The sequence below is a fragment of the Macrotis lagotis genome, chromosome 3 (genome assembly GCF_037893015.1).
Source record: "Macrotis lagotis isolate mMagLag1 chromosome 3, bilby.v1.9.chrom.fasta, whole genome shotgun sequence".
Classification (NCBI taxonomy): domain Eukaryota; kingdom Metazoa; phylum Chordata; class Mammalia; order Peramelemorphia; family Peramelidae; genus Macrotis; species Macrotis lagotis.
The window spans coordinates 213,439,418-213,583,596 of NC_133660.1; positions in this window are offsets into that span (position 1 = coordinate 213,439,418).

Sequence of the window (144,179 nt, forward strand, 5' to 3'; positions counted from 1 at the left end):
AGCTGCTGCTAAGTCCTGTGTGATCCTGACTGCAGCTCCACGATATTTGAACTGTGTCCTTCTGGCTGCTTGTAATATTTTCTCTTTGACTTGGGAGTTCTGGAACTTGGCTACAATATTCCTGGGGGTTGGTTTTTTGGGATCTCTTTCTCGGGGGGATCGGTGGATTCTCTCCATTTCTATTTTGCCCTCTGCTTCTAGAATATCAGGGCAATTTTCCCATAGTAATTCTTTGAAAATGATGTCAAGGCTCTTTTCCTGATCATAACTTTCAGGTATTCCAATAATTTTTAAATTATCTTTCCTAAGTCTGTTTTCCATATCAGTTGTTTTTTCAATGAGATATTTCACATTTTCTTCTAATTTTTCATTTTTTTGTTTTTGAAGTATTGATTCCTGATTTCTGGTAAATTCATCAATCTCCCTGAATTCTATTCTTTGTCTGAAGGATTTGTTCTCCTCAGAGAGTTTTCTTATCTCTTTTTCCATCTGGCCAATTTTGCTTTTTAAAGCATTCTTCTCCTCAATAACTTTTTTGAACTGTTTTATCCATTTGATCTAAGCTGTTTTTTAGCATGCTATTTTCTTCAGCATTTTTTTGGATTTCCTTGACTAAGCTGCTGACTTCATTTTCATGTTTTTCCTGCATCTCTCTCCTTTCTTTTCCCAGTTTTTCTTCCAACTCCCTCATTTGATTTTCAAAGTCTTTTTTGAGCTCTATCATAGCCTGAGCCCAATTTCTGTTTTTCTTGGAGTCTTTAGATGCAGGAGCTTGTGCTTCCTCATCTTCAGATTGAGTATTTTGATCCTTCTTGGGCTCATTTGCAAAATATTTCTCAATGGTCTTCCTCTTGTTTCTTTGCTTGTTCATTTTCCCAGCCTAAGCCTGTTTTGGGGGGTGCTTCCTGAGCTTTTGGGACACTCCCACAAGGGTCTCAGTGTGTGAGGCTCTGTCCTCCCTCCTGGTCTGTGAATGACCATAAGCACCCCCCTCTGCCACAGGGCCGAGGTGGGGGGGCCCTGTTGTTCTATGGGGGGGCCTAGACTGGGATCAGGATCTGAATGTGTTCAGAGCCCCCAGAGTCCTGTTCCAGGGGCAGAGGACAGAGCTCTGCAGTCTCTCTCTCTTCACTCCCCTCCCTCAAATCAATGGGCTCATGCCCTAGAGGCTCCTGCTTACCAGCTCCACCTGCTTCTGTTTCTGGGTCTGGGCTGGGGAAAGACCAAGCTGCTTGCTGTGTGCCCTGAGGGCTGGGCTCCATGTGCTTGCTCTGGCAGAGGTCCCCCGCTGTTCCCCCACTTTGTGCAGGTGCTCCCTGGGGTACAGCTCAGGAGATTCCCGTGCTGCTGTGAGCCGAGGCTCCCAGCACCCTGGGACTGCCTCCGGGAGGCTGAAGTTCTTTGGCTCTGGCGGGCCACCCCTCTGGCAGGCCGCCCCTCCGACCCCAGGGAGCAGAGCCTTTCATCTCTTTTCCAGGTTACCTTGAGTAGGAGAACTGCCTCACTGGGTCCCTTTGTGGGTTCTGTCTCTCGAAAGTTTAGTTAGAGTCCTTAGTTTATGAGTTTTTATCAGAGAGCTCCTAAGACTGGATCCCTTCATGTTGCCATCTTGGCTCCACCTACCTCTTATTATCTTCTTGACCAGCCCCACTAGTTATCAGATGGAGAACTGTTGACCTAGAAAATGGAAGTGACTTATCCAAAGTCACACAGCAAAGTAGGGACAAGAGGCAGGACTAAAAGAGAGGTCTTCTTATTCACAGACACCTCTCTTAATCTGTTTCCCCCTTTGTAAAATGAGACCACTGATATTTGTACAATATTCCTCACAGGGCTCTTTTTAGACTCAAATGAGAAAATAGATATAAAGAGTTATATAGATGTAATCTACAATGATCATCATCATTATTTTTTTATTCTTTGAAATTTTTTTTAAAAATATTTTACTGGAGCAGTTAAGTGGGTAGAGTGTGGACCCCAGAGTCAGGAGGACATGAGTTCAAATTTGATCTCAGACACTTAATAATTGCCTAGCTTTGTAATTTTGGGCAAGTCACTCAACCCCATTGCTTTAAATAAATAAAATTTAAAAAAGATTTTTTGTTCATATGCTTTCCCAACTATATGCAATGGTAGTTTTTGCCATTTTTTGCAAGGTTTTGAGTTTTATATTTTCTCTCTCTCTCCCTTCCCTCCCTCCTCCCTCTGACAGAAAGCAATTTGCTACAGGCTCTACATTTATAACTATGCTAACCATAGAAGCATATTGATCATGCTGTGAGAGAAGAATCAGATCCAAACAGAAGATAAAAAGCACTAGAGAGAAAAAAACTAACATAACACATAAGACTGTTTAAGCTTTGGTCTTCATTTAAACTCTACAGTTTCTTCTCTGGATATGGATGGTATTTTCCATCACTAGTCTTTTAAAATTGTCTTTGATTTTGGTACTGCTGAAATGACCAATTCCATCATGATTGATCATCAACCCATATTGTTGTTAAGGTGTATAATATTTTTCTGGTTCTGCTTATTTCACCCAGCATCAATTCAAGGAAATCTTTCCAGGATTTTCTGAAATCCTGTCCTTCACAATTTCTTATCGAACAATAGTGCTCCATCACATACACATGCCACAGTTTGGTCAGCCATTCCCCAATTGATGGGCATCTCCTCAATTTCCAATTCTTTGCCACTATGAAAAGAGCTGCTATGAATATTTTTGTACATGTGGAATTTTTACCCTCTTTCATGATCTCTTCAGGATATAAACCCAGTAAAGGTATTGCTGGATCAAAGGTGTGCACAGTTTTATTGTCCTTTGGATATAATTCCAAATTGCTCTCCAGAAAGGTTGGATCAATTCACAACTTCACCAACAATGCACTAGTGGCCCAGTTTTCCCATATCTCCTCCAACAACAATCATTTTCCTTTCTAGTCATATTGGTCAATCTGAGAGGTGTGAGGTGATACCTCTGAGATGTTTTTATTTTAAGTTTTTTGCAAGGCAAATAGGTTTAAGTGGCTTGCCCAAGGCCACACAGCTAGGTAATTATTAAGTGTCTGAGTCCACATTTGAACTCAGGTCCTCCTGAGTCCAGGGCTGGTACTCTATCCACTGCACCATCTTAACTGCCCCCTCTAAAAATTTTAGAAATGAGTTCTTTGTCAGACACACTAGTTTGAAAATTGTTTTCCAACTTACTACATTCCTGTTAATCTTGATGGTGATCATTATCATTATTACCATGACTACTACTACTGCTACTGCTGTTAATATAATCTCTATTATAAATTTATTGAGGATATGATCCATGTCATATTTCCATGGCAAAGTTCCCTATAATCTTACTCAACATTCCTGTTATTTTTGTTGGTTTTTTGTTCCATTTTCTGTAAGGCAATAGGGTTAAGTGACTTGTCCAAGGTCACATGGTTAAATAATTATTAAGTGTCTGAAGCCGAATTTTAACTCAGGTCCTCCTGACTACAGACCAGTGGACTATCCAATGTGCCACCTAGCTGCCCCTGCTACTTTTTTTTTAGGTTTTTGCAAGGCAAATGGGGTTAAGTGGCTTGCCCAAGGCCACACAGCTAGGTAATGATTAAGTGTCTGAGACCTGATTTGAACCCAGATACTCCTGACTCCAAGGCCGGTGCTTTATCCACTATGACACCTAGCTGCCCCTGCCCCTGTTACTTTTTGAACAAAGGTCCTCCCCCCGTTACTATTTCTTTTTGTATGTTATTACTGCATTTAGAATGTAAACTCCTTGAGCACAGAGACTGTCTTTGATTTTTATATTTGAAGATTATCTCCATTTTACCCCATATAAATCCTATTTGTATATATTACTTGCATGCTGTCTCCCCCAGTAGACAGGGTGTTCCTAGAGGAGAGAAATTATTGGGCCTTTTTGTTGTTGCTTTTGGTTTTTTACCTTTCTTTGTATCCCCAAACTTAATACAAGGCCTAGCTTATTGTTGCTGTTATTCAATCATTTCTGGCTCTTCATGATCTCATTTGGATTTTACTTGATAAAGTTCAAGATACTGCCATTTATGTCTACAGTTAATTTTGCAGATAAGTGAGATAAACAGGGTTAAGTGACTTGCCCAAGGTCACCCAGCTGGTAAATATCTGAGGCTAGATTTGAACTGAGGAAGATGAGTCTTCCTGACATGAGACCCAGATCTCTATCCATTTTACCACCTAGTTATCCCACATATAACAGGCACTTAGTAAATACTCAATAACTGATGGGATTTATTTGTATCCATAGAACATAGCATAGTTGGTGGCACAGTAAATACTTAATAAAGTGCTTGCTCATTCATTCATTTATTCATTATAAATAGACAGCAGTACACCAATGCCCACCATCCAGATCATCATTGCCTTTTTGGTTATCTCTTTGACTCTTTGGAAAAGATCACATTTCAGCATTGCCAATGTGCAGCATCACCGGAATAATATTTATGATCAGAAGGTGAATTTTCATGCTGGAAAACAGTTTGGCATCATTGAATAATCACATGATTATTCACAACAAACAATATCTATAATAAAAATCCTCTGAACTGTGGTTGACATTCATTGCCTAAACAAGACAAATAAGCACAAGAAACATTGCTTTCACCATCCCTAGTTCAATGTTTACAATTCCAAGTCCTATACTGTTTCATCTTCTTATCATTAAAAGCTACGTACAAATACAGAAATTGATCTAGGATCAACTCAAACATCTCATCGGTGTTGGGTATGACTTTAGAGTTTATGGAGTGCAAAACCAACCTATATGGGCTTTGGGTTCCATAAATCATCTCCTTCCATGTAAAGGTCTGACATATTGTTGGCACTCAATAAATGTTAAATTGTCCTCCCATTCATCAAGTCATTCATCAAGGATCCCAGAATAAGGGCATACATAGTTACTAAGGAAAATGACTCCAGGGGGTACTTGGAGCAAAGCATATAATGAAAAGGCTAGAAGAAAATAGATATTCATTCCTCTTTGTTTTCTTGAAGTTTCAGTATGAAATAGAAAGAGGCACATCCAGATACCCAACAACAATAAATATTCATGCATGCATACAAACATGTATGCCTGCATGTATGTATCTGTAAGTAAATGCATATATTTTCAGGTGAAGATTTTTCTCTCTTAAGAGATTTAGATTTTTGGTTTTGTAAATTCTTTGGTTATCTTCAAGGAATCATAGACATCTCACATATTAAATGAACTATAGAATAAAGGTTATATGAGCTGTTAGAATAAGATGACTTAGATTACTTACAAAGGGGTTGCTGTAATAAATCCTATAGCTTAGGAGACAGCCAGAGACTGGAGATGACTTCACTGTGGCAATTTGAGATTCCCTCCTACTTGTTTCTTTCCCCATCACCTAGAAAAGCACTGATCCTTTTCCCTCAGTGGATAGGGTTCTTAAACATGTATCAGCTTTTCCAGCAGATGTCTGTCCTTCATTCTCCTAGAAGATTATGATATCAGGGAGGTGATGCATAATATACACCTGAATTAAATTTAAGGCAAAGAAAGCTGTGCTTAGTCACTACCTTTATTTTCTCCCCTGGAGCCATCTGGGTCCAATGGCCAGATATGAATCAAGACAACTGGAGATAGCCCTGGATACAAGGCAATCAGGGTTAAGAGTCTTGCCTAAGGTCAGTAAGGTTGAATTTGAACTTAGGTCCTCTTGATTTCAGGCATGGTGCTCGATCCACTACCACCTAACTGCCCTACTACCTACAATACAACATCAACATTATCAGCATCAGCATTTAGGAACTAAGAATGTAGGCTACATAGAATTTTGGAACCAAAGGGGACATTAAAGGTTACTTCTGCTCACTCACTTTTTTAAAGACTAGAGAAACTGAGATTCAGAAAGGGCAATTTATTTCAGATCACATAGGGATCTTCTATTTTCTTATACTTTCCATATATACAATAGACCAAAAAGGAAAACTCTGTTTTAAACAGAATCCAGTCTTATTGTTCAAGCTTAACAACAGTAGAACTGAGAATTGAAAAATGTGTTTTTTGAAAACTGGCATGTTTTGTGCATGATCAAATCTTTTGAGATTTAGGTATGGCTCAGAGTTAAACATTGCCTCCTTATTTTACCACAGGAACAAGAACCATAGAGCTGGAAGATTTTTTTTTAGAGCTCATATAGTTTGACCTCATTTTAAAAATGAGGAAACTGAGGTACAGATAAAGGAAGTGACTGGCCCAAAGTTATACCACCAGCTCCTCAAAGAACTCAGATTAGCACCCAGATCTCTTCTAATTCCCAGTTCATGATCTTTTCTACTACACTGCACTGCCTAAATGAAATGTGACCCGGTAAACTTCCATGGAAACAAAACCATCCAAGAAAGAATGGCTGCTTTGAACTGTCTGGCATTTTGCCTGCTTGACAAGGATTTCCCACAGATGAAATGAAGCAAAAGCAAACTCTAAGGAAATCGAGGTTCTAAAGACCTCTGAGTGTCATAGAACAGATGAGAGTGAAGTTGGAAAATAATCCCCAGATACCAGAGCCTCCTTAAGCAAAGGAACACAGCACATTTAGAATGAATTTTGCTGAGTCAAAATGTTTGTTAATAGATCCCCCCAAAAATAATGGAAATATCTGACACTTACTATTTTGGTCTGTCTTTTTTGTTCCTCCAACATGATTATCTTCATACGAGGTCAGTAGGGTTAGTTGTACTTCCAATCACCTACAAATCCAAATGCACACCACTATTAATTCAAGATAAATAGAGAGTGATCCTTAGTCTCTAGATGCTGATTTCTATTTACTGTATCAAGTGTTCATTTTTTTTTAAATAGAATCTAAAACTGGAAGGGATCTTACCCATTTTCTAGTCCAACTTCCTCATTTTACAGAGGTGGACACTGACAGTCAGAGAAGTTAAGGGACTTATTCAAAATCATACAGGTCTTTAGGTAACTGAAGTAGAACCTACCTCCAAATCCAACCCTCTTTTACTTAATACCATTCTTATGTATTGCTTAATAATCTTTCAAAAGACATTTTGTATCACAACTACCCTATCAATATTAGTGACATATATGTAATATATATCAAATATATACTATATAATAAAAACTATAATCCCCATTTAGAAATGAAGAAATTGAGGCTCAGAGAAACTACTCAAAATTATATGGTGAGTAAATGAAGGAACCAGATATGTGACTCCAGAAGTTTGATTCCAGTGCTCTTGTCACTACAGCACCCAACATCTCAATTATTGACAATAATAGTTCATTGTCAAGTAGTTAAATGGTATAGAAGAGAGAGTATGAGGAGTTAGGAGTCAAGCAGATCAGGGTTCAAATCCCACCTCTGGCAACTGCTAGCTAAATTACTTAGCTTCTATGTGAGTCAAAGGATGTGTCTCGTATATGTAACAGGATTGGTGTAAGGATCAAATAAGAGAACATGGAAAATGCTTTGCAAACTTTAAATGCAATAAAAGTTTTGTTATTGTTGCTGCTACTGTTTTATTGTTAAAGAATGGTTAATGGTAACTGATACTATGCAAACTATGTGCTCACTTCTGGACTAGAAATAACACTTTATGATATAAGCAAATAAACCCTTTCACTTGATTATCTCTTAATGAAAAGCTTTATTTTCACTTGCTGTCATCAAAAGATCCCTCAGGAGTGGGGAAATTAGAGATTTCACACCATGATTTCCACTTGAACATTTAATGAACAAGTTCCTCCTTATGTCAGCATGTAAACTGAAGCTCCAAGATTAAATATGTCACTCTGCCATCAATGAGGGCTCCTAGGTGTCTGTGATAATACAGAACCCACAGTTCAAAACCAGCATTTCTGGAAGAGAAAGGAGAGTGGCAACCTTTTCTGGATTCCAGCTAAGGTATGCTTAAGTCCTTTCAAATCTATCCAATTAACATAGGAAAACCAACTGTGACTTCATGAGATTTTGGAAGATGGGGCTAGTTTTGAGCTGCCAGTTTTGACTGCAGGGTAATTCACAGAGAGAATTTAGCTAAGTAGGTGGAGAGAATTTCTCATATTTATTACCAAAACAAGCTAGCTCATTCTTCACCTGATTGCCTTCTGATTTTCAGGTTTTTTTTCACGGACAATGGATACTTAGCTACCTCAAAAGGTAATGAGTTCCCCATCACTGGAGGTTTAAAGCAAGAGCTAAATACATTTGTCAGATATTTTGTAGAGGGATTCCTACTTGTATAAAGGTTGAATAAACTTGCTTCTGAGTTCTCTTCTGAGATCCTATGGTCTTCTGTTCTTTCTGGGAACTCTAGACTCCCTGCCATAGTCTATCATGAGCTCTATGAAAGGTCATCCTTACCAAGTCATAGGATGTCCCTTCCTTCCATGTTGCCACTGCTTCCCTTCAATAGAAAGTGGGATGGGTTCAAATCCAAGTTTTCTTAAACTCTCTAGGGTTTCTTCATCTGGAACATAACAGAGCTGAATTAAATGATCTCTGAGGATCCTTCTAAGCTCTCTCATTCTTAGGATTTCCTCTTGTCTGAATCCTTCTTGGCCTGATGATCACTGGCAATCAGCTATCCTCACTGTTTCTTATCCAGGGTAGGCTCCAAAATAGAAGTACTGATAGTGCTCAGAGAGGTAAGTTGGGAGAGCCATTGAGATTCTTCCTTCCTCAGGCTATGCCTGTCGCATTTAACCTTCCCTTTCCCAGCATTTCTCAGAGGTCCCATCCTGTTGCAACATTCTAAGATTCTCTAGCTGCAAATTCTCTAAATGCCCAAAAAAGGACCTTTCCATGGTACAGGAGAGTTAAGGACAGAAGGTTTACATCCTGGCTCTGGTACTTTTCATTCATATAACTTTAGACAAATTATTAAGCTCTAAGGATCTCAGTTTCCTCATATGTAAAATAAGGGAGCTGGACAAGATGAATTCAAAATTCCCATTTTGTTTTAAATTTTATGATCCTGTTATCTGGTGAATAACCCAATGTAGATGGCAACTCATTGCAACATTCATTACATTCAGAGGGCACCCCACTCTGTCACCTAATATGCCATGTTTCCTTCACTGGCAACTCAGTTTATCTGGTAGCCAAACTCTTCACAGGACTTTAAACACAAACAAAACCTCTTTTGTCCTCTAGGAGGGATGGAAAATGAGCCAAATGGAATTTCAGAGGCTGGATTTTTCATGCTTAAAATTCAGCCAATACTTTGCTAGACCTACTCCAGGATGCAACAAAGCTGGTCCAACAAAGCAGGCGGCAGAAACTGTCAGAGCCTTTTTTTCCCCTCCAGCTTTAAGACAGAGAAGAAAACTGGGGCCCTTCTATAGAAATGAAACAAATCTTTTGTATGGGGGGAAGCAGCAAGGTTAGTGCCTGGGTGGGAGGGTTTAACTCTAGGCTATGCAATTGCATCTATACAGTACCCCAACAGCAAGACCCCTGAGTCATCCAAATGATTAGATAATTTGGAGATTAAATAGTTAATTGGAAGGAAATAAGAATTCTAAGCCTGGAGAAGAGAAGTCATATGAAGTCAATAACAAAGGTCTCTACCTTGGATATTTGAAGAGTTCTCAAAGAGTAGAATTATAAAGCAATAGAAATGGTAAGAACCTTGGAGCCATCTAGTCCAACATATTCCTTAAACTCAATTTTGCTGTTATGGAATCTCAACAAAGAGTCATTCTGTCCTTTGTTGAAGGTCTGAACTGAGAGAGAAATCATAAATCACCAAGGAAACCTATTTTACTTTTGAGTAGTTCTGCAGAAAATTGTTAGGACATTTGGCTTTATACCAAGTCAAAGTCTGCCTCTTTCTGCAATTTTTACACATTTCTCCTAAATCTGTCTGTTACAACAGAGCAGAACAATTTGAATCCTTTCACAGGACAGTCCTTTCCATACTTGATCATAGTGATCATATGTCACCTAAGCCTTCTCTTTCTCAGGATAAATATTCTTAATTCCTTCATTCAGTCTTCACATACTATGATCTTGAAAAATTGTGCCATACTCAAGTAGAAACAGATCACTACAGGGATTTATTGACAAGGAAAACTATAAATTAACATTATCTCTATTGTGTTGTGTTTTCACTTATTTTATTAAAACATTTCTCAATTACATTTTCATATAGACCAGATCATACTGAAGCTTAATTCCCTTAATTTTAAAGATCTTTTGGCCATCATCATTACCTTCTTTATGCTCTCCATATGCTTTTTATGCTTTTAAAAGTAAACAGTCCTCCAGATTTGTCCTGACCAAAGCAGACTGCAATGGGACTATTATCTGCTTCACTCTGATTGCAGCACAAAGGTTTTTGTTTGTTTGTTTGTTTTGTTTTGTTTTAGCATAAACTAAGATCATATTAGTTTTCTGAGGTAACTCACATTGAATTTGAAATCTATTAAAACTGTCAGATTTTTTCAGATAGATAAAATACTATCTAGCTATATCTCTCTCATCTTAATATTAACAAGTTGAGTTGAATTCTAATTTTCCATTTATTTTTATTATATTTTTTATCCTATTAAATTAGATTTGTTCTGCTTACCCTCATCAGATAGCACTAAAAGCAATGTGTAAAAGTTTGTAGGAAGAGCATTTTAGTTTAATATAAAGAAAAGCTCATTAACAACTAAAGTTATATAAGTAAAAGAGTTTCTGTCATGAGGTATTGAGCTCCCCATCACTGGTACACCTTAAGGAGAGATAGAATAATTCCCTTGCCAGGAATAATGCAGTCGAAATTTAAGTAAAAGTTGGATATGACCTATGATATTCCTTCCAATTCTGAGGTTCTGTGATTGGGAAGGGAGGAAGAAAGAAGTCAAGCTAGCTATCTTTTCAAAACATCAATCAGCAAATATTTATTGAGTGCTTGTGCTAATGCAAGGTTCCTGTGTGTGAGAGGTTTTTGTAAGGGGAAAAATAATGTTGTTTAACTTCATTTCTTACTATTAAAGCAACTGAGTTGACATAGGGTCAATAAAATATACTATGCTGCCTTACAGGTTTTGGAATTAAAAACTTGCACGGAAACTGAAGCATGAGGTTTTTAGAATTATAATGATGGAAGGGACCTGAGATGATATCTGTTGCTACACAGTATCTAACATAGAAATTCCAACTCTGGGAAGGGATTGTACTGTTTGAAACATCTTTAGAATCTGGAACCTTACTCAGGAAGGGGTCCTTTTCATTATGACAGCTACAATAATTGCCAGGAACTATCTTCTTCCATATTAAAATTAGCTTCCCTGAAATTTCAATTCAGTTGTCCTGGATCTGGTGACAGGGGCCACAGCTGCATTAGAATATGCTTACTGTCTCTTTCTTGTGAAAGAAACAGAAATGTAAAAAACCCTGGATATGGGGTGATTGATCATATCATAATTAGATTGAGATAAGAGCTGGAAGAGTCCTTAGAGATTATCTGATATAGGTAACCTGCTAAAGGTAGCATAGCTATTAAATAAATGGCAGCACCAATATTGCAACCTAAGCCCTTTGATTCCAAATCCAATGTTCTTTCCAATACAGTCCAAGCTCTGACAGTAGCTGTATGAACGAACAAGAAAAGCTGCCTCTCTGGACCTCAGTTTCATAATCTGTAAAATGAGGATAATATTTGTATTGCCTACCTCACAAGATTGTTTTAAGAAAAGTGTTTAATAAAAATTAAAACATTCATAATTCATATCATGTTAATATATTTTATTTAATAAGAATAAAAATTATAATAATAACTTGACTAACAGATATAGAAAGTTTCCATACTACCTATCTTTTCAAACATTTTAGAATTGCCTGGAAACTTGAATGAAACATAACATTAAGGGATCTACTGCCTGTAATCCTTTCATTATTGTAGACATCCCCCAAGAAGTAGGCACAACTTCAGAATCAAACTTCATTGCTTGGATATAATAAAAGCATTCATAGGATCATAGATCTAGAGCTAATAGGGAACTTAGTCTGTCCCCTCTCACTTTAAAGATGAAGAAATTGAAGTTTAGAGAGGTTAAGTGTTTTAATCAAAGTCATACAGCTTAGTAAGCATTAGGGAAGGGATTTAACCCATATCCTCTGATTCCAGAAATAGAGTTCTTTCCATTATACCCTGCTGTTACCAAGACCATTTAATCAATTAAACAATCAATTGATTCATTACTGAAATAGAGCATTAAAATTAGCTGTTAATACCTAAGCAGCAGTCATGTCAAAAAGGGAAATGTTAGATTATATGATTTTAACCTTCTTGATGGGAAAGAAAGAAGAAACTCATTCATTGTGGGGGGGGGGGGCGTTTGCAAGGCAGTAGAGTTAAGTGACTTGCCTAAAGTCACACAGCTAATTAAGTATCTGAGATTGGATTTGAACTCAGATCCTCCTGACTCCAGGGTCAATGCTCTATCTACTGCTCCACCTAGCTGCCCTAATTAACAACTTTTTTGTCATTAAATTAATGAAGAAATGTTTTCTATTGGTCCACTATAAAAAGGAGAGGAAGCATTCAAGGACCTGGATTCAAATCTCTTAAATAAATGAAGTTATTTTCTCACTTCTTAGTTTTCTTCATCTCTCAAATAAGGAGGGGTACTTGGATAATTTCCAAGTCCTCTTCTAACTTTAAATCTCTAAGCAACTTGAGGGCAGGGACTATTTTTTGCCTCCCCCCCCTCCCCACCAGAGCTTAGTACAGTGACATCCATGGCAGACAGTTAATAAGGGCTGATTGACTGATTGGTCTGGATTTTTTTTTCCTTGAGTGTAGTTTGGGAAAGTTTTTCAAATGGCCATTTTTCATCTAGATCCTCTACAAAATCAGGTGATAAACATCATAATATTTAAGGTGAATCAGTTTCCATGTGGAATGAAGATGCTACTGAGGCCAGGTATTGTTTTCTGATGCTCTAACTTAATATAGAGAAATTATCTAGAAAATCCAGGAGAACAAATAATTCACACAACCCTTCATCTAAAATATCTCCGGTGAAACTTTGGCAAGGTTGAAATATAATTAGTTCATGATTTGAGATCTCAGCTACAAAATAAGAACATTGGACTTGTTAACTGCTAAAGTCTATTTTAATTCTAGCATTCTTTGGGAGGTAGCTGGATACAAGGTCTCTGGAACTAGAAGTCTTGTGTTTAAAATCCACCTCCAAGGGTGACTATTTATGTGAATTTAGGCAAATAACTTAATCTCCCTGGAACTGGATCTCCTCATATGTAAAAAAGAAATTGCTTTCATCTTTAGAAATATAATCCTATAATTCTGTGAGTTCCTAGGGAACTTGAAATAATGATAGTTTTTTTAAATTTTATTTGTTTAATTTTTGGTAATTTTGTGGTTAGCTAAAAAGAAATCCATGGGCTCTGGATACTAAGTATATAAGTAAGGAGACAGAGTTTATATTCTGGGTGAAAGATTGGACACCAGAGAGATCAGCTATGCTTATTGTTTTCCTCAGAACAGAGCTTTGAATTTTGCTCATACAATAGATCAATTATTGATCTTTCTAAACCACAGAAAAGAAACTCTGAAATGAAAACAAAAAATGAAACTGAATAATCACTCCAGGCCCACAACAAATCATGAAGGACAAGGAACGATGTGGCTAACTAACTGCTGTTCTGCTGTTTCACTTGAAGAAATTGTAGGAAACAAATCATCTCATTGACACTCATTGCTCCCTTCACAGAGTGCTGTCTCAGTTTCAATACTGACTTTCTCACCTAGGGACTAAAGCTTTGACCTTTTTTCCATTTTTGGTCCAGCTACCTTGTGAACTCTGGTTTGACTCAATTACAATTTTGATAATGCCCCATTCTCCATCAGAGTCTCTCCACTCCTGACTTGGACTTATTATACCAGCATAGGTTAATTCCATACCCCTAGAAGCCAGGGATTCTACCTTATTGATCACCTAGCTCAACCATAAAAAATATCACATGATATAAAGGTCCGGAGAGTGTCTGATATTGAGTTGGACTATGTTCTAATGGGTGAAGGTATATAAGTGAATTGTATTATGCATGCAACATTAGCATAACCTAGATAGAGCTATTCAGCATTATGCATTATTGAAATGCAGATTTGACCAACAAATTAAATTATTTTAGTTCTAGCTATTTGACACTAATCTTCTCTTTCCCATAAAGATAGACCCAGAACTTCATCTGCTTAAGTTATGTTTCCATTAGAAACAATAAAACAGTACCATTGTCACAGAGGAGGTTGTCTCACAGTTTGCCACCACAATATCCGATTTATCTAGAACATATGGTAAGTTATTTAAATACAAGCTTAAATATCCTCGTAGCTCAAATGCAGTTCTCTTTTATACAATTTAGGACTGGAATTTAACCAAACTCTATGGTGAGAGAAATTACACATAAAAACATAAGAATCATATATTTTCATACATGAGTATGATGTTAAGCCTCAGTTATTATTAATTATTGGTTATAGCAAATCTTATTGAATTTTATTTTCAAATTACTCTCCCCTATATTAATATTGAAAGGAAAAATTTCAACCTCATTTAAAGGTCAGGAAAAAGAGGATCAGAAAGGATAAATGATTTGTCTATTATCATAGTGCTAGTAAGTGTCAGAGCCAAGATTACAATAATAATAACAAAACATCATAAATCACAATAATATCTAGTATTTCTTTAGTGCTATAAGCTTGGGAAAGTACTTTATAAATATTTGATATTTGATATTCCATATTTGCTCTTCAAACTAAAAACTCTTTCCATTAATATTGTGATTCCTTCCCAGACTTAGACTCCACTCTTCTATCATAACACAAGCCAAAAATTCAACTCAAGTATAGCATTACCACACAAAACCCATGTGTGGCAGGGAAACATGGCATCCAGGAGGATGTTTGCCATTGGTTGAGGATCTTGCAGAGGTAAAAAATGTGAGATTTGCAATCCAGGAAGATAAGCTTTAGGCCTATAAGAGGTAGATATTAGAAGTCATGGCAGGAAAAAAGATACAATATACAAACCAGTAAGTCAGAAAAAAGATACTAGTAATCAGGAAATTGTGATTTCCTGATGCTTATCTTCTGATGTGAATATTTGAGAGCAAATAAATATAACCATGAAAGTCAATTACCGCTTTCCCTCCCTCCTCTCCTTATTCTCTTCCTCCTTTCCTTCTTCTCTCCCTCTTCTCCCTCTCTCTCTCTCTCTGTCTCTCTATTTCTCTATTTCTACCTGTCTGTCTGTCTGTCTCTGTTTCTGTCTCTCTGTGTGTCTACTGGTCTTTCCCTCTCTGTTTCTCTCTCACACACATGCACACATACATAAACACATGTATAACATAACAAGTGCTTATTAAGCTTCCTTTTCCCATCCAAGAAGGATTAAACCAAAGGAAACTGTATTGAAAAATACTCAGGAAAAGCCATTCAGTCCCTTACCCTATCTTCATAAGCAAACATCTTAGGACAGAAAAAGACAAAGAAATACAAGTATAGAGTAAGAAAAGAAAAGTAGATATAAGAATACAACCAGTATGGGTAACCATCAGCCAATATCTTTCCTTTCCCCATTCCAATACTATAATGTCTACTAAAACCATCACTCCATGGTACTTACCTCTGCTCCATAAAGGCAATTTATTAATCAATAAAAATTAATTGTGCAAATCATTTGTAATGCTCAAAGGATCATACATCTCAGAAACCTCTTAACCCTCATTATTAGGATATCACTACCTTTCATTCATTTCTGTGAATTGGTGTTTGTTTCCTTTGGAATATTTTTGTTTTCAAGGCTATACTCAATACTTTTGTTTTCTAGTCTACCAAGAGAATGGGGCAGACCTGAAAGTGGAACCATTGTGTCTACCTGTGGGGAACTAGGTGGGAAGTGAAAAATTAACCAGAGCTGGTCAGTTTATGAGGCATAGATAGATAGATAGATAGATAGATAGAGACAGAGATAAATAATTAACTAAATAGTTAGATGATAGCTAATAGATAGATGAAAGATAGATAGATGACAGTGTTTATTGACAGATGTATTATTTATTTAATTATTGGAATTCTATGTTCTAGATTCTTTATTCCTTTGGATTTTTCTATCAAGCCCCTGCAAAGGATAGCTGCCTTCCCTCCTTTTCAGCTTTCTTTTATGTATTGTCTTTTTCCATTAGATTTTAAACTCTTTGAGGGAAGAAACTGTCTTTTTGTTTTGTACCTATGTCTCCAGTGCTTAAGTCAGAGCATAGCTCATAGTCGATGCTTAATAATGGTTTGTTGAGAGGCAGCTAGGCGGTACAATGGATATAGCATCAGCCCTGGAGTCAGGAGGACCTGAGTTCAAATCCAACCACCTCAACACTTAATATTTATGTAGCTGAATGACCCTGGGCAAGTCACTTAACCCCATTACCTTGCCAAAAAAACTAAACCAAATAAAGGTTTGTTGCCTGACAAAATGCTGAAGATACAAATATACACACGTTAGTCCCTGACTTTAATACGTTTACACTCTAAAGAAGACAACTCCTATTAAGGGGCATAGGACAGATGACATTACTTTGACCAAAGTAAAAAAAAAACCTAAAATTAGCTTTAATTCTTCTCTGAAAGGAGAGGCTCCAACCACTTCATCTTTCTACTTTTTATATACACAATTCCAGGAAACTATAAATACTTATACAAAATGGACCTAATTTCAGAGGCAAGGCATCTGACATCCTGACCACTCATATATTCCAGATCAGGGGCTGATTCAGGATATGAAAAAGAAAAAAAATCATAGTAGATCATGGCATGTGGCTAGTAGACTGACCTAAGCAAAGAGATTTGGATTAGGAACCAGATGAACAATGTTTGAATCCCAATTCTACTATTTACTATCAAATGTGATTATGAACAAGCTATTTTCTCTCTTGGGGTCTTCCTTTCCTTTTATATAAAATGAGAGAATTTGGAATTATCTATATTATTTATAGGATTTTTTCCCAGCAATAAAGCTGATGAAACTATGACTACTTATCATTCTTAGTTAAGTCATGCTATATATGTGTTTTATGCTTTTAAAACAAATCTTTCCTTTCCTTCTAAAATTGAGTTTCTATGACAACTCACATGTGACTTGCATTTGTAAGAGATTTGAAAGAAAATATCTTAACTATGTAAATGCATTTGGTTCCAGGGAAAGGAAACTTTAAAAAATGAATTTATCAAAGCTTTATGACATCTCTCCTTTCAAATGATTTCAATTCTTTTAATAATTCTAATGATTTTATTTACTTCAGAGGTGGTTGAAGTGGATCTTCTAGTATTAATTCAGACTTTTTTTTAATGTGCTCAGTTATGTATAATAAAGCCACATAATACCAAAGGGAAAACAAGTCTATATATCATCCTAGCACCCAAGATAAAGTCTAGGACTTTAAACTTTTGCAGTTGTTTACATTTGCACAGCAATTCATGGTTGTGTAACACTTTCATATCTAGCATCTCATATAATCTCCACTACTTCATGCTATATAATTAACACTACTCTCAAATCACAGTTTGAAAGTTGAGGCCCTGAGAGATTCAATGATTTCTCCGAGTTCAGGTAAAGAGCAAGTGGTGGAACTGAAATATAAACATGTTTATATGTCTTTATAGGTGTTTAAATTCTGTCATTTACTACAAGGAGAACTACTGGGACATAACAGGCAGAGAATGAAAGACATGGACTAAGACAGAAGCATGAGTAATTTTTTCTTTACTAAATCCATAGATAATAAGTAAGATAATAACAACAATATATTTTAAAATTTAAAAATATACATTGTAAATCTGAATAAATGCTCCTCAAAGAACTTAAGAACCAATTTGGAATGTTAAACATTATTTTACATGTACAACTTTTGCCAGATTGTTCACCACCATGGGGAGAGGTGGAACTCATAAACTTGCAAATAGATGAATGTTGAAAACTACCTTTGCATATAATTGGAAAAATAAAATAAAATTAAGGATCAATTTGGAAAATTCTTACAGAATTAACACAAAGAAGCTAATATCTTTGAACATAGTAAAAAGGTAATTAGTTTCCTGCATCTTATAATTTACTTGGGCACATCAAATTTCAATAATAAAGCAAATTTTTGCATTACTGTAGGCAAGACACTTCACTACTCTGTATTCATTTCCTCATTTCTAAATTAGAAATTTAGACTAGAAGATCTCTAAGGTCCATTTCAATTCTCAAACTCTGTGATTCATTTCCAGTGTTCTTGCATTCTAATTAATAGCTGTATGTTATAGTGAAAAGGAGAGACTAGCTAAATAGTCATGGCAGAAGGAAGAGAAAAATATTCCAAAAGATTGGAAAGCCTCAGAAGGAGGAACAGTTGCTGAAAGTCTAGGAGTTGAGGAAACAGAACTAACAAAGGAAAAAGAGGCCCTATATGAATGTACTGAATGTGAAAAACTATCATCCAGAATGAATACTAAAAGGTTCACTTCAGTTGGACAGAAGGGGGACCAATTCCACCCCTACCTCCATGGTACACACACACACACATACACATACACACACACACACACACACACACACACACACAGGAAGGAAGCAGAATAAAGAAAAGGAGACTTCCCTTAGGAATGGATATGAACCTAAAAGACAAGCTCTGTATAACGAATGATCATTCTCCTGATACTGGCATTCAGTGAACAACAAATGGCTAGAGAGATGACTTTATGGAATGTACAGAGAACAGAGTGGACAGAGAGTGCTGTCATCAGAGAAATAGTGAGATTTAGTGAATAAATACAGATCCCTGAAGGGTTGATTTTGCCCAATGATTGAGCCATGATTTGTGGAAATTGGCAGAATGGAGGAACAAGATGACATTCAAAAAATAGGTGCCTCCAAGCTCTTAAGATGGTAGACCACAGCATCACTACCACCACCATTTCCAGATAGTTGAGCATCTAGAGGCAATGAGAAGAGAGACCTCACAGATACTACATCTAAATGCTATAGTCTGGAATCTCTAGCTGTCTCTACCTGGAAATAAAAGAGAACATGGTTGGGGGAGAGCAGGCTATCTAGTGAACTTCCAATTTGTAAAGGAATGAAGAACAGTGGGAGTACAGATGAGTTTGCACCACTGAGGTCCTTTCCATTGCTGAAATTTTATGTTGTGTTTATACTGTAGGAAAAAAATTATTGAGGCAATTTCTCTGATGGACTTATAATAAAGATTGTGATCAATTCCAAGTTTCTATTAAAACAATACAGTCAATCTTAGTTTGGTGTTTTATTCAATGCAGAGAAGTGTTTTTAAAAAAGGAAAAGTAAAGAATAAAAATAGACCATTTAAAATAAACTAGTCCCTAGTCTCCATTGTATAAAACATCTATTGAGTATTGATACAGTTCCTGCCTTAGAGAGCTTATGTTAAGAAAAAGGAAATGATGACCACAGAAAACCCCTCATGAAGAAAGGGTTCAGTTTAGTAGTAAGCATTTTAAAATGTTGATTGAATTGAATGGAATGGAATTTCTAAGTGAATATTAGGACATTAGAGCTACCAAAGTGGGTTGGCCTTTTTTCTCCCCTTATAGTCTGGATAGTATAATGTCTTTGAAATGGACAGCATAGGAATTAATGAGGGAGACCAAGATTGTCCTTCTTGACTTGAAAATAATTTGAGATACTCCCTAAGTAAACTCCTATAATGTCTATACAATACTAATCTGATACTTTAATGCATCTGTGATGCAATTTATGGATACTCAACAAGTCCAGATCATAAATCATCCATGCCATCCCATCTCATGTGATTCTTGTCCATGGCCTTCCATAAAATTTGAAGAATGTTAATCCCAGCTTCCACATTTCTAACTTTAGTTCCAGTGCTTTTCCACTAACATATAACATGAGACTCTTCCTTGAGAAGGACTGCAGCATAACTCCATTATACTGAGTTGGAGAGAGGAATGCAGCAGATTTTTCAATTCTATGATAAACTTCCCTTTTTCCTCTTTCCTATAGGTCTACTAACAAACAACCTGCTACTTCCTCAAAGCCCAGGATATTAAAAAAGCAACTTTACTTCTGCATGGGTTAAATTTGTTCATTTCTTTGTTTAAAGGAAGGAAATCTTAGAAAGGCTTGGGAATAAGAAAAAGGAAATGATTACATTAGCCCCAAGACTAAATGTTTTTTTTCTACCCAAAGAGAATTTAGCTTTCTCTGAACCTAAATTATGTAGATTGTTTTTTATTTCTTTGTTTGGTTTTGTCTAGTCTGGTTTGCTTTGTCTTTTTTTGCTTTGCTACACTCATAGAATTGAACTATTAAAGTTTAAAACTAAACTAAGACTTTTGGGACTCTGTAAAAACCATCCAGGTGACAGTGGGTAGACTTCTGCACTTGGAATCAGAAAGACCTCAGTTCAAATTCAGTCTCTGATACTTATAAGCTGAATGACACTGAATAAGTCATTTAACTTTATCTAGTCTCTGTTTCCCCATACCTACCTTCCTGGGCTATTGTAATGATCAGAATGCTGATCTCAAAGGGCAACATAAATGCTATTTCTTGTCTGTTTCTTGTCTGTTTTTATCATTTTACAAATGACCAACCCAAGCTACCCACAGAAATCTTTTCCAAGAACTGGGATAGAATGTTGGTATTGGAAGGTACGTTAAAACATATATTATCATAACTGGAAAGAACTACAGAATGTGAAATGTTAGAACTGAGATGGATCTTTGATACCATCTAGTCCAATCTCTTCAATTTATAGATGAGGAATGTAGAAGGGAATTTGGAGATGAGACTGAGAAAGGGTGACTAGCACACTGTTTTAATGAAGCAGAGCTTTGATCTAAATCTAGTTCCTCAAATGCTAGTACAATACTTTCTCTACTGAGCCATAAATATTTTGTCCTAAGTTCCATAAACTTTTATATATATTCCCTTATTTTTCTTTGTCTTCCTTTAACTTCCCATTCAGGTGAACCAAAACTAAGCAAGGCAGATATTTTCTAATCATATGATTTTTAAATTATTTTTCTTTAGTGATTATATAGGGGAACTTGGACAAGGTTGCACTGTTGTTCGTCAATCCTTCAGTTAGGTTTGATTATTTGTGATCTTGTGGATCATAGCACATTACTAGCCCTGGAGTTTTCTTGACAAAGATACTTGAGTGCTTTAACATTTCCTTTTCCAGGGGATTAAGGCTAAATGACTTGCCTAGGGCCACACAGTTAATAAGTGTCTAAGAGGTATGTTAATAAATATTTAACAATTAGGTTGGGGGGGTGGGGAGCAAAAGGGAATGCACACCTGACACATTCTTAAGTCTATTTGCATTATTAATATTTCAACAACCACCAAAAAAAATCAAGCTCTGATTTGTATTATCCCCTAATTTCTGAAGTATAAATATTCACACTGAAAATTTAACGATTTTCTTGAACTGTTTGACCTGAGCCCAATATGCTTTTGATCTCAGCCCTACTGAATATCAAATTCTGAGATCAAGAGCCATTTGCAGTTAAATCACTTTCCTCTCTAGCCCTTTGTTGGACAGGAGACACACAAGGAAATAGGCAAATAGTCGTTTTAGACACAGTTCTGCAGATAATTTGGAGGAAAAGCCATAAAGCCTGGGAAATGGAAGGAGCTCAGCAATTATCTAATCAAATTCTCTTTATTTTAAAGTACATCAGACATATCTCCTGGATGCTGAGTACCAGTGGAAAGAAGAGAAGTGATAGTCAATGCAAACTTGAATTGAAATGAACAAATTACTATTTGGTGATTCATTAAGCCAGAATTTAGAATATTAGAATACTCTGAATGATGGCTACAGATATGCATTTGGAATGGCCAATCAATTAATTAAAGCATTTCTGACTAATTAAGAAGTTCTCAGAATTACAGATCAGAGCTGAAATGAATCTTAAAGTCACCTTGTTCAACTCTCTCAATTTACATGTACATTTGACAGAGTCCTACATCCATTGACTCATTTCATCTTCAGCAATTAAGGAAATGAAAGTTCAGAAATATTCAGTGACTTTCCCAGAATCATACAGTTACTACAAAGTAAGAGTTAAAGTTTAGGTCTTCTCACATAGTCAAAAGGTCTTTTCACTAAAACAAAGCATCCTGAATTGAATTAAATCCAACTTGTTTTCTCTCTCATAAATGCACAACTGTCCTTTAGTATTGGATATTTGATGTGGCTTTTAAGCTTCAGAGTTGCTATGAAACTTTTTAAAAATAGCAAAGCACTTTAATAATTGGGGGGAAAGAACTAAATTTATGTTTTCTTAGTCTCTAAGTAGATATTTCTACCTAGGCATTGGAACAGTTTTACTTTCAAAAACTCAGAGATCTGTCAAAAGTTTAGCTTAAATGTGATTTGATTGCATTCTGATTCTTTTAAAAAGTCTAGTTGGTTCAACATAAAGAATATTCACATCAGTTCTCGAAAACTTTTTTTCTCAAATATTCATATTTTTGTTGTTGTTGGTTTTTTTTGCAAGGCAATGGGGTTAAGTGACTTGCCCAAGATCACACAGCTAGGTAATTATTAAGTGTCTGAGGCTGGATTTGAACTCAGGTCCTCCTGACTCCAGGGCTGGTGCTCTATCTACTGTACCATCGTTCTGCTCCAATAACATACCCTTAAACAAAAAATTAATATAATACTATGCCTCTGTTTCTCTTAAAGACACTTATATGATCTGCTCCAATCCTATTTGTCCAAACTGCTCCATCATTCCTATCCAACACATGTACTCAGAGGAACTTACTTGGTCCACCCCCTCCTTTCATAGATGAGAAAGCTAAGATTCAGAGAAGAGGCATCTGGCTATAGTAGAAAGAACACTGCATTTAGGAATCTGAGATTCTTTGCTGAGTTCTGCCAATTATTATCTTGGTTAGGTGGTCAATTCCCTTCATTTCTTTGAACCTTCATTTCATCATATGTAAAATAGCACTAATAAAACTCGGAGTACCTTTCTCCCAGGATTGTTAGGAGGAAAGAGTTTTTTACACTAGGAAGTACTAGTAAAGTTTCCACTTTGATTGATAGAGTGCTAATAAAGTGCAAATGAGAAAAAAGAGAAAAGAAATCAAAGAAAAGATAGGTGAATTTTGACTACAGTGGATCAGAGTAGGTTTTGTTGAGAAGGTAACATTAAAAGTGGGCAATGCATTGGATAGCAACTGGTAGAGACAGCAAGGAGGGAATTTCAGGTATAGGGAGCATCATAAGTTCAGATATGAATGGAAAGTATAAAGAATGTCCAAGGGGATATAGAGTAACTTGATTTGGACTTTCCCTTTCTTTTATTAAATCCATTCCCAGTGAATTTTGACACTGCCACTCCTTAAAAATTGACTTGATATCTAGGGACACTATTAATTATAGTTAGAGAGATATAGATATAAGAATATACCCTTCTTCCTATATATTATATAGGTACATATATCATTATACATATATATGTTATAATGGGTATATATGTTTGAATGTGTGTATATATAATGTATATATATACATATATATATATATATATATATATGGATAGGTAAATAGATAGATTATGGACAGATAGATAGATAATCTCTTCTAATAGAAAGTAAACTCCTTGGGGGTAGGAACTGTTTCATTTTTACTGGCTATTTCTATTGTGAACGTAGATAACAATAATGATTTTGAAAAAAGGTCTAAAGGCTTAACCACATTTCCAAAGTGGTCTGTAACAAAAATTGTCAAAAATCCTTGCCCTAGGTGGTCAAATAATCTCCACTAAAAGAATTAAAAGAACACAGGTTTAGGAGTTAGGAGGCTTAAATTCTAATCCCTGCCATCTACTAGTTAGCTCCAGGACCTTAAGTGACTTCTCCTCTGTACATCAGTTTCCTCATCTGTAAAATCAGGATAATACTAGCTGTTCTCATTTGCCTGCCTAATAAATGTGAGACTCAAAGGCTACAAGAGTTTTCCAGAATTATGTCATGTTGGAGCTTGGAGTCACCTTACAAACCATTTAGTACAAGCCTCTGGTTTCCTAGATGTCAACACTAAGGCACACAACGATTAACACTTTTCCTGAATTCAAATACTGAGTGAGAGAATGTCCTAACTGAGACTAGAAACCAAACTTCCTGCACCCTCGTCCAATATCCCTACTATTTAATTCTACTGCCTTTTCCCTTTTGCTTGAAGGAAAGAATTGAATCTGGTTATATCTAAGTTTTCTACTAATTCTGACTTTCTAAATTCTAAGACTGTTTCTAGCACTAATATTATTTGTTGTTAGACTTTTCCAAATGCTATCATTTCATGTTCTATAACGTCCCTTTCTGCTCTGAAATTTTGTTTACCAGTCATTTTACTGTCTTATTTTCTTTGGGCTAAGGTTTTTCCCAACCCCAAGATTTCACGTCATATTCTATGATCCTTTCTAATACTAATATTTCATATCCAATTATCACTATTTATAATAATAATAACAATAATAATAATAATGTTAGAATCTTGTAGAAAGTCTAAGGCTAATCAGCTCAACTGAAAATTATAGAGAAAATAATGTTCCAACATTCTTATCACCAGATAAGTAGACAAGACTGAAGTGAGTTTCTGATTGCAGGGATCCTAGGTTAGAGATCATTTAGTCCAAAGCTATCATTTTAGAGATGTGAAAACTGAAACTCAAGGAAATTAACTGATCTTTTCAAGGTCCCACAGAAAGTAGAGGTGGGAGGAAGGGGAAGGATTTTCACTCATGACATCCTACTCCAGTAACAGTTCTTTTCTCCCGTTCCTTATTGAAATTAAACACTTGGATAAATGAAAATTTCCAGGGAGTGAATTTTTCCCTTTCCTTTTTTTACCTGTGACTTTGAAGCCAAATTGACATCCCTTTCTCTGTTTTCTGGAGGAGGAATTATAAAGTCTGCATTTGAGTCTCCTTTCATTTATCTACAAGTCATGCGACCTTGGGCAAGTCATTAAATCTCTCATAGCTCTAGTCTCCTCATCAGTAAAACAACACTTGCACTGTTGACCTTTCAAGGCTGTCATGAGAGACAAATAAATGAAGGATGTAAAGAGGGTTTTGTAACTCTAAAGTGATATATATGTGTGAGCTGTTCTCAATGCATTACAAGGCCTAGTCCTGACCTCTTCAACCATCTGAATACTAATTGAGAGTTGAGAATAGGAAAACATTATTCTGAACAATTAAGGGTAATGATTGTAAACATTTTATTATTAAAAATATATCCTCATTAAGGGAAGAAAAAATCAGAAATCTTTAGCTGTGAAATTCCCTTGATGCCTCCATCCTCTTCAGGGAATTTCCTTTTACATTTCAGAAAATAAAAGGTCTCTTGAAGATGCCATGGGAAGGATGAAAACAAAGGCCCATTGTCATAACACATGGGCCAAACATGCATCTATCCACTTGCTTGGATCACATGCTGACCATTACCTCAGGAGAGCTGCTACCCTGGGCTTGCTCATCAGGGGAGATTCTGCATCCAGATGATGAAGTGCCTTTGTTTGCATCGTGATTAAATTCAACATGCACCTTCTCGGAAACTAAACCGCCAGTCCCCACAGTCTGCACACTGATGTTAAAGGGAACTGAGAGGTCAAGGTTTTCCAGCAGAGTCTAAAAGAAGAGATTTTGCATATGTATTGTATTAGTTTGGTTTTAAAATATTTGATTTTTTTCCAACCACATATAAAATGTTTGACATTCTTTTTTAAAAGCTTTTTGAGTTTCAAATTTTCTCCCTCCCTTCCTACTCCCTCCCCGCTCAGTAGGAAACAATCTGATGCATAACCCACATCAAAACATATTTTCATTTTGGTTTTGCTGTGAAAGAAAACAGAGACCCCCCAAAAAACAAGGAAAAAAGTATGCTTCAATCTGTATCAAACTTCATCTTGGCTGAGAATAGCCAAATCATTCTAGTTGATCACCATGCCACATTGCTGTTATTATTTAAATTGTTCTCCTGATTCTCTCACTTTACTTTGCATCAGTTCATATAAGACATTCCAGATTTTTCTGAAAATATCCTGATTTTCATTTCTTAAAGCAAAATAATATTTTATATTATATTAATGTATAAGAAACATTCATAGTGATTCACAATAGAATATTTTAAAAGTATGGGTATCTCAATGTGACCCCTACATTATTTAGACCAAAGAAAACATACTATCTTAATGTTACTATTTCAAATGTTTTGCTACTTATTACCTGCTTGGGTAAAACACTTCATCAGCAACATTAAAAGTTATCTAGTCAAACTCCCTCATTTTACTGAATGCTACCTGAATGACTTGGTCAAGGTCACACAAGTTGCAAGAAGTAGATACAAGATTTGAATGTCATATATAGTCAACTTGTTTGAAATTGTGAAGTCTTCAAGTTTCACAAAACTTCTAGGGCATCATGTTTTATTCATCTATAGGGTGTATGAAATGCACTCTTAAGTCCCTTTCAGCTCAAAATCTATTATACTATCATCGTATAATTCCTCCCTCATGTAGTTAGACTGAAGCAGAGTGATGCAGTTTAAAATAATCACTGGATATTGAGAAAGAATTTTAGCATGCGTGATCTGGACTTTGGACTCATTTCTTCCCCTCTTCAGGCCTAAATTTCTTCATCTGTAGAATGAGGATCTGAGACTGACTAAGCCTAATATTTTATGATTCTAGATAATGAGACAGATGGGTCACACAACTGGTTAAAGCATTTATCTCTCCTTCATTTGTACAAAGGAGCAGAATAATCTGTAAGGCATAATAATTTTAAATATCTCTTCTTTAAAAAGGGAGGCAGAATCATGAGCCACAATCTAGAGATCATCCTATTGGTACCTAGAAGACCCAAGTTCCAGGCCTCCCCTTGGTATTTATACTACTTTCCTAAATGAGTCATTTGACCTCTTTGCTCTAAATTGTCATATGTATAAAATGGAGAGACCTGATCTACTTGTCTCACAGAGATAACGTGAGGAATGTGTTTAGAAAGCCATGTGGAGCTTTACAAACAATAGGTCACATTTCTAAAATGTTTTTTAAGGTTTATAATGTCATTTCTTCATTCTTGTTAATGTTAGAAATATTTTATAATGCAGAATCTGGAGATTGGCTTATGAATATAGAAGATCACATTCCAAGCCTGCTTACCTTTGTACAAGCTGAACTCACAAGGTACTTATGAAAGTCTCCATCAACATAGATCTATAATATAAAATGAAAGATAACAAGGAGTCAAAATTCTCCACTTAATTCGAAATCTGCCAAACATGAAGTTAAAATAATCACAATTGAAAGTACAAGCAAGTGGGGAAGCTAGGTGGTGCAGTGAATAGTGCACCTGTGCTGGAGTCAGGAAGACCTGAGTCCAAATATGACCTCAGACACATCATAATTACCCAGCTGTGTGATCTTGGGCGAGTTACTCTTAACTCCATTGCCTCAAATAAATATTTTTTAAAAGAACAAGCACATTAAAAGTTGTTAAGGAATACAGATTTAAAAACCACCAATACGGTTTCAAAAGAATTTAATTAGAATATACAAAATTAATAGATGGATGTTTATTGACTAAGACTGATGTCATCATAAAATGTTTCCCTACTGCTTGCCCTCACAAGATAAAAGAATCAAGGGATGCAATCAAATAGTTTTCAGAAGAAAATGTGTGAATGATCAACAACCATCTGAAATCTTCCAAATCCCTAACAGGATAAATGAAAAACATCTCTGAGGATTGAATTTCTACACATAAAAATGGCAAAATGCTTAAATATTAAAACAGTCATTGTAGTAAATGGGAAGGGAGGTATAACAATGTAATTTTGGTGCTATGAATTGGTTTAACCTTTGTGGAAAACACTTTGAAATTATGGAAGAAAAACCATTAGGTTGTTTATATCCTCCGATCGGCAATCTTGAATCCATGTCCTTATATCAGTCGTAGAGAGGAAATTCTTATGTTATAGAAATGTCCATAGTAGTCTTTGTAGTAGCAAAAAATCTTGGAAATTAATTGATTCTTATCAATTTAAAAAGGACTATTAGAACTCACACTTTTTTTTGACTCCTAATGAAACCTCTTCCCATTGTACCCAACTACTTCTCTACCTATACCTAAAATTTGAAAATTTCATGTATTTTATTTTATTTTATGTTAGGTTTTGCAAGGCAAATGGGATCAAGTGGCTTGCCCAAGGCCACACAGCTAGGTAATTATTAAGTGTCTGAGGCCAGATTTGAACCCAGGTACTCCTGACTCCAAGGCCGGTGCTTTATCCACTACACCACCTAGCTGCCCCAATTTCATGTATTTTAATAGTAAATCTATGATAACTACAATATATTTTTATAGCTTTCACAAATTCCTAAGTATTTTTCTTATAACAACCTTATCAATTAGGTAGGAAAACTGACATTTCAAGAGCTCAAAGTGACTAGAGTGAATCTAACAGGTTTTAGAGTTAGGTTTCAAACCCAGGAGTTTTCTAATTTCAGGACAATCATTCTTTGCACTCAACTTGCTGTCTCATGTTAATCACAAAGCTATGCCATATGCTTCAGAGCTGTCTATGAACATCGGATACCTTAACTTATAGAAATAAAATTAACCCAAATTCCATTATGACTGTATCTTCAATGTCAGTATTCCCTGATCTGTAATCTTGTTGCAGCCTGCTCTAAACCGCCAAGTGCCTTTCCATTGCCTTCTGGTCAATATTATTTTCTATTTTTCTTAATCTACAGTATTATCTATTATATGATTGAGAAATGTTATGTCTTAAATGATTGAGTGATAGTTGTTCTATTAGAAACCAGGAGGGACGGGATTTCAGGGGAAACCTGGAGGGATTTACATGAACTGATGCTGAGTGAGATGAGCAGAACCAGAAAAACACTGTACACCTTAACAGCAACATGGGAGTGATGCTCACCCTTGAAGGACTTGCTCATTCCATCAGCACAACAATTGGGAACAATTTTTGGCTGTCTGCAAATGAGAGTACCATCTGTATCCAGATAAGGAGCTGTGGAGTTTGAACAAAGTACCAGGACTATTCCCTTTAATTCGGGAAAAAAAAAAAACCAGATGTCTTATGGTTTGATCTGGTTACCTCTGAGAATTCTGTTCTCTTTAAGGATATGATTTCTCTCTCATCACACCCAATTTGGATCGAGGTGCAACATGGAAACAAAGTAAAGACTGAGGGAGTGCTATCTGTGGGGTGGGGGTGGAGGGATGGAAGCAAGATTGGGGGAAAACTGTAAAACTCAAATAATATTTTTAATAAAAATTTTAAAAAATCAAATGATTGAGTGATATAAATTTGGTATAATAGCTTGTTATTAATTAATATTCCCCATCTAGTTGATCAATTCTTTTGTGGGACAAGAAAATGCCATTTCTAAGGAAACATTCCCTCCTGCTTCTGATTGCATAGAGAGTGTCAAATATTTCTATGTTATCATCACATTTTAGGTCTTTTTCACTATCGTTTTAATTGCTGATCCTGCTATAATTCATATTTTGACAGATCTGCAATCTAACTGAGGAGATCACTCCCTCCAGTACCACTGATCATAATCTGTCTACACCTGCTTATCATGTGTAATTCTTATTCAAGTCCTCCCCCAAATCTGTCATGGGGGTCCTATTCAATATGCTTGATGCTTTCTTTTATGTCTCTTACTAAGACATGTTTATTAATAGAGCACAAAGGCTTGACAACAGTTATCCCTCACTGTCACTTTCTGATAGGTTCTGACTTTTCTAGTCATTTAGTCATACATTTATGTATATTTTGTAAATATGCATCTATGTATATAAATATATTCTAGACATATGTATATTTAGATCTCTTTAATATTACTTCTGGGTTCTTTATTGTTAATAAGTTGTAGTCTATGCCTACTCTATCTCTTTATCTGGATAGTACATGCTTTTTTTTTCAAATTATATTTCAAGATTGATAACCATACAAGATCACCAGAAAAGTTCTTGTTTAACATTTTTGTTGTTGTTTCAGAAAGAAGATTGAAATTATCTAAATTTCTATGGGAGACTTAATAATATAATTATGAATACAATAATAAAAATAATTAATACTACGTGTCAAATAATGTGCTATGCACTTGTACACTTTACAATTATCTCATTTGATTCTTACAACAACCCTAAGATGCAGGTCTTCTTATTATCCCTATTTCACAATGAAGAAATTGAGGTTTAAAAAAGGTGAAATGATTTGGTCATATAGCTAGTAAGTGTCTGAGCCTACATTTAGACTCAGGTCATCTTAACTTCAGGTCTGGCTCTCCATTCACTGAGCCACTTAACTGCTGCCAAAGGAGAAAAGGTTTCTGCCTAGATGTATTAAACAAAGAACAATTTCCCAAATATAGCTAATGTTTTCTCTTCCTAATATTTTGCTCCAATCTATGGACATTATCATCTGCAATAGCTGTTCAAGATACATGAACAGACAGATAAGTTATGTGAACTATCCAGGCAAATATATATTGGAGTATTAACAATAGACTTACTGTATCTTCTTGGTTTTTCTTGTGTAGGTGAAGAGTTAGGACAAACTCTTTTGAGTGATTGTGCATATTATTTTAGGAACTGTGATATCTTCCATGGCTTAATGTAATCAACAAAAGATGATACACAAACAGGACCACCTGGAGAACCTCACCAAGTTTATGGAATACCTTCTTGATTTTGATTCTTTAATGGCCATTTACCATGATAGTGACAAGAGTCTTTGACCACTAACAGAGAGAGTCAAAGATCAAAATTACCTCTGCTGTGATACCCTCCAAGAAATCTAGTATGTTTTTGGCACATGCATGAATTAGGTATTATTGGAGACAGGATCTTGCTGTGCAGAATCAAATGCTTTTTTTAAGATTATAAACAATAAATACAATGAGATCTTGGCATTCTCTAAACTTTTCAATCAATTGTGACTATAAAGATATATCTGCTATGAAATAATTTGTAAGACTTCAAGTTTCTTCTCATTTTTTGTCAGCAATCCCTTGAAGTAATAAATAGATAAATTCCATAAAGATTTTCTAGTGATAGGAAAGGAGATAAAAGCATGAGTAGGTGGTTGATCATATTTTCTTATTTACTTTTTTATTGCAATAATACATTTTTTCCTAATTGGTATCCTTAACTCTCACAGCATTGATTTTCTCATTCCAGTACAATTGTGTTATTCCTTGTATGAACTTCCTTTGGGTAAATGTTAATCCAATCTAGCAGTACTTCCTTTCTAAGACCTTATTAGAAACATTTCTGCTTCCTCTTATAAACAAATTGTGATGTGAGAGTCCAAATGTGAGAACATGACTGTGACTCTGAAGAAGCTATAATGTTATAGAAATCATGACAAATCTTATCTAATTTTTATGGGTTTATTGTTTACTTTTTTATGCTACATGGTTATTAAAAATAATAATTTTTTATTTGTTTTATTTATAACATGTCCAGGAGCCAATATAGGAGACAGATGGCTAGACAACACTTCAGGTTAAAACAAAATCTGGGGGGGGTATAAGTAGACCATAAGTTCAATATGAATCAATGTGAAATGGCAGCCTAAAAATATTGAAATCTTAATCTGCAAAAAACCCCAACAATAATAATATTATTATTAAATAATGCTTTAAATATAAATACTTTTAATACATAAGCACTGTGAATTCCTTGAAGATAGAGGCTGTCTTTTTATTCTTTTTGTACTCCTAATACTTAACCTGGCACTAAATGTTTATTGACTGATTATCATGGGAAGAATGGTAATAGTCCACTGTCCTTATTCATGGCCAGATCACATCTGAAGTATTTTATTCTATTTTATATCCTACATTTTAAGTACTGAAACCTTGAAGTAAGTCCAAGGTAAGATGTCCAGAATGAAGATGAGGTATAAGATAAAACTGAAAATCAGACCCCACCGTACATGGATCAGTTTAATGAATCAGTGATATTTAACTAGGGAAATAGAAGACTGGTTAGGACATGATTTTTCTCTCCAGGTATTTGAAGAGTTCTACCTCCAAATATCCATGTATCATGTTGAAGGGAGATTTTGCTCTTGTTTGGTTCCAGAGGGCAGAACAGGACCAGTATGTGAGCATTATGGAGAGAAACATTACTTCTCTACATAACAAAAAACTGCCCAAGTTTAGAGCTAACCAATATGAAATGACTTGTCACATGAGATGCTGAACTCTCCATCACTGGATGCATTTAAATAGACAGTTTCTATAAGTTAAATAGACAAGGACATGAGAATAATAATTGACTTTTACATTGCTTTTGATACTCTACAAAGTTTTTTACTCTAATAATTATATGAAATAATACATTCACATAAGAGAGAGGCACAAACTGCTATATGTTGAAGCTGAGGGAACAAATGTAATGACTGCTTGGAAGAATCAAGGAAGGCTTAAGGAGGGATGGAATTCAGTAAGAAATGGCAGAAGCCAAGATTTGAACCCAGATCTTCTGAATTCAGATCTAGCTCTACTATAACTCATTAGCAATATTATCAAAGATACGGTACTATCAAGAAGCCAATCTATGTTTTCAGTAGTAAATACACAAAGGGCCAGCTTTTGCTTCCACATACCCGGTATCCTTCAACAAAAGTCCCATTGCTACAGCCCAGCTCATCCACTAGTGGCCTTTCCCAGCCAATCATCAAACACCGCTGTCCAATTGTTTTAATGATGCACAGAGAGCTAACTGGAGCAGGAGTATCTGGGGAGAGAACAGACATACAAGGAGGCTACATTACTTTTGAGATAGTATTTAAAGTTCCTAACTTTGCCTTCTAACACTTTTTTTCCATACCCTGAATTGATGAAGCAAAATAAAATAACTATCAGATTTACATATTGAAAACATGAACCAAGTGAAAATGATAACTGACTAACAATCTGTTTTAAATTGAAGAAACAGTTATCAGTCACACAATTACTAAGTATCTGAAGCTGGATATGAACCTTATTCTTCATTTCAGGACTAGAACTCTATTTTCAGTGCCACTAGATTCCTCATTGAGGGATGAATGGTATTTCAAATAGACATAATGGGTATCAAAATATGGATTGTTAGAGCTATCTGGAAAGAATCTTACTAAAGAGAATTTCATAGTTGGATAAAATTTTAGAACATGAAATGTTGGAGTTAGAAGGCATCTCAGAATATAAAAGAAAGCAAAACTGGATGCTAGAAATGATCTGTTCTTAGGGCTTTAATTTTTTTTTAAATATAATATGGATGCATAGGGTAGTGAAATCTAAGGACCACTTACCAAAATAATATTTTATTGTTATATTTTAAAAATACTATTTATTTTTTAACATATATTATTTTTAAAATTTGAAGATTCTGTATGAGGACTTCTTGTTCAGACAAGAGTTGAAGCAGCTGTCTTTCAAGATTTTTTACATCTCTAATTCTAAGAAGTTTCAAACAGCCCCAGCTTGTTCTTAAGCTACATTAGCCTCCCCTATTCTGTATACAGATACAAGTATAGAACTGAATTCTAGTTCATAGAGAGAATGGGAAATCAGCTCACATTCTGAGGCCTTATTTGCACTTTCTGGCTATACTTCTGATGTTAACATAAGACCATAACTTAAATGTCCTCTTGATAGAAATAAGCCAATTACTATTTCTATAGTTTATCATAGCTCCAAATTCATTATGCCTTCACATACCATTTTCTATACCTAGAATGATCTCTCTCTTCTTGCCTTTTACCACCGTTCTTCCCAATTTCCTTTCTGATAAAATTCTACCCTTCTTCTAAAATTCTGCTTCAATATTATTACTTCCTTCATGATTTTTGATCCATGATTCCCATGGCAGAAAGTAACCTCACCTTCTTCTGATAGTAGATATATGGCAACAGAAAAACAAATTTAAAGTTTGTGGTGATTTCATATTATTATTCAGTTATTTGTGACCCCATGGGATTTTCTTGACAAAGATACTAAGTCATATAGCTTTTAAGTATCTGAGATCAATTTAAACATGAAGACAAATTTTTCTGATTCCAAGTCCAGTACTCTTATCACTGTCCCTTGTTATATTTAGATAGTATTTCTCATTTTAAGGAATATTCCATTTGTTCCTTTGCTCTCTAAAGTTTTTCATAGAAATGAATGTTGTATTTTTCTCAAATTTTTCTGCAATTTTTGAGATAAACATATGATTTTTGTTGGTTTTGTTATTGATATGGTCAATTATACCATTTGATAGATACATGCATGGTATTTATATTATTTTGTTGTTTATGGTATCTTTTACCAAAATGTAGTTTCCCCCAATTATCTCTTCTAACTAGCTCTACTTTTGCTTTTGCTTTGTCTGATCATGATTATTGCTCTTACTTTTTCTTTTTACCTCAGCTGAAGCATAATAGATTCTGCATCAACCCCATTCCTCCTTGTTTTGACTCTGCAGGTGCTTCTCTAATTCATATGCATTTCCTACAAGTAAAATATTGCTGTATTCTGGTTTCTAAAACACTCTACAATCCATTTCTGTTTTACAGGAGAGTTGACTTCATTCATACTCATAGTTATGATTACTGTGTTTTTATCCTTTTCTTTCTCTTATTTTTACCTTTTTTTAAAAAAAATCTGTTTTGCTTCTTACCACTGTCTCCCTGAAACCTGCTCCCCTCTATTATTCCCCCACCCTTTATTCTCTTTTCTTAATCCTTGTTGGGTGAGATAGATTTCTATACCCAACTAAGTGTGTATGTTAGTCTTTCTTGAGCCATTCTCAATGAAAGTAAGATTCAAGTGCTGCTCGCTCATTTTCCTTCCATTGTGAAATCTCTGCCTTGCCTGCCTCTTTTATGTGAGATAATTTTCCTGTTCTTTCTCTCCATTCCCTCTCTTCCCAGTATATCCCTCTTTCCTTAATTTAAAAAAAATCATCTTATCATAGGCCATTCTCACTCATACTCTATTTCTATGTATATTCCTTCTAATTGCCCTAATTCTTAGAAGTTACCAATATCATCATCACATATAACAATGCAAACAACCTGCAAAATAATGTTTTAAATAAATAAAATTAAATGAATAGGATTATAAAAGAAGCTAAAGGTTAGTGAAAATTAAATGCAAGTTTTGCTCATCCAAATTTATTGAACTCCCTAAAATCTAAGTAATAAACTACTAAACATTAAGATTATCAGTGTAATCTGACCTCTCATTTTATAAATGAGAAAACCAAGAGAGAACTTAAGGAAAGTTTGAAATTCATTATGCCTCCACATACCATTTCCTTTGCTTAGAATTGTCTCCCTGCTTCTCATCACCGTTCTTCCCAGTGATTTCCAATTTGTGGGTCAGGATCCTTGGGTGTTATCCCAAAATGCTTATTCACCTATATAAGGTATCTTCCATTTTGATACTGAGAGGTAGTATGTTATGGTGAGTAGAAAGCAGGCCTCTAAACCATGAAGATCTGGGTTCAAGATCTATCTACTTTTGATATATAGGAGCTATTCTAGTCAAGTCAACCCTTCAGGACCCCACCCCAGCAGTCTTCTAAGATTATAAGTAGCAGAGAAGGTACTGACCTACTTTAGTAAAAGTTTTCCTGCTTCAGGGATCCTTCTACCAATGAAACTGCAGGTAAAATCCATATCACTAAAATGTATTTCTTGAACCCAAAGTTATTACATAGAAGTTTAAAGGCATTCAAAATTATCTTAAATAAAAGAGGCCTGCAAGGAATAACTTTGACAATGGCAGGGAAAATATGGGGGGGACAGTACTTGAACCTAACTCTCATTGGAATTGTCTCAAAGAAGTATTACTATTCACATTCATTAGGGCAAAGAAATCTATCTCATCCAGTATGGAAGTAGGAAGAGAAGGGAATAAAAGAGTAGGTGAAGCATTGATAGAAGGGAAGAGATTAAGTAAGGCAGGGGTCAGAAATAAAATAGATTTTTGAGAAGGAACAGGGTAAATAGAGAGAGAAAGATAAACAAGGAAAACAGGATGGAGGGAAATACATAGCAATCATAACTGTGAGGGGTATGAGTGATTTTCATACTGTAAAATTTTGGAAACCAATTTTTCTAGCAAGTTAAATTGGAAAGAAAGATTAAAATTAAAGTTAAAAGGAGGTTAAGGAATAATGTAATTAGGATATTTTCCCACATTTCAATAGCTAAAATCTTTCCCTTGAGAGATTCAACTACATTTTAGGAATTCTCATCTAATTTTTTCTTTTAAGATAAATTTATATTTCCCCCCCAAGTTCAATTCCTTCCTTTACTACAATGATCCTATCCAATGAATCATCTGATTCATTATTTAAAAATTCTATCAAGAAGTTTGACATTTATATTCTTAAATATTTTTCTTGTCATTTAAGACAAAGGACGGGTTTTTAATCTCCTGTGGATTTCTCTAATCTCTCCAAGTTCATTCAAGAAACTTGATACCCATTAATGTTTTTGTTTACTTTCTCCAAATGTGTCAACATTTATATGATGCTTGGATATAATACAGTAAAAGTAAAAGACAGTTAAACAACTCTAACCTGTGGATTATTCTTCCAGATTCCCTTATTTCAATCAATCAATAATCATTTATTAATCACCTATGGTCTAGGCATTGAGCATTCATAGATAAAACAGGAACTGGTCTCAAAGTTCAGTGATGATATCTACTTTTCTGGTCTAATTCCAAAAGAGTTTGTTATATTATCAAAAAGGACAGGGTAGATAGCTTGACGGACAGTATTTTGATTTCAGCTAATTATAATGTCTATGTTTCTCAGTTTTCTCATCATAAAATAGTAGTAGTAGTAATAATAACACATGCTTCACAGGGTTGTTATGAAGTCAAACAGAGATAATGTAGGTAAAATGATTTGTAAACTTTAAAGATCTCTATAAATTTCAGTTATTATAACTTTGTACAATAATAACATTGCATATTTCATAGGACTTTATGAAATAATATATATATATATATATAATATATCAAATAGGGCATAAAGATTGTCTTTCAGGCAGGAAGAGCTGGGTTCAAATCCTGTCTCTGACATGTATACTGACTGTGTGGCAGTGGGTAAGTCAATTAATTTCTTAGTACTCTGAGAAACTAAGAAACTCCAATGAAATCACAAGTCTAAACCTCAGGAATCATTTCTTGGACTTTGATGAACTACCCCCTTATCCTTTGACCTTCATCCTCTCACTAGAACTCAGACTCTGCTCTGGGGACCTGACAAGTCAATTTTCACTTACCAAAAACCTAGGCATCCACCCTACTGTTTCACCATTTATAAATCAAGCCATTGATTGTGTCTTTTCCCTCCTTTTTCTTGCACCCTTTATGTGTTATCTTTGGCTATCATAATGCAAATTCTTCTACCTTGCTTGCCAGTACTTATATTTCCAGAATGTACCAGAGTGATTGGCACATAGTATGCACTTAATAATCAATTCCAATCCATTCATTTAATAACACTGTTGTGACTTGCTTCACTTTGGGGCCCACAGTGATGACCTCCCTCCCGGAGGGGAGCTGAGAATAAGGAGTCAAGCCACTGCTGCCTTATGCCTCCAGCTCAATTTTATTACTGCTTAGCTTCTACATATATACTGTTAGGTGTTCCGGGGTAGAACAAAGAAAATGAGGTAATGGGGGGTGTAAAAGCGGGGTGTACATGCAGCATCTTGAGTTACAGGATAAGGGGGTATATTGGGGGGCATTGTAAAACATAGCTGTGTCCTGTGCCCTTGGGCTGTGTGGCAGAATGACCATCTCCCAAGGACTCCGGCGCACCTTACCTCTCAGGGCAGCATGCCAGCTCCTGAGACTGTACAGGTGGTGGTTTACTTGGAAATATGATTTGTGTCATGACTGTTAGAATAGCCTGTGTTCCCATATAACACTCCAATTGAGGAATCCCAGGATTGAAATGAGCTCCCCCAAATCAGTCAGTGAGTATCAGAGTTGGGGTTTGACCCTGGATTGTCTCCTGCAGGTCTAGTTTTATCATGCTTGGTAATTCATATGACCTCTCTGAGTTTCAATCATCATGAAGGAACAAAATTAGAGAATATCTAAGGTCTCTTCCAGCTTTGCTATTTATATGTTTTTAAGGATTTTTGTGATCACATATATGTTTATGATATTATAGTAACACTTTCTATAATTCCAAGTGTTAAGTTTAATATCTTCCCAGAACTTATCAAGTTCTCAAAGAAGGATATTTGTTATTACTGACTTAATAAACTAATCAATTTAAGATGAATACCTGGGTTAAATTTTAATTTAAATTGATTTAGCCAGTATTTTATCACAGAAGCCAGATACTAATTACTGATATGTCAAATTATAGCAGTCTGGCACTAGTGACATTACTGGATTTGGAGCTTAAGGACCTGAATTTTAGGTGAAAATCATAACTCCAATATCTACTACCTCTGTAACCTTGGAAAATCTCTTATCTTCTCTGGACCTCACTTTCTTCATCTGGCAAATGGGGTATTTGTTTTGATGAGTTAGTGATATGGTCCCTTCCAACACAAACCCTATGATCTCTTGAATGTATTATATCAGATTTTCTTTTGGTAACTCTATATGGGGAAAGTAGGTTATAATATGTTCTTTCTTTACTGAAACTTCAGGTGTGATGTTAAATGAGAGCTAACTCTATTTTTAGACTAAAGATTGTCCTTTTAACTTGCTGATTGTGGTTTTGAAAAGAGTAGAATGGAGACCATTTTTCATGTTTGTTGTAAGTCCAAGATAAAATTATATTAATATCTGACCTTTAGATAATGCTTTAAATATATGAAAACCATTTGATATTTCATTCACTCATCACAACAACCTTGTGAGGCCGATATTAATTGCTATACAATTGACGGATAAGGAAACTGAAACCCAAAGAGGTTAATTAGCTTATACAGGGTCTTAACAGGATTAAAACCCAAATCTTCCTGACTACAAGCCTAGCATTTTTTTTACTACAACATGCTAAGACCTAAGTATACACTTCACTATAAGAATGAATTTGTGAACCAGCAGCAAAGTTTTGATATGCTAACTCACAAACTGTGCCATACTTAGTGGATGCCTCACAGCCCACAGCCATTCACAATCCAATTTCCAATATCATTGCCCCTGAAAAATTCCTATTAACCTTTTAGTACTTCTACTTCATTCTTTATTGAACTCTGCAATACTCGATACTGTTAACCAACAGTTTCCTCCTGGATGCATTTTCCTATCTTAGCTCAAGGGTTTTGACAATCCTTGATTTCCCTTTCTCTCTAAACACTCCTTCTATGATTTCTTTATTGAATCCTCATTTTCTGCTCTTGGTCCTCTTCTCTTCTCTCCCAAACTCCATCTTGTAATCTTATACAGAACCAAGGCTTCAACCACCATCTCTAACAAATGAAATCTAAATATTTATCATAAAGAATGTTTTTGTTTGGTTTTTGGTCAGAGAATAGAACAATGCTTTATACTTAGCAGGAACTTAGACAGTGTTTATTGGCTTGAATTAAATGTTTAGGGTAGAGCTCCAGATCTGCCTCTCTTGTTTACAAAACCTTTCCACATAGCTGTTGAGCCTGTACATTCCACTCAGCATGTCCCAAATCATGCTCATTATTATTTTTCTCTCACTTATTCCTCTTTTTTAAACTTTATTCTTCTCAATGGTGCCACCATTCAACCCATTTCCCACATTAAAAATCTTTGTGTCTCAAAATTTCTTATATCTGTCCTCTCCTCTCTGTTTCTACTATCACAACTCCTCAGTCCCATTAACTAGGACTTCGTAAAAACTTCCTTAAAGGCCTTAGAACTTCCATTAATCTTACTCATCTATAGGTCTAGTCACTTCTCTGCTTAAAAATTTTCTCTCTCTCTCTCTGTATACTTAGGGAATCCAACTCTACTAAACATTCAAGGACTTCCACAAGATTGTTCTTCCCTACTTTTCCTACTCATATTTCTCCTCTCCATTAAATTTATGATTCAATGAAACTAGACATCAGATGGTGTCCTTCAAACATATCTTGCATTGTCCACCCTTGCACAGGCTGCCTGGGGTAGTGAGATGACTCCACCCTGAGGTCAACTCAATGATTGATCGGTGAAAAGGTCCAACCTGCCCTACCTCCTCGCTGGCTGCCTGACTCCCTAAGGATAATAATCTGTGTGAACTCATTCATAAGTCATTAACATACTCCCTCCCACTCCATCACAGTCTCCCCACATCAGTGATTCTGACCCCCTCTCTCATTTGAACAAATCTCATTCCTTGTCCTTCACTGTATACTCCCTTATTCAGTTTTTTTTAAAAAAATTTATTTATTAAGGCAATGGGGTTAAGTGACTTGCCCCAGGTCACACAGCTAGGTAATTATTAAATGTCTGAGGCCGGATTTGAACTCAGGTTCTCCTGACTCCAGGGCTACCACCTAGCTGTCCCCTCCCTTACTCTTTGTTTCAAAAGGACTCCCCAATAATTCCCTCTAGATTTATCTACCTTCTTGTCTGTGTTCTCTATGATGCCTCCTAAAAGATAACAGACTTTCTTGAAACTTAAACCTTTTTCTTTTTCATTCCTTCCATATTATTGTACTTCTTAAGGTCTGTCCTGATGACAGATACCTTGGCCTCCTTTTAAACCACTGAGGGTCCTTTTACTCATGCCAGAATTCACATTCATGGTGAGGAAGTTGGAATGCTCCTTGTTCTCTATTGACACTTCCAGACTCTCATTCTGCCATCACCACTCAGTAACCTCTCCTCCTTTGAAGTCCAATCAATCCCCATTTATCATCCAATGAAGATTAAGATAGCTGTTATCTTCTGATGCCCCAGGATTCTACCATTATTATTTTCCCCTTGATTTCAGTTCATGATCTTTCCTCCCAAACTCCTGCCTTCATACTTGGTGATGTCAAAATACATATTGATAGGCTTTCTAATATCCTAATTTCCCAGTTTCTGAACCTGATCTAAGTTCTACCACAGAAATGGTAAGACCATTGATCTTGCCACCATCAAGCATTCCACTGTTGAGTGGAATCTACATTTCCTTTATCTGATTCTATCTTCTACCATTCTATCTCCCTCTGCTTTACAATCCCAAAACCTGTTCTTTGTACTTTGGACCCTCCAATCCCTCCATAGTTCAGTTCATTCCCAGGCCATAATCATATTTTGACTATATTTTCCTCTCGTTTATATCTCTACCTCTTAATGAACCAGTTCATTTTACATTATCACTTTATATTATTATAATTCAACTTTATATTATACTCTTAACTCAAATCTTTTGCTCCCTTAATTCTTCTGCTGATCTTACAGTGCCAAATCCCAGACTTGAATTACTCCCCTCTCATCTAATGTCTCCACTTCTATTCAAATAATGTTCAATGTAGCTGGAGAAAATGCTGCTAAATGGAACCAATAGAAATTTAAATTAAACAATATTAACTGGATCCTCAAAAAGTCAAGGGAATTATTTTACATTTCCCTAATCAGCTTACTATCTGACTATCCTTTTTAAATTATTTTTATTCTCCTCAAACTTCCATGACTCTTCATCACAAGCTTTTAGCTGAGGACCTTGTCACAATTTCATTTATAAAATGGAGACTATTTCCCACCACTCTCTTCTCCCTGAGAATCTCTTTTCCCCAGGTCTTCACTATACTGCTCTCTGTCCTGGTTTTTTTCTCCCTGCCTGATCACTCCTCAGTTTCATTTGCAAGATTTTTACCCAGATCATGTCCATTCACCATGGAATTCCTCCTGTCATCTTGGAAAAATGTTTAACAACTTGGTAAAAATGTACATGACATTTTAAGTTTAATCTGCCTTATTAACTTTTTCTTCATTGCTGTCTCGAATTAAATAAACAAAAGAGTAAATCCAGCCTTGATTTGTAGGGTTTTTTAATTTTGGGGCCATGAATTCTCACATTGAAATATAAGAATTAATTCACCCAAGCTGATTAATCTCTGGAGATGCCCAAGGTTCTGTGTTCAGGAAACTGGGTCCGTTTTCCTCTTCCTCTATGTTCTTTCACTCAGTAATATAGTCAACTCTTATTGATTTAATTATCATCTTCATGCAAATGATTTTAGATCTATTTATCCCCCTTTAATAGCTGTCAAAATATCTAACATATCTTGAACTAGATGTAGCAGACATCCTAAACAGCATAAAACTGAACCCTTTATCTTTCTCCCCTAACCCTCACTTCTTCCAATTTCCTTATATACTATCCAGGATACCATTATCATTCTAGTTTCCCACACTCAAAAACATGGCATCTTACACTCTCTCACCTCACCATCACCATCCACCATTCAATCTGTTATCAAGTCATGCCAATTCTACCTTTGAAATAGATCTCCTCTCTCTTCTCTCCTTTAATACTTCCATCATGTTGGTGCCAAATTTAGTAGGAGGGCAGCAAAGTAGTACAATGGAAAGAGCACCAGCCTTGGAATAAGGAATACCTGAGTTCAAATTTGACCTTATATACTTTTTACTTATTTAGCTATGTGACCTTGAGCAAGTCACTTAACTCTGATTGCCTTACATCTAGGGTCATCTCCAATCACCCTGTTTTGTTTCTGACCACTGGACCCATATGGCACCAGAAGAGAAAGTGAGGCTGGTGACTTAACACAGCATGCCCTCAATCAAATCCAATTCATATGCATGTCATGGCATCCTATCTCCTTTTTTATGTCATGGCCTTCTTTGAGAAACGACAACAATAACAACAACAAGGACAACAAACCAAACAGCAGAGCTTCCTCCTGATGCTTTAAATTCCTAACTCAAGCGATTGAACATCTTTAGTCTCTTCACCAACTAGGATTCTCCCTCCTTCCTCCTTCCCTCCCTTTCCTCCCTTCTTCCTTTCCCCTTTCCCTTTCTCCCCTCATTCTCTTACTCCCCTTTTCCCTTCTTTTCCTCCCTTCTCTTGCTTCCTTTCTTCCTCCCTTCCTCCCTCTCTACCTGTCTCCATCCCTTCTTCCTTTACTCCCTTCCTTCCTTTTTTCCCTTTCCATTCTTCCTTCCTTTCTTCCATTCAAGAAACATTTACCAAGAACTTATTATATACTAGCCATTGTGTGGGGTTCTTGGGCCAGAGTGACAAAAACAAAATGTCCCCAGCTCTTATGGAGCTTACATACATTGGGAAGATGAGATAATGATAAGCAAATACAAAATGCAAATACATGAATCCAAAGTAGTTTTGGGGAAGGAAGGGTTCCAGGAACCAGGAACCAATTAAGTCTCAATGAAAGAGGAGACATTTGATCTAAGCTTTGAAAGACTCTAAGAGGAGCCTGGTTCCTATCCAAGGACTTTGCTCACAGTAGGTGCTTCCTAACTGATAAGGTCAGAACCCTATATAAGCTCAAGGAATAACCAACTACTAGAAATCAATCTTCCAACTAATAAAGACAGTCGACCACAATGGAGAATGTTGGATTTGTGAGTCAGAAGACCTGGATTTATATACTGGTTAGGATTATTAACTAGTTTTATGATTCTGAACCATTCAAATACAACCTCTTAGTCTGGCACAGAACAGGCACTCATCCATTTGACAGAATGGAATATTTCCCATCACTCAATAGGTAAATTTAATAGTAAAACATATAGTAAAATGGAACTTGGAATAGAGAACTTGAGAATGTTATAGCTGGAAGATGTATGAAAGGTATAGTTCCATCCATTGCATGCTCCCACCCCCTTCATCCCACATATCCCAATTTGCAGGTGAGGAAACAAAAATACAGAGAGATGAAGTGATTTGTTAAAGGTCACACATTTAGACAGTGATGAAGCCAAGAATAAAATCCAGGTCTCTGAACTCTTACCTCAATACTTTTCTCCATAGGAGAGAAAGTATTTATAGGCATTTTACGAGAGAGAGAGTGGTGGGAGAAGGTTCCAAAAGGTTGCCAATCTGGGACCTCCTAAAGAGAAAATTGCTCTATTTTCTAGTCTAAAATGATGATTTCTAGTTAGGTCTAGGCTGCTTATGAAAAGGCTGTGAGTTCCCAGCTGCTGAATAACTCTTATTATTTAAATCTATAATTAAATCAATATAAAAATCTTTTCTCTTTCACATTTGTAGCAAGGGGAGATGTATTTCTTTGACTCTCCAAAGAAGGTTTTAAGATGGAGATATTGAAGCAATGAAATTTTAGTGACCCAGCATAATATTGAAGATATTTGATTCATAGCACTTTTATTTTTAAGCATTCCTCTTACAACAATCTTGTGACATAGGGATGAAAGGAAGGTAAGAAACAATCTGCTGCTCTCAAGGATCTTACATTCTAATGAGGGAGAAAAATGTGTAAATAACTATATAGAAATAGGCCATGTGAAAGATAAACTGGAAACAATTTGTTTTGTTCCATTGTTCTATTCTATTGTTTGCCCTTCATTTATAGAGGATGATCAGAGGGAAGGCAAAAAAGCACTGCTCAGCAGTTTGTGGTACATGTACTCATACATCTGATCAATGAAATATGCCACAAAGCATTTTAACCTGTAAGTTATCATTCTGACTGGGTGGTGCAGGGAAGCATCATTTAATAACACCATAGAGGGTGGGACTTTGGTAAAATTATGTTTGAAATTTTGGATTTGATGTCCCTGACTTTCTTAGTATGTCCCCCTTTCTTCATTCCCTTCCATCTCTCAGTGCCCACACTTGAAATCTTTTCCAGTAGAACCTGTCAAAGCTTGTACCCCATTGGCATAGAAGCACCTCCACACTCCAAACATTTAGTTTTTCTAAGAGTGACTAAGTAGGCATGATCTTAACCCAGGAAAGACAAAACGGAGAAGACCACACTGAAACAGTTTTCTAAACTTCACACCAGTATAAAATGGATAGTCAAGGAGGATATAAAGAAACTTTGAGAAAGCAAACTAAGGACTGGGTAAGAGAAGGACTAAATGTAACTACTGGTTCTTTACCAACTAGCTCTATATTTCTTGGGTAAATGATGTAATGTTGTTAATAGTTATCAGTTTCCTCTTTTGTAAAATACTATTTAAAACTCTTGGTTAAACTTTAGAAAGGAGCATTGTTGTAAGGATTAAATGAGATGATACAGGTAAAGCACAACATAAATAGCTTGATTTGTTTGAAAACTACGGGAGAAGAGGAAAGAGAGAGTGAGAGAAAATATGTTTGGGGAGTGATTTCAGAGAGTATACCTGGGAGTGGAAGAAAGACAGAGAGTTGACACCTGCTGGGACAAATGTGGCAGTGGCAAACCCCACCTGGAAATCAATCAGCAAATGCAAAACTGGAGCTTTGGAAGTCTATTGGACTCCATGTCATGAGACAGATGCCTGGGTTCTAGGGTTTTCCTTTTACAAAACATTCATACCAGCAGAGAGCAGGGATGAAAGGCTACAAATCTGGTTTTCTTACAGTGTATCTGAATTTTTGACCCTCTCCTAATTCTTTAAGGGAGGAAAAACTGTCCAGAGGGCATGGTATTTGGGTGATAATTGCCTGGCTATAAAGGAAACATCCCTGGATTTGAAAGCAGGAAACCTAAGTTTGAATGCTGACTCTGACTTCTCTATTTGCAGTGCAGCCATGAGATCCCTTTCTGGGTCTCAAATTTTCTCATTTGCAAAAGGAGAATGATAATACTTGTACTATCTTTCTCCCAGGCATGTGAGGAAAGGATCATAGAATTGGGTTTTTAATGATTAAATTTTATTGTAGTGATTTTTCTCATAAAGTTAAACCAAGGATATACACTGATGTAGACAATATTGGCTTAAGGTTATAACAAACAAGCATTTATTAGGCACCAATTATGTGCCAACCACTGTGTTAAGTACTACACAAATATTACCTCATTTGAACTCCACAACATCCCTAGAGATTGGTGCTATTGTCACCCCCATTTTACAGGGAAAAAGCTCCAGTGATTCAAGCTATAGCACCATCTCAAATAATTAAATGGTCACATAGAGTTTAAGAGGAAGTGACAACTTCATTATAGAAATACATCTGCAGACATTTTTCATGTTCCATGTGGAGAGATAAAAAAAGAGTAAGATACTTTATACATCCTCCCCTCCTCCAACTACATTCACATCTGTATTTTCAGGGGATCTTAGAGATCCTATAACTTAAAATTTTTAACAACCATATTTAATTTAAGGAGATAAAAACATTTCAATTCAATTAGTAATATCCTATCTGAATTCTTATAGAAACCTCCATTAAATATAATTTAAAGAATCCTGGGATGTGTTGGAGGGATATGTTGGGTCTTTCCAATAACTGGTTCTATGTTCCAGAAGTAAGGCAACTTAATTCCCCTCTTTGGACCTTGAGTTCATAGGACCCAAACATGAAATATTTAGAGCTGAAAGAGATCTTGGAGATCATCTTATTTAACCTTCTTCTTTTATAGATGAGGAAACTGAAGTCTAGATGATTAAATGACTTGACCAGGATCATACTGCTACTAAGTATCTGAGGCAGCATCTGACTTCAAGTAGAATCTATCTACTGAGTCACCTATACATACTAAATCTGTAAAATAAGACAAATGAACTAGAACCATCCCTAAGATCCATGTTTTAAGGGCCATTCCAACTCTGGCTCTCTGTATTCCCTATGAAATTTCCCTCTAGTTCATGCTCTATGCTCTCAGGTTGCTTGGGGTTCTTACATATGGTCTATCCACTTGTTTTTGTATGACCCTCAAACCAAGCATTTTTCCCCATTTTTCAACAATTTTATTTAGCAATGTAAAAAAAAATTGACTCATAGACTATATTTAAAAAGTCATGCAGGATGGATTTGTTTCACTAGCTTTAATTTACTGGTTCCTGTTTCTCAGGTCCTCTCCAGCTCTAGTAAACATGGTTCTCATCTTTTGATGAAAAGAACATATTTTCCTACAAGTTAAGGTTGCAACAGAGATATTTTTTCATTAGAATAGGCATTGGTTATGTGTACTTACTACAGTGTTCCATAGAGAATCCTTCTTTCAATTTGGACTCTGTCTTGGATTTCTCCATCTTTAAGGGTATCTTTATTGAACATCTTTCTCTTTTATGTCTTGACTAATATTTATGAGAGGATTTTTGAGTATTGTTTCAGGGTTATTTCTTTCAAGGAATTGTGAATGATTTTGATGTATGAATGGGGGGGATGTTGGAAAGGAGTCTATAAATTTGAACTTTATTTTGTTGAATCAACCATTTGGATCCTAATATCACAGTCCTACATGTACTAATAGGGCAGTTAGAAATGCTACTAAAGAGAATAAAGATGAGAAAAAGCAGTTAGATTAAATCAAATATATATAGCAGAAATCTATGCTATAGAGGGCATGGCATTATGAGGTATATAAAAGGAGAGAAGATATCAAAAGCTATCTCTTAGTCAGTAATAATAATGATAATAATAGTAATATAATTTTAATCACATCCCCCAAAATGACCAAAAATGACAGACTTACATGCCTGCTTTCCTACTCTATAAAATTTCTATAAGAGACATCAGTACATAACACAAAGACAACTTTGATGAAAGAATAATAGGAGAGAATCAGGCTTTAGCATTTGGTGTTTCACAACAGACCACATCTCATCATTTTTAATTGTCTAAAAGATGTAAAGAATATGGATCCCACGGTGCTTATTTTTTATTGATTATTAAAAAAGCATTTGATTCAGTGCATAATGTTCACACTATAATTTCCAGGCTCCCTCCAATGCAAATTTCAACCATCCTCCAATGAACAATTTGAGCAGCAGGCAAAGAGCCTAGAATACCGCAGGTGATTCATTCATGTTTTTGAATGAAGAGAAGACAATAACTCATATTTTCATAACAGTTTAAAACCCATAAGGTGCTTTTTCCTTTAAAAATAATCCATATGAGTTAGTTGTTATAATTATATTGAAATAATTTCACAGATGAGGAAACTGAGATATAGAATACTTCATGGAATTGCACAAAGTCACAAGACTCCAAGATGTTCAAGTCAGCCTATACTGTGCCAAGACCAGTTTCCTTTACATTACAGTACATTAGGTGCTGCCTTTTTCATAAGTAATGAATTATGACTTTTTATACATAACAGCAGAAATTTTCTGTACATTAACACAAATAATCCTCTGACACAAAATATTAAAAAAAAGAAGAAAGAAACAATGAAATGGAAAGTAAGTAGGATAGGCATTCATTGAATCCTTATTCTGCATATAAGAAAATTGAGACCTAGAGAGATGGTGCATACTGACCATGGTCTCAAAGCTATCAGGACCTTTACAAGAATCTGACTCAATTGGCCCCAGGCATAGCACTCTTCTCACTAAACCAAGCTGCCTCAGTTAGAAAATTGTCACTGAAATTTTCCCATCTCTACCACTCTGAACTTAGAGCCATCTGTGATTCTATATAATTATATCATTCATTTGGAAATGAATCATGTAACTAACTCTCTTAGCTCATTCATTCAAAAGGCATTGGAGTACTCTTTTTCTATTGAACTGAATTTAACTCAACATTTAAGGGTTTTGTGCTGTTCTAGTAAGCACCATACAACTTAGGGGATATTAAGACCAAAGGTAAAATAAAATAAAATAAAGACACAGTTCCTGCCTTCAGTAAACTAGATGATAAGCACTTACTAAAACATCTATATGTTAGGTTGAAGGTACCAAGAAAGATAAAAACACATTCACTTCCCTCTTACATTCTAATGGAGAAGAAGACATGTAAACAGTTACAAGCTAGTTATAGACAGATCTAGCCCCAATATAGGGAAGTTTACTATATATGAGGAGGGATAAGACATACACACAGAAAACTATATTAGGGTAGGATATATAGAAGCTAAGGGTAGATTCAGCAAAATGTTCTGGGAAACTTTCATGAGAAAGTGATTCTTCTCAGCTGGAAGGAAGAGAAAGCTTTTTACAGGAAAAAATTGATAATGAAAAGGATTACAAGAAATGAAGGTATACATTAAATACATGTGAGGAACCCTGCATGAACACATGGATGACATGTGAAATTTGTCTGGAAGGTATAATGAATGCTAGAAATAAGGCTAGTGAAGAAGAGTCCAGATTGGAATTTGACATCCCCCCCATTCATACATCAAAATCATTCATGATTCCTTGAAAGAAATAACACTGAAACAATACTCAAAAATCCTCTCATATATATTAGTCAAGACATAAAACAGAAAGATATTCAATAAAGATACCCTTAAAGATGGAGAAATCCAAGACAGAGTTCAAATTGAAAGAAGGATTCTCTATGGAACACTGCAGTAAGTACATATAACTTAAATGTCCAGCATAGCATTTTGTATTTTATCTTAGAATGAATAGGGAGCCACTGAAGTCTTATGATTAAGGGAGTGACATGGACAGACCTGTGCTTTAGGAAGGCATTTTGACAGCTGAATGAAGACTAGTTGGGGAGGAGGTAGATACTAGAAACAAGGCTGTAAATTTAAAACATTTTTTACAAAAATCTAAATAAGAGATGATGAGCTTATGAATTAAGGGGGTGGTCATATGAGTAGAAAGGAAAAGATAGATACAAAAGAAAGACAGAATCAGCAAGCCTTAGCAAGAGATAGGGGCATAAGGGTAAATGAGGGAGTAGCATTACTCTGAGGTGCCTGAAAGCCAGTTGATACCCTCCACAGAAATAAAGAGAGCAGCTAGTCACAGTGGAGCACTAAATCTGGGGCCAGGCAGATCCATTCCTGGTGTAGACTCTTTTTGGCTGTGTGATCCTGGCCAAGTCACTTAATTATCATCTGCCTCAGTTTCCTCACCTGTAATATTTGGATATTAACAGCACCTACCTCCCTGGATAGTTATGAGGATCAAGTGTTTTGCAAATTTTAAATGCTAACAATTATTATAATTAATCTAGAAGATGATTGTGGCAAAAGTCTATCATAGTATTTTGTAGCATTTATATCACAGGTAAAGTGTAAGTGCTTTGAGGACAGGAATCATGATCTAAAATTCTCTTTTATACAGTATTTGAAAACCAAGTGCTATAAATGGGAGAGATCTTAAAAGGATACAGAATCTAAATTCCTTATTTTACTGAGAAGGCAGCTTCCCAAGGTTGCAAAATGACAGGGCATGGTAATCCTCTCATTTTATAGATGAAGAATCTTAAAATAATTCTACCACTTCTGAACAGAACATTTTAGAATGACTTCAGGCAGCCTCGTCTGACAAAGGAGAAGCTCTAAGGTCCTTTCCAACTCTGAATCCTGAGGCAAGCCTTTGCTTGCCTTGTGGATTCTAGCTTTGGAAAGGGGTGTTGTTGTTTTTGATAATTTCTCCCAATGGACATCATTCTTCTTTGAAAAGATAATTGCTAAGAATGTCAGGTCATTTTGTGATATCTTAATCAATCTTCCAAGAAAGACTTATTTAGGATTCTGTGCTGCAGACACTGGGGTCCCAGAGGGCCCCCTGACTTTGGGACTCTGGCTGCAACCACAAATTAATGCTGATTCTCTAAGAATTCATTTTATTCCCATGCACACTACCATCTTCAAGGTTAAGGGATCTTGTCTAGAACATTAGGAGCTCCAGAGAGGGACAAATGCAAAATCCAAACCATACTTGAGGGTTCCTGTAGATGCTTTTAATGTTTTCTATAGTTTCCTGTATTTTTATTTACTTTGCTAATTATTCCCCAATTATATTTTAATCTGGTTTGGGTCGTATGTGTTTGATCTTTCGGATCTAGTATATGTCAGTGAAAAAATTTCAGGGTTTACGAGGCAGTTCTGTTTGTTGGTGGCTGTGAGATGCACAACTGAATTGAAGAGCCCTTCCAGGTCCAACATACTCAGATTCTAAAATTACAAGAAGCCTATGGATAAGAAAGATGATAAATTTATTATCTTGAGCTATTACTGTATTGGTTGCCTTAGCTTAATCATTTTTCCTTGTTAAAATGAAGGCTTCAGTTCCAGGGTAAGGGAGATATATTAAGCAATTACTATGATATATTATTTTTTACTTAGAAAGTCTTGTTGATTTTATTTAGAAAAAACTAATATACTAAGGCATCCAGACGGTTCAGTGGACAGTAGAGTGGTGCCATAGTGAATCTTATCTTCCCAAGTTTGAATCTGGTTTTAGACATTTACTAGCTGTGTGAACCTGGAAAAAAATCAGTTAATTCTGTTTTTATCAGTTTAATCATCTATAAAATGGGCTGAAGAAGTAAATGGCTCCAGGATCTCTGCCAAGAAAACCTCAAACAGGGCCACGAAGGGGGACCTAGGGGTAAAACTGAGAATGACTAAACAACAGCAATCTTCCATCCATCTAAAACAAACAACTTCTCTGTCCATCTTTTCTAGGCTGAAAGTCCCTTGAAATATCATGGATAGATCTTATAACTTGGATTCGGAAAGACTAGGAGTAGACTTCTTTCTCTTGAACTTACCATCTGTGTGGCCTTAAGCAAGTTGTTTTCCCTACTCTGGACTTAGAAAATGAGGGGTGGAAGGTTAAATGACTTCCAAGGTCTTTGATAGCTTTAAACTTTATGATTTAGTGATCTTCCAGTCAAGGACAAAAGGAGCCATGTTGGGAAGTACTCTAGAATTTAGAGTCCAGGGGCAGCTAGGTGGCAAAGTAAATCGAGCACTGGCCTGGCAGTCAGTAGGATATGAGTTCAAATCTGACCTCAGACACTTAATAAGTAATTAGCTGTGTGACCTTGGGCAAACCACTTAACCCTATTGCCTTGCAAATAAAACTCCTAAAGAAATAAAGAAATAAAAAATTTGGAGTCCAAGAAATCCTGGTTTTTTTCCATTTTTATTAGAGTGACTTTGGGCAATTCTGAGGAGGCCTCATCTGTAAGATGACATTTCAGTGATTTTGCCAGATCAGTCTTCCCTAGATCTATTAGGAGAAAAATACTTAATAAACTATAAGGAACTGTGCTAATATGCACTGTTCATACCATTTGGAAAAGGTCTGTCTTTGGAGGGAGGTCAAATGAGAAATATATATATATTTGTAAAGCAGTTAGCACAGTACCTGTTAAATAATTGGATAAGTCATTTTTCAGCTATTTCTAACACTTTATTTTCTTGGCAAACACACTGAAGTGGTTTGCTATTTCCTTTAACAGATGAGGAAACTAAGGAAAAACAGGGTTAAGTGACTTGCCCAGGTTCACATAGCTAGGAAATGTTGAAGGCCAGATTTGACATCTTCTTCTTGACTCCAGACTCAGGACTCTATTCACTGCTCCGTCTCCCTGTCCCTAGTAAACAGTTGGCCTTAATAAATGTTTCTGCACTTCCTTTCCCTCTTCCCTTCTCTGACTCCTTCCTCTGTGTCCCAGGTGTTTCCTGCCTTTTGATCAGAAGTATATACTTGTCAGATCTCTGTGCTTTGAAGGCAGGCAACATCATATGGCTGAAAGTTCATAAATTATACTGAGGCTCCTCTTTGCATTCCATTAATCTTCCAATGTGGAATCTTGATTTCCTAAGACACTTGCCTTAGATCTTAAATTAAACCAAATTTAAAACATCAGACTAAAATACAGAGACAAATCAAATGAGGAATTATCCAGAAATGGAAGCAATCTGTTCTAATAAATATTTCAGGATTTTGACACCAACATTTAAGAAGATGAATAAAGAAAATAAGGGTGCTTCATGTATCTTTTTCCCCTCTACAAATAAGCACCTATTTACCCACTATATACATGTCACTTTGCCTACCTGATGGGGCTCTGTGTCTGTCCTGAAAGAGTTTACATTCTCCCTGATGTAGAAAGAAGACTGACCTTAGAGAAATTCACAAAAGCCTTAGTCCCTTTTCTGAGCCTTATTTTTTTCATTTATATAACATGAAAATACACTCCCACAATGATTTTCCCCGGCCTGGAGAGTTGTGAAGTCAAATGGGTAAAAGGACCTGGGTTATCATATTGGACAAGTCAACTCATCTTCTTTAGTTTCACATTTCTCAAATAGATAAAAGTTTTCAACAGTTGATAGAGGAAGAAATTGAAACATATATACACATATGTATACATTTATATATATATATAATATATGTAGATATATTTATTTATACATATGAATTCATATGTATTACTCTCCTACCCAAATCCAATACTAACACCTAAAGAAAAAAAGTGAGAAAGAAAAAAATGGTTATATCAACCATTTCTAAATTATATTGCCTAAATTGAGCTCATCCTCCTCATCACCCTAATCCCTCTCTCCACCTCTCCTCGCATTTGACATCTCAAAGGCAGGCAACCACAGCATGATCATTCTGGGTCCTTTCTAGTTCTCTTTTTCTGCACTGTCTTCCTCCACTAGAATGTAATCCTCTTGAGTTGGCTTGCTTATACTTGAAAAGTGTCTTCCCTTTGGAAGATTTGAACTGAAAAGCCAACACTTGGGAGCAGACATGATAAAATCTGAGACAAAACTGATGGGCATGGATAAGCAAATGATGACTAGCTTACAGATTGTAGCTCAAAGAAATATACTTAGAACAGTTCAAAAGGAAGCACTATTTATAGAAATTAATAAAATGACAAAAGCTCATTACACTAAGTGGCAAAGGCTGAAAATATAAATTGGTTTAGGAAGGATTTTAAAGTCATGGATTAACAATGATTTATTAAAAGCAGGCAGAATCATGATTCAAAATATATAATTAAGATTCTTCAATGTGCAATAAATTCATTTTAGGTATTAAAAGAGATGCAAAGATAAATAAAGCCATCTCTGTGTCCTCAAATGGTTTATAAGCAAGTTGGGGTTGGGGTAGAGATATATAAAGATACATAAAATACAGATTAAAATATACTAAATGACTAAGTTGGGTATTACAAATTACTCTAAGATGGGACAAAGGAGAAATCATTTCTCACTTGGAAGTGCTCTTTGATTTTTTTGAATTTTCCTAGAGAAATTTGTCTTTTACCCAATAATCTTGTACCTTCTTTCCTACTTACAGTACATGTCTGACATTCTAGTAGATTGTAAATTTCTTGAAGGCAGGGATTTTGCCATTTTTCATCATTATGCCTCCAGTACAATGCCTGATACATAATAGACATTTACTAATGATATGATTTACTGCTTATGATGCAACATATACATATGCTAACCTATGCACTGAGAATAAAAATACAAAAAGTAAAAAGCAAAACAAACAAAGCAATATCATTGCTGCCCTTAGAGAACTTATATAACAAAAGCAGGAAACCATATAATTTAGCAGAATAGTGGCTAAGGAATTATATTTTAGTTTGGAAAGTCAAAAGGATGGTGAGGAGGACAATCAGTTGGCATGCCTTTTTCAGAAGCAATGGCAATGTCTACTCAATTACTATTTCCAGGACAAGAGGTGCAAGGTTTGAGCACAGTAATAGGGCTGATGGCAAGAAGATGACCACGGTCCATCTGTATAGAATATGATACATGCCCTGGTCTTAGGCTGGTTAAGTAACCCAAGATTTTTAAGTTTGAAGTTCACTCACCTATCAGGACAGTTCAACTCTAGGAGAGGAATTCCAAAACTGAATTAATTAATTTCCCCAGGAAACTGGAGGTTCCTGGGTCATATGGTGGACAGAGTGACTGGACTTGGAGTAAAGGAGACCTGGGTTCAAATTCAGACTCTGACATTTATTAACTCCACAATCCAGGCAAGTCACTTTCATTTTCTATGCCTCAGTTCCCTCATGTATAAAATAAGGATTATACTAGAACATACCTCTTAGGGCAAACATGAGGATCAAATGAGATAATATGTATAAAGTGCTTTGAAATCTTAACATACTATATAATCATGGAGTGACCATTATTGTGATCTTGGAGGTCATGTAGTTAGGAGGATGAGATGGCAAAAAGATAATGGGGTCATGGCTATAGGGGATATGAAGCAGAGCATGAAATTGTTCCTGCATGGCAGAGTCCAGGGTTTTTCCACTTAATGAATTAGGAGAATTTTAGAATCATGATCCTGTTAGTTCAAACCAGCCTACACTCCAGAGTATCCCCCAAACTCAATATTCTATCTCCTATACCTTGCATTTGAATGTCATCTCCCATTCCCCCAGCATCATTAACTCTCTCTCTCTCTCTCTCTCTCTCTCTCTCTCTCTCTCTCTCTCTCTCTCTCTCTCTCATCTTACATTTATTTGAGTACATCTTTGTATTCCCAATGTCTAACACAGAACTTCCCATATAAGACTTTCTTTGTTGAATTGAATTGAATTGGAGGGTAGACACTATTTTCTCCTTTTTTTAACTCCCCCTTCCCCAAGAAGTCTTATTTAGAATGTTGGTTGGGTTAATTCCCAGAAGGGAAGCAAGCAAATTTTAAGAAAGTGGAGTGAGTAGAAAATAGCACAGCTGAAAAGAAGGGAAAATGAACAAATCTCTTTGTAGGTCACTTAACATACTTGATGCTGTTCTATTTCTAAACCCACCAGCTGTTTGCACTATCAATGCCCTTCATGCCAGCTTTAGAGAAATGGTTTTCTACTCAATACATTGTCCTTGTTTGTAAGTATTCTATGCTGATACAAAACCTATTCTTCCAGGAATGGATGGGGTGGAATTTTTTTAGTCTATGAAAGTAGTATGCATCTGTAACATAAAATCCAAGACATCTTAAAAAGAAGAGAAAGATTCTTTCATTCATTTGATAGTAAATGAGGTGTTCCAAATAACCAAGCTAGAAGTGGGCAGAACTGGGACTTCAGGCTCCAAGGAGGGGCTTCTGCCCTGTATTTTCCCATACAAAAATCTGAATTCTTGGGGATGAAGTTAGGATTGGGTTAAAGCATGCAGTTGTAATTTAGAACCTTAGAATATCAGAACTAACATAGTCTTCAGAGTCCTCGTAACATGCCATGCAGGTCAACTAGCTTCCACTAGAAGACCTCCAGAGATGAAATCCTAACTCACCAGTTTCCAATGCCACCCATTCCAGTTCTCCATCTGCCTAGGCGTCTGATTTTTTGAACCCAGATGTAGGAATTGTTTGGGTTTATTGTGCGTAGGTATGTTCATACAATAAGCTCATAAATATGCATCATCATCATAGTAGTAGTGATATATATATATATACATATATATCAGTATATCAATAGAGTGACAATAATAACTGGTATTTAGGTAGCATTCTTAGAGTTGCCAAAGTGTCTTACAAATACTATTTCATTTTACCCTCACAACTACCCTTGAAGGTAGATACTATTATACCTTTTTATATGCTACCCCTTTCTACAAATGAGGAAACTGAGGTTGAAGAGGTTCATTGATTTCCCTAGGGTCACACAGCTAGTAAATCTCTTTGGCATAATTTGAACTCTGATTTACCTGACTCCTGGTCTGGAGTGCTATCCAAATGAGCCATCTAGCTGGCTCAATGCATGTTATGTAAACATATGTATACATGCATATGTGTTTAGGGTTGTAAATAGATTATATATCTATTGACTTCCATCTTATCAAATAGCTTCAATTGGAAGCTCATATTCTGCATATTTTTAATAAATTGGCCCCACTAATATCATCTCACCTGACTCTGAATCCCAGAACACAACCCAAGTGATCAAAATATAGGTTGGAGGACAAAGATGTCCTCCAATTGTTGCAAGCTTCTCTTTTACCCAAAGAAGAACTTTCTTGTCTAGAAAAAAAAAGTTTGAGAGTTTGATAAGTCAATGTATATATAAAGTCATAAAGAGTGAGAATAAAATTCCATAACGTATGTGAAGCTAGAAAAAGGCAAAAGATAAATTTAAAACCAAAAACGGAAACTACTTAGAAAATACAAAATAATTCAACTTAGATCAATGTATAGCATCGATGTAACAACTAACAGACTGCCTTCTGTAGGGTGGTGGGGGAAGGAAGTGAGATTGGGGGGAAAATTCCAAAATTTAAAATAAAATAATTAATTAAATACAAAATCTAAAAAAAGAAAATACAAAACAAACATGTCCTTTGACATGATATAATGGTGGCAATGGAGAAGTAATATGCTCTAATAGAAAGAATATTAGAAAGAACAAGAGCATACTATTGATTCATTCTTACTCCAATTAAGCTTTCCCAGGATACCCCTATCTTCACACATTCTTCTATAATACACATGCAGGGTAAAAAAGTTGACCTGTTCTCCTACCAACTGCTATGCTTTTATGTAGAATTCAACCAAAACACATAGCTGAGCATAGGAATAGCTGAACAAGTTCCTTAACTAAATGCAATAACCAAAGGGTAGCATGATCAACACAGAGACATGAATTTCTAAGTCCAAAGGTATCACCTGAACTTTTTTAGTATAGAAGAAAGAGAGAGAAAGGATGGTGATGTAGGGGCAGAGCTGAGGATTCTGTTCTCCTAATGATAATTTCAATTAAAAATAAGAATCCTTTTATGTTTGTTTCAATTGATCAATTTAATAAATCAATTATTAAGCAAAGGCAATTATTAAGCAAATGCTATATTTTAGGCACTGTTTTAGGGTTTAAGGATACAAAAAATGAATGAAACAGTCCTTGATTTCAAGAAACTTATATTTTATAAGAGAATCTAGATGTCACTACTTCAGAAATTTTCATCCAAGAAGCTCCTATTATTTCATGTCTCAGGACCTTTATGCCTTATGACAGAGGATCTCATGTATCACTGTGGTTAAATTATTAATCACCCAGTGACCATGGAGCTCATAAAATGAGTGATCTAGAAACAGAAGTGAACTCAGAAGCCATCTGCTCAAACCCCTTAAATTTTTCAGATGATTAATCCATGAAGGTTGAGGGATTTGCCCCATAATCACACAAGTAGTATTAATTAATCTAACTCAAGCCCTTTCCAATGTCTTACTATTGACCACTCTCTGGTTATGAGAAGCTACCATAAACACAGTTAAGAAACATACTTAGGTGCAAATATGTAAGTAGGCAACAAGTTCGTGGTCAAAACTTTTCCAGTTGGGTAACACATTTGAGAGCTAATACTTTGTTAGTCTCGCCTTTGAGAACCTGGGCTCTTCTCTACAAAATGATGAGCTTCTAGAGGAGGATATTAGAAGAGATCCATTTGTTGACATTTTGAAATTTTCAGAGATCTTTTACAGACACCAAATGCTTTCCCCTTCTTGTACCTTATGATTTTTGGAACTGTAAAATGAATGAGTTGGACAGCATTCACCCTTACCTTCACCCACCATTTATTGATAAACTACTGCCTTCCTCATTAGTATAGTGGTCAGTATCCCTGCCTGTCATGAGGGAGGTGGAGTTCCATTCCCTGATGGAGAGGTTACCCCTCGTTTGGCACAGGACCCAGATGACTCTGGAGGAGAAAGTGAGACTGATGACTTAGCACAGCCCCCCTCATTCAAGTCCAATTCATGTGCTTGTCATGATATCACCTCCCTGATCTCAAGGTCTTCTTTGATAATGAAGGACAAATGTCAATAAACTACTGCTTGACCATCACCCCCAGGTTCTCTTTATCTTTGGGACGTTTTAAACAAAACCAATGAAACTCATATAAGCCATCTAAAACATCCCTTTTCAACTCTATGGGTCTGTGCATATCAACTGATTTGTAAAATTAAAAAAAAAGACAAAAAGCAAAACATCTGTTAAAGAGATACTGTGGCTGACAGTACCAAAGAACAAAGTTGATGGGGAAGACTCTTTAAAAACTCTAAAGGTTTTAGGAATGCAAGCCATTAAATTCTGTTGAATATAAGCTTCTCGGGGGCAGAGATTCCCCATTTTAACATGGTATCCCAGCTCCAAGCACACCTTGTACATAATGATAGCCTAATATTAATCAAATCAAATTATTATTGCCAGAGAACAGCTGCCCCTGAAAGTAAGTGATAGTGCCCTTTCCTAACCTAAATTCCCAAAAGACATGTTCTATCTCTGACATGCTTTATGGGCTACTAAATGCCTGTCATTTCCACATCAGAGAGTTTGGTGTTTTCTTCCCAGGGTTAATAAGCTTGGTTTCCAATTGTTGACTTTAGGAGGGTAGACAGATCTCCATCCCCTCCCCCAAAGGGGCACTTTATACAGCAGCAGCTGTGGAGAGATGATATCAGGGAGACACTACCCAACATTATACTGGGAGGCAGTGCAGTTTCTGAAGAATGGATTCCTACATGTCAATTAGAGAAAAAGCATTTGTTTTGTGGTAATCAAAGCTATGGTGATTTATTAAGCAAATAAGGGCACTTATCAATGTTCATGAATACTCTCACTAGGCAGTCTGATCCTATCCTACTAACAGTCAGCCCTCTAAACAATTTTGAAAAATATACTTTTTCTAAAAGATTCCTTTACAAAGCTTTTAAAATATTAGATTCTGGTCCTTCCATGGTATATACATCATGAGTGAAAAACATTTCAAAAGGTTATAAAACTCCCTTGAAAACCCACTGAATTTCTAGTTGTGAGTACTATGAGCATCATGATCACATTCTGACCTAAAACCTTTAGAGTTTTTAAAGAGTCTTCCTCATCAACTTTTTTAGTAGAAATACTGATGGAGATTATTGAAGTATCTGTAATTAGACAAATAAGTTCAAATCCTAATTGAAACCCTAGTCCAGTCACTGAGTCACTCTAGGTTATGGCATATAAATATAAACATCAATAGATTTGAAATAAAACAGAATATCCTAAGATCAAAGGAGAGCAAGGCAGTAACAAAAAGAAAGAAAAAACATGAGAAATCTGGAAAGAAATCTTTTACATTGTGTTGGGGGAGGGGAGTTTTCATGGTAGAGAAATTCTTCAGTAAATGTTAGATAAATGAATAGTTAAGATGTGGTATAGTGGAAATACCACTACCATGTGATACAGTTTGCAGTCTAGTATTCCATAGGATAATAGGGAGAAAGGAGCACCAGACCACAGGATATGAAATTAGAGAATTTATGTCTTTCTCTAAAGGAGACAACCACAAACATTCCTTCTGACTAAATACTATGACTCTGTAATTAATCTCAACTCTGCTACTAGCTATGTGGCCCTAGAAAAGTCAGTTCCTCTCTCTGAGCCTCAGTTTCCTTATCTATAAAATGGTGATTATAATTCCTGCCCTTCATTCTTCATAGGAGTATAGTTGGGGAAATGCTTTTGGGACTGTAGACTATAGATGGGTTTCTCTATTATCCTCACGAAGAATAACCACAGATCTGCCCCATCTATTCTGGATTCTTCAGGATGATCTGACTAGAAGAAAATCAAGGGTCTTTGTTTTCTACAGTAAATCAATGAAATCAGGAAAGTACTTTACCTTGCTTTATAGCCAAGGATCTTGCTCTCTCCAATACATCTGAGTCTTCCCCCAAAGGAATTAGACCTTTATTACTTGCTGACAACCCATTTGACAAATGACTTTTGGCTGTAGTCATGGAGGTAGAGCCATCTGGCTGGTCTCCAGAGGTCCATGTGTTATTCATAATGGCATTTCTGGGGCTGCTGCAACAATGCTCAGGTTTAGAATGCTGATTTTCTGTCTGACTACATGATGGGTCACCCCATTTGCATCCTTGCTCTTGCTGTTGCTGTTCCTCGAAAGAGCTACCAGCTAAAGGCTCTGGGAAACAGGGCCCTGTGGGCTGACATGCCTCCACCAGACTGAGGGCTGACTCAGAAGGGGCAGCCAAAGTCTAGAGAAGAAAGAGGAGAAAGGAAAGATGTTAACATCCAGAAAGAACTATGATGAAATCATAACAAAGAACAATTCTGTAGTTTTCCTACTACACCTTCAGAGTATAATTAAAAATCTGGACAACACTATTCATGAAGTCCAGACATCTTTGAATAAGATAGTATCTGATCTTCTAAAATGTGATTTATTTTTATTTTAGGATCAATCAACTAATCTGTTCAAAGAACAGTGGTTTAATGTTTAATATAGTCTCAGGGTAACTCCTCTATTACCCCCACAGAATGCTTGTAAAATTAAATATTGAGTATGAAAATTAAAAGCACTCATGAGATCGGAAATGTGTGATGCTGTTTGAAAATGCTCTCTATAGAGATTAAAAAATCCTTTCAATAGACTTTGCTAGCTCAGCAGTTTGTCCTGGGCCACCAAGTCTCTTAGAGATATCTCAGCAACCTATTTAAAGATTTGGCTATCCGGATCTCTATTTAAATTTATATTGTCTCCTTTCTAACATAAAGAATTAAAAATGAGTCCTGGGTATGCCACTAACTTGTATCCTTAGATAATAAATAACAAGAAGGATCTATTTAATGATGTCCACAAACGTTTGTTCAGTATATGCCAGGCACTATGTTAGAGGTGTAGGGGGCAACAAAGCAAAGACTCCTTTCAAGAATTCTGCTTTCTATTGATAATTATAATTATTATTATAGAAATAAAAATAAATCACTATACATGAGAATATTAACAATTGCTTACACTCAATTTACCATCAGTTTTATTTTCACTGAAAACCTTCACTTGGTTTCTCAGGTGATTCAACAATCCCATGAGGTAGGTAAAGCTAGTATCAACTAGTATCAGCTAGTTTCAACTATATTTTACAAATGACAAAATTGAGGCTGAGAGGTCAGAAGGGACTTGCATGAGGTTACAAAGCTTATAAATAGCTAATACAGAATTGAAATCCAGAGGTTCTGCCTCAGTCTAAGGATCTTTCCACTATACTGACCTCTCTTGACTTTAATTTCCTTGCTTGTAAAATAGCAAGGGATGTAAAGACAGAACTAGATGCTCTCCAAGGTCCTTTCCAGCACATAAGCACAGAGGCTTGCTTTTTTCATTGACTCTGCCTGCCCAGCAATTCCAAATATTAGGAAATTAACAGTGAATGTCTTTGAAAGTAGAATTAGCTGGAAGAAGAGCAGGCCAAACATATAACTTCAGCAGGTTTTTGTTCCATTAAATGTTCCTTTAGGTTCCTGGAAATTTCCCAAAGTCCAATTTCCTGGAAGAGTGGGGTAAGGATGAACCAAGCCCTAGCCTTCTCTAATTGCCAGTGCTAAAACTAGAGATAAAAGCACTCGTCATCAAAAATGGTCTTTAATCACTTTTCATTTTTTAAAATATATTATCCATGAAGGTTCTAAGAACAGGGTTTCAAGTATTTATATAAGATAGAAGAATGATTGATTCCGTTAAATTCCTAACACCAAAGGTGATTTATTGACCTGATAATTATTGCAGCGGCTGTGGCTTAGCTCCCAATGCAAGGCTAGGATCCTCTCTGGGCTCATTACTTTCGAAGGCAGAGGGAGGTCATTTGTTGGAGGGGTGGAGAGGTTGCAGATCTGATGTGTTTCCTGCTGAATGCTTTCAGAAATCAGCCCCACACCCACATCCACTCCAATCTGGCAGATTCTGGGATTATTCATCACTCCAGAAGGCAACTGTGAACAAGAGCATGAATGGTGGGGATAAAATTTTCCAATCATTTTGCTAAATCAGTAAAAGCCTTTAAATCAACAAAACTTTGTGAGGAGATCTTGCAATGAAGGACGAGGGCACATGACTTGGCAGAAAGTGTATTGGACTTGGAATCAGGAGAAGTGATGCAAAATTTTGGGATCCTGGAATGGGGAGGAGGCTAACAGCAGAACAGAGAAGATAATATCTTTTATAAAACTTATCAGACCTATTAGATCTCACCCCAACCTTTTCAGAGTGAAGATCAGTAGGTTCATTGAGGGTCCTTGAGTGATCCTATGTCAAATTAAGGTTATGGGAGCCAAATTCTGCTGAGAAAAATAAGATTCATTTCACCCCAGGGAAAGCTATCAAGTTGGATGAAGACCTTAGATCATTAAGTTATACTGTTATTGGTTCAGCCAGGAGAAATATCTTCAGTCAGAAGTATATGCAAGGAACTTAGTCTTTGGGTACAGGCAGGACTATATGGGATTTGGACAGGATGTTTTCCTGAAGAGTAAAATCAAAATGTCCTTCCTAATGTTTCTCCAACACCAAGGGTCCAAATTGAAGATAATAAGATGATTGCTAGAATCTATAGTAAAGTTGGGAATTAGTGAGTAGGACTGAAAAGAAATTCAGCATCCTGGGGTCCCAAATGGTGGAAAAACAGGAGATGACATGAGCAGGTCAGTGTAGAGGAGCTGAATGAAGGGGAAAAGGAAAGAAACCCATTTTTCTCAGCTTTCAGTAGATATGCAATGAACAGACTTCTAGGGACAAAATTCAAGAGAAGAAGCAAATAAAGCAGATTATGGAAAAGGAAAGAAGTTTTTTTGATCTGAAGAAACTTCGTACTGAGAAGGGGAGGGCAAAAGGAAAAAAATAAGCAAATAGTGAAGGTAGGGAGAAGACTGTGAAGATAGGCATGTAAGATCATGAAATAGAAGCACAATTGATGCTCTGAATTGGAGGAAAGTATCAGCAAGGATAAGTCTTTAGACATTAAGATGCATTGTAGATGGAGAAAGTTACAATTTTCACTCTAGTACCTTACTGGGCAAGCTGCCTCAATCTCCTTTTCCTGGGAAAACAAGAGCAAAAGAAGCAAAGGTTGAAAAATCCCAAGGGAAGGTAAACAGTAACATGTGGCAGCTTAGCATTTATACAGCTGTCTGCAATCAATAATTATTCCCCTGGACTACAATAAGAGCCCCAATCGATTTCTTCTCAACTGATCTAATCACTGAGTATGTTTGTGCCAGAGTGTGGCCCTCAGAATAAAAGGGAATAAAATATGGTGGAATGTAAAATACTGAGGAGGGAATAGGAAGGAAGGAGGCAGAGAAGAAGAGCATCAGCCCTTGTAGACTTTCAAAGCTAATTCCAAATGAGATGGGAGTTAAGGAGAGGGCTCATTTTTGGTTCTAACAAATGTAAGTGACCTCTACTTTTATACTTAACCATCTGGAGAGGTTTTAGACCCTAGTTCCTCCTTTAGTCCCCACAGAATATTATAAATATTTTAAAGATTGTGTTGGAAAATCCCTGGTAGCAAAGATCTGATTTGAAGTTCTGTAATTTTTTTGGTTGGCCTTGCCAGGCATCTCTGATCTAGAAAGAAAGAATATTGGGGTGATGGAAAGGCACAAACTAGACTCAGAATTTTTAAAATTATTAAATTTAAAAGTAAATGGAGGCTATCTGTACCTTACAGAGATGGGGGAATAATCCAATTATGTGGAATTGTGCATATAGCGATAGATTTTTTCAATGTATTGATTGCTTTTTGCTGATATTTTCCCTCTACTGCTTTTTCATTACTGTTGTGTTATAAACATCTTCGAAGGAGGAATCATGTAGAGAGAAATCTAGGTCAGTAGTGTCAAAATCCAAATAGAAATGGGGGCCATAAACCATATATATATAAGGAATCCTGAAGATTGTATTTTAGTTAGTTTTTAAAATGCAATATTAACTATGTTTACTGAATTTTATTTATTTTGTTATCTTTTGACTTAGTTCAGACTACAATCTGGAGAATTAGGAGTTGTGTATTTGAGACCTCTTATCTAGGTCCTAGCTGCTTCATGTGGTTGTTTTCGAGAAATTGCTTTGTATATCTTAAAGCACCATAGAAATATTATTTTTATAAACAAATCTACCATATCTTCAACTTGAGAAATGATTATCTTCCTCATATCATAGGGCCCTTTAGCAGCATGATACATAAGCACATTTTCAAAGTACAAAAGATATAAAAGAAGCTAATTATATTGAAATACTGTTAGTAAACAACTTTTAAAAACAAATTTAAGGCGCCCAGAAGAGTCTTTGTTTTGGGATCAGAAGACAGGGAAGGAATCTCTGTGTGACTCTGTAAGATACATAAGTTCTCTGAGACTCAAGTTTCTTATCAGTAAAATGATGGTGCTAACAACTTGCTCTGGCTATTTTGCAAGGTCGTTGTCAGAAAAGTGCCTTGAAAACCTTCAAAGTCCTGCCTAAATGTAAAGTATTCTGGTAGAAAATGATATTTCTTTGATTGAACTGTTTTTCCATATAATTAGTTTTCACTAATTTATTTGAAAGGAAAATAATTTTCTCCTTTTCCAAAAGAGGAAAGATAAGAGGAAAGAACCAGTCAGAAAAGGCATTTTCTCACACACAAAAGGCCTAGCTATTGTCAGGGTATCCCACTACAAAACAGACTTTCAATTCAATTTTTTTCTTTTTTATTTCTAAAATCACAAGATTCTAGTATGTAACCTATGCTTGTCCTTTAAAATCCTGCACTTCATTTTCTTTGGAGATCATAAATAGCCCATTGCCCTCACTTGAATTACATCATGAGCTCATTTTCATCCGTAAGTGCTACATCCCATCCAAGCAAGGGAATGGTTTGCTATTCAGGGGTCCTTGGAGCACCCTTTGAGAACCATTGCTCTAACTTGTCAAAATCTTTTGAGAGTCTAACTCTGAAATGCAAGAATTGTCTATCTCTCTCAGCTTTGTGTCATCAGTAAATATTATAAGCAAGCCATCTATCTTTATCCAGGTCATCAATAAAAATTGGTTAGGCTAGACAAGACCATCACAGATTCCTAGGACACTCCCCTGATGACAATCTACCCAAATTGACAGTAACAGCTACTTTTTAGATCAAGCCATTCGACCAGTTATACAACAGTCAATCCCTATCTTTCCATATTCTCCTATAAGAACAACATGAGAGATTTTATCAAACATGGATTAATTTGCTTAAATTATAGCTGTGGCATTCATTCCCCTGATCTGACAGGTGAGGAATGCTATCAAGAAGAAAAAGCAGTATTAGTTTGGTAGGACTTCTTCTTGATGATGCAATGCTGACTCTGTGATCACCACTGCCATTTCTTGAACTTCATTGACTATCTATTTAATAATACATTCTAATTTTTCCCCCTCAGGAAACTAAATCAATTTCATTGGGCTATAATTTGAGGATTCCATCACAATCTCATCTTTTTTTTTTTTCCTTTTTGGTAAATAAGACATTTTCCATTTTCCAAATTTTTTTAAAATTTAATTTATTTTCCCAATTAAATATAAAGCTAGTTTTCAACATTGATTTTTATAAGATTTTGAATTCCACATTTTTCTGCCTCCTTCCCTTTTCTCTCCATGACAGTGAGTAATCTTATATAGGTTATATACCCTTTCTTTATTTTCTTTATATCCTTTTCTAGTTTTGCATCATGTCTCTGATTCTGAGTGATCTTTCGAATCTAATTATAGTGAGTAAGGAATTAGATCTGGTGCTTCTTTTAGTATCCAAGGATGCCGTTCATATGGAGCAGGATACTTCACTTCATCAAAGGAAGCTGGACGTTTACTTTTATCCTTACTTTATCTTGGATGTTGGCTTCCTCTGAACGATTTTTGTTTTATCTTTTCCAAACCAAAGGTCATTCTCATTGACGGGGAAAAAGAATCAAAAATAAGACATTCATTTGCCCAGGAATTAAACTGAAACCTCAGAAATTAAGGTTCCATTCAATGTCATGTACAGATAGATACTGAATGGTTAAACTGGGATATGAATCAAGGTTTCTCATCATTCCTTTAGTCCTCTTGCTTCTAGACAGGGATCTTGGTCAAGGAATGTGAGACAAGGTTTGATATGGAGCATTGTCTTTGTTGCATAATGTTTTTAATAGAACTTCATTAATCTTGATGAACGTTGGTACACAAGTACCTTCAATGTCAGTCTATTCACATGAAACAGAAGACAGTTATTTCTAACTTTCATATAGAAATAATAAGAGGATATTCAGTAGATCTAAAGGCTGCCTGGTTCACATGACCCAAGGAGATCAGTTTATTATGGTGCTAGGCTAAATATTCAGCTTATAAGTGTGCACATCATAAATACAAAGTGCCAGGGGTGGGGATAATCTCAGCAATTAAAGAAGGTTTCCTGATGGAGGTGACATTTAAATTGCATTTTTAAAGTGGAAATAGAAATTCAACTGACAAAAGGGGGGGATTCATTATAGGAATAAAGACCCAGTATCGTGTTTGGAGAGTAAACACTGTGTTTGGGGAAGAGAGATGTTCATTTTGACTGAATCTTAAATAGAGTGGAAGGGATTAAGACTAGAAAGATAGGTTGATAAAAGATTTTGAAGAGCCTTGAATGACAAGCAAAGGAAAACTGTCTAACCTTGAAGATAATGAAGAGTCAAAGAGTCACTATCTGATCAACAAGACTGTTAGACAAAATAAATTCCAATCTTACTCCTTTTCTCACAATGTGACAGCTACAATTCTGTTCTTTCTTAACAATGACATTTAATTTAAAAAATTTGCAATGAGGAGAGAATTTTACAATTTTTCTTTTTTTAAGCTCCATATCTAGATATTTAAGAATGTCTGTCATCCTCCTCCTCCTAAATAGAAGCTATGGTTGGATTTTGAAATCATTCATCCTCTTTACGTCGACTTGTGACCAGGTAAATTCAGGAAAAAGGTCATCTTACAGCTGGGATGGGATGGTTAATAATTGCCTATTAAATACTGAACTAGGCTTCTGGACAATTAATTTAGTGGAAAAAGTCACAAATCAATTGACTGAAAAGATGGGAATGAGGCACAGCTGAATTGATGGGTGAGAGAATAAAGAGAGAGAGAGAGAGAGAGAGAAATGGGAAAGAGCCTGCAGGGATATAGAGTGAAGGAGAAACAATAGTAGATTCATCATGGGAAATTAAATTGCCAGCCACACAATCCTTTTTCCTTCTTATTCAATGCATGTCAAATTTGACATAAATTAAATTGTAAAATATATGATAGACAGCAGGAAAACCTCTGTATCAATCCTACTCCTGATACATATATATATATATATATATATATATATATATATATATATATATATATATATGTATGTATATATATATATATATATATGTATATATATGGCTGGCTTATTCTGGACAAATCATTTAATAACTTAGTGACCAAGGCAACTCTAAGAAGCAGAGAAGGTAGCACTCTGCATGATAGTGGTAGTTTATGAAAGTATTTAATGAAATTGCAGACTATTTTAAAATTGAACATTTATTTTTTTCACTAAAGTTCTAACCTGATGCTCTCACTGTGGTATGAATATGGCCATAAACTCTAAAAAGATAGTCAACAGAGACTGCTCTGGCCTGTAACACCAAGATAGAAAGGTTTGATGAGAACTGTTGAGGGCTGGTATATTTAGTATATAGGACCCTGCTCACTAAATGTACAAGCATATCACTGGGTTAGCTAAATGGTGACTGATGTTTTGGCTATGGTAACTCTGGAAGGTCACATTAAGGAGAGGAAAGATTGATATCTGAGTCCTTGAAATAAGTGTCTATATACTACCACTACCACCCTTTGACCTGAATTGTGGAAATATAAAGAGTATTTTTAATTATTAATGAAATATTTGAGTTTTGATGAAATAGGGTTCAATACTTAATCTTATTTTAAAGATAGAAATATAATTTTTGTCTCTAAAATATCTATTTTTTTCTGTGACTTTTTTAAAGGTTAAGATTTTTCTGCTGAAGCTAACTAAGCAAAAGGCCTTATTCAAACACCATCTGATCTTTGGTTTTGCCTGCAGGCGACAAGAAGTAGTACAATGAATAGCATTTGAAGTGTTTTAAAATCTAAAAATAATCCTTGGGAATTTACTCACATTTGGAGACCCAGTGTGAGTTTTCTTAAATGATGGGTCAGAGTCAGCAGTAGGAGAGGTGTTAGAACTGAAATATCCACTGAGGTGATTGGTTATATCTGGACTCAGGAGACCGGTTTGATCTATGAAAAAAATTCCATCATTCAAATCTCAAAAACCACACTGTCAAAAAAAATCCCCCATTCATCGGCTTTGACATTTTTTATTATTTTCTGTTGGTGTTTCTTCACTTTGCTAACTTAAATAGAACTCAGAATGTTGGAGGTGGCTTAGTTTATGGAATCTTAGAATTGAAGGGAATATCAGAATATAGAATGTTAAGTTAAAAGTAAAAAATTAGAATGCAGAATGTTAGAACTGGAAAGACCCTTAGCAAACATGTCAGAATGGAGAACATTGGAATTAGAACTATAGAGCTAAAGGGAAACTTAGAACACATATACTAGTATGACATGGAATATTAGCAGTGAAGAGAACATTAGAACATAGAATATCAGAGATGGAGATGAAATTAGAGATCATCTAGTCATTTTGCAATAAAAAAGAACTTATTCTAAGTTACATAACCAGTAATATAGTTCTCTTGGCTAGGTAGCTAATGATGTTCACTCCACTCTATCATATTGTCTTAGAATTATTTCACTTCATGTGTATTTATATAGATATAGCTATATAGATATTAGATATTAGATTAGATATGAATATATCTATATATTGATAGATATATATACATATATATATTTGCCTCCACCTATCTATCTATCTATCAGGCTAGTCAGGCTGCTGAGTGGCGCAGTAGAAAGAGCACCATGCCTAAAGTCATCTTCTTGAGTTAAAATCTGGCCTTAGATACTTATTAGCTATGTAACCCTGAGCAAGTCATTTCATTCTGATTGCCTCAGTTTCCTCATCTGCAAAATGAACCGAGGAAGGAAATGGCAAAGCTCCATGGTATCTTTGCCAAGAAAATGCCAAAGGGGTCCACAATGAGTTAGATAGGACTGAAATGACTGAACAACAACCACAAACATAACTAGTTGCCAACCTCAGCCAGAACAGAGTAGACATTTGCTTAATGATAACAATCTCCAAAAGAAATGGTTCCCAGGTTTTTTTTATGGAATTTTGAGTAAAGGAAAAAAAACCTAGAGAAATGGTGAATTGTCATAAATCAATTTCAGGCTTGCATGTTTAGTTGAAAAAATGAGTAGCAAACACAAAGAAAGGAGATAACTTTTCAAAAGGTTCTTTTATAATCAAAGTCTGACACTGAGTATTCTGTCACTCTGAAAACCTCTCGCTCTTGTCTGATTATGGGATGGTTCTGCCTTAGATTGGCATGATGATGAAACTGCAAGTTCATAAGCACATATGTTCATCCTACTCAAACTTAACTGACTAAGCAACACAATTACAAGAATATGTACTTTAAGGTCAAAGACACTGGAAAAGATACCATATGTACCAAAATATGTCCAGGGCTATCTTCAGTCATCCTGATCCATATCTGCTCACTGGATCCAGATGGCTCCAGAGGAGAAAATGAGGCTGGTGATTTTGCACAGCCCACCCTCATTTCACTCCAATTCTCTTATATGCATGGCATGGCATCATCTCCCTGATGTCATGGTCCTCTTTGAGAACAAAGAACAAAGGAAAACAACAACCATGATAATATGTATGATATAGGACTTTTGTAGATGTGAACAACCAGAAGGAGAGAGCCCATTCACTGACTAAACAATTTGTGGTATGTCAACATAATAGACATAGAGGAACTGATGCAGATTCTAATAAGCAGAACAAGAACAAATTTCATGAAATAATTCATCTCACCTCAGGTCAAAATCTGTACTCTTCCATCCTACCCCCTTGTGAGGTATCTTTCTTCCCCCTCTTTAAAACTTATTTTTATGTGTGGTCTTTTCCCGTTAGAGTGGAAACTTCTTGAAAGTAGGTCCTGTCTTTCTTTCTGTTTAGATTTTTATTCCTGATACATAGTATAACATGGCATCACTTAATTAATTAATTAATTAATTAATTCAGTTACTTAATATACACATGTTTGCTGATAACACAATAATATAAAGGGAAACAACACTGAAGGACTTCAGAACTCTCATCAATATGGTGACTAATAGTGATTTTATAGAGATGAAATGTTTCTTAATTCTCAACAACCAAGACGTAGATTATGGTTTCAGAATGAGGCAGACATTTTACCATAAAAATAATTAATTGCCATGATTCTTGCAACTACCCTGAGAAGTAGTTGCTGTTATTATATCTCCATTTTACAGATAAGAAAACAGGTAAAGCAATTAAATGACTTGCCCAGGGTCACACAGCGAAGCTAGGTTTGAACTCTAGTCCTAATGCTCCATCTACTACTACTGTACGACCTAGCTTCCTGGAGCCAATATATTGATTTGTATAACTGAATTTATCTGTAACAATAGGTAATTCTGTTGGGGAAGGAGGAAAAACTGGAAAATGATTGTAATGTAAAAAAATAAAATATTTACAAGAAAAAGAAAAACACATATAATACCATACTAACCTCTTCCAAAGGCAGAGTTCTCAGACTTGGTGTCTAATTGGTAACATGCCTGGAAAAAATTAGAAATCAGTTACTCTGCAGTTCCTTAAAAAGTAATAATGTCAGCTAAATCAAATTTCCAAGGTATTTTAAGGTTTACAAAGCACTTTCCTTAGTGACAACCCTGTGAAATAGATATAGTGAAAGTTTAATATTTATTTTATAACATTAGAGTTCATTGATGACAAATGGTTTGTTTGCAGCTCTATAGCTAGGAAAAACATTAGACAAGCCCCAGATATTTATTGTTTTTTAGAGATTGCTTCTTAAAAGAAACAGGGTTTTGTTCAACCTCTCTGACCCTCAGTTTCCTCCTCTGTAAAAAGAAGGGATTAGATGAGATGATTTCTAACAAGCTTTCCAGAAGTAAATCTATGATGCCACAGTCCTTAGCCAGAGGTGATGTAGCATGGTGTAAAGACAACTAACTCGGCAAGGGAGTCAGAATTCCTGAGACTCTGATTGGTCTCATGATAGTGGTATGACCTTGTTTAAGTCATCTTGCCCCTGTGGGCTACAATTGTCCCACTCTATAAAATGGGGATAAGAAACACTCACAGTACCTACCTCAGAAGGTCATTGTAATGAAGATAGCTCTCAAAGGCTATCGAGTGGTACAGGAAGGTGAGCTCTGATACTTAATAGCTGAGTGGCCCCAGGTAGATCATTTCACTTCTCATTTTTCAAATGGGAAGAATAAAGCCTGCAATACTAACCTCAAAGGGTTATCATAAAAAGGGCTTAATAAACTTTAAAACACTATAGACTTGGGTTATCATTCTTATTATTACCACAAAGTACTAGTGGGATCAGATGAGAATGTACATGATAGTGCCATATAAACTATAAAGTGTTACAAGACTTAGCCGGATGAGGATTAAAACCACTGAAAGAAGGCAGTTAGGAACAGGAAACCCTGTGACTAATCTCTTCATCTTTCCCCTAGGCAGAAAGGAGATTTTATTAATTTGTATCAAATGCCTTGTGCACTTCATAAAGATGTAAACTGGGGCCAATTCTTTCCCTACCTGAACCACATCCATTTCTCCAAACTGAAAGTCATCAACATATTAGATGTTGACTTAGAGTAAAAATACTTGGTTTGAATGTTTTTTCCCATTAGATAGTGAGTGTCTCAAGTGTAGGGATCATCTTTTGACTTCCTTTATATCCTCAGCTCTTAGCATAATGCCTGCAAATATATTTATTAACTGCATGATTGTTTGGTTTTAAGCTGTGCTCTTTTACTGATAAATCGATATGAATTAGTTCATTTAGCCACCCTATGCCTCAGTTTCTTTATTTGTAAAATGATGAGGTAAGAATAAATGATTTCTAATTTCCTAACAGCTCTAAGTCTCTGATATTATGAGACAGCTGTAAGAAATTGAGGACAGTTGAACAGAGAATTCTCCTGTAGCTATTCTATTTCTCTACTTCAATTTGACCTCCCTCCCTGCTGAGGTTGGCAACCCTGATGGCAGCAGCTGCTCTGTGTGGTCTCCCAAGTTTCCATGCATGTTTGCAGGACTGTGATTCACAGAAATTGGGTCTCATCTCCCAAGAATTTCATTTTTTTAGGTTTCAACCTGTGCAATTTCATAATTTTGTGAACAAAATTCCTCTCCTTTTTGACCTGCTGTTAAAGTTACAGTTGATGAATTTCAATTGAAACCTCATTACAAAGGGAAGAAAAATCACAGGACTTCCGTTTAGACCCAGTCCTTCCATGTACGCCTGTGTGACTTAAAACAAGTCACTTGGACTTCTGAGAAAAGCCTTATTCCCCTTATTAGGAAAAATGAGTGAACCAATCTACATTAAGGGTTCTTAATCTTTTTTGTTATGGACTGCTTTGGTCATCTGGTAGACCCTTGTAATTTCTACTAAGAAGAAGAAGGTTTTTAAATGTATAAAATAAAATGAATAGGATTATAAAGGAAAATAATTATACTGGAATATATTTAATAGAAAAAAAGTAAACAAGTTTAAGGATCCCAAGCTAAGAACTCCTAAGCTATAAGAAATCTAGACCCTTCCAACTCTTAAATCATATGTAAAATAGGAATGATAACATTTGCATGATCTCCTTCACAAGTTAGTTATGAGTTCAGTTGAAATAACAGATATGAAATCACTATACAAACACAAGGGATTACATGTTATCCCATCTATTTATATCATGTTTGATCATTTCCTTCACTAAAGTCATTCAATATTGCATTAAGAATACCAGGAATTTACCTAGAGATAATTGGTTTACAGAGGACTTTATACACATTCCAATTTAATCTTCTCAGCCTATGAGATATTATTATCCTAATTTTTATGGAGAAATAGAAAATCAGAAAGCTCAGATGAGTTGGCCAGGGTCACATAGAAAATACATGGCAAAGAGAAGATTTGGCCCCTGCCTTTTGAAGTCAAAAGGATTAACCTTTCAATTAGACCAAAGTTACTGCTTCTGTAAAGTAGCAGGGAGGTAACCCTGTGATCTATAAGGTTATGGCAGCAAAGTACATGCCTGGCTAGTCCTACCAAACTAGAAGGGTCTTCCTCAAATATTGACCAAGAAATGAACTATGCACTCCAAATCTTAGGATCAGATCAACTAAACACAGAAATTCATCCCTATAAGGTTGACCTTGAGATACTTTTCCTGCTACAGCAATCCAAAAGAAATATTTTTTTTTTCCAAGAGTTGGGATTATTGCAGTCCAAGCTGGTTGAGACACACTGGCAAATTCATGGTCCTTTGGAAGTATTAAATTCAATTCAGACCATCAGCACTTATTAGACAACTACTGGATTCACTTTGGAATAGTAAAGAACTGCCCTCAGCGTCGAGAAGAATTGGGTTCAAGTCTTGATTCTCACAAAATTTTGACAAACTGTTTTCTCTCTCAGTGATCTAAGGAAATTCTACTACTCTAAGACATATAACAGTTTCTGATAGGCACTGGAAGAGGTAATTTTCTTACTGGGAATTCCCTATAGCAATGAAATCACAAATCAGGCAAAACATAATATGTAAGGAATGATGTTGGGTAGTGCAGATACAAATATTTTTCTTTTTTTAATGGTATGAGGGAAATATTAGCCTTAATTAATGGTAAAGTCCTATTTCTACTCCTGCATGATCTTGGGTAAGACACAACTGTTTTTAGGCTCAGATTTCTCATCTGTAAAACAGGAAGATTGAGCTAGATGATTTCTAAGGTCTTTTAACCTCATTAAACAAAGAAATGGAGGTTCCTGCCCTCTGGAAACTAACATTCTACAGAGAATTACAACAAACCATGTACCTACAAAGGCAAATAGGATGCATCTACAAAGCATACACCAAGCAGTTTTAGAAAATAGAGGGCAATAAATACCTGTTCAACTTTGAAAGGCGCTAAGGCTTCTAAGTAGGTAAAGGGAAGAAGAATGAACGTTCCATCGGGTACAACCTGTATGACTGACCACAAAATCAAAAGCTGGAATGTCATTTAGGAGCAATTGCATATAGGCCAAATGGCCTATAGTGTGGGAGGAAGAGTGATTAGACCTCTGGAAAGGTAAGGTGGAGGTGATACTGCGCAAATGTCACACAGAGGAGACGGTGTTTTTGCTGTTAGGCAACAGGAAGTCATTAAAGTGTAATAGGGACTGATATGATCACAGCCATCTTTAGGAATAGAGGGTGGCGGATAGAGTGCTAGGCCTGGAGTCAGGAAGACCTAAGTTCAAGTCCTAGAGGTTTTAGCTATGTGATCCTGAGCAAGTCACTTATCTCTCTTTGCCTTAGTTTCCTCATCTGTAAAATGAGCTAGAGAAGGAAATGGCAAACCATTCCAGTTTCTTTTCAAGAAAATCTCAAATGGCATTACAAGGAATTAGACACAACAGAAACAACTGAATAATTAGCATTGTTAATTTGGCAGCTGTGTTAAGAATTAATTGGAGATGAAAGAGATTGGAAACAGAACGGTCAATTAGGAAGCTATCACTAATGGTTCAAGATAGAGGTGATAGGAGACCTGAATGAGGAGAGTGAAAAGAAGAGGACTGATGCAATGGATGTTAGGTAGAACTGACAAGCTATAGTAGATAATTGGATGAGAAAGGTGAGAGGACAGAGTTAAAGAAATATTATGGATAAGCTAGTTCAGGTAGATTACAGAGAAAGATGATGAATTCCACTTCAGATATGCTGGGGTATAACTACTTAAGAGTCAATAATATAGCAGTATCTAACAAGCAATGAACAGAAGGAGGACTAGAGTCTGGGAAACAGTTGTGGATTAGATATGTAGATTTTATAATCATCTACATAGAGATGATGGTTGTACCCATGGGAGCTGACAGGATTCACAAAAAAGAAATGATAGTTATAAGCAGAGAAGAAAAGAGGGTTAAGGACAGAGGCCAAGATTACACTCCTCATATTTAGACAGATGGGCACAGACAATACTCCTATAAAAAGAACTTGAAAATAGAAGTTAAACAGCCAGGATGACATCCAGAAGGAAAATGTGTCAAGAAGATCACGGGAGGAAAATATATCTTGATGAAGGGGATCAACAATAGAACTAAAGTCAGACAGATGGAGTCTTATAAGATGTTGGGGCAGCTAGGTGGCACAGTGGATAGAGCACAGGCCCTGGAGTCAGGAGGACCTGAGTTCAAATCCAGCTCAGACACTTGATAATTGCCTAGCTGTGTGACCTTGAGCAAGTCACTTAACCCCATTGCCTTAAATAAATAAAATTTAAAAAACAATTATGAGACCTTGAAAGGAACAAATTTCATTCAGGTGGTGGGTTCTAAAGTCAGATTAAAAATATTGAAAATAAATTGGAGGTAGGGAAGTAGAGGCAATGAATGCAGGTAACTGTTTTTCCCAAGTGAAAGAGAAGATATAAAATGAAAGCAAAAGAAGACAGCAGGATCAATAAATGATTTTCTTTAAACAAATCATTTTCTTTAAACACAGGAGATATATGTATTTTAACAGCAGGAAATGGTAAGTAGACAGGAGGAGATGAAGGGATGAGCAAAAGCTCTCCAGAAGGAGAGATCAAGGGCACAAGTAGAGGGGGTTTCCCTCAGAAAGGAGTCAAAGACTGGAGCAAAAGAATACTAAATTGGGGTGATGTAAAGAGGTTTTGGGGTACAAAATAGAAGAGTAGAGAAAGTTCACAACATTGATGAAGCTTCAGACACAGAATAATTGTGAAAAATATGGACACTTTGAAACAAGAACTGTATTCCCTTTCAATTTGCATCTCTGTTACTTTTGCAAATAGTAAGCACTTTAAGAATGTCTTTTCACTCATTCATTATCTATGCCAATGCTTGAACACAGGTCGATCTCCTGGGTTCAAGTCTAGGATTCTCTAATAAGTTAAGATGAATTCTATAGCATGTACCTGACCTCAGCCAGGCATCTCCTACCCTCCTGGCCAGGAAGAACTTCAACCACTCATTCTCTTGAAATTGGGTCAACAACATAAAGGGAGGGTAGGTAGCCCATACATGTGATGTGACATAAAGGGAATGCTGCCTATACAGGACTCATTCTTTTCTTCTATGTGATTTTTGCTTCATCTATTGACAGGCAGAATTACACTCATAAGGCCATTAGTATCTCAGTTATTGCCAACAAGGCAGCTCTCCAGGACTCACAGCCAGAGTCAAAATGCCTCCGTCAGGAATTTCATCTGTGTCCTTTACAGCTCAAAACTACTTAGCGTCAATAAAACATTGTGCTTTGGACTCCGTGAAGTAGTTTGAATGCCAGGAGTTAAGGCAGAGAGATGATAGGAAAGTAGGAAAAAAAATTTAAAACCTACACAAGTACTGTTGCCACTGTCCCAACACAGAGCCTTTCTCAAAGTAGGTATTTAATAAACAGCAGACCCTATTTCCTTAGCATTGGAAGACGTGTATTTCTTATTTATAACAACTCTATGGGGAAAGTAATGTAACTATTATTATCCCCATATTACAGACATAAAAACTGGGGCCAGAGCGAATCATACTAAGTCATTCAATTTCCATATTTGGTCTTCTTTTTACTATACTCCATCACCACACCCTTCCCAAAGTTTTTGGAATTGTATGTTGTGATATCTAGTTTTTAAATGTATTCATTTTTCCAATTATAAGAAGAGATCATCAATAATCAGTTTTGTAAAATTTTCTCCTTCCCACTTCCCCCACCCTGATATGTTATCTAAGTACAATTGTTATACATATTTCCATATTGGTCATGCTGTGAAAGAAGAAACTTGATATCTCTTTTATGTTACTTAGTAAACTTGGTCCCTTGGCCTGAGAGTCATGAGTTTTAATTTTGACTCTTCTAATGATTCTCTGTGAAGGAGATGTTATAAAACATCTAGGCTAAGTCCCTATTTGATGATGATGATGATGATGATGATGATAATGATGATGATGATTGTTCTTTGTTCTCAAACAAGACCATGAAATAAGGGAGATGATGCCACGAAAAGATTTGAGTTGGGAGGGGTTGTGCTAAGTCACCATTCTTACTTTCTCCTCTGGAGTCATCTGTAGCCAATGACCAGATATGCATCAGGATGACTAGAGATGGCCCTGGATGCAAGGCAATCAGGTTACGTGACTTGCCCAAGGTCACACAGCCAATATGTGTGAAGTGTCTGAGGTCAGATTTGAACTCAGATTCTCCTGCAGAGTTGATTTTATATCCATTTCATCACCTAACCCTCCCTATTTTATAGGTAAGAAGTAGAGACCCAGCAGTTTTCATATTATCAAAAAAGGGACAGAACCAGGATTTGAACAGGGTTGTTTGACTTTCCACTATTATAGTTGGCATATAACTGAGAACAAGGCCCAGAATAATTTGTGCTGGGAGGGGTAATGGAGGGGAGGAATAATTATCTTCACCAAAAACAAGAACAAAAGGGACACACAAAAAAGAATAGGATATCTTACTTTGCTAAATTTTTTATAATTTTCATCCTCATCAGAATTTATAAAGCAACATAGTCCAATGGAATAGCACCCTGAACCTGAAGTCTGAGGATCTTTCTTCAAATCTTACTTTTGTCATTTACTATTTGGGAAACCTTGAATAAGTAGTATACCCTCCATGTCCTCAGATTTCTCATTCATAACATGAGGCGGTTGAGTTAGATGCTCTCTAGGGTCACTTTCACCTCTAAATCTATGATTCTATGATTAATTTATTTTCGTTTCCATTCCCAACATGTAGTACAATACTTGTACGTTTAGAAGAAGGAGGGACAGGGAAGGAGGCAGGGAGAAGAGATTCAGACTGATAATTTCATTGATATAGAAAAATCCTCATTTGGAAATTCAATCAACACATGTAGATTATTGTTTTCATTTAGCAGTATCTGAATCTTTGTGACCCCATTTGAGATTTCCTTGGAAAAGATACTGGACTGGTTTGCCATTTCCTTCTGCAGTTCATTTTACAGATGAGGAAACTGAGACAAAGTTAAGTGACTTGTCCGGGGTCACTAGTTCATAAGTTTCTGAGGCTAGATCTGATTTCATTAAGATGACTCTTCCTATCTCTATCTACTATGCTGCCTAGCTACTACACATGCAAATCATCTACCTTCAAAAGTTACAATATAAGAGTATTGTCTTAAGATAGATAGATAGATAGATAGATAGATAGATAGATAGATAGAGAGAGAGAGAGAGAGAGAGAGAGGCTAAGTGGCTTTCCCTGAATCATACAACTGGAATGAGACAGAGGAATGACTTACACTCAGGTATTTCTTGCTCCAATGAGAATTCTCTATCCTCTATGTCTATACCATATTGCTTCTCACTGGTAGAAGCTAAAAAAAAACTTTGTGGAATGAATAAACAAATTAATCTAGATGTTCTCTGATTGGACACAGCCAATCATTAATCATAGGGTTATAGAGGAGCCAAGACCAACCATGTATTTGGAAAGGAAGTAACCATTAGTCTGTAAAAGCAAGGAAGACCTTTAGAATATAATATAATAAATATATAATATAATTAACATAATATTAATATAATTAATACAATATGACATGACCTGATATGACACATGATATGACATAATATGATATAACATGATGTGATATAACATGATATGATATAACATATATATACTAGAAATTCTTTTGATAGAATAGAAAGAGAGGGAAGAAGGATAAGAAAAAATGATACTTTAAAAAGACTAAATTCATCATATCCTATAACAACCAGTAAATACTTTATATTAGCAATATAATTCAGGGATCTCTAAAGTCATTCCTAGCTATAAATTCTATGATACTATGAAATTTAGGAACTGTATCTCATTCATTTCTGTACCTTCCACAGTGCCTGGCTCAGTGACCTACATATAATAGACTTTGAATAAATGCTTCCTTAGAGAGTCCTACAAAGTTAGAACTGGAAGGTGCATAGAAATCCTGTTAAATCTAAAGTCATAAAACAAAGTTAGTGACAGATGATACTAGAACCCAAGTCTTCTGATTTCAGACTGATTCTCTTCCCTTTAGACTCTTAACATGATAAAACTCTACTCTCACTGTTGCTTCACATTTCCCTGTATATATGACCTTATCTCTTGAAAGAGAGTATATGCTCCATCTACATATTCTGCTTAGGCCATAGCTCATTGCCTACTCTCTGGATTTAATATATCATTATATTAAACTTTAGGGACTTTTAAACAATCATTGTTAGGGACTTATGCACTTATCTTCTTCCTCCAACTATGTTCCCTACCCTCAGAATCTGGATCCTTGTGCTCCAGCCAGCCAAAGTCCTATATTTAATGTCCTTATAGAGCTATAGGTGAGTCAAATGCAAAACAACATGACATTTTTCTTTTTAATATAATTGCTTTCTTTGGTAAATCTATTTAGTTCATTTTATAATTTTTTAAATTGACAGCTTAGGTGGTAAAGTAGATAGAGTTCCTGGCTTGGAGTCAAGGAGACCTTCACTTAAATCTATGATCAGATACTAACTGTCTGATTCTGGGTAAGTCACTTAAACCTATTTGTCTCAGTTCCCTCATCTTTAAAATGAACCAGAGAAGTAACTCCCAAACCACATTTGTGTCTTTACCTAGAAAACCCCAAATGGGGTAACAATGAGTTGGGCAGCACTGAAATGACTGAACAACATCCATTTAAAAACCTTATTCTGAAGAAGAGGTCCACAGGTTTCATGCCACACACACATACATACACACACACACACACATGTACAAACACAAACATACGAAAAGACATGTCACCAAAAGTTCTACTATAGAAGTAGGTAAAGGGCATCCCTCCAATCCCATGCAAGCAATCAAATTTACATGCAATTTACATGCATAGGATTTTCTTTTTTCTATCCTATAGAAAGACCAAAAAAATTAGGTTAGAGAGATAGAGATAAAATGTACCATAAAGGGCTGATGGCAGATTAGAAACAGTCAAGGTAACTATCCATCCTTCTCTGTTGAATATCATCTCACTTCTCAGTGGCCTATAAAGTCATCCAGAGTCATAGTTACCTCATGATTGAAAATTCCCAGGAATCATACTGGGGTGGCTAGAGAGTCAACCCCCTTTCCTTAGGATCTGGACATTCCAAATAACTCAATGAAGTAATCAAAGGCTAGCTCTTTACTCATATGCATTGTTGTTTCAGCTGTTGTGGACATGTAGTTCCTCCTTCCAAGTCTAGCAGTGTTGAACCCATAGAAAGTGCTCATTCTACTAAAAGTATATGGAAACAATACAAATCCAAAACCAATATTCAAAATAGTCCAACTCAATAAACATTCATTAAGCACCTATACGTGTTCAAGGACATGTGCTCAGTACTAGAGAAATGATACAATGAAATGAAATAGATATACAAAGCCTGCTTTCAAGAAGTTTGCAATCTAATTAGAGATTATAGAACAATGGTTTTAGTGCAAAAGAAATATGGCAATGACCACTTTCAGTTTTGGGTGGGGAGAGGTGAAACCAAAGAAGTGTTGATAGAAGAAATACTATTATAATTAAACCTAGAATGAAAGGGAGAATTTAATAGGTAGAGTATGGGGAGGAGTAAGAAGATGGAGATGAAATTTTATTAGGTAGCAAATGAGGAGGAGGAGGAGGGGAATCCACTCTAAGTTATTGGGGTTAGTATAAGAAAAACTCAGATATGGAAAGTAAAGATGGGGTGGGAAAATGGAGGGCAGAGAGATGGACTATGGGGAGTAGTACAGTTGCTTCAGAAGGCAAATGAATATAGGGAATAGAACAAACTGCAAAGGTAGAGTCAGAATGTTGAGGGCTTCAAATGTAATCTCATGAGAGATGGTTATAAAGGTAGATTAGAGCCAGATTGTGGAAGGCTTCAAATGAAAGGATAAGGAGTATACATTTCCTTTAGTAGACAATGGGGAAGTCACTTTCACATAACTAGTGAAAGATTGATTCTAATAGAAGGAGGAAAATGTACAAACATTCATTCATCTAATGAACCAGTTTGAAGGGACATCAGTAGGGAACCAAGCAAAGAGACCAGAGCATAGAGAAAGCTGTTAAATATGCTCAGAAATTAAATTTGGAAATAAATGTGAAGTTTGGACAAAGACATCTGAGCTGGCAAAAAATCTTTCAATTTGGATGAAGGACTAAGGGAATGGATGGATTCAGTGAAAGGTATGGCTGGAAATGTCAGTGAGACAGATGGAGCTGATGACATTTACCTCTCTGGCGCCAGAAGACATGAAGGTAGATGCATAGGTAGCCACAGCAACATCATCCACCAAAGCTTTTGCCGCCTGTGAGAGCTGCAGATTCTCAATCCCATGTCTGTGAAGTTCCTGCACCAGCTGGGTGACCAAGTTGTTTCTATCCCGGCATTTCTGGATCAGGGAAGCCACTTTTGCCTACAGGGACAAAAACAAGAAAAGATCCTGTGTGGTTACTCAAGGATCTCATCAAAGCTCAAATGTCTATGGTGTTGGGGTCAAGAGAATTATTTTCATATCTAAGAAAAGTCGAATTTATCTTCACACAAGACTTCATATATCACATCATAATGTTCCTGGTTTAATGGATAGAATATTGGACTTGGAATCATGAGACTTGAGTTTTAATCTTGCTTTCATCATTTATTTGCAATGTGATCATGGAAATCACTTAATCTCTATTTCCTCATCTGTAAAAATGAGTATAACTCTACTCATTTATAGGTTACTTATGAAGAAGGGACTTTGCAGTTTTTTAAATGCTAAAGGACTGCGAAATTATTATCAGGTAATATTCTGTATTCTTCATACTCTATAGCTTCTTTTCTACAATTATGCCACCATCACTGCAGAATAATGATAGGTCCCCTAGGACTGAGGGCTATGTTGAATCTTTCTTTGTTTCATGGTTGTCATGGCCAAAAAATTCATCACCAGGAGGCCAGCCTAATGATAATAAGCTTCTCTACCCTTAGCTGGACTAGTCCTTGGAAGGCAGCTTCTCTCTTTTACCAGGACCATATGTTGATATATGTCTGTGAATAGACTAGAATGTCCAATGATTTTAAAATGAATAATACTGAGAAGGCAAAGGAGAAAGTCACATGTGTATATAACCAGACTGGTACAATAAATAAGGAATTTTGAAAATTATCTAAAGGATGACCCCAAAGAAATGTGTAATTAAAAAGAAAATAGCAAAGCAAAAATAGTCTGTGTGCTTCACTGATAAACTTATAATAGCAAGAGAAAATGAGGAAGACTCCCAAACACGTTGAATAGACTTTCTGAAGTATATCAAAGAAAAGGCATTGATGAGAGTGCGTTGCTAAAGATAGGCTAGGTGGTTATGATTTGCATCTTTGGAGAGATCATTCATATTGATACTAGTTCTAGTCCTGTTGAGTTTGGGAGGAATGAGCTATATTAGAACAAGGAAGTAAAGATGAGGGATAAGAGAAAGTAGTCCAGGTATGAAAGCCATAGAAGTAAAAAAGCCCAGATGTGGAAAATGGAAACTGCATTGCTTCTTCATCTTCATCTCTATTTCCTGGATTTCCTAACCTCCTTCAAAATTCAACTCAAACCCTACCTTCTACAAGAGGTCTTTCTGTGTATGTCTCCCTGTCCCCCACATAATGCCTTCCCCTGTGATTCTCTCCCATTTATGCTTTATATGTCTTGCTATTTGTATGTTATTTACTAATTATTTACATATGATTTAAATTGTGAGCTCCTTGAACAAAGAGTCTGGTTTTGCTTCTTTTTTGATCCCCAGCATTTAGCATAGTGCCTAGTATCTAGTAATGCTTAATAAATTGCCTATTGACTCCCTGTACCACAATTATGGACTTGGAGATGAGCAGTCCAAGTCCTTGTGTGAATGACTATGTATGGGCTCCCTCTAATGGCAAGCTAAGAGTTAGCATGAATAGTCATGGAGCACATGTGTATGACTAAAGCAGCTAACATCTCATAGAATCCCATCACAAGAAAGAGGTCTCAGGGGCCACGGAACAACCCTGAAACATGAACCCCCTTCGCCCTGGGGGATTGTTCAAAACTCATCATCTCTTGAGGCAGTCCATCTCCTTCTGGACAAATCTAATCACTAGGAAGTGGTAGACAAGCCATAAGAAAGAGGCCTGACTTAGGCCAAAGTATCAAGTAGAAGGCTGATTGATGTTCTTTCAATTTCCTTTCTCCCCATGCATTTGCTGACCCCAGAACCTTCTCTGTGGAACCCTAGTGGGTAGGGCAGAATATGAAGCCTTCACCTGCCTTTCTTTCCCTCTATCACAACTTACCCCTTATAGATTGTTTCCTATTGGAATTTTACTCTTTTTTTTGTGACAACAGGGTGGCATATGCAAAAAACAAAGCAATTTCTTGAAGAAAAGAACTCAGCTATCTAATTGGGTATTACTTTACCCTGGTAATGAGGGATTAACTTTCTCAGAGAGGAAGAGTGGCTTTGGCATGGAGGAAGAGAAGGGGAGGAAAAACAAAACCCATAGGATTAGGAATCAAGTGGGAAAGTTTCCATTCCTTGACCCCCACCCTTAATGAGCTTTTCGACCATGGTCAAGAGACTTGACCTCTCTAAAACCCAAGTTTTTCTTTCATTAAAATAAAAGGATAAAATGAAAGACTGTCAAAGATGTCTTCCAGTTCTGTTTTCTGTGAACATATAAATATGGGGATATTATGGAGCAGAAATGGGAAGACAGAATTGGACAAGGAGTTTCTTTACCACTTTCTAAAATACTACCCTATTAGGGCCCTTTTTACCTCAAATGATAGCCCATTTGCAAACCACTTGAAATATGTTATTTCACCTGATCCTGGAAAACAATCATATGGTCAGAAATTTTTATTCCCATAGAAATCAAGTGAGTTGGTTTCCTCAAGGGCTCATGGACTTGGAAAAGCAAAGACTAGAAACCAAATATCCTGATGACACCATGGTAAAATGAAAAAAATACTGAACTTGAAGTAAAAAAAGATTTGGTTTGGAGTCAAAGCTCTGCAATTTGCCAACTGTGAACCCTTCATTTAACCTTCTGCCCTGAATTTGAATTTCCTCATCTATAAAAGGAAAGTACCCACAAATAAATAATAGGCAGTGTAACTAGATGGCACACTGTATAGAGTACCAGACTTGAAGTCAATTGTATAGAGTACCAGACCTGAGTTCAAATCCAGCCTCAGATTCATACAACTTGTGAGGGAAAGCCACTTAACCCTCAGTTAAGTTTGCCTCAGTTTCTTCCTCTGTAAAATGAACTTGAGAAGTACTTGGCAAACCAGTCCAGTATCTTTGCTGGTCAAATACAACTGAAAGGACTGAACAACAGCAAGGTTATATTGTCTTTACCTACCTCATAGTGTATTTATAAAGAACAAATAAGAATGTATATAAAAATCCTTTGCAAATCATAAACTGTTATAAGATGCCAACTGCTAGCTTCAGTTGTGAGATAAAAATAATCTTAAACTTAGACCCAGAAGTGATATTAGAGATCAATCTCACATTTTACAAATGAAGAAACCAAGCCCCCAGAAATGTTTTGTGCTCAACCAAGGTTAAATAGGTAGTAACTAAAAGAGCCAGGATATGAACCTAGTAATAAAACCAGAGGTTGGGAGCTGGAGGTGATCTTAAAAGCTATCTCCAACATTTTCATTTTTTCCATTCAGAAATTAAGTTCCACAGAAGTTTAAGTGACTTGCCAAGATGTAGCAAATAATAAGTGTCAGAGGTAGGATTTGAACACAGGACCTTCTCTAGGGGACCCATATTGGGTGAGGCAGAATATGAAGCCTTCACCTGCCTTTGTTTCCCTCTATCATAACTTACCCTTTCTAGATTGTTGCCTATTGGAGCTTTACTCTCTTTTTGTGACACACAGGCACTGGTTTCAGAATGACAAAAACACCAGTTCCTGCCCTCAAGCATGAAGATGATGCTCTAAGAACTCTCAGAGGCTTTGCCATTGCAGCTCTTAGGAAACTGCAAAAGCTTCAAACATGGACCTAGTAACAAACCATGTGTCTGGAAATATCTCTTTTTCCAGATTCCAGATTATAATTTGAAATTTACATAACAGATACCTTGAGATGACATCCACTCCTCCCCATAAATTCCACGACCCTTTTATATCAGAGATCAGTGGTGATAAGTAAATGATTACACCATATCTAATAACTTCAGATGAAGGCTGGAGTCATTGGATTCCACTGATTATAATTCTCCATCTCAAACATGAGAACAGTGTGTCAGACCAGAAGAAGGAGACTAATATTCATTTCAAGTGTCCAATTGTAATCCAATTATAAGCACAGTTAGCCAAGACAAGGCCAACCATAGATTTATTACCTTGAGAGGTGTCACAGCCAAGTTTACTTCATTTTTCCTCTTTTTGAGCTCTTCAATCTGAAATGGAACCAAGGCACAGATTATCTTCATTATTCCCAAAGAAACCCTGCTCTACAGAGAAGCATAAAAGGCAACTTCTGAATTAAGTACAGGGGAAATGAGACTTTTTGTTTAATCTGTAACATCTGCAGAAATAGATGAAGGAGTAAAATTGGACTGGAAGGAAGGTGTCCAAGATGTAACTTCTGTGAGAACTTGGAGGGAAGTAGCCCTAGGGATAAAGGTGGGAGTAGTGAGATGGGGAGGGGGGGTGGCAACAGCCTGCGATGACAGTGGCTACACAGAGTATTGGTACTCAGGACAAAGTCTCATTCTTTTCATGCTAGCAACTTCTACTTCCAAGGGAGTACATGGTACTCAACACCAGAAAGCTTCTTCATGTCCATCCTATAAAGAGAAAGTAGCTGACCTCTAGTACAGGGACTTTACTCCTCAGTCAGCTGGAGATGGAATTCCAAGGGAAAATTGTCTCTTTCTTTAGTTCTATGAAATCAGAGTTTTGGGTTAATGATTTGTCCAGCTCTGTTATTCTTTACTCTACTCCTTATATTCTATATGTCAGAGGCATTCTCCAAGTTCAAAATCTAAGATTTCTTCTGCCCCAAATTTTTCTTGGAGGACTACCAATCTTTAAGAAAGGGCCGAAACAACAGTACCTTTTCTCTCAGCTGACCCTGAAGGTACCGAGTTTCACTCTGAGATGCCTGAAGTTCATTGTGTAAGGCAGTCTGATCTCTGAGCTGGGACCTCAGGGTTAATACCTGATGGTATAGAAGCTTAGATTCTTCTTCTGAAGTGAGGTTCTCAGTTTCTTGGAGCTAGAGTGATGAGATAATTAAACAGTATTAATAAATAATAATAATAAAGGAGATGGACTAAGAGCTTAATAAGAGTCCATTTTAATTTTAGAATCATAAATATTTTACAATTTTTATCTCCTTTGATTCTCCACAACCCTGGGAGATAGGCATTATTATTAGCCTCATTTTACAGTTGAGGAAACTGAGGCAGACAGAGGTTAAGTGACTTATTCAGAATCATATAGTTAGTGTCTGAGACTTTGAATTTGGTCCAGAAATCCATTTCAAATACAAGCATCAATTACTTATAATAATAATTATAATAATACAATGAAAACAATTATTAATATTTAAATCAATCTTCAAACCATCCACAGATTATCATAGAGCTAGAAGGGCTTTTGGAAGTAGATCCTCTGATCCAAGGATTGGTAAACTATGGTTTATGAGCTCAATCCAGCCTACTGCCTATATTTGAATGACTCAGGAAGTAAGAATGGTTTTTATATCTTAAACCATTCTTCATTGGATCCCTGATTGGTCCAATCCCTTTGTTTTACAGATGACAAAGTTGTGATAAGAAGAATGTTTTGCCCAAGATCTTAGAACAGATGCTAGAAAGGAAATTCTATTTTAGCTCTGACTTGGGTTGGGTGACTTCTGAGGTTTCTTCAAACTCCAAATTTAAAAGATCTTGTAAAAGATTTGGAAAACCACTCCAAGTCCAAATGAAGGGATTTCAGAACTGCTTAGTATAGAAAAGGGTTTTTTATAAATGGAAATTTATTTATTAACATGAGCAATAATAGCTCATATTTATATAGGGTCTTGAAAATTCTTAGTGCCATTTTAAACTTTGGTAGTTTTAAAAACTCAGTAAGGCTAGGGTGGTACAATGAATAGAGTGACAATCCTGAAGACAGGAAGATTCATCTTCCTGAATTCAAATCTGGTCTCAGACACTTTTTTAAGTGTGTGACCCTGAGCAAGCCATTTAGCCCTGTTTGCCTCAGTTCCCTTATATGTAAAATGAGTCAGAGAAAGAAATGGCAAATCACTCCAGTCTCTTTGCCAAGAATACCTCAAATGGAATCACAGAGAATCAGACACAACTGAAATAAATGAACAACAAAGCTCAAAATGGCATTGGGACTTTTGAGACAGCCTGTATGTCACTTTGCAAAGCACACAGTACTGAAGTAGATAGTGCAGCACTGTCTTCATTTTACAAATGGAGATTATAAAGTTAAATCAGTTGTGCACAGTTATTTGCTCATAGCTATTCAATAACCTTGTTGGGAATCTTTGCCCCAACCTAATCCCCCCAAATCATTCACTAGCAAATAACATAATCTTTTCACTCTACTTTCCACCCCCAACCTAAATGCAGAAGTAATTTCTAAATGCATACTTTCTCTCTAAATAGGCTACTTACCTCAAGAAGATTAATCCAATCCCCAAGGACACCCTAGTCATCATTTAGTAAATTACTCAATCCAATTCACCCTCTGAACTCCTTGAAACCATTACCAAATCCCTTCCCAACTAGGCAGGCTTTCCAAAAGAGCCTTGAGAGAAGAAATCACAATATATCTGAAAGAAAAGTTGGTGTTGCCTCAAAGTGAGACCCAAGAAAGACCTGAGCTTAAAAAAAGTCATCTCCCATTGCATCTGGGGTCATCTCCGGGTATCCTGACCTATGTCTTGGACTCAAAGTATCCTGGAGGAGAGAGAAAGGCTAACTTTGTATAGCTCCCTTTAAATCCAACCCAACTCACTTGCAAGCCAAGACCTGAGCCTCCTGACTTCATTGGTCCTCTTTGAAACAAACAAACAACAATTGTGAGTAACTAACCCAAACTCCATCTTGCCAATTAACCCAGAAATCAGGACATGATAGACTTCAAATCTGACAATCACTACCCAGTGCTAGTGATTCGTTCAGTAAGAAGTGATACCTCCATAAGCCCCTAAAATCATTAGTAGTGACTAAGAAGACCTGAACACAAAAGGAAGACAATTGTGGTGTTTTCATTACTATTGCTGATAAAGGATAGAGATCTGGAAGAAGAAATCCAATTTAGAAAATATGGACCCAATAAAGACTAGTCAAAATGCATTTGCCTGTAGTTCTCTTCAATATGGTTTTGAAATGAATTGGAGGAGGAAGAAGAAAACTGCCCATGAACTTATGCCTTGAATTCTCTGCAGACTTTTCCTATATTCCAGAGAAGTCTCTTGTTGAGCTAAGTTGCCGATCATATACCACTAAGCTGCTGTGGATCTTTTGGATTCCTTCAAGAGATGATCATCAGGCATTTTCCAGTTGAACCCCCTTTTGATTTCCTTATATCTTCTTCTAAGTGAGGCAAGTTATCTATGGCCCTCTTGATTGAGTGGAAATGTTCAAACACAGGCTTGATGAACATCTCTTATAAGTGCTAGAGAAGAAATATCATGGGCAGTAGACCTACATGTCTAAGAGTCTATGATATCAGGACTGAAAAAATCACAAGATACTGGATTTGGACTGAAAAAAGACCTCAGAAACCATCAAGCCAAGTGATCTTTTTTTTTCAAATGTGGAAACTGAGAACCAGGAATGTTGAGTGAATTAACTAGGCCACACAGGTAGGAAATAGTAAAGCCAAAACTTAAACCCAGTCCTTAGACTCCAAATCCATCACTCTTTCCCGTGCATCAAGGTAGCTCCACATAAAGGATTGGAAGAACAAGCATTTATTAAGAGTCCACTATATGTTTGTTATTCTTTTTTTTGTTGTTGTTTGCCCTTCCTTCTCAAAGAATACCATGACATAAGGGGAGGTGTGATGCCATTACATACCCATGAATTGGATTTGAGCACAGGGGAGAGGGTTCTGGGCTAAGTGATAGGCCTCATCTTTTCCTCCTGAGCCATCTGGGTCCAGTGACCAGATATGAATCAGGACAATTGAAGATGACCCTGGATGTGAGATAATCAGGGTTAAGTGACATGCTCAAGGTCACATAGCTAGTGAGTATCAAGTGTCTGGGGGTAGATCTGAACCCAGGACCTTCTGAGTTCTATCTACTGCACCACCTAGTTGCTTATGAATATGGCAGTCACTGAGCTATGCACTTTAGAAATATTATCTGACTTGATAATGAACATAGAATTTTGAGGCCCTAATCTCCTAAACTTACAGAGAAGAAAATTGAACCAAAGGTCTGAGAGTAAGCTAGTAAAAAAAAAACCTGAGCCAAAGATTTCAGGGTTAAATTCTTAATAGAGAAGAGACTAATACACAGATGTCCTAAATTGCTATCCAATGTGCTGTCTACTCCAGCAAGCTATCCTAAACAAAAGTCACTCAAGGAAAAAACACTTAAGAAATTATTTCCCAATTTCATAAGCCATTGGGAGCGCTGAGGGATACTCACCTTTGTAAGAAGGATGACAGGGCAGAAAATGAAAATTAAGGGAAATTTTGGTGAGTCCTAAGAAACTAAGAATATAATCTTTTCCATCTCAGTCTAAGATAGATTATAAAATTACCATATGGAGAAAGTTTTTGTCCCTTCATGAATATTATTAACAAGGAAATTCTGCTTATCCATATTTGGAAGACAATGTCATCAGCCATTCACTTCTATATTATCTAAGATTCAAATTCTCACTTGTCTTCCCTTGGTAGAGCAAAAACTCTATACTAATGTTATTTATATCATCTTTATTTTTTCTTCCTTTTTAAAGAACACTATGTAATTTAAGGAGGTCTTATTTTAAAGATTTCTTTCTTCAGGCACAGTTTCAGCAAAGAACAAAGGGGAAATAAATTATATACATTTTTATCATGTACAGCATGGAAATCGGGAGTTTTGATCACTTCCTAAAGAAAGTTAATGGAGGATCAGAACCCAGGAGAGATATTTTCATAAAAACCTTCTGATGAGTCAGAAATGTTGTACTCAAAAGAACATTGAATCTGGATAAAAAGTCTTGGGTTTATTCTCACTCTGCCAACAACTAGCTATTTGAACTTAGGGAAATCATCATCTCTTCTGCAGCTAAGTTTATCCACAGGGCTGAAAGCAAGGAAAGTGCTCAGTAAATCTTAGCATGGGCTATGAATATAAATTACATTTCCCATCATTAGGAACAGGTTGAATTAAATAATCCCTAATGTTCATTCTGGCTCCAACATTCCATTTTACTTATTTTTTTTTATTTTTTTCTGAGGCAATGGGGTTAAGCGGCTTGCCCAAGGCCACATGGCTAGGTAATTATTAAGTGCAACATTCCATTTTAATTGGTCCCTTCTCAGTCTAGCATTCTATGCTCTACATTTTTAAGTCTCTTCCAGCTCTGACATTACATGCTCTTTGGTCTAATATCCATTGGAACTCCAACATTCCATGTTTCCATAATTAGGCTCTAATATTCTGTGGTTTTTATTCCAAGATTTCATTTAGCATTGACATTCTCTATTTTATGTGCTAAAGTCTCCTTGAACTTTGACATCCTACAAATATCAAAATCAAAGCAAAATAGGGGCCTGCTAGAATTACTTTTTTTCTGAACACAAGTAAAACTTTGATATGAACAAAGAGGAGACAAAAAATAAGAGAACAGAAATCAGTTTGGCTTAATATGTATGAACCCTCTTTCAAATGTGGATCTGCAAAACTGGATAGAGTTTAATATAACATAGAGTATATAAAAACGTTAACCACAGAGAGCCATAGCAACTTAAGAGATAATCACTGTTTCAGTCGAGGAAAGGAACTGTCAGATAAATTGATCAGTGAGAGGATGGGTTAGAGGAAGAAAAGTATTATGGGACTATGCCTGAACATGGATAATGGGTTCATGATGTGAGTGTTTGCCACATATATGGGGACCTCTGCTTGCATCCATGTACACAAATGTTCATTTTGGGAAAGATTAAAAAGATTTGTATTCAATTTCAGTTTTCATGTCCCAGCTGTCCACTTCACTACACATATTTCCAGTTAAAAAGAAAAAAGAGCTTAACACAAATTGCACAAAAAAAATCATTTTGCTTTGGGATTTTGCAGTTTATTTGAAATTTGTATTGTGTAGGAGTTAGTTAACCATCTGATCCCAGGCAAAGAACAGATGGATAAAATTAATGGATTCACAAAACCAATTTGCAAACCTGTCGGTGAATTTCATAAAATTGCTAACAACATCTATGAATTTCCATGGTATTTCCAACTTCTCTGCCCCACCTCCCCTACTTGGCAAAGCCTGGATGAGGCTTCCTTATGCTGTTCTCACCAGGGAAAAAATGCTGTCCCCATCTCAGAGTCGAGAGCTAAAAGAACTTTGACAGAGAGGCAGCTGTAAAGTAGCAGAAAAAATACAGGACATTGGGAATAGTGTAGAATTCTTTTTTTCAGAATTACTAATTTTTGGAATCAAAAGAAACTTTAAGGACCATCTGGTCCAAGGTTTGGTCAAAAATATTCCATCTCTATCACTAAATCATAGTTTCAAAAATAAAAGGAGACTTGGAGATCATCTCATCCAAACTTCATTTTATAGATAAGGAAACTGAGTCTCGGAAAGGTTGTTATGCTCAAGGTCATACAAGTATCAAGTGTCAAAAATGGGATTTAAATCTCTATGAGCTGACAAACCATTAATGATGTCTTTTTGGGTTAGAGCTTGGGTTAAAGCTTGAGCTCTGACCACTTAAGGTTGGCCTTCACTTTTCTTATATTTATTTATTTTTTACTTAATCAAACGTGGAAAAGTTTTATTACACAAATGTGAAAAATACCTTGTAAGGATGATAACATTTAATCTTTACAGCTTTACAAAATATTTTACAAATGAGCTTTACAAAATATTTTCCTCAAAAGTACCCCATTAAGAGAGAATTAAAGTATTCTAATTTGATGGATATGGAAGACTAACCCTAGGTTCTTGAAAGCTCCTACCAAGTTAGAAACACTGAGTACTGAATTGCAAAATAATAGAGCTGCACAAGAATTTAAAGGTTATCTAGACCCTCTTATTTTATAGATTTGTAGTTATCATTGCTATTTAATTATTTGCAGTCATGCCTGATGCTTTGTGACCCCATTTGGAGTTTTCCTGGCAAAGATACTGGGGTGGTTTGCCCTTTCCTTCTCCAGTTTTTTTTTAACAGATGAGGAAATTGAAGCAAAAAGGGTTAAATAACTTGTCCAGGGTCACAGAGCTATTAAGTGTCTGAGGCTGGATTTGAACTTAGGAAGATGAATCTTCCTGGCACTTTATACACTATAACCCTACCTAGCTGCACCCTATTATTTTGTAGAAAAGGAAAATGAAACCCAGCTAAGTGCAATGATTTGCCAAAGGTCACAAGTCAGGGTTTAAATTCCATGTCCACTGATGTTGCCACAAAAGGCTACCTGTCACTGTTATTACAGAATACAGGAAACCAGAGGAAGATGATCTATGGGATAATATGTGGGCCATCTTGTCACAAACTTATAAAGATTTAGATTCGGGAGATAAAATGAGTGAAGCCTTTCATTTGTGAATGGATACAAGCAGAAAGCTCCTTGAATTTGGAGTCTGAGGTTCTACTGCTTACTTTCTGCCTCTAAATTCTATGGGTCTTTTCAGAAATTGTCCAGAGCCTTATCAAATTGAGTGGACTTCAGCCAGGCTTTAGGCAAAGGACATTTGCATATACATGAATTGACATCTTTTGGGGGGGGTCATTTTTTACTTCTGAATATATTATTAAGATGTACATATAGAAAATGAGTAAAACATGATTCAATTGGCCCTAGGGTACATGTAGATTTTTGGAAGTCTAATTCTATCTTCTGTACAGATAGGCTTATAATATATTTATATCTTAAGGTAGAGGGAGAATCCAGATATAATTTCATTTGTATGGAAAAATCCCAGGGTGGATATTCATTTCAAATCAACACCTTGTTTATAATTTATCTCTGAAAGTTGCACAAGAGATTAAGTGACTTTATCCATGATCATACAATTAGTGTGACAGGGCTTCAACTCAGCTCTTCTTTAATCTAAGAACTGCTCTGTATAGCCATTACATTACAATGACTCTCTTTAGGTTATTTGTTAGTAATATTGTCATCAAACTATAATAATCCAGATGAATAATCTAATTAGATAACCCCAAATCATCACAATAAAATTGCATTTTTCTAGGCTATGCATATACTCCATTCATTTCATTATTCATTCAACAAATTTCCCTAAATACCTACTGAGAGCTGAAATACTGGACTAAGGGCTCAAGGAAGGAACAAAGTGCAATTATTCAATCAATAATATTTATTTTGTCCATACTATGGACCAGGAAGGCACTGCCCACCATTGGGCACTGGAAATACAGACAAAAATCAAAAATTTGCTGCCCTCAATCAAAGCACAAATTCCTGCCCCTCCTAAATCTTACAGCTAAAAAAATAGAAGAATAAAGCACAAACTCATATTAAATCTTAATCTCAATTAAAATTGTAGATGAGGTTTAGCCAGCCTAGTAAGACACCAAAACTTGATACATGGGAAGGGGAAGGAGAATTACAGCTCCAAATGCTTTTTTATAGCAGTTAACATGGATTGAATAAGCACTTGCTATGCCCTTACTATGATCTAATTCACTTCTTAACTGAGTTAAGTTTCCTAACAAATGAATCTTTTCTTTTTTCAAGCTATTCTCCTTTTCAGATTTTTCTCTTTTTCTTCTTCTAAAACATATGTTTTATTATTGCATTTTTTTTAGTTTTGTGTAATTGGCCATTTATTTTTGCTTGTCTTTTCTCCTTTTTTATATTTTTAATTTTTATGTTTTTGAATTATGCAAATTTGCAGGTTTTCCTTATGCAAGCTTTTGAGTTCCACATCTTTCTACCACCCATCCTTTCCTCCCTCCTCCCCATGGCAGCAAGCGATCTGATATAGGTTGTATATGTAAAATCATTTTTAGCATATTTCCATATTAGTTATGTTGAGGAAGAAGGAAATTTGGTCACTTCAAGAAATATTGGTTTTACTCTTTCTGCATATCAGAAATTAGTAAACTTTAAGTACACAAAAAATGCAAGATGTAATTGCTGTTCTTAAAAATACTAATTGGGAAAACAAAATTCAAATAACTATATACAAGATATACACACACATATGAGGAAAATGATTTCATAGGGAATGGTTTGGAGGAGGGAAACAAGTAAATAGAAAAGGTTTCCTGCAGAAAGTGGAATTTGAGCTGAATTTTGAAGAAAGTCAGGAGAGTTAGAGATGGGTGATTACAGGTATGAGGCAGGGGAGAATAGCCTGTGCAAACTGAAGGAATTGGGAGATGGAGTATTATATATTCGACACAACAAGTAAGCCAACAGAGGAGATCCCAGAGTGTGTGGAGGGGAGTAATGTGTAGGAAGAGTGGAAGGGTAGAATTGGATCAGGTTGAAAAGGACTTTAAAAGGCAAACAGGACTTTTAAATTGATCCTAGATGAAGCCAGTGAATTATTGTGAGTGGGGGTGATGAGTTGACATGATTAGATCTATATTTTAGCTAGATCACTTTGGCAGTGGAGTACAGGATGAACTAGACTGGAAAGAAGCCTGAAGCAAAGGAACTAATTAGAAGTATAGATGAAACCTAATGAAAGCTATACCAAGTTGGTAGCTGTGTAAGTGGGGGGAAAGGGAATTTAGAGGAGAGAGATGATAGTTTGTTAAGGGACAAAGAGAATAAGTGAGAAGGAAAAGTCACATTAGTGTTTATATAATTTAAACACTGCATCCAATTCTAAGGTATTCCAAGTCATAAGGAAATTCAGTTCTGAAATTCAGACTCAAAGGATGAGCATTTGCTGCCAGCAATAAGATGAAGAGAAGACAACAGAAGCACTTTTAGGTTGTTTTTAGCAATGATAGCTTTGCTGTATGGAGAAATCTGCAGGGTGCCAGACTGAAAAAAATCTCTTGTAAAGAAGAAGGTGCCTGGCAAGAGATTTTTCATACTATTTCTAAACTGAATCTTCCTAAATAAAAATACACAATCTTGTTCACATGAATTCTTGAGTATCTAGCCACCCAGTGCCACACCTGTGAAGTTCCCTATTTTACAGGAGATCCAGTACTCAAGCCTCCATTCCCAGACTCCAAACCCAGTGCTTCCACAACTACTTTATGCTGACTCTAGAACCATAGAATGTTAGGTCCTAAAAGAGACTTTTAAAAATCATTTAACCCATCTCCTTCATTTAATATATAAGGAAATAGTGACCAAAGAGCAGAGTTTATCAATGTCATACAGCTAGGAAATGGGGGAGCTAGGGGACAAGCTCAAGGCTTTTGACTCCTAGCTCAGTATTCTTCTTCACACATTTATGGTAATAATTTTTTAAGGATCTCATAACTCTTTGCAAATATTAAAGCATAACATAAGTGTTAGTTATGATTATGTTGCCAGAGGGAAGAACTAGGAACCATATGTACAGGTTTCATGGAGAAACATTTTAGTCCAAAATAAATAAGTATTTCCTAACAATTAAGGTTGTCTAACACTGAAATGGGCTGCCCTGAAAAAAAAGCGATTTCCCCATCTTTGGGGTCTGTAAATGGTGGTATGTGCCTCTTATTTTTTTTGAGGCAATTAAAGTAGTGTGACTTTCCTAGGGTCTCATACAGTTAATAAATATCAGAGGCTGAATTTGAGCTCAGGTCCTCCTGACTCCAGGACAGATGCTCTATGCACTATACCCAGCTGCCCCATGATTACCTTTTAGGGATGTTAAGGAAGGGATTCAGGCTTTAAAGAGAAGTTAGATTACATCTTTGAGGTCATAAGCAGCTCTGAAGTTCTCTTAATTCAGAGAAACTAATATATACTTTATAGTTGCTTACCTGGGAAGAACTGGCTAGTGAATCATGTGCTTGATTGTGGAATTCAGATAAACTCTTCCTTTTTTTCTTTTTTTCAAAATCTGTTCTTTTCTTTTCCCACCAATTAGAGGGATCTTGAGCAAGAGTGGAAACCTCAGGGTTCTCCTTCACTAAAAATGGATTCAGTCCTTTATAGTCCAAATGGAGCTGATATATTTCATTGCAAATAGGGTGTCGCTTTTGTCCTTTAGCAAATACAGTTTCCTCCAAAGGCAATCCTTTATCTTTTGTTGGTTGACCTGAAGGTTCAGTTACCTGAATTCCTTGCTCAACCATGTTTGTTTTGTCCAACAGCTTCTGGAGTTGTTCTTTTAGTTGTTCATTCTCTTTGGTTATTTGTTCAATATCCTTTGTTTCCCATGTGGCCTTCCCTTCCATAACATCTATTTTATGGAGAAGCTGTTCATTTTCTTTCTTCAGACTTTGTATCATGTCTTGTACACCTGGCACTAGATCTTTGATTAGATCTTTGTAACCAGTGCCAAGGTCAGCTATCAAGACCTTGAGTTCTCGATTTTCCTGTGTAAACAGCTCAGTCACTTCCTGTGCTTCCCTAATTTTCTCTGTCATTGCTTTCTGGATATTGTTCACCTTCTTCTTCAGTGCCATATTTTCCTCCTGCAGTTCAGAAATTGTATCATAACTTTTTCCATTGCAGTCTTCAAGATCTGAAATTAATTGCAAGTATTGGCCCAGTTCACTTCTTAGTTGAGTTTCACCTTCTAACAAATTGACCTTCTCCTTTTCGAGCTCAGCTATCCTTTTCAGGTTTCTCTCTTTTTCTTCTTCTAAAGCATATGTTTTATTATTGCATATTTCTTGACCTTTATGTAATTGAGTCATTTCAAGGAAAATCTGGTTTAGCTCTTTCTGTATATCAGAAATTATTTGGAAAAGCCTATTCTTCATGCCTTCTTGTATTTCTGTTTTTAGGGGAAATCTGTTTAAATCAGTTTCCCAAACAACTGATTGAGAAGTTACAATCACTTCATTTGTATCAGAAAATTTCTTAGAATGAGTTTCATTTTTCCTCTCTGGAACAAATATTGGTCTAATGTCTCTGCCCTTTTTAAGTTTCACATTTTCACCAACACCTTTCTCAGTCCTTCCTTCCAATATTTCTGAAGAATTTTCATCTATTCTGTCATCTGCATCTGCTGAGGCTATATGAGTATCAGTGTTCATTTCCACCTCTAAGGATTGCAGCTGTTGGGAGTAACACCAGTTCTCTTCTTCCAACTGCTTCATTTTCTGTTGATATCTCTCTTTTTCTTCCTCTAAGGCAAAGATTTCCTGGAAATGCTTTTCTACCTCCTTCTCTAGTTGATTAAATTTAAGAAAAAGTTTGCTGTTCTCTAAGTCTGTAGCCAATATTTCATTATCACAAGATTCATCTTGCAGTCGTGATTTTGAACTAAATTGAACACATCTCTGTTCCTCTGAGAAAAACTTGTCCTTCACTTTTCCAAATATAGATCTTTCCTGAATATATTGGCTATCACTATCATTCCCTAGACCTACTATTTCTTGACAGAATATTCCTTTCTTCTTTTCTGCTTCAAGGAACTTATCTTTTTCTCCACAGGAACTAATATTTTGGAGCCCTCTTTGTTTTTCTTCATTTGGCTTATATTTCTCCCTAAGTTCTGTTATTTTCTCTTCAACTACAATGGCATCCTTTGGCATATATCCTTGATTCCTTCCAGTAACTACTGTGATACTTTCATACTCCTCCAATAAGCCACCTTCTTGGCTCTTTTCCTCTGTTTGCTTCTGCAGGGTCCAAACATTTGATTTTCCTTTCATCTTTTCTTCCAGGAGTCCCTCCCCTTGAATCTCTGCCTCATTCTGTCTCATGGAAATTTGAATTTTCTGCTTTTGCTCAGAACAGCAACTAGTTTTCTGATACTGATTTTTTTCTTTATCTTCTTCCACCTGCTTTGAGCATTTTGCCCCATTAGCTAGAATGCTTCTATCATTGAAGTCCCATTCCAAGTTTTCCTTCATGTTTGTTCCATTTTGCAGAAATATATCCTGACTTTTTAACCATTCTCCTTGCTTTTCTTGTAATTCAGGTTCTATATCTCCTATTCTGTGGTCAAGAACCTCCTCAGTCATTCCTTCATCTTTTCTGGAAATACTGTTTCTCAAAAGAGCTTGTAGATTATTAGGACTATTTTGGGTTTCATTAGGATTCCCATTTGACTGCTTAGAGACTTGGAAGACAGGCACAGATTGGAATCCCTGTGTCACATAACTCTGAGGAAATTCTTCTTGAAAAGAATCTTCTAGAACAGTAAGACTTGCAGGAGCAGGAGGGACAGCCATGGGTAACAAAGGAATCATAGACTTCTCCAAGAAAGGAAAGGATTCATTATTTTTTGGCTCTGAAGTTGCTCTTGAAAAGTTGAGTTCTTCAAAAGGGAACAGATGATCATCATGAAACTGGCCTGAGGAAGGTCCACAAAAAAAGAAAAGAACTGTGTGTGCATCTGAGGTGGTCATACCTGAACAACCCTGTGAAGAAAGACAACAAAAGAAAACAAATCTTAAATTGCTATTTGTCCCGTTGGCTACATTTATTGCAGGTCTTATGGATGCTTAGCATAGTGCTAGATACACCCATATAAAAGAGAATGCTCTCTATTCCTTGTACTTACAACAAAGAGGTAAGGGATTGTTGCATTTTTTGTTTCCTTGTTTTTATAAATGCTTGAAGAGTGCTGAGCACATGCTAAGTCTTTAATATGAGGCATCCAGATGTGGTACTGTATAAAGCATGGGACTCAGGGTTGGGATAATCTGAGTTTAAACACTGCCTCAGATGCTTGCTGGGTGAGGTGGGGCAAGTAATTCCTTCTCAGTCATAGTTTTATCTGTAAAATGAGGATAACTGTAGCACTTACTGACGGAGTTGTTATAAAGATCAAATGAGATAATACAGAAGTCTATATGTATGTATATACATAATTATATATGTCCATACTTCTGTATATATATATATATATAATGTACATATGTGTGTATGTATGTATGTGCATGTGTGTATAAGTATATAAAGACAGATATATGACTGTTAGAGAATATATTTGTTGTTTAGTCATGACTAACTCTTTATGACCCCATTTAGTGTTTTCTTGGGAAGATACTGGAGTGACAGTGTTTTCCTATTTTCTTCTCCAACTCATTTTACAGAGAGGAACTGAGGCAAACAGGATCAAATGATTTCTCTAAGGTAACACAGCTAGTAATATTAAAGGACATATTTGAACACAGAAAGATAAGTCACATATTCATACATATATAGATGGATATAGATATATAGATATGGAAATACTTTGTGAATCTTAATACACTATTTAAATCTTATATGCAAGTTATGACATCACATTTCTGATGTCATGATCTTTGAGATATAAGGACAACTACTAACTATTTAAACGTTAGTTATTTTTATTATCATTATTATTATTGATGGGTGGTTAGATTAATTATCATCTGTTTAGAGAGGTAAAATTTCACTTCCATATGGCTCCATATGGTTTACTAAAAATATGCTTCAGGATAAGTATGCTATAGGAAAGATCATTCAGGCTTGCCTAGCACTATTTAGAGTCAGTCTTTGGCATAGAGAATAATGCAGATGACAGTAGGGGGAGTCTATAACTGAAGAGAATTTAAAGAAGTTGGAGGGCAGGACCGGGTCAGAAATGAAAATGTGAGTGCCCCTGTAAAGTCAGCTTACTATGGCTAATGGAAAGAATTCTTCTTTCAGATTCAATGTTTTGTTGAGTAGAGGATAGAGAACTGGCCCTGGAATCAGGAGGATGGAAGTTTGAATCCAACCTCTGACACTAGCTGTGTGATCTTGAGCAAGTTACTTAATCCTGATTTCACTACATCCAGAGCCATCTCCAGTCATCCTGGTTCATAGCCAGTCACTGGACCCAGATGGTTCTGGAAAGGAAAGTAAGTCTGGGGACTTAGTATAGCACTCCCTCACTCAAATACAATTCATGTTCTTGTCATGGCATCATTTTCCTGATGTCATGATCTTCTTTGAAAATGAAGGATAAACATCATCATCATCATCATCATTATCATTATCATTATTATTATTATTATTATTATTTACTCATCCCAGATTACAATAACTGAATCACTACAAATTTCATGGGAATTTAATTTGCTATTCCCTCTTAATTTACCCAATTTACCCATGAGTAGGAAGATGGTACAAGGTTGAATTTTCTCTCCAAGAGATGTTGATGGGTTCAAGATTCTCAAGCCAGAACCCCACCTGAGTGCCTTTACCCAATACATATATATATATATATATATATATATATATATATATATATATATACGTATATATTTCAAATAGTCTCTAGAATATAGAGGTGAAATTTATATCTATGTACGAAAAGACACACAAACAATAACTGAACAATATGAAGATTAAATAGATATTTACCAAAATAATCACAAGGTAGTATTCAGCTAAACAGATAGTAGAGACCTGATGGTCTTTCAGATTCACAGAAATGTTGAGGTAAGGTTTCTTTAACAGACAACAAGGCTAACATGTACCTTATTGTCTGAGATATATAACAGCAATAGCCCCTATTTTTAATAGGGCTTTCTAAATTACAGAGCACCTTTTTTCAAAATATTCTTGTGAAATTAGTTATATTATGATCACCATTCTTGTTGCTGCTTTGGTTTCTATTTCACAGAGGAGGAAACAGGCTCAGAATTCAAGGTTATACACTTAATTTGAGGTCAAGATGGGCTTAAATTCAAGGTCTCTCTTTCTAAGCCCATTTTTTCAGTAAAAATTCACCTATCTGGAAGTCACTTACCTTGAAAACTCAAAGTATCCCTTCCATCTCTAATCTGCCTTCCACATAGTTGCTATCCCAATATTCCTAAAGCAGAAGTCTACCGTCCCCTTTGTTCAGTAAGTCACATCTCCCTACCTAAAATATAAACTCCTTTGTTTGGCATTTCAAACCCTTTACTTTAACTGTGCTCCAAGTTTGATTTCCAAATATTTCACAAAATTTGCTACTCACATAACCCATTTTCTAGTCAAATTGATTTGTTCTCCCATTTAACATTTCATTTCCCATCTCTATTCCTTTTTACAAACTACTCCTCATTTCCAGAATGCTTGCCCTCTTCACCTCTTCCACTCATAATTCCTTCAAGGTTCAGCTGAGGGGCCACCTTTCTAACAAGGTCATTTCTGATTCCTCTAGTTTTTGGTGTTCTCCATAACCTCTGAAGTTACTTTTTTTATATATTTTTATTTGACCATGAACTTATTGTAATCATCTAGAAGAACATAAGTTCCTTGAAGGAAGACTATTTTGTGTTTCTTTGTATTCTAAGAGTATAGTATAGTCCTAGGCAAATCATGGCTACTTACTAAAGGTTTCTTGAGCTAAACAGAACTACAACTACAAAACAGAGACTGAACAAATGCCATGTAATTTATTAATGAAAGAGATCTTCTGCTCTTCACCTAGAAGAATGAATTCTTCATTCTTTATGAATTCTTAAGACAACAAAGATGTGCATAGCCTTTGATACAGCAATACCACTACTGGAGCTATACCCTGAAGAGATCATGAAAAAGGGTAAAAACACCACTTGTACAAAAATATTCATAGCAGCACTGTTTGTGGTGGCAAAGAATTGGAAATCAGGTAAATGTCCTTCAATTGGGGAATGGCTTAGAAAACTGTGGTATATGCATGCCATGGAACACTATCATTTTATTAGAAACCAGGAGGGATGGGAATTCAGGGAAGCCTGGAGGGATTTGCATGAACTGATGCTGAGTGAGATGAACAGAACCAGAAAAACACTGTACACCCTAACAGCAACATGGGGGCAATGATCAACCTTGATGGACTTGTTCATTCCATCAGTGCCAACCATCAGGGACAATTTGGGTCTCTTTGCAATACCATCTGTATCCAGAAAGAACTGTGGAGTTTGAACAAAGACCAAGGACTATTACCTTTAATTTAGGAAAAAAATGATATCTTATTGTCTGATCTTGCTATCTCTTATACTTCAGGTTTCATCCTTAAGGAGTGATTTCTCTCTCGTTACATTCACTTCAGATCAATGTATACCATGGAAACAATGTAAAGACTGACAAATTGCCTTCTGGGGGGTGGGGGAGGGAAGTAAGATTAGGGGAAAAATTGTAAAAATAAAAATAAATAAAATCTTTAAGTGAAAAAAAAAGAATGAATTCTTAAACATCAATCAAACAAATTTGATTGGAACAAATCACTTTAGTTTGATGGATCTCATTGTTCTCAAGTATAAGACAAGGGGATTTGACTACATGAGCAGGAGTATTTTTATCTCTAATATTTTATAATTCCATGGTGCTTAGTCAAAAGGCAAGAAAAGTCTCATTTATTTGACCTCAGTGACTCAGAATGTTTTCTCATGAGAAGAAAGGTGAGATAGCAGAGCAGGCAGATAATTGGGCTCCAAACCTCTGAGACAATAAGAAGATAAGCAAATTGCTTCATGTTTCAAGTGTTCTAGGCAACTCTCTAAGACTAAAAATGATGGAGCTCAAAAATTTTAATTGGAATTGGTTGAGGGCTGTTCCTCATCTGGGAACTTCCTAGAACACTCAAATCACAGGTCTAGCCCTTAAAATTGGATAGTAAATCCAATATCTAATTTTGAAAGTTTTTTTTCTCTTTGTGACTTTTATATGTCTTATTCCTGAAACCGATATTGACAACTTTTTTTTTGATACAGCACAGATTGTTGCAATTTAAAAAAAAAACACACATTACAGAAACATACTATGTTATTTGAATCATAATTTCTTGTAGGAACATATTTCTGTATTGTGTGGGAAGCATTAGACAGTGATAACTTTGAAAGAATAAATTGAAGACATTTAAATATTCAATTCAATTAAGTGAATTTTATTAAGTACCTGTTTAATTCAGTGTGCTGTATGAGTTAATAGGAGGAGATACCAATCAGTCAGAATGCCTGCCCTTATGTAGGTTACAATCTAATTGGGCAGGGTTAAGGAAGAACATAAAAAAGGGTACATGGATACTATAAGATAATACATGACAAGGATTGTATGGATAAAACATGACAAGTACCCTAGAGAAGCAAAACATGAAATATTTGAGAGGTCCTACTGAGACAGTCCTTAATGACCTGCACAGTCAGGGAAGACTTCTTAGAGGAGATGACATTTGATTGGGGTTTTAAGGATGGGTAGGAAATTAATGGAATTTGACAGGTGAAGAAAGTCAAGGACATAATCTAAGGACATAAGAAACCATTCATATTGGTTATGTGTATAGTCAAAAAGATACATAATTTACAATAAGGAAACAATGGTTCTTTATATTAAAGTGGGAGAATATTGGTAAAAGAAAAAGAACTGGGTGTGAGAGGTAGACATTTATGGCAATCAGCACTGGAATTTTTTTTTTAGGATTTTGCAAGGCAAATGGGGTTAAGTGGCTTGCCCAAGGCCAGACAGCTAGGTAATTATTAAGTGTCTGAGGTCAGATTTCAACTCAGGTACTCCTGACTCCAGGATCAGTGCTCTATCCACTGCACCACCTAGCCACCCCATGTCCCTGGAATTTTAAGGGTCATCCAGATATATTCTCTGAGATGATTGGAAAAATTTGAGAGACAGAGTTTCTGTGTCTTAATTAGAGCACCAGATTAAGTACAGTTAGTTATTAGGTGGAACCATGAAGGGAATGTTGGACTTAGACTCAGGAAAGACCCTATTTTGAAACCTGTCTCAAGCAATTCATAATCCGTCCCTGTCTTATTTTTCTCATTTGATAAATAAGAATAATAACATATACTTCCTGGGATAGTTGTGAAATTCAAATGAATAGCATATGCAATGTCTTTTGCAAACTTTGTAGTACTATATAAAGCTTATTATCTAAGTGATAGAGTTTTTTCTCTTTAACTCCTCAAAGAAAGGAATTCTACCAAATGCTTCTTATAACCTCCACAGTGCTTCAAATTGTGCTTCATATGTAATAGCTTCTGTCAGATAAGCTTATTTATTCATATTCTACAATCTGTACTTTTGATCTGAGGAAAACAGATTCAGCTGTTTTTTTCCGCTACCCAGAAAGCCTCCTTCACCCGCTGGTGACTTCTCAGAATCTCCATTTTGCAGAAGTGTCCAGATCTGTCAGCCTTCTTTTATAGACTTTCTCACTGTACCCTACCAGGTACCTCCTCCTCCACTTCCTATCCTTTCTTCATGTCTCTTTAATGTGTTGTCTTAAGGGCAAGGACCACATTTCTTTTTTGCCTATATTTGTAATGCCTAGCATTTAGCATCACTCCTTAATAAATATATGGTTAACAAATATGTGGTTCCTTCTCTTTTATTCAAAATTTAGTTTCACCATTACAACAAGCTATTATATCTTAGAGTCTACAATATATTTTTGTTTCTCTTAACTCATTTGAAAATCAAGTCCTGTGAATTTAAAAAAATATAGAATTTCAGAACTGGAAGGATTTTACATTTAGCTCACATTTTTTCTGATCAAGAAACCACACACAGGGAACAACTAGGTGGTGCAATGGATAGAGCATCAGCCCTGGAGCCAGGAGGACCTGAGTTCAAATCTGATCTCAGACACATAATAATTATCTAGCTGTGTGACCTCAGGCAAGACACTTAACCCCATTGCCTTATTTGTTTGTTTTAAAGAAACCCCACTACACCATGGTTAACAGATGGTTATCCAGTCTCTACTCACTTCCAGTGAAAGGGAAACCACTACCAAAATGTCAAAGAACAAAGGAAATACAGGGAACTGGATGAAGTTAAGAGGCAAAAGGAAAATTAAGAGTATAAGCAGTCCTAATTTGTAATTGGATTTCTTCTTGGGAGCAGTGTTCTGTATTTCTGATTTTGTAAGGGCACGGCAGGAGTGTTCTAGATGCCAACTAATGCCAACTAATCAGATATATCTAGAATGAACTAAGTAAGTCTCTATCCATGCAGTGAACAAAAAGGGTAAAGACATTTTTTAATACTTAGACATATGACTTACCTAAGGGGGTTGGTGAATAGAATTTTAAATTTAAAGACAGGGAAATTTAAGTTAAAATGCTATTTATGTTAAAATACTAAAATTTATGTTTTAAAAAAATCCCCAGTTTGCTTAGCTCTAAAATATAGTTAATAATATCAATGGTAATTCCCTGATGACATTTTTGTGTCAAGTAAAATAACAAATCTGAAACAATTTTGGCAATTTAAAGTAATGTATAAAGGTAAATTGTAATTATATTTTTTACAAAAGGAGTGATGATCTGGCTTCAAAAAATATGAAGAAAAAGAAGTAAATGATATAGACTGGGGGGGGGGGGCAGCTTGATGATGCAGTAGATACAGCACCAGCCCAGAAGTCGGGAGGATAAGCATTCAAATCTGGCCTTAGACATTTAATAATTATCTAATTGTGTGAAGGTTAGACCAGGAAGGAAGACCATTAAACAATGGGATCTAGGTAAAAATAAAGGATTTTTTTTCAGAGAAGAGAATTTGGACCATCTCAGAAGATAGACAGCATTTTTATAGGTGCCAAGGAAAATAATATAAAATTTGAGTCACAAAGTGCTCTGCCCTTCTTGAAATTACTTTATATTGATTTGCATATGCTATTTATTTACTTATTTTCATTCAAGTAGTATTCATTAAGGCATAGTTCTTAAGATACAAAGGCAAAAACAAAACATTTCCTAGACTCAAGGAGATTGAATTTTCCTGGGTGAAAACTGAAACTGTGTGCATGTGTGTGTTTATAGTAGATATAATTTCTAGGAGGGGGTGACACAAAATTGGGTGAGGGGAATCAGGAATGGTTTATTATAGAATACAGCAGTTCAAGTGGATATGAGCTTCGAAGGAATCTAGAATAAAGCTATGAAGCAGAGATAAATAAAGGTATATTGAAAATCTGAGGTGCAGCCTATGTGAGAGTCATGGAGAAGGGAGCTGGAATGTTTTAATGAGGAATAGCAAGTTCTTTGGTTTGGCTAGACCTCAGAGATTCTATAAAGGAGGGCTTTATACTGTCTGAAAAGGTTAGTGTGGAGTCAAATTATAAAGGTTTTTAAAGTCAAATTAGGGAATGTGAAGTTTATCCTAGAGATCAAAGAGAGCCACTGAAACTTTTTAAGAAGGATAGTGACATGGTCAGAGCAGAAGAGAACACTGGAAATATAAATTTGACAATTCTTTGGAGGCTGGATTAGAGGGGAGAGACTGGAGTCAGTGAGACTAAATGATTATTATAATAGTCAAGACAAAAGGTCCCCAAAGCTTAAACTATGGTAATACCTGGAAGAAAGGAAGGGAAGAGTAAGATGTATCTTATAAATCCCTGATAGAATATAAATCCTTGAATTGAAGAATATTTCATTTTTGTCTCTTTTTTTTATCTCAGAACCTTTGAATATATTGAAGTCCTTTGCATAGGGCAAGTTCTAATAAATGCTTGTTAAATACAAATTTGTAAATCCACATGCCCCATGAGATCCTAGAGCTCAAGTTGGCAGGGACTCAAGAGGATAAATAGTCAAACACCTCATTTTGCAGGTCAAAAAATGAGATCCAGGGAGGTTAAAAGCTCAAGCTCAAGGTTATAAACATCAACGGTAAAGGATCTGAACTTAGATGCTCTATCTCTAAAGTGTGTTTTTTTTAATTGCATCACATGATTTCCTTAATACAATCATAGTTCATGGAAGAAGAGATGAATAGTGGTTTTTGGTGAATCCCAACAGAGAGGCACAGAGACATCTATTTGCTTGCCTGACAACACTAATAATAAGTTCTCCTGCCTTCTCAGGGCATGTGATGTGGAACCTTGAACAGCTTGCCGAACTTAAGGACCATGGCCAAGCACTGGTTATGCCTGTGGTCCTATCAGAAGTAACTAAGGGTTACATACTCAGAGTCCAAACAGTCCACTTGTATGGTGTTGCTGTCAATAGTAAAAGTAGAGCTTTCCTAAGGAAAATGAGAGTTTGGAGAAAGTGAATAGCTGAATGAGAAGGTAGTGTCTGAGAATGTAATTTAGCTTTTAAAACATATGAACTGTTACCTAGTGATGAAGAATACATAGAAAATGTGATGGAACTATCTATTTTAATATTGTCTAGTTCAGGGCTTAAAAACTGTCAGTGTTCTGTAAGGGAAGTCAGACAAACAGGAATAGAAAACTTTCAACGATGAAAATTTGAAAACATGAAGAAAAATTGCTTGCCAGGGGGAAATGGTGGAGAAAATTTCTTAAAAGTATCATTAGGACTGCATGATAAACTTTAATGAACAGAAACTGAAGAAAAACTACTTCAAAAAAATAACTACTTCAAAAGATTACCTCTCACTGGAGCTCTTTAACTAAATTTTAGGTCCAAAAGGTTGGGGATGTTACAAAAGGGATTCTTGGTCACATCTAAGTGGGAACAGGTGTCCTGAGATGTCTTTTTCCATCAATTAATCTCTAATTAGGCTGTTTTGTCTGAGAAATTTGTTCTTACCTGTTCATTGTCAGATATCCTGATTTCTTCAAGGAATTCATCCACATTTTCCAGGGAGGATGGCAAGGCTGGTGATCCTTTCATGACTTTGTATGAGCCCCAATCATAGTCTTGCTCAGCTGGTAGCCCTATTAGTATATGGTTTTGGAATAAATAGAAATGTACTAAGAGACATAATGAATGAGGCTACAGGCATCATGAACAATTAACATTTGCCAATGCATACCCTTTGTGCTGTCATCTTAGATTTTCTTTTCCTCTTAATAATGGTTACTCATTTTCCTATTCTGTCTATAAAGGATCTCTGAAGGGGTGGCTAGGTGACGTAGTGGATAAAGCACCGGCCCTGGAGTCAGGAGTACCTGGGTTCAAATCCAGTCTCAGACACTTAATAATTACCTAGCTGTGTGGCCTTGGGCAAGCCACTTAACCCCATTTGCCTTGCAAAAACCTAAAAAAATGTAAAAAATATAAAGGATCTCTGACAGCTTAGTCTATCAGTTTGTGAAGAGGGAATAAAACAAAAGACCTACTTATTTCAATGGTAGAATTAAAAACTCTTTTGTTGTAAGAAAGGAGAGTAGAATGGAATTGGGAGACTCAGACTTTTAATACAATTCTTCCAACATCCATCATCCCCAACCACTACCCTATTGCTTATACTATTAAATAGATGTATGATTTCAACTCAGTTGTTTTCTGGGTTTTGTTTTGTTTTGTTTTTTGCTGCTGAGTTTCAGTTTCTTTATCCAAATAAAGGAAATAATAGCACAGAAATATTGTGAGGACAGAATGAGAAAATAGATGTAATAGTGTAAAGGATAAAGTGTACTAGAGTCATAATGCAGAGAATAAACATAAAACTAAGAGACAAAAGAACTGACTCCCTAGTTTCAGTGCAGCAAGAAATATGCTGTGTTCTGGAGAATTTACCTCTCTGGGCTTTGCTTTTCTCATCTTCAAAATAAAGAAATAATGATTTCTACAGTCATTTCTGATTCTATAATTTTTTAAATTCGAAAATCATTCTGCCTCTGGTATTCTATTTTTATGTTCAAAAATTACCTTATATTTAATATCCTCACATTCTTTCTATTCTAATAATCTTTATGGAAAGTCTCTTCAGGGTTTGATATCAAACTTTCCATTTTAAAAGATCTAGTGTGATTTAATAGATAGACTATAGGGTTTGAAGTCAAGAATATTTGACTTCAGTAACCAAAGCAGTTCACTCTTTTGAACCTCAGATTTTTTATCTGGAAAATGGGGATAATACTACCTATTTAACTGATATGCTATTAGGCTCAAAAAAAAAGTAATCAAAAGGAATATTTTGAAAATCTTATATTCATTTTATATAGTATTATTATATAATATATATTATCTATGTTGCTATTACTATTATTATTACTTTCTTAAAGTATTCTATATTCTAGGGTCCCTTCCAATTCTGCTATTCTTTTTTTGGGTTTTTTTGCAAGGCAAATAGGGTAAAGTGGTTTGCCCAAGGCCACACAGCTAGGTTATTATTAAGTGTCTGAGACCGGATTTGAACCCAGGTACTCCTGACTCCAGGGCCGGTGCTTTAACCACTGTGCCACCTAGCCACCCCCTGATATTCTTTTTTAAATAAAAAAAAAACTAAATGGGAATGAGAATGAAAGTGATCAAAATCCAACTAAAGTCCAAATGTCTTAATGAATTTTGATAAAATATTGCTAACTTTAGGTTAAAGTTCAGGCATTATTATCTTCATAAATATTTTATATCAATGTATATTGGAAAAGACAAGTCAGGATCTTAAAATGATAGCTCAGTAAATTATAATGAAAGCTAACAGTATGGTTGCATATACCAGGAAGCCATGAGAATGTCAAAGTAACAGAAACCAGGTTGAGATAAACAGAGGATGAACTAAGTCATCAATATTCAAGCACCTGGGGTGGGGGGGACTAGGTGGGGCAGTGAGGCAGCTAGGCGCAGTGGATAGAGCACTAGCCCTGGAGTCAGGAGTACCTGAGTTCAAATCTGGCCTCAGACACTTAATAATTACCTAGCTGTGTGGCCTTGGGCAAGCCACTTAACCCCATTGCCTTAAAAAAAATCTAAAAAATAAAAAATAAATATTCAAGCACCTCAGATCATTACCAGGACCATGGAGAGATCCCTCACTCTCTCCCTGAAGTTTGAACTGAGCATCATATGTAAAACTATGCTAATGTACCTCACTATCAGTATGAAAGCAAACTACATAAACTGATTCAGATGCTTGAATGACATTTGGGAGGGGAAGCAGGAAGAGCATGATGGAGATGTTTCTTACTGAGTCTGAGGTTCTAGATTCATTTTTTTCAAAAAGCATGAAAATCTCTATACTAACTCAATGAGCTTGTATGACCACAAAAAGTTTCATATACAACAAGCTATTCAAGCTCCTACCTGGAGCTACTGGAATCATATAGATAAACTCAGTTTTTCTCTAAAACACTTCTGACTCCAGAAGAGGTCAGAGAGCAAGATTAAAGTCCCTTTCAACTTTCCATTTATCCATTTATATAGATACATTATGAACACAAAAATAATTAATGCAAAAGATAACTTGTTGCATGGGGATTTAATATTCTCTAAAGATTTTTTATTATTGACTTCAATAATAATTAAATTATTGTTATCCCCTAACAATTCCCTCATGAAAATCAATCTGGTCATAAATCACTTATGACCTCCTCCATATATCTATGCCATAATTTGAATCTTGGACATTAGTCATCCTGAAAGAGGACATGAAACATCCCTACCTGCTACAGCACAAGGTCCTTTGGCATATTCAATGACGAATGATGTTTGACAGGCTTTGTTTCTACTGGGATCAAGAGCTGCCTCCCACTTGAGGGGTAGTAATTCATCCTGAACAAATGAGGGGTTGCTCTTAAAGGTAAAAACAGAAGACAGTAGAGAAAACAATAATCATTGTTGCATGAGAATTTTTTGCAAATAATTATAATCTTCTTGCAAATAATTATAATCATCATATGTCATATTTCTAAAGCATTTTACAACTTGCAGATCAAACCCCAAAACAAACCTATAAGGCAAAGAGTACAAATATTATTGTCTTAGTTTTTGCAGATAATAAAACAGACTCAGAAAGGGTAAGGAATTTGCCCAAATCATAAGGCTAGAGGCGAGTCTCACATGAAGGGCATCATTTTTTTGGAAATTTGACTACAGTTCATATTCTTGATGCTTTCATCTCTACAATATTGTCTTCTGGTTAATGAGTTCAGAGAATAAATTATGTCAGTCATGGGTAGTCTAATCCTCAGTCAGATCTCAATCACAATCTTCAGGGGGCAGCTAGGTGGCACAGTGGATAGAGCACTGGCCCTGGAGTCAGGAGGACCTGAGTTCAAATCACAATCCTCTACCTCACTGCCTTTCCTCTGTGAAAAATTCAAATAGAATAAATAGAATACAATAATAATGGATTAGAATGCAAACTATTAATTTTGCAGCTTTCCAAATCAATATATGACAGAATTTTATATATATATATTGAATTTTATATGTGTATGTATATTTTATGCATATATATGTACTGATATATTTAATATAATATATTCACATACAAATATATTTAATTATATTATTTCCAACATATTTGATAGGATTGATATTAGTTAAATGACTAACAATAGCCCTACTCTCCAGTAGGCACTGAAAGAATCAAAGATAAACTTCTAATTTTATAGTGACTTAAGTTTTTTAAAGTGTGGCACTAGACGGCTCTCCATTAAAAGAAATCTACCAAAATATTATTTTATCACTGACTCATTACCCTTCACAATGAGGTGACAGCATCCTTGTGATATGGACTCAGGCCATCTTCCAAATCAGGCTTGCCTTTGCATTGATCCTGCCAGCAAAGTTGTCTCCTGTCTTTATCAAGCTCATGGTGACATTGATTTGGCATCTATCCTTTGATTAAATACCTGAATCATGAATCAGATACCTTAGTCCCCCACCCCCGCATCTGGCCAGGCTCTTGGTAATGAAGCCTGAAAGAAATCTAGTGTCATCTGCAGGCTTGGCACTTCCCCAGCAGTCTGCACTAGTGAATCAAGGTGTCCTCTGCAAATGGCAGAGTTCTGACAGTAATTATTTTGAATTCTAAGGGCTTTCCAAAAAAAAATCATAGTTTCTTTCTTGATTAGTTTGCTGCATAGACTAAGCATGGATTTATATTCTCATGTTTGTACAAAATTAGTACTAGGAGCTTAGAACTAGAAGGAACCTTAAAACATGAAAGTTGTAGCTGAATGGGGACATGAGGGCTCACCTAGTCCAGTTCACTCATTTTACAGATAAGGAAATTAAAGGCAAGTGTGGTAAAGTGATTTATTCTATGTCACACAGCGAGTTAATGGCATAATGTTCACCAATGCTGTCAAACTGAAATAGAAACTAATCCCATACATCAGGATGTCTACAGATTGGTTATTGGCTTAGTTTTAAGGTGCAATATTAGCTATGTTTTATTGTATTTTTATTTTTTATTGTTAAATATTTCCCAATTACATTGTAAATCTGGTTGGGTCACATTCAGAAATTTTGTGGGCCTCATGTGACCCTCTGCTCCTTCTGTTTGATAGACATCTTTAAGTAGCTAGATGGAAGAGTAGATAGAGTACAAGACCTGAAGCCAGTTAAAATCTGGCTTCAGACATTTATCAACTGTGACCCTGAGCAAGTTACTTTCTCCTGTATGCCTCAATGTCCACATCTGGAAAAGGAACTGGAATGTTAAGTCACTCCATTATCTCTGGCAAGAAAATCCAAAATGAGATCAGAAAGAATCAGACATGACTGAAAAAATGACTGAACAATTTACAAAATTACCCAAGGCTCTTGATTTCTTTATACCATATACTTTCTATTGCATAATATCACATATAATTTTTTCTTCCATGCTTGTGCAACTTAATAATGTCTCACTTACCATATTTAGGATGTTCAAAATCACTGCTCTTGCAGCAGTTTTGTATGAAGCAAAGAGAAACCCTAGATGGATGCTCTGTGTTGACAGGAAATATGACTATTCCTCTCTATGACACTAGATGGCACTCTAGTACACTAGATGAGCAAAGTGCTATCAATGGGAGAAAGACAAGGCTGAAAGGATGTTTTGTTCTTGGAATATTAAAAGCATTTCTCCTTGGCAGCAGCACCCAATCAATTAATCAATGAGTAAACAGCTATTTATGGTAATTGTGCTTCAGTAGTACGTATTTTTTTAATACACTGCACCTTCCATCTCATAGGATCATATCCCTACAATTTAGGGCTTTCCAGGAGTGAAATGAGATGCCCAAAGAGGTCATGGGCAGCCCTTCATTGGAGATCTTTAAGCAGAGACCCATCATCCACTAACTGGGTCTGCTCTAATTGGGGTTACTTTTTGTGTATTGATTGAATTAGATGACCTCTTAGTTTCCTTCCAAATTTGGAAATGATCTGATTTTTCTGTATCTAACAGACCACGCTAATACCATTACCCTCCTCTTCTCTAACATCACTAAATCTTGGAGAAGTCCAAATCTTGCAGGTCCAACCTCCCCATGCCTTCCTTAACGACTCCTCAATCAATAAGAGTTGTAGATAAAAGTTTACTTCTAGGGTAGAAGAGAAAGCCCCCAACACTCTTCTCAACCTTCCCTAAAGGGGGTCTCAAACTTCTAATACCACAAGAGAAAGCAGTTCTGATTCTTTAACCAGTATACTCTTCTCCACATGATGAAATCCTAGATAACGAGCTAGAAGGATAATGAGGACATTCAACCTAAGCCCATTCTTTTATCAATAAGGAAAGTGACTGGACCAAGGTCATAAAGTTTGCACTTGGCAAAACTGGGATTTGGATTCAAGATGGCTAGAGTGGGTAGGCCAGGAAGCAGGAAGACTCCTCCAGTCTCAGACAATTGGTCTCAAGTCTGGTCTCAGACATTTTATTAGCTGCTTAATCCTGGGCAAGTCATGTAACTCTAATTGCCTCAGTTTTCTCACCTGTAAAATGAACTGAAGGAAATGGCAAACCACTCTATTATCTTTGCCAGGAAAAGCCCAAGAGGAATCACAAAGAATCAGAAGAGATTGTAAAGCAATTGAATATCATCTGACTACAAATCTCAGGCTCTTTTCATTGTATAATGTTGCCCTCCATTTCTCTGCCTACATCTCTATCATTGGCAGATATGTATGGTATACCAATATAGTCAGACATCCTCTTTTTCTTAAAAAATGATATTCCATACCACCCATTTTTATTTATATCTTTTAATTGAGAAGTAACATGGCATAATTGATAGAGCAAAATAAGGAAAATCCAAGTTATGCTTTGGACAACTAAGGTATATAACCATGGGCAAGTCACTCATTTCTGCAAGTCATTCTAGGGCAATGCTATCATGTACAAATAGAAATAGATACTTGCAGTTACCTATTGATTTAGGAAAGTACAAATCAATATTCTCTATGTTGTATTTTTTATTCATTTTAAAATTTCCCAATTACATGTTAATCTGGTGTGTTGCACTCAGAATTTTGACCCCTCTCTTCCAAGTAACTCTCCAAGACTATAAATTGCCTATAAGGTGCCAATCCACATTGTTCAAGGTAGATACCATATCCCAGAGTTCCCTACTGAGAAGAAACTACAAGTCTGGGCCCTATCCCTTATATTTAAGTCAAACTTAATTGTTGATTTAAAGAGAGAATTTAGTTATGTTTTAGTTTATTTTGTTGCACAAATAAGAATTGTATATATTTAGTTTGATTTATTAATAAATGTTTACTTTACAATAAGAAAATAAAATTTTCAAATTCCAAAAGATTTTGTGAAGAGTAGTCATGTTCTCATAGCATGTATCTTTGCTTCCTACTATTACTCTCAAGGAAAAATCATAAAATCCATTCTTACTCCAGAAAGAATAGGCTAAGTGTGGACACAGTCATATATCTGCATTCCTGCAAAAGAAGGTGGAGTACTTTTGTCCATAAAGAGACTGAGAGATATACAGGTCCTTGGTCAGATGGGCAATAAAAGCAACTTTGATCTGTGTTATTTAGTGCCTTTTATCCATATTTCTTCTAGCTGATGATTCATTTTTCAGTCTGTGTACAATTGCTCAGCTCACCTCATCCCACAATGGAACTTGGATTCCATCCCCTATTTTCCCCTGGTAATATATTTTGTAGTCTATACCTTTATCACATTTCAATAGACAGAGTCAGAGCAAAACTATACTTTATAATTTTATAATTATAATTCATATATAATTATAACATATAATTATATTATAATTATAACATAATTTTTATAATTATATAATTGAATTTTATAACATAATACTAAATATTTATTAAGAATCTACTGCATACAGAGCACTCTGCTAGGGGAGATATAAAGCTTAGATAAGGTCCAGGAACTCTCATGGAACTTGTAACATAGTAGAAGTCCAAAATACCAGCAAGTATTTATTACTGGAATAGGCAAAATTTTGTCATTGTCTTAAGATGCATAACATCACTGTTGAGGTCACTTCTCTCCTGTGCTCCTGTAAATTTAAATTGTTAAATCAATAGCTTCCTCAACCTGAATTTCCCCATGGCCACTGCAGTATCTAGAACTATACCCCAAACTCTTAATCTCCTCTTGCAGCTAAAGAAATTATTCCAGTGCTCCAGGACCCAGGATCCAGGGTAACAATGAATATTGATCTATTTTGAGTGACAATGAATAGTTATCAGTAAATAATTAGACAGACTACCTCTTATCAATGTATCTGCAAATGGAATCTCAAGGTAACTGGAAGGGGTAGTTAGAGACAGAGTATATTACCAGGGGAAAATAGGGGATGGAATCCAAGTTCCATTGTGGGATGAGGTGAGCTGAGCAATTGTACACAGACTGAAAAAATGAATCGACAGCTAGAAGAAATATGGATAAAAGGCACTAAATAACACAGATCAAAGTTGCTTTTATTGCCCATCTGACCAAGGACCTGTATATCTCTCAGTCTCTTTATGGACAAAAGTACTCCACCTTCTTTTGCAGGAATGCAGATATATGACTGTGTCCACACTTAGCCTATTCTTTCTGGAGTAAGAATGGATTTTTTTATGATTTTTCCTAAAGAGAATAATAGTAGGAAGCAAAGATATATGCCATGAGAACATGACTACTCTTCACAAAATGTTTTGGAATCCCTTTCTTCAGAAGCAATTCAATGTCTTCTATAATCTATTCACAAATATACAATTGACTCTCATCTCCTTCCTCATTATCTGATCTCATATAGTACTTTAAGTAGAGACCAGGTGGACATTTTTCAGGGTTGCTCCAGAAAGGTAAGGGTTGGTCTGGATGACCTCTTGAATCACTTCTGGAGACCACAAAAGAAAAGATTCCATGATTCTGTTCACAAAAAAAGGTGAGAAATATCATCTGCCTGTGATAGTTCCTTGGGTAATGGGATAAATCATGATATTTAAATCTGAAAGAGGCCTTAAGGATAATTTACTCCAATTCTTTTCATAAAAGAAATTGAGGTACCAAATGGTTAAGTGATTTTTCAAAGGTCATTCAAGTAATAGGGTAAAACTAGAACTGAAACCCAGATCCTTTGTTCCAAATTCATTGCTTTTTAACTACCTCATTCTGCAGAAGAGAACATTTAACTGGGTGCTTTTATAACTACAAATTTCTTAATAGGTATGAGATTTTATAATAGTAAAGAAAATACTCATAATCCTAATTATTACCCTGCTGAAGTCCATTTTTCAGTGGCTTATCATTGTGAGCAGGTGACACAACTCTCAAAAGCTACGCCAGTAGAAAACAAGCTATTATAGAGTGTCATTTTGGAAGAGGCTCAAGTACAGGTTTGGTGGTGGACTAGATATCTGGTATCCAAAGGCATTTCCTGACATTTTTTTAGAGATGTCCATCAAGAGATTGGCTATAGTGTGGTGAATTTAACACCATCATCTATGGTTCAGAAGCTTTGATCTGACTTGGAACAAGGGGCAGCCAGGTAGTCAATGAATATTTATTAGGAAGCTAGCTTTCACCAAGCACTGTACCCTGGAGACATAAAGAAAAGTGAAAGATTGTCCCTGCTTCTGAGAAGCTCCCAGTCTAATTGGAAAGACATGCAAAATAATTGTATATAAATAGGCAATATACAGTATAGCCTCTAATAAGCCCTTGAAGTAGTATTGACTTTTAGTGATGGTTACATAGCCAACTCTTCTCTTCTCAGATTGATCTACATACACAGCTTCCAACATTTATTATCACTTTGGTTCTTTCCCTTTTAGTTTCTATTCTTAAATTCCTCCAATTTCCCTAAATCTTTCCCACTGTCCAAGGTGCTGCTCAAATACCAGATACCTCAAATACCAGATCCTAAGCCACATCCTCTCTTTCCTCTGCTTTCTTAAGAATATTTAGCAGTTTAAATCACACAGTCCAGCAGATGGTTACATAGTGTATTGTGTTCTTTGTTTGAACATGCTTACATTAGGCGAAAGGATAGATTATTTCATTTGGACTAAGGAAGACCAAGGTTGGATCCCTACTGCAGATATTTAAGAACTGTGTGTCACATCACAGACTGAGGTAAAACTAGTACCTGCCTTACAGGATTGTTATAAGGCACATCACAAACCTTCAAGTATTATATAAATATCCGGTATTATTATTTATCTTTATTGCTATTATTATTTTTCCCAAATAAACCTTTAGCTCCAAGAAAGCAAGGGCTCTGTCATGTGTCTGATGACACAATGGATAAATGCATTCAGATCTGGTTTCAGACATATATCAACTGCAAGACTCTTGGAAAGTCTCTTAAATTTTGCTTGCCTCAGTTTCCCAAACTGGAAAATAAGGGTAATAAGAACAGATCAAGGATCAAATGAGATATCAATAGTTGTAAAAGTTCTTAGCACAATTTCCAGAGTATAATAGGTATTTAATAAATATTTATTCCTTTCCTTTCTCTATCCTCCCCAAACAACACCTAGCATAGAATTGTAACTTCTCAATATATGAGTCTAAAAAATTCTAAATAAGTGATCCAAGTTCACATACTGTATTTTCATCACTCACCAAGTTAGCATTGCCCTCAGGAGGTATGCCGTATTTGATCTCCTTTATTTCCTTGGCTCCTGGATCATCTTGCAAGTTGCTACTTTGCCCTTTGAGCTCTTCCTTTGGCAGCTCTGACCCTGAATGTTGGAAATCCTCTAGCTTGTTCACTAGGAAATGGAGCAGTGTGTCCCGGTGCTCCTGGAGTTGGCGCAGAATTTCCTCTTTCTCTTGGTTGTTGCTCTCCTCCTTAGCAAGCAATGCCATCAGGCTCTGCTGCACAGCAGCCAGTTGTCTCTGAGCTTGAAGCTCACCCGCTTCCAAGAAAGCCCGGAGCTCCGCCAGATCTTCCCCAATGTACCAAGGCTCTGATCTGCCTTTTACCAATGGGACCTCTAAATGGGAATCCAATCCTTGAGTCCCCCCTACTCCAAGCTCAGCCATTAGGGAAGCTGTGGCTTCCCGGAGGTGTTGGGCTTCCTTCTCCAATCGAAGCACCTGGTGCTTGAGAAAGCCTTCCTGTTCTCTCACCACAGCCATTTGCTGCCTTTGGTTCTGCTTATAATGCTCAAAGGATGCAAGCAGGCTCTGCAGTTCTTCATCTTTTCTATGCAACTGGTCCTGAAACTGCCGAAGTTTATCTCTTTGTGCCCTCCGAGCTCTTTCAGTTTCTTCTACCTGAAAATTGTAATAATATTAACAATAGCTTAAGGTAGCAAAGCATTTTTTTCTCTTAACAACCTGGCAAGCTTAGAAAGATTAGACATTATTATTTCTATTTTATAGAGGCAGAAACTAAGGGGTCAAAAAGTTAGTGGTTTGTCTAAGGTTAGGCAGTAAATTATGGTCAGATGTGGCATATGAAACTAGGCCTCAGATTTGCCAACACAAAAGAAACTTTGTTGTTAGTTATTTATACCATGTCTGACTGTGATCCTATTCTGAAGTCTTCTTGGCAAACATACTAGACTGGTTTGCTATTATTCCCCATCATTTTATAGATGAGGAAACAAGGTTAACTGACATGACCAGGGGTCACACAGCTAGTAAGTGCCAGAGGTTAGATCCCTGACTCCAGGGTCCTGGTCCTCTAGCCACTGTGCCATATAGCTGTCCTAGGAATAAACTTTAGAAATCATCAATTCTGACAATAATACTTTTTGAAACATTACTATGAAGTGGTCCTCTAATCTTTATCAAAGATCACCAGTGATGAGAAGCCATCAATTTCCAGTTTAGGGAGATTTCTATTTGTTAGAAAGCTTTTTTTTTCCTTTTAATTTGAAAATAAATCTGATTCTCTGAAACTTGCAGCTACTTCTCCTTGTAATTATGCCTTCTAAAGCCAAAAAAGAACAAGTCTACTCTCACTGCCCCTCTAGGCTCTTCTTCTGACTTCAGTGTGAAGCCTCACTAGCACTCTCATTCTGGAATTTCCCTAAGCACATGGGGCTTTTTCACTCTGTAATATCCCTCTGCTTCTCTGGTCTCCTTCTCCTCTAGTGAACTCTTCTAAAAGCTTCCATTTTGGGAATGGCCCAGGTCAGCCATTTTTCATTCCCTCTCTTCTCTGCTGCTGATATTCAGAGCTTTGCCACCCTGTTCCTGTGTTGATACCTTTCCTCTTACCATCACCCTTCCAGCTACCTCTTGTATGTTGTCCTCTCCATTAGAAAGAAAACTCCTTCAGAGAAGGAACTATATTTTTGCTTGTCTTTATATTCCTAGTGCATACTTTCTGGTACATACAAAAAATTTCATAAATGTTTGATTGCTTTGTCTCTTCCCCACAGTAGCCCTTCAAATACATTGAAGGCAGTTCTCTTCTCACTCCAAATTCAGAGTTCTGAATCCCAAGAATGTGGAATTGAGTAATCAGAAGATGAGAAGATGGGTTACATCCAACAACCAGTTGTATGGCTTGTCTCTGAACTAATCTCTATCTCCCCCCAACTCCCATACTCCACCATCTCTGTCCATGATGTTCATCTATTCTACCCCTTCCATTTTATAGATGAAAGAAATGTGACCTACACAGATACACTGAATTTGGTATCAAATGACTTGGGTTCAAGTCTTTACTGGCCCTGGGTAAGTCACTTCATTAGTGTGGTCCTCAGTTTCCTCATCTGTAACATGAAGAGAGTTGGTGCAGATAGTCCCTGATCCCTTCTAGCTCTCATTCCTTGATTCTATGGTCTATGAAATTCTAGGTCCAAGATCACAGAAACACAGCTGAGGCAGGAACCCAAGTCTCTTGATTCCGAGATCAGGACCTTTTCCACTACATCAGGCTATAACTTTTACAACTGCCTTCTGTTAAATTTCCAGGTAACATAAATACAGCACAGAAAGGAGGAGAAGTTACCAGATCTGTTAGTTCTTCTTGAATCTCCTCAAGTTTCTCTTTAGCTTGAAGGTAGGCATTTTCTTCCTGGTATACTTGAGCATTCAGCTGACCAACCCTTTGAAGAAGTTTCTGTTCTGACAACTCCAACTCTTCAATTCTATAGCATTTAAAGTGATGAATATTTGATTAGCTGCTTTTATCAGTGTTTTGTAATGTGGTCTAATAGTTTCAAAGATCCTGAATCATTCCATTCCCCAATACTGCCATTTTCTTCCTTCAGTGGCTAATTACTTCTCTTTCTTTCACTCAAAGTTATCTCAAATTGCTCTACAAGGACTTTTTTTTACTTCCTAAACTTATAATTCACAAATTTTCTTTATTTTCCTATAATTATATAACTGTCATACAATAATCACTTTTGCCTCATCTAGAGGTTAAGTAAAACTTTCTTAGTCTGGCCCTACAGAACAACACATCAAACTCTTTGAACCTAGAGAAGCAGTGATGAATGATGAAGTGAAACTCTTTCCTCCCTAAACCTTCAAAGTGCTTCTCTTTTTGCTTTGTATTGCTATCTTATCCAATTATTGGTGGGTCAGAACATTAGGCAACCAGGCTTTCAGTATGGTAGTATATACATATTAATATTAAAAAGTAAAGACCATCTTTTCATTATTTTTAATCAAATACTAAGTTATCATCATCATTATCACCATCATCATCATCACCATCATCATCATCATCATCATCACCACCACCTCCACTTAAATTTATATGGTACTTTGAGGTTTGTATGGTCTTATTTTTGTTATTTCATTTGATCCTCAAAAAAGTTTTAGGTTGCAAGAGATTAAGTGATTTGCCAAGGGGCAGAAAGTGAGTGAAAAAAAGTCTTTCTGACTCCAAATCTAATGCTTTCTAAGTCTGAGGGAAGCTAGTGGCACAATATGTGAGACAACTAGGCCTGAAGTCAAGAAAATCTGATTTCAAATCTAGATGCCAACATTTACCAGGTGGTATGACCCTGCAAAAGTCACTTAATTTCTGTCTGTCTCAGTTTCCCCAATGGTAATAATAGTAGCACCAATTTCACAATTTTGTCATAAGGTTCAAAAAAAATTCTACTTGTAAAAATTTGGCCCATAGGAAGCACTATATAAAAGAATATTTTCTTCTCCTTCCCTTCCCTCTATTTGCTATACAGAGCCACCTTTCAGTGATATAGAGTGACATCATGGTACATTATAAAAATCACAGAATGAGAATCAGAAGACCTGAGTTAGAATCTCAGTTATACTACTAAGTCATTGTGTGCCTGGGTCTCATTATCCTTCTCAGCACAATGATATAAAATTAGTTGATCTCCAACATATTTTAGTTCTTGCATTCTATGTTATATCATCCCTTCTAACACTCACATTCTACTTGCTATGTTCCAAGGTCCCTTCCAGTTCTAATATCTTAACTTGTAAGGATTTTTCCAGTTTTCACATTCTGTTCTCAATGTTTCTCTGAAAGTCTATGAATCTTTATACCTGAGGGTCATTTCATAATATTCCCATTTTGAATTTCTCCTCTACAATATATGAAAGTATTCATTTCAACTCTGTTTCTCCATGTACCATAAAATTAATTGTCAGACACAGTCTCTGTAGTTAACACTTATTCCAGTTGATTTTCCGTGAAGTTTATATACATAATACAACTGAGGATTTTTGGTTAAATTTCTAAAAACAAATTGAAATAGCATAATTACCTGTTTCTAAGCCGAGTCTCTGATATCACATGTTTTTCAACAACTGTTCTCAATCTTTGTTCTGATGTTTCTAGCTGTTTTCTAAGATTTCCAGCATCTTCTTCACTGATTTTTCTTCCTCCTTCTGAAAAACCACCATGATCATCATCAGCATCTTCTGCATCCTGGAAGACCCAGGAAGTGTCAATTTTAACATTAAGATTCATACTGTCAAATTTGTCTTTAGTTGGTGCTTTGATATGATAATGGAACTTTCTTTCTTTCCCTCCATGAGTTGGAGTATTCATCCCAGAAATAATTCTTGGGTCCAGATTCAGTGAATACAGGGTATTCCCAACATTTTTTTTTCCTTTTAAAGACTGCTTGGTATCTTCTCCAAACTCTGTTAGTTCTTTGACTCTTTGTTGACTGAAATAGCATGTTGAATATTTATGAGTGAACTTACGTTTCATTGAACAAAAGTCATAAAAAATGAATGAAGGCCTCTCACTTTACAGCACAATTGTTTACAGCAAAAGTCACTAAAAAACAGTCAAAGGGAATGACACTTTAAACTGCAAGTTGAATGGCCTTGCAAATAGAGAAGGGGAAAAACCCAACACCAACATCCTTAGTTTATGCTATATAATTTTTTTAAGCTCTCAACAGAGAGCAATAATATCCCATAGTTATATAGAATTTTGTACTTTACATTAAAATTATCACAAATAAGAGTGCTTTATATTATATAATAAGAAAAATCATATCCTAGATTTATAGGTAGCCTTAAGCATTACAAGGGACTCTCTTTATGCCATTTTTTGTTTGACCCATTTTATAGATGAAGAAATTAAGACTGACAGAAAAGAAGTAACTTATCCACTCATTCCAAAGCCAAGTGCACTTTCAAATAAACCGCAATGACTCTAAGCTCTAACACTTCCTGCTTTTCTAAAACCAATAAGTTCTCCACAATCTCCAATATATAATTTTAATAGACTCATTCCCAAATAGATTGACAGCTCTCTGTATCCTTTTTGATTTTGTATCCCCCCACCTCCTGACATATATCTAATAAATGTCTAACAAACTCATGTTAAATTAACTTGTTGACAAAGAGGAAATAAAAATTTAATTGTACTGCTCCTGCAGGGTGGGGGGAAAGGGGATTGTTAAAAACTATGATTTTATTTCAAAGTATGAACAGGAAGAAACTTGTAGGAATTAGCAGGAGTTAGAAGCATGGCCCCTTTGTCTTTTTCATGCCAAGTATTCCTTCAATTAAGAATAAACAATCTGTAAATCTGATAGTAAAATTATTATCCCCTTTTATAGTTAGAGAAGTTGAGTCTTAATTGACTTGGTCACTAATTTCCACTACAAAGTGAATTTGGTTCTTTAGGGGAACATTCCATGATTATTCTTCTTAGAAATCAGGCAAAAGGTCTCCCATTAAGATAGCTTCATTTTCTACAGCAAGGTTCACCTTTGGGTGGAACAAATTACTGCTTTCTATGTGGAAGGATTTGAGAGGCATGGGACTGAGTGGCTATCCCCCAAATATCACCATTTTTTATTTCATCTCTTATGACCTCTCTCCATTAGGTTAAACGATCATAGATTTAGAACAAGAAGGGAGCTTAATGGTCATTAGTTCAATCCCCTTATTTTACAGGTGAGAAAAATGAGACTCATGCCTAATATCAGGTAGCAAGTGGCAGAGGGGGATCATAAAGATTCTTCTGCCTTAAAAGTCTTTCCAAATGCAAACACTCCTGAAGGAGTGAGTCACCTCTTCAGTCTTGATCATAGGATATAGGGTCTGCTATAAAAGAAGTTGGTTGCCCACAATTGATCCTCTCCAATCTTCAAATACCCCAAAATAAGGAAAGAAAGATGAAATTTATTGAAAGAATCTCCAGGAAATCAAAATTCCATGAGACCTTATGTTTAATTTTGAGATTTATCTCATATAACTTGAATTTGGAAAGGGGGGAAAAGGGGGAAAGTCAAGGTGAATTAAAAGGGGGCAAAGTAAGGAGAGTGAGGTTGCCAAGGTGATGAAAATTTAGAATAAGCCATGCAATATGTGGGCTGCAGCTAGAATTGAGATACAGAAGAGGGAGATCATGTCATAGCACAGTAATGGCATCCCTTATCTCCAAAACATCATAAAAAATCATGATGACCCTAGGGGCAAAGTGACATGGTTTCATAGATTCTATAATGCCACGTGAGGTCATTCTTCCCTGAAGGTTTCCCACAGAATTCCATGAAATGGACACAAGTAAAACTTTTACCAATAGGATTAGGAGTACTGAATGCTGAGAGGGTTATCAAGGGAGCATTGTGGATTTCTACTACCATATCCATGGAGCCAAGAGGAGATTTCATCCACTTGCATGTGAGTAGCAGAAATAACACTACTAATGCATTCCATCTTTTATTTATGTTACTTTTGGGGTTTTGTTATTGGATTGGTTCCCCTTACATAGTCTTATAATAAAGAATATAGTGTATGGGACTGACGTTTGAACCATGATCTGAACAAGTGAATATACAAAATGGTCACAACAAACTCAGAAAAGAAGCAAGATGATCCAGAGTCAATATTGTTTGTTTTCAAGGTACCAATTCCCACATTTAAAATCAAGAGCATAGAATGTTAATCCTGCAAGAGAATTATTTTTCTTTACTTTTTTGCAAGGCAATGGGGTTAAGTGGCTTGCCCAAGACCTGGAAGAGATTTTTAATCACAAAATTTCAGAATTGAAGGAACCTTTGAGGTGATCCAGATGAGGAAATTGAGACCAGAGGAAGTGAATTATCCAGTCTCAGAGATAGTAAATAGATACAATTGTGGCTTAAGTCTCCCAATTCAACATTTCAGTTCTCTTTTAAGGTACTCAAGGACAGAAATCTAAGAACAGGGATGAGAATCAAAATTACCATCTAGTGTTCTGTTCAGGTCAGGGTTGAAGGTATCTCATATCTCTTTTCCTCTATAAAATGGGGGGGGGGGGGAAGACTCAGGAGCAGGTCCCAGGAGGGAGTAAAGGGATATTTCAGGGCAAGTAGGAGGGCAAAAATAGCAAAATAGCACCTCTTCTACCATAATTACATTAAGGGTTAACATAATATATCAATTTGGGATTTGGGTACCTATCCAAATGGATTAGAACATAGGGCTAAGAGTTAGGGAAGTTCTCACATAAAAACCAATATGCAGAAACTCATGACTTCCCTATTTGCACTCTTCACTCCACCCAAACCAGACTACTTCCTTTCCAGAAATGTGCCTTGAATTCTTCTGCCTTCTCACTATTGTTCTGAGTTTTCCATATTTGAACTGTTCACTACCTACATCCATCCTCCAGTCATCCTAAACATCATTCAAGGCTCAGCTCAAATGCTATTTCCCTAAGGAATTTTTACTCATTTATTCACAACCAGAAAAGATCAATTTTTCTTCTAGTCATTCTATTCACTTTATATATTTTGTTAAAGTAAGGATCATATCCACTTAGGATTTGGACCAAATGACTGTTGAAGTTATTTACAACTCTCAAATTCTGTGATACTGGTTTTATTTTTATCAGTCTATTTCACCCCAATTACCTATTAATGTTGTAATCTATACAAGCCCCCAAACCATCTCTTTTATTTTTATTTTTCTCTCCCTTGGAGAATTGTACACAGAAGGTGCTTAAATATTCTTTGTCAGATACATGGATCAAAGACAGTATTGATCAAGTCATGCCCTCCTTATCTATATATAAATAAAACAGAGTTGCACACATACCAACATAATAATCATAAGACATTTTGTGGTAATAATGAGTTAGGAAAAGATTAGGTGCTCACCAACTGGGGAATGGCTAAAGATATTGCACATAAATGTCATGGAATATTATTGAATCACAAAAAATAATATAAATTCAGAAAAACAAGAGGATATTTAAATGGATTTATGCCAAATGAAATAAGAATTTGGAAAAACAATATAAACAATGATTACAACAGTGAAAGGGGAAAGAACAATGGATGAGATGAGAAAATGCTTCTCAAATCTGGATTCAAGTCTTATCTCTGATGCTTACCACCACACTGGTACCTTGAACAAGTGATGAACATTCTGAGTTCCTTTCCCTAATCTTTAAAATGAGGGGTTGAACTAAATGACATCTAAGGTCTTTTCCAGCTCTAGATTTATGAATTATATTCTACTCATTAAACAAGTGGGAAATTATTGGTGTGGAATAATTCATATACTGTCAGGTATGATCAATGTAGTGTCTGGTTTTGCTAAGCTATAAGTTTTTTTCATTTTTAAAATCTTTGTCTTAACAGATGACATTCTAGGTAAAGGGAAAAGTAATGAATATATTTAGGAAATTAAGGTGACATTAAAAACAAAAGACATTAATGAAAATGTAATAGCAACAAAACATAATGCCAAGTTAGTCATGTTAATACAGCAAATTACTGAACACCATTTATTGCTTTTTGGGTACAGACCACTAGGTTCATTGCTGAAGGAAGAGAGAATGGGAGAGGGAAGAATAGGGTACAGAGTTTAAATCAGAAAAGGTCCCAGATTTCAAGGAATTCACAGTAGAAAAGGAGGATAAAATATGAAAAAGACAACATTAATGAATACATATTTTGGCATCGATGATATTGTCCAATATTTCTAGCATCTAGTTCTTTGACAGTTTGGAATTTCTTCATATTGCATTGGTTCATTTATGCCATCCAATCATGTGGGCAGTTGCACCCATGAAAGAATATCTCTTTGAAAGTAGAATTGTGTATATGTTGAACAATAATTGCACAAGATTAACATGTAAATTCACTGAGGAAAATATTTTTAAACAGATTTTGTTTAATATGAAGAAGGATGTTTTGTTCATCTTTGCCTTTGTTCCCTTCTTTGGCTGTTCTATTCTATAACACATCTTCTTTGTACCAACATTCATCTTACAAAAGACATTTAACTTTTGGGACAAGATTGATAACTTTTATTTCCAAAAGCACATCTTCATTGAGTCTCAACCCCTGACTAAGAGAATTGGTTTGGATTTTTTTTATCAATATGATTACACCAATAGTTTTATAATCTAAAAAAGAGGCAAACTTTGAATTCACACAATATGTCCAATCATCAGGTACCTGGAGATTCTTGTGGAGATGGGAAGGGCATCCTATCAGGAAAACTCCGGATGTTACACAAAATGTCTAATATGTCATCATAAATTACATTCTCGACCTGAAGTTTCAGCTCTTAAAACATCTCAAAGCCTTGTATTACTCGGGATCAACATTCCCCAGTTCAATTCCTTGAGCCATAATACTCCACAATAAGGGTTTTGTATGAGACTTGATTTGGGGAGGAAGAGCATCTATGTTCTAATATATTGATCTTTTCAAAAGAGTTGCAAGAGTAGTAAATTAGGAGAATACCATAACTATAGTTTATGCTTTAGCAAAACATTTTACAAAGTCTCTCATACTATTCTTATGGCTTATGTGGAGAGCCATGAACTAGAAAACATTACATGTGGATGGCTTTGGAATAGACTGAATAGTCACAGTCTCTGAGAAATAATTATTGGTTCAATGAAAACTTAGAATAAAGGCTTTAGTGGCAAGCCTCATAGATTTATCCTTGACTTGTTAATATGACTTGGAAAGAGGCACAATGCCATGCTAATCCAAATCTGAGAGGGAGAATTAATGCATTGACTGACAGAATAAGGGCTTCAAAAGAAAATTTAGAATAATAATATGAAATTTAAGAGTTTAGAATAATAAAATGAAATTTTAAGTTAATAATGATATATAATGTGTATATATATATACATACTCTTAGATAAGTTTTAAAAAACTGAACTTCACAAGGTCAAAATATGAGAGACATTAGGCTATCTATAGCTAGATAGCAATACATCTCAAAAAAAAAATCTGAGGAATCTTAACCAACTGCAAACTCAATGTGAGCCAGCAGTGCAATATGGCAGCCAGAAGAGGCTAACACAACCTTAGGTTTCATCAAAAAAATATATAATATCTAGAAGAGAGGAACTGATAATCCTATTGTATTCTCCAGATAGAAGGCCTGGCAGACTGGTTCCCTATAAATACTAACTAGTCCTAGAAAGCACATATAGTTTTTTTTAATGGATTTGGGAGAATGTTCTAGGGAAGTCCTGGTACAAAAACACATGAATGAGAATTCAGAAAGGGTTGAGATCTCCATTGCAAGAGAATGTCCACATCAAGGAGAATATAAATATAAACCTTTTAGATTTTTAAGTACAAATAAATATCATTTATTCATAGTTAAAACAATTTAGAACTTAGAGAATTTATAAGGAAAATTAGATTTTGCACCTGTGATTATACTAATATTCACTCCTCTGGGGGAGTGAATTCTTTTGCTAATTCAGTTTGGTATTTTCCTACAACTTTGGAATTAGAGAATTGCCCAAAGCACCTAGAATTTAAATGACTTGCCTTTACACATAGCCAATATATTTCAGAAGGGAATCTTCCTGGTTCAGAGGCCAACTTTCCATCCACTATGTTCAACATGCCTCCTTAAATACTTATGTAACTTTAAAATAATTTAAGTGATGGAATCTCAGAACTGGAAGAGACCTTAGAATTCACCTGAAATCACCATTTTTTCAAGGGAGGAAATTTTGGCTCAAAGTAGGGAATTCAGCTGCCCCATATCCACCAGTCATTAGCAACACAACAATGACTAAATCCCAGTCCTCTACATCTTCTTGCCCACTGCTTTTTTCTGTACCACTACACAATTTCAACAGTAAATAATTTATTGGAAAAATACACATACTTAATTTACTAAAAATAATCAAAACATAACAAAATGAATAATTTTTATTAATTAATGCTACTATATAAATTCTCAAAAAACACAGTAGTAGCAGTTCCTCAGTTCTCTTTCTCACTGCTTTTAATCCTGTGACAGTAGTTGAACCATCATTTATTGAAAGCTTTAGTTGACCCCTTTATACAACTCACTGTAGGCACCATTAGTACCTGCATATGCTGAAGGTTAAGCTTTTGTTCTCTGTAGGGAATGAGAACAATCTAAACTCACCAGATTACTAATCACATTGAGAGTTGAGAACAGAAATTTCTGATGTAAAGGGAGAATTGACCTGATGTGAGTTCACATGCTGGACGTTCATTCCATCCCCTGAGCAAGCATACCGCCAGATGGAAGAAAAGCAATTCTGGCTAATTTATTTACCAAACATCTCCAATTGCAAGGAAGTTTCTAATTGCCCTAGAAAAGCTAAGTGCATGAAGAAAAGTTCAAGTTAAAACTTCTGGTATTGTGCATTATATATCATAGTAAACAGATAAACATATAAATGCACAAATATATAAAATGAAGCTTCCAGTACATATATTGCTTCCCCGGCTTAATTATTCCTTTTGTAGGGTATTTAAGGCCCTCCCCAGCCTGGCCCTAACCTGGCCCTAACCTGCCTCAGCAAAATGACAAGCTCCTGTACTCCCCACCACCACCACCACCACCACTCCATTGCTCTTCTTTATATATCCACTTCTCTAGTCATGATGGTAGTCTATTGCCTGTCCCACTATTCCAAATACATATATAAATATATATTATATAACGAATAATATATATTTACATATATGTGTATACACATGTGATATACATGAAATATTTATACACACTATGTATGTATTTATGTATGTGTTTAAGAAAACAAGATCAAGGAGAGGAACTAACCTGAGGACTGATGTTTAGGAGCAAGTTCCAAGAGTAGTAGAAGCAGATCTTACTTACGTTCAGCTTCTTCCCCCCAGCACTGAAAAAATACAGTTTGCTATCTGTCATAGATACACTTAAATACTTAATGAATGAATGATGAACAATGAGAGAAAAAAATAGGTAAAGAGGGTAGAGGCCATTCACCAAGGTCTCAAAAGCCAGGAGTTCAGACTTGATCCAATAAATTGTAGAGAGTGTTTTTCAACCATGCCTCTAAAATATAAGGCCAGATTTAAATGCCTTAAATCCACTTGTTATTACGAAGAACAAAAGAAGGATGATTACAAACCTGCTTCCTGTTTTCTGCCTTTTTTCCGGAGGTCATCATGCACACTGATAGTGCATGTATGGTGTTGAGATATGAGAGAAAACAGACTTCTGTGTATAATTATTGTGCTTTTTTTCCTCCCCTAAGATTTACCGACAGAGTTTGAATCAATAAAGCCCTTTTTTATCCCTCAGCTTCTGAAATATGCAGACAAAGTTTATTTTCACTCACTGCTTTTCCCAATATTTCCTTCAGGCTTCATGCATCTGATTTTCCAATAAAGACAATGGCTTCCCTCGGTTTTCCTACTGAGGTCTGTGATTAAAAAGTGCACTTATATTGGGATTTGTCTGTGTGTTTATATAGCGGTGTATGTTTAACCCCATTTAGCAACATTTACTTAAAAAGCACTAAAATATTCCATTGCCTAGTCTTGTTTCAACCCTCTCCTGTCTGAGTACTGTTGATGTTTCTATGAGGTTGAATTATATGTTTTCAATAATTATTGGGTTTTTCTTTTCTTGATTCTTTATGGTACAAATATTGGCCTCCTGACATCTTCCATAAGGCTGTTTTTCATTTGAAGTCACATTCTTTACCTTTGAAGTTTTCAGAATTGCTTTCCCCCAGTTTGATCACAAACCTTCCAACAGCACTAGTTTTTGCTGAGTTTTTTTTCCCCCAAACACTTAGAGGATTTCAGATATCATCTTGTGTTCTTCTACCACCAGCATTTTATAGATGAGGAAGCTGAAGCTCAGGAAAGGTAAAACGATGCGCCCAATATCACACAAAACAGAGTCAAGGTTCAAAATGTGGTTGATCGCCATCATTTCCTGACCCAATAATATCTGAATCTTTACTCAATTCACTTGGAAAAGTTTCCCATTGTCTCATGTATTTCCTTTGCTGACACTGTCTTTTCTACCCTCACCAGTAGTGCTAAAAGGAAAATGTTCTCTTCCCTGAGAATGCTTTCCTGCACTATCTTTTTCTGCATTCTTTTTCTACCTTTTCATATTTATCCCCAAAACAATCCTTCTTCTGAAGCTTCCAACAACTTTAAATAATGTGCAGTATACCTTAGGGCTACTTCCTAGCTTTCAGTGAGCAACACAAGGCTTACTTTTTAGATATTTATGATCCCCTTCCTCTTAACCCATAAGTGTGTTCTTTAAAGTTTTGTCCTTGGCATTAATCTCTTCTTTTTCTATATTTGACACCATGTACATTTCATATCCATACTATAGTAAGTTCCTTGAGGACAGGAATGATGTCAGTTTTCATATTTGTATATCCATTGCCTTGATTAATAGATATTTTATTGATTTGAGTTTAATTAAGATATAATGAATTAGAAGGCTATTTTTTCTCATTAACATTTAGTTAAATATTTAATTCTTTGCCCCATTTCTTCATTTTTTTTTTGGTAGCTCAACCTCTGATGTTATTCTCCCTCCCCCTTCAAATCTGACTTGAGTCCTGAAGGAGGCAGAGATGTAATGAGCATTTTTTAGATATTTTCTCCTTTCCACCTCCTCCCTCTATCACAATGCTCTAATGATGCCTTCTTGGACATTTTCCCTGACTCTGAAGAGACTTTCCCTAGGATCACTGACATAGCCCTTGCATAGTCATGATAAACTCTGATTGACAATGTTTATGAAGGCAAGGGGGTTCAACGCTTTCCCCGTGACTTGCTACCAAAAGTAGCAGAGACCAACCTCTTTACCACACTCTCTGTTTCTACCAGAGTCTTGGCTTGGCTTTCTAGTAACTAGATCCAGAGGCACCTGCGTGATTGAAAATTTGATAACTGGGGATCCTGAAATATGAATTTCATTTTTGATTCCTGGAGTCCTCTTCAGTGAATTCCTCTAGACTTCAGTGTTAACATTTAGCTAGCCATTGATAAATATATACAGATTTCAGAGAGTTTGTGTCCAGTGCTGAAACTGCAAAGCACACTGGTTGGGAGCATGCAGGATGGAGACCAATACAGGGAGTTCTCTTGGTAGATCGTTGCTCTTTCCCTTCATACATTGTAATTGCACTTAATTTTTCTTTATTCAGTTCATTTTTTTTTAAGTCTATGAAGGGTGTCATTATCTGAAACATGATGTAGTCTGTATAAAAATGTTGCTTATCATTATAAAATTTCCATCTTACAGCTTGAAAACTGGCGTGTACAGTTTCATCACCAAAATTCATCAGTTTAAAGCTGTGTCCAGTCAACTTTCATTCACTGCTTGAAGGGGTTGACTCTGAAGGGCTTTGTCTTTGGATGAGGGGGTTGACACTTAGGTATTTACTCCACAAGCTCTTTTTCGATCCTGTGAGATAAAGAAAACAATGCTGACTCCATATAAAGCCCAGCGTTGACAACAGGATCAGATTCATTTGTGATATTAAATAGAAGATGATCAAAAGCATGTTGTGGAACTTCTGGGAGAGAACCAAGATGGTGGCATGAAGCTATCATGCTCCCAGAGCTTTCTGTACCTACTACTAGTGGTAATAGTAGAAGTTAAAAGGCTCCTCCATTGGAGCAACTAGGTTGCCCAGTGAACAGAGCACTGGCCCTGGAGTCAGGAGTACCTGAGTTCAAATTGACCTCAGACACTTAATAATTACTCAGCTGTGTGACCTTGGGCAAGCCACTTAACCCCATTTGCCTTGCAAAACCCTAAAAAAAAGGCTCCTCTATTAACTAGGTTTGAGCTTATCACATTAAAATGAAAACAGAAGTAATTTATAAAGGATAGCATCGGAAAAATGTATGATCAAAAAAGAAAGTTGAATCTCATACTTAGCAAAAATGATTGTTAATTGATGAAAAACTTTCATGTTCCATTGGTATCCACATAACATCAAGATATCTAGAACAAGTACCCTATAATATAATCATGAGGGGGCAGGATGGACAGTCATGGCTTGATCTGTACTACTGGAGCTCATAGATCCTTAGAAGTATTAAAACAAATAATAGAAATGCATTTTCAAGTTAGCATTTTACAATTTTCTAAAGTGTTTTTCTCTCTTGGACATTGTCCCTGTCACTGAAAAGATTTCCCTTGTATCACTGACACAAATAGTGTATATTATTGTCCTCATTTGATATAAGAAAATTAAGTACAAAAGAGGTAAAGTGACTTGTTCAAGTCTAGGAAAATTAAATTCTGACTTTGCAACTAGGAAAAATAATATTAGTTGGTTTCTATGGATTTGGTCTTACCAGGGTGGTAAAAAAATATACACTTGATCAAGCATATTAAATTTTGAGATTGAAATGTCAGACAGGTCAACAAAATTTTTCCATTTTTGCTTTAAATGACCCTTTGATCATCATAGCCCAAATGGAGAAATTTTCCTATCATTTCAGGATATATCTATTCCAAGTTTTTATGGGCTTAATCCTTACATGATAGAATCACCTTCTTAGTAATTATAAAGTAATTAGAAATAGGAAAATACAAAATGAGTTTTTAAAAGGCCTTTTAAAAAAGATTTTTCCATAAACAGAAGAGGATACCAACCCGATTTCTTGGCTCACTGGAGTCATCAAGGCCACAGAATGAATGCTAGAGAGAAAAACAAAAAAAGGAACAAAAACTATAAAATAATATCAAAAGAAAATGAGAGAAAAAAAAGAAAAGAAAAATGTAAGAGATGTAACATGGAATTCAATGGCGTCATCATATAAGATTCGTGACATTGGAATTGATTTCCACAAAGAGAAAGGAGCTTGTTCTTTAGATTTCATCTCACAAATCAGTTAGCTATCTACTATGTTCCAAGCATACAATTTTATAAATAAAACAAATTAACCACACAAAAATACAAAATATTAATAATATTATTATCAGTTATAATAAATAGTAATAAATTATATTTTATTAAAGATAAATATATATAAAATATAAATTATATATAAATATATAAAATATAATTTGATAATAAATAAACATTTAACACTTTAAGATTTGTAAAGAGTTTCATCACAGCAAACTTATAAATAAGATTATTTGGGTTTTTTGGATTGTTTTTCTCTGTACCATAGTGATTCCATAGGTATAAGGAAAACTCATTAAGGAAAACACATTCTTCAACAGATCAGCACCTTTTCTGAAACTTAGATAAAGTTTCCAAGGTCACTGAAATAGTGTGACTTACCCTGGATCACACAGAAGGTATATGTAAGAGATAAGATTTGAACCCGGGTCTGCTTGACTCAAGAATCGAACTACTGCAAGAATTGTTAGCACCAGTTTACTGAGGAGTTGCTCATTGAGTTGCTCAATTTACTCAATGAGTTTCTCCAGGTGAGTTAGTCATAGCTAGCAAGTATCAGGGTTAGGACTGGACCCAAGTCTCCCAATCCACATCTAACTTTTTTCTCCATAGTATCATATAAGTTAATTCAACTATTTCAGGCAAGAATTCAGATGATCCAAATGCCTTTCCTTAGAGTACACAAGCCAAATGAAATTTTTACTATACCATCCCAAAGTTTATGCATTGCAAAGATATCATCACCATGCATATATCACAAGACCTAAAACTAGTGTCTATTTTACTTAAACTGGACACAAAATTTTAATCACAATGCCAACACAGAAGAAATTTTGAACAATGAAAAAGTTAGCCCACCAATGTTTCCTGATGTCACCTTTTACTCATTTGTCCATTTTGTCAATTTGCACTTATTATTGCCTGAGTGTGAACAGATCTCTGAGTTAGGTACTTGGAGAAAAAGAAAACTCAGATAAAAATGCTTTTCCTCATGAGGCTTATAGTCTGTTGAGCAGATTAAACAGTATAACAGATATGACGCATACACTAAAGGGCTATAAAACACAATTCTTTGAGCTCCAAGGGGAAAGACTGAGTCATAAAAGAAGACTTCAAAAAGTAGATGGCATTGAGTTTGTCTTCAAAATTTTAGCAAAAATGAAGGAGACAAAAAGAAATGTTAATATTATACTCATGTGGGAGAATAAGATAAAAAATTGGAGGTTTTATTTGGAGGACAAAACATAATCTACTTTGACCAAAACAGAAGATGTGAAAAATAAGACTGGAAATAATCAGACCATGGAGGGACATGTACATTGCACCAATGAGCTCAGATTTGATACACAAGGCAAAAGGAAACCACTGAGGATTTTGTAAGGGGAAAAGCACTATAACTGCTTCTGTAAATTCAAAAAGCATTTATACCCTAAGTTTAGTTTAGCATTTGTATGAAGAATGGAATGGAAGGGGAAGATATTATGGGGAGAAAGACCTAGCTAATGAAATAATTCTGGGAAAATTATAAGTTTAAACTGCAATTCAGCTTGGTGTCATCAAAAGAGCATTGACTTTTAAGTCAGACTCTGAGTTCAAACCCTTTATTTGATGCCCACATCCCATGACATGTTGATCAAGTCACTGAACCTCCTTAGACATTCCATGATCTATTGAATGGGAATAAAGTTATCCAAGATGGCATCTGAGGTTCCTTTTACCTCTGAACCAATGATCATAGGATCCCAGGTTTTGGGCAATGGGGCTAGAGACTAGTGGACAGGCACAGTATCCCACCAGAGTTGAATACATAGTAGTACTTAACAAATATCAATATCTGGAACATAGGATGTTTCCCATAGTTGAAAATATAGATGATCTAGTTCAATATCCTTAATTTACATTTAGAGGAAACAGAGGTTTTGAGAGATTAAAGTATTGTCTAAAATCACAAAACCCATTATGACCCCACAGTTAGTGACACAAATAGAAACCTAAGACCTAAGTCTCTTTCCCTTGCAATTCATTCAGCATCTTCACAGAATTAGGGTTCAGGGTGGAGCGAATATGTGAAGTTCAGGAAAGGAGCATTTACATAGAACTGGAGCAGCTTAAGTGGTGAGGTGGATAGAGTGCTGGTTCTGGAATCAGGAGGATCTGAGTTCAAAACTGACCTCAGATACTTAAAAAATTGCCTAGCTGTGTGACCTTGGGCAAGTCACTTAATCCCATTGACTTAAATAAAATAAAAATTAAAAAGACATAGCCAGAACTTATATAAAATTTTAAAATTAGTAAAGTTCTCAGCATTTTTAAAGTTCATTTGATCATCACAACAACCCTGTAAGGGTTATCATGATCAGTATTTAAAACTACAGAAAATAAGGCTGAGAGAGCAAACAACTTGTCTATCTCACATAGCTAGGAAGAGTATTGAGATGGGAATAGAAATCAAGGCTTCCTACTTCCAGATCCTACCCCATTTTCCTGCCTAAAACAAAGCTGAAAGTTCTTGTATTGGGGGTTCCCCCCAAAGATCAGGATCTTCTTTTCTATGTAGGAATCTAGAAAAAAGTGGAAAGCACTGGGATCCTCATACCTGCCTAGTTTACTCAGAGATCTCTACCAAACCATGCTCATTTCAGTGTTGGTTAGTCAAGAGCAATAGTGCCTAATACCAAAAAAGAGCTCTCAGATTTCTCACTCTGCATCTCTAAGTCTATATAGGAATGTCAGCCAGGGTGAAACCTTATCCTTTCATATCCATCCTCCTTTCTGGAAACCTTCCCCATGCACCTCCAATCTGAGACCTTTATTTTGACATTCAGCCAAAAAGACAGCTAGTCAACATCCCCTGGGTGAAATTAAGAGGAGGTTATTTGTGTCACTTGTTGGAAATCTTTGTTACAAGTCCTCCTGTCATATATAGTTTGCTTTACTAGACTCAGATATAGGGAAGACAACGAGAAGAATAACAGCTGATGTTTTTACATGGAGAGTGACTCAGTGTTTATGAAACACTTTGCAAATATGCTGTTGAATGCCATGACGATTATACCCATTTCACAAATGAATGAATTAAGGATCAGAGTGGTAAACTTATTTGCCAATGATGAACCCAGATCTCCTTGCCTCAATACTCTATCCATTGAAGCCATACTACATCTCAATCCTGCCAGAATAGAAAACAAAGATTCAAAAGAAGTAAAAGCATTTGTCCATGACTGATAGCTAGCATTGGGATTTGAACCTAGATTTTATTGACCCTGAGACTTACACCCAAACTGCTCAAACCAGGATACCTCTTAGTTCTATTTTTTACAAATTTGATTAAACATCAAAATGGCTATGCTGTAGTTAGTAGTATAGTGTAAGGGACTGTGACTCAGAAGGTTTAAATTCAGGTCATAAGTCTTTGATTTATATAACCCTGGGTAAATTATTTCATCTCTCATGCCTTGGTTTCCTCCTTTAAAGAATGGAAATAAAAACATTTGCACGACTTTTCTCATAGGTTTCATGTAAGTTAAATGCTAGTTAAAAATGAAAGCACTGGCATAATAAAAACAATAATTACTATCATTATTTTTCAGTCCTTAAAATGAAGGCATATTGCTACAGCATAATAATGGGCATCTTGCTTTATTTTTCCTACTACTTTAAAAAAAATCTATTTTTTCCTTGAACTCTACGGAAATTTTAAAAGTTATTAACAATTAGAGAAGGATTTTGAGGAAAGGGGAGATTGTTTCACAAATTCTAAAGTAATGTCTTCAGGTCAGCAATTTTGTGTCTGTGCTTTTTCTTTCATCTAAAACTTTATTTCAAGTAAGGTATCAACAGTATTTTCTAAATATGTTGGCAACAATGGCAGAGGAGAAATTCTGTTTTCATTTTGGGAAAATTATTTAACTAAGAAAGCTGACATACTGTTGGCACCCAAGCTGGAATGGTAGGTAGTATAGATAAGGGAAAGGTAATGTGCAACCATACAGCAAAGCTTCTTGAATGCTAAGATAAAAAGCTTATGATTTATTAATTAAAAAATAAAGAACCACCTCAGGTGTCTAAATCAAAAGTGTCAAACTCCCAAAAAGAAGCTTAATTAAAATGTGGAAAATATTTAACAAAATAGATAATAAGAATAAATGCAAATAGTGTTCATTTCAATTTGAGCTTGACAGAATTGCCTAAGACCATCAGCTAACAAATTGGAACCCTTTGCTGAGACAAATAAATAGGTTGTTGATAAAAATCAACCAAGGGCCACAGATACAACTTTCTGTATAGCTCCATTCAGATTCATATAGAAGGCATCTGACAGCTTCTAAATAAATCCCTATCCTTTAAAAAATGAGATTATTATGTGACTCAGTCTTCATCTTTGCCTCAAATCCTGCCCTCAACCTTGGGGACTTCAATAATCATACTAATGTCACTTCAAATACTTTGGCTATGAAATTCATAATTTCTTTAATACCTATGAACTTACATATCCACATTCGTTAGTCATCATAGGATTATCCCTCCTTTGAGGTCATTCTCACCCAAGACTTCTGCCTACATGAAATGTTTCTCTATGATCATAATCTCTTGTCTCTCCATCTTTTCACTGTAAATCATCCTAAACTTATTCTTCATCTTCATCTAAAAATCTTCTTCTTCTTCCATCCTTTCCTGTTTTCCTGGTCCATCATCTGTTTTTACCTTCCTCTCTTCATCTTATTGCTAATCTTCTCAACTACACACAATTCTCTAACCTCAAACTCCTTGGCTTTTGTTCCTTTCCTTGCCATTCCCTATCCCTCTCCCATCTTATCTTAAAACAACAGATACAAAGGAAAATTCTCTCTTTCACTCATCATCCTCTTAGACATCATCTTCTCTGAATTTCCTTGTTTCTGTTGAGAATGCCAATATTTAACCCAATTAATCAAGTTAAGAACCTCTAAACTACGGCCATCTCCTCATTCTAATAAGTGATCAATTGTTCAGTTTTGTTAAATTTCCTTTAAAAAAAAAAAAAGCTAAGACAGGGCAGCTAGGTGGCACAGTGGACAGAGCATGGGCCCTGGAGTTGGGAGTGCTTGAATTCAAATCAAGCCTTGGACACTTAATAATTACCTAGCTGTGTGGCCTTGGGCAAGCCACTTAACCTCATTTGCCTTGCAAAACCCTAAAAACAAAATAAAACAAACAAACAAAAAGCTAGACAAATCCAGCCTAAAATACAGTGACTACAATTTACTTATAGGGCCAAAGCCACTACTTATTGGCATGGGAGTTTTGACCTATTCTCTTTCCAACTTAAGTCATTTGTCCCTTCTTAGGCAATTGGGAGGGACCTCCACCACCACCACCACCACTAACTTCTGCTTTTCTTAGTAACATCCTTTCATTGGCATAGTCATTATAATTCAGAATTCCTGAGTTTAAGACTTCCCCCAGGCTTAGTCTCCTGATAATTGGAATTATAAACATGCACCATCATATCCAGTTTGTCCCAATTTCGACAACATCTGTCTTTTTTCTAAATACAATTCAGCTACCACAGGTCAAGTCTTCATCTCCTAATTAGGCTCCCTGCTTCTAGGTTTTTCCTCTGAGGGGCTGCCAAAAAAGAAAAAAAATAAAATAACAAGCTCGATGGCACAGGTGTTCCCTTGCTTAAAATGCTTCATTATCTCCCTCCTGCTTCTAAAATTAAATTCAAACCCCTTGACCTAGTATTTATTAAGGCCCCTCACAGTCTGAATCCTATCTATCTTTCCAACCTTACTTCACATCACTTTTCTTCAAGGACTCCATGTTCCAGCTAAACTTGACTATTTGAGGTTCCCAAATCTCAACATTCTATCTCGTATCTTTATGTATTCACAGTGGCCTGTTCTGCCTGAAATATGCTTCCTCATCTCTGATTAATGAATCCCTATATTCCTATTTCCAAAATGAAAACAAAAATTCTCCTCTGCCAATGTTGCTAAACATTTAGAAAATACTGTTAATAATATCTTACCTGAAATCAAATTAAAGAAAAAAGATCATAGACACAACAATGCTGATCCTGAATGTGACCTTCTTCAAGAAGACTTCCTTGACCTCTCTGATTATCAAGGATCTCTCTCTCCTTACAAATCTGTTGTTGTTCAGTTATTTCAGTCATGTCCAAGTCTTCATGACCCCATTTGAGGTTTTCTTGGCAAAGATACTGGAGTGATTTGCTATTTCCTACTCCAGCTCATTTTACAGTAGAGTAAACAGAGGCAAATAAGGTCAAATGATTTGGACAGGGTTACACAGCTGTCTAAGGTCAGATTTGAACTCAGGATGATGACTCTTCTGACTCTAGGCCTGGCATTCAGAGGATATACTGAGTCACCTAGCTACCATGATATCAGGAAGACGAGATCAAATCTAGCCTCAGACATCTTTCCAGCTATATGACTCTGATTCAAGTCATTTAAACTCTCTTGAGTTCCTCAATTATTAATGGAGACAATAATTGCATTTACCTTCCAAAGCTATCGTGAAGATCAAAGAGATAATATTGGTAACAAGCTCAGTATAGTTCCTGGCACATAATGGGCACTTTCTAGATGCTTATTCCCTTCCCTATTCTTTCCTTTTTACCACATTAACAATCCCAGGCAAATCATAATAGCCTCTCAAGCTAAGTTCTCAAACTCTTGTGAACTGTGAATCCCTGTGACAGTCTGGTGAAATCTGTGGACTCCTTTACAGAATACAATTTTTAAATGCATGGACCAAACTTCAGAGAATTATAAAGAAAACTCATTAAAACAACAATTAAAGTTCCTAGACCACCCCCCCCAAGTTAAGAACTCAATCTAAAATTTATTTGCTCAATAAATCTACCATTAAGTTGGGACTAGAAAGCCATCAAAAAAAGAATCTGCTCTGTCCTTGGTGGCTGTCAGAACCATGACCTTTAAAACCAAATGAACTGATCTATGGGATAACATCTGGCTCTGATTGTGACTGCATTACCTAAGCCTCTAGAATATGTTTGTTGAAAGTCATGCAACTTCCCTACAGGTGATGTCAAGGGACTTGCCACAAGATCTTTCCCTCCCCTCCTTCCTTCTCCTTTTCTCTCTCTCTCTCACTCTCTCTCTCTCTCACTCTCTCCCTCCCTCCCTCTCTCCAAAAAAATATGCAGACTAATTGAAATAAAATCTAAATGTCTTTTCCTCTCTGACCTACCCTGATTGAAGCCTTTCACTGGCCACTGACAAGAGTTGATTGTAACCTAGGAAAAATATTCACTTCAAACTAGCTCCTTGAAGTTACCACATATTAGTGACTGATTTTAAAAAATGGTAGCCCATTAATGGTTTTTATTTGGCACATTTGAAAGCTAAAATAAAAGTGAAGTATTATGAAGAAGAAACTAGTGGTCATCGTGCTTACCTTTTCCTCTATTTCTTTCAACTGTCGTTTTTGAAGTTCTATTTTATCCTCTAGGTCCCGAATCCTCTGAAACATAGAAAGGTAGATATCAGTAGGTCATTGAATAAATCATAGTTAATGTTTATATGCTGCCTTAAGATTTTCAAAGCACAAATAATATTTCATTTTATTCTCATGAAACAACCCTGAGAGGAAACTAAGGCAGAAAGAAATTAATGACTTGTCAAGGGGCACACAGCTATTAAGTCTGCATCTAGTTTTGGATCCAGGTCTTTCTGGCTTCCAACCCCATATTCAGGTCTCAGACTGAAACACCTAAATTTGCTTCTCTGCAATATGGGAGCCTCTCTTGCCTTATCCTGTCAACCTCAGGTGGAAAGGGAAGAACCAGTGAACTAATACTGGGTCCCAAATTCTGACCCAGAAAATCACAATATCATAGTAATTCAGTGTTGGAAGAGAATTCAACCACCATCTAGTCCAAACCATGCATTCAAAGAATTCCCTCTACTTCATATTCATGACCCCAAATCCCTGATAATCTTTAAAAAGCTATATTTGCCTCTCATTTCCTTTTTTCTTATGCATAATGTGGCAATTTGTTTTAAAAAATACTGTTTCCTACTTTATGGTCTACAAAATACTTTACATGTATTCTCTCTTATGGACTTCCCAACTACCCTGAAGGACAGGGACCAATAGAGATTATGATTCCCATTTTACAGATTAAAGAAATTGAGACTATAAGAGGTTAAAGTGACACAAACATTATTAACTGGCTAATAAACATCAACAGAAGAATTTGAAGATACGACACTTATTCAATCTTCCCTACTGAATTTAAAGACCTCCAAATACCATAAAATAGATTTCAAATTTCAAACAAATCTAATACATCTCATTGACTTGATTGAATAATACCAAAATAATTAGTGATCTTTGAATTCAACCAATAGCAACCCTTACCTAAAGCTCAAATTTCTTCTAAAACATCTGCAATGTGTTTAATTAAGTAAGTACTTAAACACCTCCAGTGAAGAAAAGCTCATTGTTTCACAAGAAAACCCATTTCACTGTTGAATAAGTGTAAGGCAATTTTTTTCTTAAATTGAGTGGAAATCCTTCCCTTGTGACTTCTACTTGATACTACTCCATCCCTCTACAATTACTACTACTAATAAAAACTAATATATATGTATATAATTTTCCTTTTACAGAAGGGAGAAGGCTAAGCAACTTGTCCAGGGTCACAGAGCTAGAGATTAGATTTGTATGGGGATCTTTCTGACTCTGCTCCTGCACTCTATCCATTACACCAGGCTGATCCCTCTCCAAATAATTTATTCTTTTAACAAACATTTACTAAGGAAATATTAGGTACAATATATATTGGGTTAACCACATAGTCAACATATAAAGTTTCAATTAGATACAATCTTATTATTACACTTTCAATAAGTATAAGCTTGGATATTGATTCCTATTTGACTCCCCTATACCAGTCCATCAACCGAAGAAAGATTAAATTTATAATTTATAAGGTTCAAACTCAGGATGGGGAAACCTTTAGCCATCACTTTGCTTCCATTGATAAAAGATATTTACTAAACATATTATATGTGTAAGATATGAACTAGGCCATGGATAAACAGCAAGATAAAATAAAACAGTCCCTATCCTCGAAGAGTTTACATTCACTTGGGAAGCTATACTACATATACCCACAAAAATAAATATTCCACAAGATAATTTGTCAAAGAAAACACTAGCAACTAGGAGAGGGGGATACCTTGATGGAAGAGGGTATAACTGAGCTGGGTCTTGAAGGCAGAC